This window comes from Mauremys reevesii, linkage group 3 (assembly GCF_016161935.1).
Source record: "Mauremys reevesii isolate NIE-2019 linkage group 3, ASM1616193v1, whole genome shotgun sequence".
NCBI classification, from domain to species: Eukaryota; Metazoa; Chordata; order Testudines; family Geoemydidae; genus Mauremys; species Mauremys reevesii.
This window is the reverse complement of record NC_052625.1, coordinates 18535613-18648683: the sequence shown is the minus strand read 5'-3', so window position 1 is coordinate 18648683 and position 113071 is coordinate 18535613. Positions and strand designations below refer to the sequence as shown.

The 113071-nt window shown below is 46.7% G+C and overlaps 1 protein-coding gene and 2 long non-coding RNA genes across 3 annotated transcripts; 1 reads left to right on the top strand and 2 right to left on the bottom strand.

Moving 5' to 3' along the window:
* Window positions 1–63587: 63587 nt before the first annotated feature.
* Window positions 63588–80934, bottom strand: LOC120401656. The gene is made up of 2 exons (XR_005596617.1): window positions 80816–80934; window positions 63588–64776 (listed from the first exon to the last, which is right to left on the bottom strand). It is a non-coding gene; the product is annotated as an uncharacterized LOC120401656 (long non-coding RNA).
* Window positions 80935–81214: 280 nt separating this feature from the next.
* LOC120401658 lies at window positions 81215–86024 on the top strand. Its single transcript, XR_005596618.1, has 3 exons — window positions 81215–81242; window positions 83645–83860; window positions 84078–86024. It is a non-coding gene; the product is annotated as an uncharacterized LOC120401658 (long non-coding RNA).
* A 98-nt stretch (window positions 86025–86122) lies between these two features.
* On the bottom strand, window positions 86123–111955 carry PLEK (pleckstrin). The gene is made up of 9 exons (XM_039531804.1): window positions 111809–111955; window positions 106431–106586; window positions 100026–100207; window positions 96721–96812; window positions 95699–95883; window positions 93531–93635; window positions 89709–89792; window positions 87483–87552; window positions 86123–86532 (listed from the first exon to the last, which is right to left on the bottom strand). The coding sequence occupies exons 1-9, from the start codon at window positions 111854–111856 to the stop codon at window positions 86393–86395; spliced, it is 1062 nt and encodes a 353-aa protein (XP_039387738.1). The 5' UTR covers window positions 111857–111955; the 3' UTR covers window positions 86123–86392.
* Window positions 111956–113071: the final 1116 nt, after the last annotated feature.

Sequence of the window (113071 nt, the reverse complement as noted above, 5' to 3'; positions counted from 1 at the left end):
CCCAGGCTTCCAGCAGGAAAAGCCCCTCCAGCCCCACAAAGCAGTGTCTTTTTTAAAAAGCTGTTAAACCAAGTCGCTTTAATGAATAACCTTTCAAACGTTGAACATGAATAAGACGGAGCATTGAAGCAGTTTTGTAGCACACGCACGCGCACACACACACACACACACACACACTTTTATATTTAAAATAACCAAAATTCATGACAGTTGTAATTTGTGGAAAAGTCAGACTTTTTGCTGAAGAACCCAGTAGCTGTAAATTGTTCCTTTTTTAAAAAAGTAGGTAGGAATGTGGGGAAACATACTGCTGCATTACCATATAATTTCTCTCCTTCACACGGTTACTCAATCCTTCATGCTGACACATGGCTTTTGTCTTTTGAAACATTATTTTTTATTGCAACACACACGTAAATACAGCATATCTGGAGTGACATTTCCCTCCATGCTTTACATAAAATTTTATTGTAAACCCTCAGATGAAGAATGTCATGTTCAGGGTCTCAAAAGTGGGGGGGAGGCAATGGCAGAAACCCATCTCAGTGTCTCCTTGGGAGGAAGAGGAGCCAAGGAGGCCAGCGAGGCCATGGCAGAGAGCCTAGGGCTGGGGTTACCTGGACAGACCCCTCAGATCGCCTCCTGCTGCAGCAAGCAGGGGTCACTGCCAGGGGCGGCTCTAGGCACCAGCAAAACAAGCTGGTGCCTAGGGCGGCCAAATCTAGGGGGCGGCAGGCTGCGCCGGCGGACCTGCCGCAGTCATGCCTGCGGGAGGTCCACCAGAGCCCCGGGAGGACCGGACCTGCCGTAGGCATGACTGCGGAGGGGGCGCTTGTCCCGCGGCTCGGCTGGACCTCCTGCAGGCATGACTGCGGCAGCTCAAGTGGAGCCGCTCCCGCGCATGACTGCTGCGGCAGCTCAAGTCCACTGCTCCCGCGGCTCCGGGGCGCCTCCCGCGCATGACTGCTTGGGGCGGCCAAAACGCTAGAGCCGCCCCTGGTCACTGCACAGATCTGCCCCAGTGTCACCTCACCTACTGCCATGGATCCATAGGATTGGTGCTATGGAACAGTCTCTCAGGAAGCCCTTTGATGTGCCAGACCCCCCCAGAGGTCTCACTCCTTTCTCCAGGGTCAGGACCCTTCCTGCAGGGTCAGCACGGCTTCACTGCCTCCTGTGACTGGACCTTTGGGCCTTCAGCACTCCTGCGTCACACCAGGAGCAGTGTTCAGCGAATCCAGCTGAGATAGACTTCTGATGGAGAATTGTGTACACGTCACGGATTAAGGCACCTCACCAAGCATTTGCAGTGACATTCAGAGCATTGACTAATAAACTAGGGTGACAGCCTGTCCCAAATTGGGCGGGACAGTCCCGAAATGCAGAGTTCAAGTCCCAGTCCCGGGCTGAATGATTCCAGGACAGCATCTCCCTCTGAGTCATTTCTTGCTAGGTGTCAATGCCTGGGCAATTGGGTTTGCCGTCTTTGTCTCAACTGCTCCATAGGTATGGGGATTAAGGCCCAGAAAGCTAGGTGACACCCACACTTGTGTTTCTTAGCCTGCCTTGAGAGCAAACAGTCATTTTTCACACCACTGGGTAACAATGTAGCATATGGGGTAAACTGAGGCACAAATAGTATTCATAAAATTATTACCAAAAAATCCCCACTTCATCACAGCTCTTCCCCCTTTGAGACTGAACTGAGCAGGGTCACATTAACCAAGGACCTGGGGAAATTTGAATTCCAAATATTATCCATATGTCACAGCATCTTTCCAGTCTCCTTGGTAGCTGTCCTACCAGGAACTTCCAAGATTCTTATAGCTCAGTTGCTAATCAGTCAAGCTCACAGTGTCATGTCCTCCCTAAGGTCTGGTCTGGTCGATGACACTAGCTAGGTGCATATGGAGAGTTTTTATGCTGCCCCATCCCCTTTTGCAACCCCAGAAGCTTTGGGTTTGGAGCTGGACTGCCACTCCCTCCTCCCCATCTGCCAGGGAGTGAGGAGGGCAGTGACCCCACATGCCTCCATGTGTCAGCCATCGTGGCTGCAGCCTGGGGTGCCTTGACCCTAGACTGGTGTAGAAAGTGACCCCTTGAGCATTTGGTCTTAACCCAGCCATATGTCTGGAGCTCTGGTTTCCAAGGATCTGGTGAGGCAGGCGTGCAGGGTGCTCCTGCACACTGGCTGGCCTCCTCTGGAGTCACGTCCCAATCCCAGGGCTGCGCGTATGCAGGGAGCCCATTTCCTCTCTTGGTGTTAACCTGTTGCCCTCACCCCCAGGACAATCCTCTCTCAGCTTCCCTCTCTCCACCCCATGCCCGGTGGGCTGTAATTCAGTTTCACTTGGTTAAGAGAACTCACCATGGCCATACTCCAACTCAGTGTCTTTGTTACCAGCAGTGACCTTCAAACTGCTTTACCTTCTCTGGAGCCTCTCCCACTCCTGGAGAGGGCAAACATGTCTGGCAGTCATCCTTCCCTGCCCTTGTCTCCCCATGTTCACCTGGGGTCTCAGCTACCACCATGATCAGCTCTGCCTCTACTTCCCCAGTGACAGTAGGCTGTGAGCTTGCTCCCTTGGTCACAGCATTTGAGCCAGTGTGACTCTCACAGCTCCCCTGTGGAGACAGGTGGGAGCCATTCCTCAGTCCCATTCAGATTCAGGTGTCTGGTTACAGACAGAAAGGTGTCCTGAGCTTAGCAACCTTTCTTGTGTGCTGCAAGCAAGGGGGGTGGAGGGGAAATACACCTTCTCCCTGCCAGCCAAGCTATTTGCATTTTCATCCTCACCTCTTTTCTGAGCCTTCTGGTTTGCTTGGTTTGAATCCTCAGCTGGTACAGAAACAGGGACTGAATTTTGTCTGAGTGATACAGTTGTGACGGGTTAGATCACAGAAACCCTTTGGGAGCTGCCACCTGATGTGCCAAGACTACTTCTGCCCCTGCTTTCCTACCCTGTCAGCTCAGGACGTCCGTGCCCTGCCTGGTTTGAGCCAGACTCGCTAGCCTGCTGCAAACCCAGACCCAGGTCTGAACCATGTCCCCTAACAGCTGTAGGCCTGACTGAACGCAGCTAACAGAAGTGTTAAAGATAAGAACACTCAGATGCCCAACTCCCAGTGAGGTCTAACCCAAATAAATCAGTTTTACCCCGTATAAAGCTTATATAGGGTAAACTCATAAATTGTTCATCCTCTATAACACTGATAGAGAGAAATGCACAGCTGTTCCCGCCCCCCCCCCACGTATTAACACATACTCTGAGTTAATAAGTAAAAAGTGATTTTATTAAATACAGAAAGAATCATTTAAGTGGTTTCGAGTAGTAACAGACAGAACAAACTGAATTACCGAGTAAAATAAAATAAAACATGCAATTCTAAGCCTAATACAGTAATACAACTGATTGCAGATAAAAACCTCACCAGTAAGCTTTCTTTTACAGACTTGTCTCCTTCTAGTGTGGGTCCAGCAATCACTCACACCCCTGTGGTTATTGTCCTTTGTTCCAGTTTCTTTCAGTTATCCTTGGGGTGGAGAGGCTCTCTCTTTAGCCAGCTGAAGACCAAAATGGAGGGGTCTCCCATGGACTTAAATAGACTTTCTTGTGGGTGGAGACCCCCTCCTCTCTCCTATCAAAGTCCAGCTCCAAGATGGGGTTTTGGAGTCACATGGGCAAGTCACATGTCCATGCATGACTCAGAACTACAAGTAGCAGCCATTGTTCACATACTACCTTGAACGTCCTCAAGTAGACTTCTGATGTGGACTGGAGCATTCCAAGATGCATTGTTCCTTAAGTGTTTCTTGACTGGGCATTTAACTTTGCAAATTCCTTTCTAAAGAAGCTGACCAAATACCTTACAAAGCTTACTTAGAAATCAAGCAAGTATACAGCCAATATGCATAACTTCAAATACAAAAATGAGATGCGTACAAATAGGATGAATAGATTCAGTAGACCATAACCTTTACAGAGATGTGTTACACATGTAGCATAAAACATATCCCATTTATGTCATATTCCCATAAAGCATTATGGGATACATCGTCACAACAGTCATTCCCCAGAATGATATCCTGGAGAACCCCAACTACTGACCCTGATCCTTCCTGGGTCTGCACAGGGACCTGAGCCATAGGTAGGACAAACAGCTCCACAAGAAATAGTAGAGGAAGCAATAGTGGATGGGAACCTGGGAGGCAGTGACCATGAGATGGTCGAGTTCAGGATCCTGTCACAAGGAAGAAAGGAAAGCAGTAGAACAGAGACCCTGGACTTCAGAAAAGCAGACTTCGACTCCCTCAGGGAACTGATGGGCAAGGTCCCCTGGGAGAATAACATGACGGGGAAAGGAGTCGAGTAAAGCTGGCTGTATTTTAAAGAATCCTTATTGAGGTTGCAGGAACAAACCATCCCGATGTGTAGGAAGAAAAGTAAATATGGCAGGCGACCAGCTTGGCTTAACAGTGAAATCCTTGCTCGTCTTAAACACAAAAAAACAGCTTACAAGAAGTGGAAGATTGGACACATAACCAGGGAGGAGTATAAAAGTATTGCTCAGGCATGCAGGAGTGAAATCAGGAAGGCCAAATCACAATTGGAGTTGCAGCTAGCCGGAGATGTTAGGAGTAACAAGAAGGGTTTCTTCAGGTATGTTAGCAACAAGAAGAAAGTCAAGGAAAGTGTGGGCCCCTTGCTGAATGAGGGAGGGAACCTAGTGACAGAGGATGTGGAGAAAGCTAGTGTACTCAATGCTTTTTTTGCCTCTGTCTTCACAGACAAGGTCAGCTTCCAGACAGCTGCACTCTGCAGCATGGTATGGGGAGGAGGTGACCAGCTCTCTGTGGAGAAAGAAGTAGTTCGGGACTAATTTAGAAAAGCTGGACGAGCACAAGTCCATAGGGCCGGATGCACTGCATCCGAGGGTGCTAAAGGAGTTGGCTGATGAGATTGCAGAGCCATTGGCCATTATCTTTGAAAAATCATGGCGATCGGGGGAGGTCCCGGATGACTGGAAAAAAGCTAATGTAGTGCCCATCTTTAAAAAAGGGAAGAAGGAAGATCCAGGGAACTACAGGCCAGTCAGTCTCACCTCAGTCCCTGGAAAAATCATGGAACAGGTCCTCAAGGAATCAATTCTGAACCACTTAAAGGAGGGGAAAGTGATCAGGAACAGTCAGCATGGATTCACCAAGGGCAAGTCATGCCTCACTAACCTAATTGCCTTCTATGAGGAGATAACCGGCTCTGTGGATGAGGGGAAAGCAGTGGATGTGCTATTTCTGGACTTTAGCAAAGCTTTTGATACAGTCTCCCACAGTATTCTTGCCAGCAAGTTAAAGAAGTATGGGCTGGATGAATGGACGGTAAGGTGGATAGAAAACTGGCTAGATGGTCGGGCTCAACGGGTAGTGATCAATGGTTCCATGTCTAGTTGGCAGCTGGTATCAAGTGGAGTGCCCCAAGGGTCGGTGCTGGGACCGGTTTTGTTTAAATATCTTCATTAACGATCTGGAGGATGGTGTGGACTGCACCCTTAGCAAGTTTGCAGATGACACTAAACTGGGAGGAGTGGTTGATACGCTGGAGGGTAGGGATAGGATACAGAGGGACCTAGACAAATTAGAGGACTGGGCCAAAAGAAATATGATGAGGTTCAACAAGGACAAGTGCAGAGTCCTGCACTTAGGATGGAAGAATCCCATGCACTGCTACAGACTAGGGACCGAATGGCTGGGCAGCAGTTCTGCAGAAAAGGACCTAGGGGTTATGGTGGACGAAAAGCTGAATATGAGTCAACAGTGTGCCCTTGTTGCCAAGAAGGCTAATGGCATTTTGGGTTGTATAAGTAGGGGCATTTCCAGCAGATCGAGGGATGTGATCATTCCCCTCTATTCAGCACTAGTGAGGCCTCATCTGGAGTACTGTGTCCAGTTTTGGGCCCCACACTACAAGAAGGATGTGGATAAATTGGAGAGAGTCCAGCGGAGGGCAACAAAAATGATTAGGAGGCTGGAGCACATGACTTATGAGGAGAGGCTGAGGGAACTGGGATTGTTTAGTCTGCAGAATTGAAGAATGAGGGGGGATTTGATAGCTGCTTTCAACTACCTGAAAGGGGGTTCCAAAGAGGATGGATCTAGACTGTTCTCAGTGGTAGAAGATGACAGAACAAGGAGTAATGGTCTCAAGTTGCAGAGGGGGAGGTTTAGGTTGGACATTAGGAAAAACTTTCACTAGGAGGGTGGTGAAGCACTGGAATGGGTTACCTAGGGAGGTGGTGGAATCTCCTTCCTTAGAGGTTTTTAAGGTCAGGCTTGACAAAGCCCTGGCTGGGATGATTTAGTTGGGTTTGGTCCTGCTTTGAGCAAGGGGTTGGACTAGATGACCTCCTGAGGTCCCTTCCAATCCTGAGATTCTATGATTCTATGATTTGGGACTTTAGCCCAGATCACAGCCCTTCATCCCTTGCACCACTCAGGGTGTGACAAAGGGTCTCTCTGTCCCAGAATCTTTCCATCCCTGAATGTCTTCCCATTATCCACCTCTTCCACTCCCACTGCAGGTCAGCTGTGCCTGAGCCCAGGAGAGTACAACAGCACATGTATACTGGTGCCCGGAGTGGAACCCGTCCATCACTGGCCCCGAGGAGCTGACTGGTGACTGCTTTTCTCCAAATGTTCAGTCACATAATTCACTCCCTGCACTTGAGCTAGAAGTTGCCTGTCAGCCCCACAGGCCCAAGGAGCTGACATTCCCTCTGGCTGAGCATTCATCCAGTTCACCTTGTCAGCATTTCACCCACTTATGCCCTGTTTTTCTGCAGACATTACATCTCAGGGCTCTGAGATCCCTTGGATGAGGCCTACCTGCATCATCCGCTACCCCACTTTGGGTTTACCCGAGTCCCACTTCTGGGGTGCCTCCATTGGTACCCTTTCCCCGGATCCATGCTTAAGCCAGTCCCCTTGGGTCTCTCTTGATACCCAAACCTACTGTCCACAAACTCTTCTGACAACCCACCTATACTACACAGATCCTGAGGCTTCTTGTCCACTAACCATATTTTAAGCTTGTGGGTACAGAGTTCATAGAGTTGTTCCAACCAGATTATACAAATCGTCCAGCGTAGTGACACCTGCACCCTAACCTCATTTGTGGAGATATTCTTTCATCAAGTGATAGCTCCTATGTCACACCCTGGGTTTTCTGCACACCCCAAAACCTTTTCCTATAACCTCAGGTGCCAAATCATACTTAAGATAGTAAAACCTTTTTGAACCGTTCATAGCCCCCACTGTCAACTCTGTCCATTTGGCTGTACGCCTTTGTACCTTTAGGCTCAACTGAGGGAGTGAGACTTCAGAGCTGTTTGTAGAATCAACCAGGTTCAAACCACATGCTTTCTCAAAGGCTGTGAGGTAGGCGTCCATATCCCCCCCTCCTTACCTGGAGCAACCATTTAGAAGCTAGGCTCCCCGCAGACTTGGCATCAGGGGCAGCTCCAGGCCCCAGCACGCCAAGCACGTGCTTGGGGCAGCATGCTGCGGGGGGCGCTCTGCTGGTCGCCGGGAGGGTGCCTTCGGCGGCATGCCTGCAGAGGGTCCTCTGGTCCCGCGGTTTCGGTGGACCTCCCGCAGGCGTGCCTGTGGGAGGTCCACCAGAGCCGCAGGACCGGCGAGCGGCAGAGTGCCCCCCGTGGCATGACGCCATGCTTGGGGCAGCGAAATGTCTAGAGCCACCCCTGCTTGGCATCCCAGGCCACTTTCCCCTCCACGGATCCTCTTGCCCCTCCACTTCTCTATCTGCAGTTCATGCTTTCGCTGCTTCTTCTGGTTCTTCCTCATGCTTTTTCTGCTTCTCCTCATGCTCTAACTCCTTCGCCTTCAGCTCCAACTCCCACTGTTTCTAATCTATCAAAGGGGACCTGGATCATGAGGGCACTCCGCTGGACAGAGAACTTGCTCTTGAGGACATCCTGCTGCAGGTTACGGTTCCTATGTGTAAGACTCCCAGCCCCAGGGTTAGTGTTCATCTGGGTAGGGCTCTCCACCCTAGGGTCAGGGTTCCTATGGGTAGGCCACTTGGGGTTATGGTTAGGGTTCCTATGTGAAGGACTCCCAGCCCTAGGGTTAGTGTTCATATTGCTACAGCTTCCCACCCTAGGGTTAGGGCTCCAGGCCCTAGGGGTAGGGTTCCTATGGATAGACCACTTGCAGTTCGGGTTAGGGTTTGTATGGGAAGGCCCTGTGAGACCACAGCTTGCACTAACCACTGGAGAGCTGGAGGCAGACCCTGGCACTGCCTGGCCAAGGGAGCTGAACCCTGAGGAAGGGAGATCAGCCATCAGGGAGTAGATTCTGAGCCCAAGACGGCTACCCTGGCAGCCCCGGGACTTTACCCCATGACCCCAATGCTGTGAGACCACGGGTTGTGCTAATCCCCAGAGGTCTGAAGGCGGGCTGGACTCTAGCGCTGCCTGGACAAGGCGGGGGCGGGGGGGGAGGGAAGATGAACACGGGCGAAGGGAGATGAGACCCCAGGGAGGAGATTCTGAGTACAAGTACCCTAACACAGAAATACCCTAACCCTAGGGCAGTGAGCCCTACCCATAGGAACCCTAATGCTAACTCCAAGTGGCCTACCCATAGGAACCATAACACTAGGGAGGGGACACCCACCCAGAGGATCCCTACGCCCTAGGGCATGGAGCCATACACAGAAGAACCCTGAAAAACTAGGGGGGAGGGGGACACCCTGTCCATCAAAAACCTAACCATACTGCTTTGAGACCTACCCCCAGGAAACCTAACTGTAGGGCAGGGTGCCTTACGCTTCGCAACCCTAACCATATCCCCAAGTAGCCTACTCACAGGAACCCTAATGCCATAGGAATCCTCAACCTATGGCAGGGAGTCCGAAACACAAGAACCCTAACACTAGGGAGGGGCGCCCTAGCCAGAGAAACCCTAACCCTAGCCTGGGGAGCCCTACCCATAGGAACCCTAACCCAAACTCCAAGTGGCCTACCCACTGCAACCCTAACCCTAGTGCAGGGAGCTTTACCCACTGCAACCCTAATCCAACTGCAGGTAGCTGTGCTCATAGGAACCCTAAACCAAGGCAGGGAGCCCTGCCCTCAGGAATCCTAAACCTAGGGCAGGGAGCCCTACCACATGAACCCCAATTCCTAGGCAAGGAGACCTACCCATAGGAACCCTAATCCAAGGGAGGGGAGCCCAACCCATAGAAACCCTAACCCTAACTCCAGGTGGTCTACCATAGATACCCAAACCCTAGGGTGGGGAGCCCTACACATAGGAATCCCCATTGCAGCTGGGCCCAAAACAGCCACACCACAAAGGAGACAATAATCTCCTTCTTTCCCCTGGTCTTAATCCCACAGAGCCCCGTGCCCAGTGAGCAGGGATCCAGATGGACAGAGCATATGCAGGATTGGAGGGAGCAGAGCAGTTGGGGCTCATGGGAGTTTTTGGACATGGGGTTGAGGCCAAACCTGTCTGAGTTAAACTGGAGGTCAGCCCAGACTGGGACCCGCTGGAAAAGCCTGGGCAGGAGGAATGCAGGAATAGGGGAGAGGAGGGGATTTTAGATGAGGATTGAGGTGTGGGTACCCGAGGCAGGAGAACATCAAGGATTAGGGGGCTTTAGCTAGGTGACTGGGGGTGGGAGTGACTGCCCGGGGGTGGGGGAGCAAGAGATGAAGTGAAGTGGTTTAAGAGATGGAAACTTAGGCATGTATGGTCAGGGAAGGGAAGCAGAGTAGATTTGTGGGGACAGCTAAGGGTGCCTCACTGTCCCCATTCCTGGTCTGGGTCACCAGTCCCCCTCACCCTGAGCCTGGCTCTTCCCAGTGGCAGCAGAGATCCTGAATGCCCCCTCTATAATTGATGTAGCTCCCGTTGAGGGCACATCTCATGGCAGCTTGTCCTTCCCACTGCCCCCTGCAAGGTAGAAGTTTCTGGCTCCACACTCCACGGTGGGAAAAAGCACAAGACCCTACATCTCCCATTCTGCCATGGGACTGCCAGAGTCCAATCAGCTCTGTAGGTCAGGAGACCATCTCTCTCCTCCAATGCGCCACTTCACTCCTTTTTTCCCCTTCCAGCCAACCACCTGCTTAGTGTGCTTGTCCTTGCCCTTGTTGTGACATCATCTCAATACAGAGATGGGCAGATGGGCAAAAGGCACCTGCAGAGAACCTGGGATTTCTCCCCTCCAGCAGGGTCCATGTGGTTCAGAATGGAGGGGGAAGGGGAATAATTTGCCTCCTCTTCCCACATGTTTAATCCTTTGTGATGCAAGAACAACTGCTGTGATGGGGCAAATAGAGAGAAACCATTTCTGCAATAACACAGATTCACAAAGTGGCACCATTATAAAAAGGTGCATTGGAATTAGAGTTGCTAGAATGCATAATCCACCTCCACAAATTGTTAAAATGAAAGCCAATAAAACCAGAATACATCCTTACTCCATCCTTTGAGAAAGGCTGTCAGCGTGATAAGCATGTCTGAGACACTACAATTCTACTAATGTATAATAATGCCCACTGTGTAATGCATGTAGGCTACAAACATTGTATTTAGGTAAATTTTAAGAACTTCCAATATATAAAGTCTAACTCCAGCACAGAACTGTGCCCTTTCTGCAGCTGAGTCCTTAAAGGGGTTGGCCCTGATGCTGAAAACACGTCAAGGATATGCATGTACTGTTACTCATACTCATGAGTGCTGGCAGCCACAGGACCACTCCCAACAATTAACAAATACACATAATTAACTTTAAACCAATTTAATATGGGAATTTTTCCTACTGGGGGCCGGGGTACTGCCATAGGGATGCAATAGTGGAAAAAACAGGATGGGGGGGGCTATTCTGGGCAATACATTTTGAACCCCCAACTGGCATCTCTGCAGAACTAAAAATACCTAAAACCAGCATATAGATAAATCACTGATCACACCTCCAGCTGCACCAGGTACTGCACAGGGCACCACATTCTGAAAACAAAGGTAAGAGAAGACTACGGCTCCCATGCTGCATCAGGGCCCACTGCACTAGAGGCACACATTAGAGACAGCAGTAGCTGTAAGTTCTCCCCACACACACAGCAGATCTGCACAGAGAGCTATAGACACCCATGTCTAAATCACCACAGGACATGCACTGGGGAACATGTCTCTGAAGGGAGGCTGTAGAAGACCAGACAAGGAGATGGAGCGTGTTGGCCAGCACACTGGACAGAAGTAAAGAAAGGATAAACTCAGCACCTGTACTCACAGCCGTCGACTTCGTAGGTACTCCAGGGCTAGAGCACCTACAGAAAAGGTATTGGGTGCTTAGCACCCAGTGACAGCCAGCACTCCCCTCCCATCCAGCACCTCCCACCCTGTGCCCCGCTAATCAACTCCTCCCGCTCCCTGGGGAGCACGTGTTCCCCCTGGAGGAGCAGTGACACCCAGTGGCCAAATTGGGAAACACTTTGTGCATTACCCTGAGAGGAGTAGTGACAAGCCTCTTCCCAGTCGGGAGGCCAAGGTAGAATAGACAGAAGATTGTTGCAGCTGCGTTCCCCTCTCGCCATGAGTCCCTGCCGCTCTCTGTGGCCCCACCCCATGCAGCTCCTCAGTGAAGCGTCAGCCCTGCCTCCTCCCCTGAGGCCACGCCCCCTGCCCAAGCCAGAAACCAGAGCCAGGAAGGGTGGCTGCTGCACTAGCTGGTGCCATGGTACGGGCAGCTGCAGCGCTGCCCCATCTTGTCCTCCTGCTGCTTGGGGCTGTGACTGCTCCTCAGCTTCCAGCCGCCCTTTGACTGCTCACAGCCCATAAGCGTCGTCTGGGCTGAGAACCAGACCCTGGTCCCAGCAGAGTCCCTGGGGAACAGCGATCATGACAGGTAGGACCCAGGAGCCTGGGCTGCAGCAGGTCACTCCAGCATGCTGTACAGGGCCCTGGACCCTTCACCTGCCCTCAGTTGCGCTCCCTAGTTGGTGGAGACATGAGCCAGGTGTGACATTTTTGACAGGAACTATAGATTACCAGGTCTTGTACAGAGGAGGCCAAGTGGGGTATCTATGGAAAGGTTGTAGTTTGCTGGTTATGATTATGCTGTCTGTATGGGTATCATTTTTGTATTCGAAGTTATGAATATTGACTATGTACTTGTTTGATTCTAAGTAGCCTCAGTGAAACATTTGGTCAGCTTCTTGAGAATGGGCACTTACTGAGAATAGTCCTATCAAGAAACACTTCAGTGACAATGGACTTCGGGAGATGCCAATCCACATCTGAGCTTTCCTGGGAACGTGCAAACAATGGCATTGGCCTGCAAAAAACTGATCATTCATAGACATGTCACTTGCCCAAGTGACCACAAACTCCATCTTCTTAAGGGGTTTCCACCCACAAGAGAAAGACTATATAAGGCCCTGGAAGCCCCTCCATTTGATCTTCAGATGGCTCAGAAGATGGTCTCTCACCCCAAAGAGATTCCTGAAAGAAACTGGAACAAAGGACAGTAACTATGGGGGTGTAAGTGATTCCTGTACCCAGACTAGGAAGGAGTCTGGTCTGTCAAAGAAGCTTATAGGAACATCTCTGAGGGTGAGATTTACCTGCATTTAGTTTCCTACTGTATTAGCTTAGACTTGCGTGTTTATTTTAGTTTGCTTGGTAACTTACTCCATTCTGTCTCTTATTACTTGGAACTACTTAAAATCCTACTTTTTATATTTAATAAAATCACTTTTGCTTATTAACTAACCCAGACTAAGTAATTAATTCCTGGGGGAACAAACAGCTGTGCATCTCTATCAGTGTTATAGAGGGCAAACTATTTATGAGTTTACCCTATATAAGCTTTATACAGAGTAAAACGGATTTATCTGGGTGTTGGAGACAGGAGCACTTCTTAAGCTGTTTTCAGTTAAGCCTGCGGCTTTTGGAGGACGTGATTCAGACGTGGGCCTGTGTTTGTAGCAGGCTAGTGTGTCTGGCTCAACAAGACAGGGTACTGAAGTCCCAAGCTGGCAGGAAAAACAGGCTCAGTGGTAGTTCCAGCACATCAGGTGGCAGCTCCCAAGGGGGTCTCCGTGACCCAACCCGTCACACCAGGGCCTACCCTTGGCCACCCCTTTGATGACCTCTGAAGCAGGCCAGTCAGTAGAGGGAAGGACTAAAGTGACATGACCAGGGAATCTCACCCAGTGATGTAGAAGGAAGAGAGTTGAGCATCTCTGGTTACAGGTAAGCGGCTCTCCATGAAGTTACTGTACTTCAGGAAGACTCCATAGCAGCTAACATCTCCTTGAGAGGGCACAAAGGGCTCCCCCAAGCTTACCGGGCCCAATTTAGAGGCAGAGGCCTTTCCTCAGGGACCCACCCCAGGCTAACAACAAATTCTCTCCACAGACAAGAGTCTTTGCAGCCCTCTCTCTCTATACTTAACTTAAGCAAATTTCTGCAGATCACTGTCTGGTTTCCATCCCCAGGGATGGGCTCAGATAGCTGCTCCTTCTTTTGGTCTCTGCCACAGGCTGGCCATTCTCTCATCTACCCAATGTCATTAGGAACTGAAGTGAGAACACTTGTAAGCTAGACCAGAACTGGTGCAAGGAAGACCGACAAACATGTGTCACCTGGCTGCTGCTCATTGGATCCCCTTTCTCTATTCCCCTCCAGCCTACCCAGGGCCTAAAATGTTCATCACCTGTAGGGTACCTACAGCCCCCCAGGTCTCTCCACACCCTCAGCCCATCCCTGCACCGAAAGCTCTGGTCCTCTAAAGAAAGGGATGATTGTTCTCCAGTTTCATACTCAATGTGGTGCCCAGTCACTCAGGATCTCCAATCTAGCAATATGAATTACAGGAACACAGCTCAGCTGTATTTGTTCACAAGAAGTGACTGCCTTAAAACAAACCCAAGCCTTTATGGAAGTAGCCACAACTGCTCATTCAAATAAAACACACCCATTCACCCTCTCCCCCTCCTGTTAGAAGAGCAGAAAGCAGCATCGCACAACACCAGTGAAGAAAATGTGATCCACATGTCAGGTGCTAGAAGGAGGATGTTGCACTGCCAAGGCGTGAGGCTGTCATGTCATCGCCCAGGCCCTGCTATGCTGAACATTGCTCACTCACCCTCACCATGTGATCCCTGAAGCTCCTGGTCTCCAGGCTCCTGTGGAGCCAGTTTCAGATTCCACATCCTCCACCAAGGGTCTCTCCCAGATGGTTGAGAATGTTGTCTCATCCAGCGCCTGACTAGCCCTCCGTTCTGAGAATGATGCTTCCAGCTCACTGTGTACACAAGGAAGATAAATCCTTCTAACACCACAGTTTTGAAAGGATGATTGTTAACATGGCTTTCATGTCAGTCCTTTTCTCCTGCAGACTGGGTACGGGATGGGGAAAAGAGGAAGTCTTTAACCAGCAACCTGAACCCATTCCTTACCTGGGCCTGCAGCAGAGCCAAGGTGATGAGAGGTATCCATGGAAACAGCAGAGCCTTCTCTTTTAAAACTGTTGGGGCCATGGCCCTCCCATCGTGCGCCCCTAGGCCCCACAAGCATTGCCCCTGCCCACTGGCCAGTCAGGGTAATGCATAGAGTGGGTTTCCCATAGAAGAGCAGTGACACCCAGTGGCCAGCAGAGGCAATACCAGCCTCTTCCTACTAGGGGGCTGAAGTGAACTAGAGGAAAGTTGTGGGGGTTGTGCCCCCCCTCACCACACCTGTCTCCGTGGCCCTGGTCCCTGCTCCTCAGTTAGTGCCAGCCCCGCCTCCTTCCCCCCACCCCCTGTCCAAGTCAGAGGCTGGAAACTGGAACTGGGCAGCGTGGGCCACTGCGGTGCTGGCTGGTACTCCCACCACCTCCCCAGCACTCTCACTCCCAGGACCCAGCATGATTCTTCCCCCCCACCCCCACCCCCACCCTCCCCTTCCCTCCCATATTGCAAGCTCCCAAGACCAAGCAAAATCTGCAGATGATACAAAACTACTCAAGATAGTTAAGTCCCAGGCAGACTGTGAAAAGCTATAAAAGGATCTCACAAAACTAGGTGACTAGGCAACAAAACGGTAGAGGAAATTCAATGTTGATAAATGCAAAGCAATGCACATTGGAAAACATAATCCCAACTATACATATAAAATGATGGGTTCTAAATTAGCTGTTACCACTCAGGAAAGATCTTGGAGTCATCGTGGATAATTCTCTGGAAACATCCATTCAATGTGCAATGGCAGTCAAAAAGTGACCAGAATGTTGGGCATCATTGAGAAAGGGATAAATAATACGACAGAAAATATCATATTGCCGCTATATAAATCTATGGTATGCCCACATCTTGAATACTGTGTGCAGATGTGGTCGCCCCATCTCAAAAAGGTTATATTGGAATTGGAAAAGGTTCAGAAAAGGGCAACAAAAATTAGGGGTATGGAACAGCTTCCGTATGAGAAATTAATAAGACTGGAACTTTTCAGCTTGGAAAAGAGACAACTAATGGGGTGGGGAGATATGATAGAGATCTATAAAATCATGAAGGGTGTGGAGAAAGTAAATAAGAAGAGTTATTTACTTCTTCTCATAACACAAGAACTAGGGGTCAGCAAATGAAATTAATAGGCTCATCCACCTCTTCTTCCTGGTTTGGTGGTCTGTAGTAGACCCCTACCATGACATCTCTCTTGTTTTTTACCCCTTTTAGCCTTACCCAGAGACTTTCAACAAGTCTGTCTCTTATTTCTATCTCAACCTCAGTCCTAGTGTATACATTTTTACTATCTAAGGCAACACCTCCTCCCTTTTTTCCCTGCCTGTCCTTCCTGAGCAAGCTGTATCCTTCTATACCAACATTCCAGTCACGCATATTATGCCACCAAGTCTCTGTGATTACCTTGCTGATTACCTCTCCTGTTCATTCCCTCTGGAGCACCTGGCATTGGCCACTGTCAGAAGACAAGATACTGGTCTAGAAGGTCTGACCCAGTATGGCCATCTTCTGTTCTTAAGCCTGTCAGGATGCACACCTGCCCATGTCCTATGAAGGGAGACAGGACAAGGGCAGACAAGGAGAGTTTGTCTTGGCCAACACAACAGAGAAGAGACAGTGGGGAGAAGGAGGAAACTAACTCATAGCTGGTGGACACTTTCCTGGATCCAGACCTCTGCTGAGGAAGACACATAACTTCCCAGTGGAGACAGATAGTAATCTCCACCTGCACCCCAGCCAATCAGGAACCATTTCCTAGAAACCCTGCCTGTAGCAGGGTTAGTGGCCTCCAAAGCACCCTCTTGTGACCTGGGGTAGAGCCACACAGCCCTGCCTCAGTTTCCCTTTCTGCTCAGGGCCCTTTAACAAGTCCTCACAAATAAATAATCAAAGCATTCCCCTTCTGGGGTCCATTTTAATAAATCCTGCAGCTTCTCCACCTCAGTCCCAAATTGAGCATAGACCCTCAGCCATGAGCACCTACCTTTCCTGCAGAATTGAAACATACTCCTCTTCCCTTGAATCAGGAGTCCCCAGCCCTCCTTCCCAGAGCTGGTTTCAGTTCAGTCTCTCTCCTGGTATCTGGAGCCCCCAGCTCTCCTTCTCAGAGAGGGCTTCTCTTCCTTCCCTTCCTGCAAGAGCCAGTCTTGCTCCTTGCAGCACACCCCTGTACCTACTTCCTCACTCCAGCTACAGCTTCTCAGGCATCTGCCCTGCCTGAGACCCACTTAGCTGAAGTTAGGCTCCCACCTAAGTTCCCTTCCCCGGGGACTACCCCAGGAGCCTTTCCCTTCCTCCCTTATTTCCTCAGGTGTCTCCTGAGTTAGTCACATGGCCTCCTTGACTCTTACTCACCTGGGGAGGAAAGCTAAACTTGTCTCACATTAACCTTAATTTTTGCAGCTGTGGGTCTGAGCCTACAGGTGGGTAACAGCATTTCCATATAGAACAATCTGCAAGGATGGGCCTAATAGTAACAACAGTATCAAAGCAATGATGTTGTGCAAGGCCACTGAACAGACAGAGAATGCAGCACTGCAAAGATCAGCTTCAGTCTTCATCCTAGATCAGGGTGGGCAAACTTTGTGGCCTGAGGGCCACATCGGGTTTCATAAACTGTATGCAGGGCCGGTTAGGGGAGAGGGTCGTGGCCCAGCCCCCACCTCCTATCTGCCCGTCCCCCCCCAGGACTCCTGCCCCATCCAACCCCTGTTCCCTGACAGCCCCTCTGGGACCCTTGCCCCATCCACACACCCCTGCTCCCTGTCCCTTGACCGCCCTCAGATCCCCGCCGCCCCATCCAACCCCTCCTCTCATTCCTGATGGCCCCACCGGGACCCCTGCCCCATCCAACCACCCATTCTCCCTGTCCCCTGACTGCCCCCTGCCACCCCATCCAACCCCCCCTCCTTCCTGACCACCCATATTCAACTCTATTCCCCCCCCGACCACTATCCACACCCCTGCCCCCCACCCCAAACTTCCCTGCCCTCTATCCAACACCCCCTACTCTCTGCCCCCTTACCGCACTGCCTGGAGCACCGGTGGCTGGCAATGCTACAACTGCACCACCTGGCTGGAGCCGGGCCATGCCACCACCGCCATGCAGCACAGAGCACTGGGTCAGGCCGAGCTCTGCAGCTGTGCTGCCCCAGGGGCTCACAGGTCCGCCGCCCAAAGCATTGTGCCGGCGGCGGAGCAAGCAAGCTGAGGCTGCGGGGAGAAGCTGGGGGCTAGCCTCCCAGGCCAGGAGCTCGCAGGCTAGTCAGGATAGTCCCACAGGCCAGATGTGGCCTGCGGGCCGTAGTTTGCCCACCTCTGTCTTAGATCAAAAGGTTTAACCTTGCCTAAAGAGAAAAATACTTGAATACTTGATACAGTTACACAATTGTTAGACAAGCTTTTTAATTCAAAGATCTATTTTGAGCCCCACATTGGAAGCCAGGTAAATATGGGATAATTACTGTTTGAAATGCATAAACATTACAGAGCTTTGGTTATTGCTTGAAAACAAGTTCAATATGAAATGTATTTTATAAACAATTGATTAATAATTTGGAGCTTCCCTGAAAGTTTTATTACTGGGGGCAAGAATAATTAACAATCAAACCCAGTGTCTTCATTTTAATTTCAAGAGTCAGTTTCCATATTATTCTAAATAAGGAGAATTTTTGGTCACGTATTTAATGATGTACTATGAAACAAGCGATTTTCTGTCTTTATAGAGTACCTCTGTGCTTTGCCCTAGGGAGAAGGCTAATGAAAAAGAAAAGCAAACAGGGTGAGGCAGTGAAGTAGCTTCCTACTCTGTAAAGCCTCCATCACACACACCACATGCTAGTAAAGGGCTGTTAGAAAGAGTTCTCTGTTTCCCAGTTTGTAATCCGGGGATGATACCACACTCCTGCCTTTGAACCTGTGAAGGAAGAGCCCTGCAGAGGGGCTCACCCAGCCATGCTGATGGTGTCAACCCTTGACCCCAATTCCCCTGCACACCTTTGATGGCTGCTTGTTTTGGTGCCCTTAAGAGGCTCAACTGCTAATGATCAGCGCTCGGACACTTGTTTGTGCTGCCGACTTTGTGGTGATTCTCAAGGGCTCTCGGCTCAGATGGTCATAGTGTGGCCTTTACATGACTGGGCCAAGACGTGGGTCTCACACTTTTGTACTGGTGACCCCTTTCACATCGCAAGCCTCTGAGTGCGACCCCCACTATAAATTAAAAACACTTTTTTATACATTTAACACTATTATAAATGCTGGCGGCAACTCAGAGTTTGGGGTGGAGGCTTGCAGCTTCCAACCCCCCACATAATAACCTCCTGAGGGGTCTTGACCCCCAGTCTGAGAACCCTGCTGCCCTAGAGAGTCTGGCCGGGCGGGTGCAAGCCCTGGCGCACTCGAGCAGGGCCCCACACAGGCGCTGGGTGTTCCCAAGCCAGGGCCTGGCCCAGCCCCCGGGGAACAGGCAGTACAGCCAGAGGAGCCCACTGGGGGATGGGGCGCTAGCGGAGAAGGGGCGGGGGGGCTGGAGACAGGGAGGAGGGGCGGGGTGCGGTCCCTGCTGCAGTGCAGCAAGCTAGAGCCTGCCCCCCCGCGCGCACTGGGACGGTGCAGAGCAGCGCATGGGGCAGGGAGACAACATCTCCCGGGGACTTCCCAGCAAGGGCGGCCCCTCCCCAGCGTCACAGCAGGTTTCGCTTTCGGCCTCGCATCACCGGCCCCTCGCTCTAAAATATGGGAAGGCGGGGCCGGGTCTGGCAGCAGCAAATGGGAAATGAAGTCAGGGGAGAAACTACATCTCCCAGGGTGCCAGGGGGCCCGCAGTGGCTGGTGGGAAATGGAGGCAGGGGAGACACTACATCTCCCATGATGCATTGCCTCACGCCCCTCTCCCTGCCCATTCCACTGCTTCTTGCAGGGGCAGCCTCACGCAGTCACTGAGCTGTGGCCCTGGGATTTCCCCACCCGACCCCAGGCTCTGTAGGGTTTGCAGGTGGGGTGCCCTGGGAGGTTGGGGTCAGGGGAAGATGGGGGGGGCTGCAGCAACCCAGGCAGTGAAGGTGGCCACTCACATGTTCCCAGAATGCTGAGAGAGGGCGGGGAGGTAATATCTAGTATTGGAATAACTTATTTTGGGGAGAGAGACAAGCTTTTGAGCCAAGCAGGGCTTTTCAGGGCTGGGAAAGGTGCTCAGAGCGTCACACCTAAATACAAGGTGGAGTCCTCTGCCCAGAACACCAGCCATTCCAGTGCTTCTGGGTACAGCATGGACCCGTCCGCACCCGTATTACCAGCCTTAGTGCTTAACCCAGAGGTAGTGCCTCTGAGTGCAAGTCCTCCAGTGGTTACTGCTCCCATGGGGGTGGTACACACAGGACACTGCCTTGCCTAGCCACCAGGGGGTACTGCCACAGTGGTGGGGGTTTATACAGGCCACTGCCCTAAAATGACCACTGGGGTCACAGCCCAACCACATGGAGCTACATAAAGGGCACTATCTCACCTGGCCAGCAAGGGTCACTGTCCCAATGGGAGAGAGATTCACCCTGTACTGCCAAACCTGGTCACCAGGGGGCACTGCACCATGGCACACCCCCGCTGAGCGTGGTGGAGCGTGTCCATGTGTTATTCTGCACTTTAAGAAACAAGCCCCATGCCGCTGATTGTCACAGATTAATTTTAGGTTTCAGAGTAGCAGAATGCTACTAGCCGTCACCTTCAGCCCCCAACTAAAACCTCTCCAGTGCATGATCAAGGATCTACAACCTATCCTGAAGGATGATCCATCACTCACAGATCTTGTGAGACAGGCCAGTCCTTGCTTACAGACAGCCCCCCCAACCTGAAGCAAATACTCACCAGCAACCAGACCACACAACAAAAAACACTAACCCAGGAAGTAAGGAACCTATCCTTGCAACAAAGCCCATTGCCAACTCTGTCCACATATCTATACAGGAGACATCATCATAGGACCCAATCACATCAGCCATACTTTCAGAGGCTCGTTCACCTGCACATCTACCAATGTGATATATGCCATCATGTGCCAGCAACGCCCTTCGGCCATGTACATTGGCCAAACTGGACAGTCTCTACGTAAAAGAATAAATGGACACAAATCAGACATGAAGAATTAGAACATTCAAAAAACAGTTGGAGAACACTTCAATCTCCCTGGTCACTCGATTACAGACCTAAAAGTCGCACTATTACAACAACAAAATCTTCAAAAACAGACTCCACCGAGAGACTGCTGAATTGGAATTAATTTGCAAAATGGACACCATTACGGTAAATTAGGCTCAAATAAGGACTGGATGGGTCATTACACAAAGTAAAACTATTTCCCCGTATACACACACACTTCTTGTCAACTGCTGCAAATGGACCATTTTGATTACCACTACAAAAAGTTTCTCTCTCCTCTGCTGGTAATAGTTCACCTTAACTGATCACTCTTGTTAGAGTGTGTATGGTAACTCCCATTGTTTCATGTTCTCTCTCTCTCTCTCTCTCTCTGTGTATATATATCTTCCTACTGTATTTTCCACTGCATGCTTCCAATGAAGTGGGCTGTAGCCCACGAAAGCTTATGCTCAAATAAATTTGTTAGTCTCTAAGGTGCCGCAAGCACTCCTGTTCTTTTTGCAGATTAATTTTATTTACATTTGTGATGAAGTTACAATCTCCACCTTGCCATGCACCTGCCCTAAGCCGGCACAGTGTCCCTGAGGAGAGCAGCTGCCCCAGAACATAGAGACCCAAAGGGGAAGGAGCTTTAATGGGCAGCAATGAGAAGCTGCTTAGAGGCACAAGGAGCATTCATACAAAACTTTATGCAAACTCCCCACTTCATCACACATGAGTTGTAACCAGAGTTCATGGAGGACAAGTGGGGGAAGAAAGAACACACAGAAAAATCAGCATTTCACCAAACACAGGTGAAAAGAAACAACATAACGTCTCCTTCCCCCACCCCATTTCCTGCCTTCTTGTTCTCAGCAAGAAAGAACTGGAACTAGGGCTCACGCTCAGCAGGGCCGGTGTAACCACCAGGCAAACTAGGCAGTCACATAGGGTGCCAAGATTTGGGGGCACCAAAAAGCAGTGCCCCCCAAAAAATTTTACACTACAGTGGAGTCACATCTTACGTAGGGGTTAGGTTCTAAAGTCAGTGCAAAAGAGGGAAATCACATATAATGAAAATTTCCATAAATTACAGTACACACAGTATACACTAGAACAGGGGTCCTCAACCTACAGCATATGTGCCAAAGGTGGCACGTGAGCCAATTTTTTTAAAAAAAAGTTTTCACTCAGCCGGCAGCGGGCTGGCGGCCGGGACCCCGGCTGGCAGGCTCCAGCGGCCGGAACACCAGACCAGTAGCAGGCTGAGCCCGCTGCCAGTCTGGGGTTCCGTCTGCCAGCGCCTGCTAGCCGGAGTCCCGGCTGCCAGCCCCACTCCGCCTGCTCAGCCCACTGCCAGCTGGGATCCCAGCCACTAGCCCCGCTCAGCCCTCTGCCAGCCGCGGTCCCAGCTGGCGGCTCTGCTCAGCCCTCTGCTGGCATGGGTGAAAGATCTGGGGTTCCGTTCACCCGGGGTTCCATCCGCCGGCCTGGGATCCCGTTCACCCAGTTCGGCAGGAGGCTGAGCAAAGCCTGGGACCCCGGCTGACGGCAGGTTGAGGTTCCAGACGCCAGCCCCGCTCAGTCTGCTGCCGGTCTGGAGTTCCAGCTGCCGGTCCCTTGGCAGTCGGGGTCCCATCCGCCGGCCTCGCTCAGCCTCCTGCTGGCCTGGGGTTCTGTTCACTCAGTTCGGCAGCAAGCTTAGTGACGGCTGGGACCCAAAGCCTGCCATAAAAATTTAAAAATAAATAAATAAATAATCGGCTCGCGTGCCACCTTTGGCACGATTTTCCTCTTAGGCACTGACCTTAGAATCTAACCCCCACGTAAGATGTGACTCCACTGTATTCATTTTTTAAAGTTTATAATAAGCAATGCTCCGGGGGGAGGGGAAAGGGGAGATGGGGGCGCAAGGTGGAAGTTTCGCAAAATATCCTTGCACGGGGCCTGATGCTCAGGAAAATTGCCCACATCCCTGAAGCCATCACCAAAGCAAGCAGCAGTGCGGAAGTATCTGCCTAACATTTGAACTTTGCATTGGAAGGTCTGGCGGCGGGGCGGGGCAGGGGGGAGACACTAAGGCATATTTTGGGGTGGCTATAACTCATGTGCATTTCCCCCAGGGCAGCAGTGACACCTCGTGGCCAGTTATGATAATGCACAGAATGTTTCCCCTGGAGCAGCAGTGACATTTGCACTGGCATGGGTGGGTATGGCAGAGAAGCTAGCCAAATTTGGGGGTATTTATAAGCCACCGCATGACCTCCCCCACTGCCATCCCTGATCTTCCTGAGAGTAACAGCCTTCTGCTCTCATCTGACATTCCCTGGCATCTGTCTCAAAGACAGGCTGGCCTACCTCTCAGTCTCAGGCCAGAGCTGAAACTATTCTCCATCTGTTCTCCCTTGCAGAAAATAAAACCCATAAAGATCAAATTCATGGCAGAAACTTTAATGGTATATGTCTCTGGTGCTTGCTATTCCAAACGGACTTTTCCTACATCTCCCCAAAGCAGGCATGGCTACTCCACCACACAAAATCATCACCCTGCACAGCATTCTATTCTCCTTGTCCCTGGCCTTTACCCCACAGGGGTTTGCCCTACTGTAGATGGGCTCAGCCGAGGCTCGTCCCTCCGCAGGGCTGTGGGGTATCCCACCGCCTCGCAATAGTTCGCTATGGGCCCAGGCTCTGAGTCAGGGCAGGGCATAAGAACATAAGAACATAAGAAAGGCCGTACCGGGTCAGACCAAAGGTCCATCTAGCCCAGTATCTGTCTACCGACAGTGGCCAATGCCAGGTGCCCCTGAGGGAGTGAACCTAACAGGCAATGATCAAATGATCTCTCTCCTGCCATCCATCTCCATCCTCTGACGAACAGAGGCTAGGGACACCATTCTTACCCATCCTGGCTAATAGCCATTTATGGACTTAGCCACCATGAATTTATCCAGTCCCCTTTTAAACATTGTTATAGTCCTAGCCTTCACAACCTCCTCAGGTAAGGAGTTCCACAAGTTGACTGTGTGCTGCGTGAAGAAGAACTTCCTTTTATTTGTTTTAAACCTGCTGCCTATTAATTTCATTTGGTGACCCCTAGTTCTTGTATTATGTGAATAAGTAAATAACTTTTCCTTATCCACTTTCTCAACATCACTCATGATTTTTGGCAGCAACCAAACAATTGGGAGCTCAGGCTTCTGAGTGTCTGGAGCGAGGGGGAGATTGCCACCCGTGACTGGGGAGACAGGTGGGACTCAGGCCCACTCGCTCCACTGCGTCCCAGCCCGGGGCCCTAGCAGCGGCAGGAGACTCACTGCTGTGTCAGTGGGGATCCTAACCGCAACACACTGACATGGGTTCTGGCTGAGCTGCAGCCAGACCAGGGTCAACTGCCCCCGGGCTACTTCCGGACTCCCCCTCATAGGGTACCTGGGTTAGGGCGGTGTCCTTGGAGGTTTCCGGCACCATCGGTTCCTCTGGGTAGGTGGCCGGGGGTAGGCTGGGCGGCTTCTCAACGTAGCTGGTTGGGGGTAGGCTGGGCGGCTCCTCGGGGTAACTGGCCGGGGGTAGGCAGGGCTGGCCCAGCCAGTGCTCACATCAGGCGCAGTCTGCCAGCATATCCCAACTCAGAGCTAGGCTACCTGCCTCTGGCCTTTCCGGCGGCCAGCTTTCAAGTGAACTCTGCAGTTGGGCTTTTCTACTTCCTGTCCTGTGCCCTGCCCTCTGGGGGGTGGGTGCAGGATCCACTGGCTCCGCCCACATTGGTGCTAGGGGAAGCTCATCCCTCCGTGGGGCTGTGGGATATCCCACCGCCTCGCTACACCTACCCAGAGTGCTCATGTCTTCAGAAGCAAGCAAGCGGCAGTAGAGAGGAGGATGAGAGTGCCGTGACCAGGGAATATCACCCAGTGATGTGGAAGGAATAAATTTCAGACTGAGCAGCTCTGGTTGCATGCAAGTTGGACAAGTTAACTACTGAGCGAGAGCTGCAAAGACTGTTATCTGTGGAAAGAATTTATGTTAGTCTGAGGTGGTCCTGGGAAAAGGCCTCTGTCACAGAGTTGTAGCTGGTGGTGGAGTCTTCCTGAAGTACGGTAGCTTCCTGAAAAGCAAATTTCCATTTGCTCTTATTCCACAGCTCACTGTCTGGCTTCTATCCTCTGGGATGGTCTCAAGCTGGCTGCTGCTTCTCTTGATCTCTGCCAGAGGTTGGCCATTCTCTCATTAACACAATGTCATTGGGAATTGAGACGAGAGAAAGAGAGAACACTTGTACCATAGGCCACCACTGATGCAGGGCAGACACACACACAATATTGTCTCCTGGCTAAGACTCTTTGGAGCCCCCTTCTCTATTCCCCACGAGCCTACCCAGTGCCTGAAATGGTCAGAACTGAAAAGGAACTACAGTCCTCCAGGTTGCTCCACACCCTGCCCCCTGTGAAATAAACCCATGTCTGCCCTGGATGTTCTCATCTTCTGAAGAAAAGGAGGGATAGCTCAGTGGTTTCAGCATTAGCCTGCTAAACCCAGAGTTGTAAGCTCAATTCTTGAGGGGGCCATTTAGGGAAACTGTGTCAAAAATCTATCTGGGGATTGGTTCTGCTTTGGGCTAAATGACCTCCTGAGATCCCTTCTAACCCTGATATTCTATGATTCACATTTAGTCCTGGGGTAGGGGACAAGCCCAGAGAGTTACAAGCCAAAGGCAGAGCTCCTCCTTCTACAGGATGGGTCCTGTGGAAATGAGAAGCATCTCTCCCCTCTTAGGGAGGGACCTTGCTACTCATACACTGGATAGAGAGACATCATTTTTCTGAAATTGAAACCTGCTCCTCCTTCATCCCTGTCATCACCAGACAGGATTCGAGAGCTGCTCAGTGCCCTCCCCGTTTCTTCCACTATCCATGGAACCAGCTAGCGCAGCAGCCACCCTGCCCTGTCCAGCTCAGCTCTGCCTTCTGGCCTCTGACCTGGGCAGGGACCGGGCCTTGGAGTGGAGGAGGTGGGGCTACACTTCACCGAGGAGCCACAGGAGGTTGGGGTCACAGAGAGTGACAGGGATTCAGACCGGTGGGGCAGCTGCCACAATCTTCTGTCTATTCCACCTCAGCCCCACACCGGGAAGAGGCTGGCACTGCCCCTGCTGGCCATGACTTGTCACTACTAGTCTCTTGGGAACGCTCTTTGTGCATCACTGCGACTGGCCACCGGGTGTTACTGCTGCTCCCGGGGAAACAGTCTGTGCACTACCCGACTGGCCACCAGGATCTCTGCTGTTCCCGTGTGGATGCACTCTGTGCATTACCTGGACTGGCCACTAAGAGAAATATCTGGTAAGGCTAAGCACAGACTGGTGCTTCCATTCAGCTGGGTTCAGTTTCTAATAAAAGATTTCCTACTCATTCTGGGTACAACTTACAAGGGCAGAATTTCCCTATCTTGGGAGCAGCTGATCTCCCAGGGCAGGGAGGAGCATGTCCCCCTGAGCAGAGGCCTGGAACCTGGAAGGTGAGTACAGCCATAGGCACCAGTTTCCTCCAGGCCCAGGAGGTGCTCAACCCCCGCACTCCACCTCAGGCACCACCCCCACCTGACCCCTTCCCCCGTTTGACATTTTGGCCACAGCAGCACCCACCAAGGTGGCACTACCGGTGCATGAAGGGGTGCTTAGGGTGGTCAAAGTCCTGTGGCAGACCCTCTCCTCTTTGCCACCAACTTCAAAGAAGGCAGAACAGAAGTGTTATGTGCCTGCCAAGGGGTACGAATACTTATATTCCCACACCCACCCTCAGGTTCCATCGTAGTGTCTGCCACAAACGAGCGGGACAGGCGAGTGCCACACCAAAAAATAAAGATGCAAAAAAGCTGGACCTCTTCAGGAGGAAAATATATTCAACCACCAGCCTTCAGCTTGGACTATCTAAGCAGCAGGCGCTGCTGGCTAGACATAATTACAATATATGGGACTCATTGAGGAAGTTCAAGGACTCCCTGCCGCAAGACCTTGGACAGGAGTTCGGGTCTATGCTGAAGAAGAGCAGCTCAGTAGCCAGGGCCTTTCCCCAAATGGCACTGGATGCAGCGGACTCAGCGGACAGGTCCATGGCTGCTGCTGTCTCAATGAGACAGAGCTCGTGGCTGCAGTCCTCTGGGCAGTCCCTGGAGGTCCAACAATCGATCCAGGGCCTCCCGTTTGAGGGCAATGCTCTGTTTTTGGAGCAAATTGATGCCAGGCTGCACAGCCTAAAAAACTCTCATGCCATGCTCTGCTCCTTGGGGCTGTTCATTCTGCAGGCCTCCAGAATGTCCTTCCAGCCTCCTCCTTCACCACCGAGGTTCTCGGGTCTCCCAAGGCAAAGCTCCTACAGGAGAAGAAACAGAGACAAAAGTTTTGAACATCATCATCCTACTCCATCCTCCATTTCCAACGGGTAAATGCCATCTCCCGTTTTGATGCCTATCCGATGCCCAGGGTGGACGAGCTCCTGGAACACCTTGGGGAAGCTCAGTTTATCACCACCTTGGATCTCAGCAAAGGCTATTGGCAGATCCCGCTTGACGAAGATTCCAAAGAGAAGACCGCCTTTGCCACTCCATCAGGGCTTTATCAGTTCACCCGAATGCCTTTCGGGCTCCATGGCACCCCGGCGACCTTCCAGCGGCTAATGGATTATCTACTATGGCCACACCAGGATTATGTGGCCGCCTACCTGGACAACGTAGTGATTTACAGCCTCCCCTGGGAGGATCACCTAAACCGGGTCGCCGCGGTCTTAAGAACCTTGCGGGAGTCGGGGTTGACAGCCAATCCCAAGAAATGCCGGATAGCCTTGCAGGAGACCACCTACCTCGGCTACACAGTGGGAGGAGGACGAATAAAACCCCTTGTGGGGAAGGTACAAGCCCTCACGGAGTGCCCAACGCCCACAACGAAACGCCAGGTGCGGCAATTCCTGGCGTTTCGTCATGGGCGTTGGGCACTCCGTGAGGGTATTACCGGCGGTTTATCCCACAGTTTGCGTCAATCGCAGCACCCCTAACCGAGCTGCTAACCAAGAACAGCCCCCGGCAAGTGTGGTGGACCCCTGAGTGCGAGACTGCCTTCAGGACGCTCCAGGGCTGCCTGTGTCAGGAACTGGTCTTGTATAGCCCGGATTTCAACAAGTGGTTCATCCTCCAAACGGACGCATCAGAGACAGGCATAGGGGCAGTCCTGTCCCAGGAGGTAGACGGAGGAGATCACCCGGTCCTGTACATAAGCCGAAAACTGTTCCCCCGTGAACGGAATTATGCCGTAATCGAAAAGGAAGCCCTTGCGGTGAAATGGGCCTGCGACGCCCTCCAGTTTTTCCTTCTGGGCGCCCCATTCACCCTCGTCACGGACCATGCGCCCCTCCAGTGGTTAATGTGCATGAAGGGTAACAACCCCCTTATTATGTGCTGGTACTTGGCCTTGCAACCCTATGCCTTTACTATTCAGCACCGGGCAGGTAAGGACCACGCCAACGCCGACTTCCTATCCTGCCTCGGGGAGATGGACAGTTCTGGCCCCGACAAGTGGGATCCAGACTTGAGGGGGAGGGGGGAGTGTAGCAGGCTGGTGTGGCTCCCCTCCTCCCCTGGGAGGGTTGAGCCCCGGACACCGGAAGGGGCGGGGCTACAGAGCATTGAGCCCGCCCCCCAGAGGGTCAGGCGGCGACCCGGAAGCACAAAAGCCGGCCATCAGAGCTCAGTCGGAGCCCAGCCACAGTCGGGAGCAGACCTGCCCGAGAGGGCTCGGGACTGGGAAGCCGCTGGGGTCCCAAGCAGTTGCCCAGACTGGCCGGAGCTTCCCCTCACTCGCTACTGGGAGGACCTGCCAGAGCTTCCCCGTGCCACCTACGAGGAGGAGCCGCCGGGGACTTCCCCTCTCCCTTTCTGTTACCCTGAGGAACCCCCGGAACAGAGCTGGCCGGACTTCCCCGAGGAACTGCCGGATCGACCCCCCAGCCCGGGCTGTGAGGAGCCCATGCTGTGGGACTTCTCGGGAGTGGACGCCACGGACCAGGTAGGCCCAGAGGGGGAAATTGGAAGTGGCCCGGGGGCAGCCAACCCTAGTGAGGCTGCAGATCAATCCACGCCCATGTCAGTGTGTTATGGTCAAGATCCCCACTGACCGTCAGTGGCGGTAGCCGCTGCCTAGGGCCCCGGGCCGGGACGCAGTGGAGTGGGTGGGCCTGTGTCCCCCCTGCCAGGTACTTGGCCTGAGCTCCAACTGACTCATATTGTTGCTCAGCCTTAAAGGAACAGGGCAGAACGCACATAAGAACAACGGGCCGGTGTGGCTCTCCTCCTCCCCTGGGAGGGTTGAGCCCCGGACCCACACGTTTACAGGCCCCGATGCACTAACCTGCTGGCCCCGTTTCTTCAGATGGGAGGGGAATGATACAAGGGCTGAATGGGGCTAAATACATGCTGGTATATGGAGTGCTGGCTGCAGGTTTCTGTGCATCTGAGGGAGCCAGCCTGATCTTGTCTCTGGGGCCCCGCACTGCAAAGAAAGGGAAGATCTTCTCTGTGGTGCAGGAGGCCATGAAATTGAAGATGGGAGCCTCATTCTCAGTATGTAAAATCGACCAGCCCTGCTTCAAAGTCCAGGTAAACCCGGATCCTCACAGGGCTCCTGTTCAGGGGCAGGATGTTCTCAGGGGAGGTGCAAGTCTGGAACTGACCAAACAGCCCAGATCCCCTTCTCAGGATAAAAGCTCAGACTGCTCCATCTTAACACGGACTGTCTGGCCATCCCCACAGCCCAGCCTGACCCCGCTGTGGACTCCACCACACAGTAATGTCTCCCTGAGTTGAATCCCTCTGCACCCAGCACACATGGCTCAAGATCAAATCTGCTGGGATTCCTGGCCAGGCTTTGGGGGCTGTCTCCCATGCTCACAACCTTCCCATCTGCAGACAGGATGAGCTTGGGGTTTTCTGTATCCAGGTCCAGCACCACACTGGCTGCAGAGAGAGAATCAGAGAGTTAGAAACCCAGGCCAGGCATGATCTGGAATGGACCTGACTCAGAACAGAGACCTGCAAAGTGCCCACCAGGCTCACTCCAGAGGCAGGGATGGGCTAGGGACCTGGTGACAAGATCGGGTGGGTGAGGCCACTGGTGCTGGGCAAGCTGCGTTTGCCACATCCAGCCTTGTCTGGCTTCCAGAAGCATTTGCCAAGTAGCCCTGGCGCTGGTACCTGTGTAGTTCCTGTGTGGTGTGTGAAACCACATGGAGAGTAGCCGGTGGGAAAATAGTAAAGATTTTTCGTGGGCGATTTTGAAATGGCCCGTGTCCCGCAAGGTTCAAAACTGAATGATTCTACACATATTAAAAGATGTCATGAAAAATGTTCAGTTTTTAAAAGGTTTGTTTTTCATTTTCTTCCCTTTTTACCACTGAAAAAGAAAAAAAATGAAAAAAGAAACAGAAAAAAGAAAAAGCCCAAGCCCACACTTTCTTCTAGTTACAATAAAACCTGGAGATTTTTTTAAAACAATTCTTTTTTCATAAAAATGTCCATGTTTGAAAAGAGGCTGGTTTGTGGGGGAAACCTCCACCCAGCTCTCATTCTGAAATTGGCACAGCTGTCAGTGGGTTATTTGGAAGGAATCTGATGATGGTATTCGGTATTCAACCTTCCAAGCTGAGTGCTGGTGGTCTAGGGCATAGGATGCATGTGTCCCACTGAGACATGCAGATCACCAGATCATTACTTCTTATATTATTATTACTACATGTATTATGGTAGCACTTTGAGGTCCCAACCAAGATTTATAGATTCTGAGGCCATAAGGGGCCACCTTTTATTTAACACGTGTTTTTAAAGCCCACATAGGCCTGGTCTAGACAGTTTTTGTACTGATTTATCTCCTTTGGTTCAGAGGTGCAGTTTTCTACTGAAACAGCTAAATCCATTCACTGCCTAGTGTCGATGCAGTTATACTAGTATAAAGGTGCCCTATCAAGCTTATTCTCCTCTTTTACGGGAATAAGGCCTGGTATCACTACTTTGGTTAAGGGTGTGATTTTTTTTTTTTTTTTTACCAATACAGTTCCATGGTACAACCCCTAATTTGGACACAGTTATACTGGTATGAAGGTGCCTTATACTGGGACACTTTATTTGGCTTCCAGAACCAGGAAAAACACCTTTATATAGGTACAGGCATAGCCATCTGCACACTAGGAATGGTTGTACCACCTTAAATTACGCTGGCACAGCTAAAGCAATACAGTTGTCGTGCATAAACAAGCACGAAGCCTAAACAAAGACAGTGGTGTTTAGACATGTGCTAGTCAGGTGTTAGTTCTCTCTGGGCCTTGGCAGGCTGACAGGTGTAATTAGCAGTATGAGCATTAAATGAAAAACTCCTACCAGGACACAGCTGTGTGTGACAGGCTCCATGTGGGGGAAGGAGAGGATGACTTTAACTCACCACATTTTGCAGTATACATCCCTAAAAAAGAAACAGAAAGACATGTATTATGGTTAATAAGAAATTCTTTTCCCAAGAATGTACATTTAAATGATGGTATGAGGCCTACACACAGTGCTTGTGTCAGTAGAACTGTGTCAGGAGCGTGATTGTTAACTGATATAGTTACACTGCTACAAGTGTGGATGCAGTTACACTGGTATAAAGAGGCCTTTACTGGTATAGTTTATTCCTGGTCCCTACAGGAAGAAGGGATACCGGTATAAGCATGTTTACAGCAGTATCCTACACTAGAGGGCGATGTGCTGCAGGTTGGTTGGTTTTAATGACTGTTTCATCTTAAAAGAGTGGTTTGATTTCCTAACCAAAAGCAATTGATGGTTCTTGATACATTTAACTCCTGAATCTTAAAGTTTGTTTTACTTGAGAATTCACTTTCCAGGGACAAGGTGAGGAGCAGAGAGAGGAAAGGCCAGTTCCTGCCTCTGCCTAGTCCTTGCACTGCTGGGGCAATGTGCTGCCCTAGGGACAATGTCAAAAGAAACCCTCCAAAGTGACTCCTTTGATCCTGCTCTTTTCTAGCATTTGGTTCAGAGACTCTGGATTCTCTCTTTATCCCTTGCCACTATGGAAGAGCTAGCTATGTTTGCATGCTTGGTCTCAGCTCAGAGGCTTCTCAAAAAAACCTCTCATTAGAACTTGGTCACTTTGTGCACGTAGAGTCAATTTATAACTAGTTTATAATAAATGAGTAAGAGCTGTTTTAATAGAAGGTAATTAAATTGAGTCCAGCAGGTCAATAGGTAGTTCACATCCACCTTAGGCAACTTCTAGTGAGCTTATAAACATCTCTGACGTATACTGTTCATACCTGTAACATGCTTATGACATCCAGTCATCAGTTTATAAACAGCTTCTAAATGGAACTTTAGTATAAAGCGTGAGTGAAAAACCCTTCCAGCCCTGGTGAGGTGGTGGGTTTTACACCTGGTGAGCTGTTTGGAAATGGTCTGGAAATTGATGTCCACGCTGGGGAGATGGCATTTACTGGAATTAACTTCTAGGATTTCCATAGTGTCATCACAACTAATGTTATTTTAAACAGCAACAGTAAATGCAGGACCCTGAGAGTGCAGCATGAGACATCCTAGGTTTGGCCAGCCCCTTGCTCAGCTTCTCCTAGGCCCCTTCCTCCCACCCTGCCTCTCGGTTCAAGGTGTGCTTGGATCTGACAAAGTCTTTGCTTCAAAACTCCAGTGCACGTCTGAAGACTGTGCCCTCTTGTACCCCTTGCCCGTGATTCTCCCTCCCTCTTGGGAGACTCCCAGCTGGATGTTCTCGGGAGAAGCACCCTCGGCTGCTGCTGCAGAGCCATGTTCCTCCAGGTAATGGCCTCTCTCTTTGCCCCCTCACCTGGGGTTGCTGAAGCTCCCATTGTGCTGGGCATCTCCCCAGAAGAAGCTCAGCGGTGCCTGGGCTGCCCGGGCCACTACTGCTGCAGCCCTTCCCCGCTTCAGAGTTTGTGCAGGGTTTGTAAACCCCATCACAAGGCCATGGCCAGGCAGCTGACACCCCCAGAGGTCAGGAAAGATGAGCTGCTTGGACTATGGGTGCTTGTCATGGGGGGTTGGGAAGATTGGGCATCTGGTGCCAAGTCCCCATTCAAACTAGGGTGCAAAGTTCATTCAGCTACCAGGTGCAAACTGCTCAGCTCCTCATTCTGGCCAGACTTCTCAACAGGGCTGGAGGCTGCACACAGCCAGGGGCTGATCTCTCCCATGGCTGACCCCATACAGCACTTACGCACAGGCTTCGGTTTCAGTCTTTAAATTCACTGTCAATATGCACTGCTGAGAGGCTTTGCAGGCAGGGGTGGCTTTAGGGACTTTGCCGCCCCAAACACGGCAGGCAGGCTGCCTCCAGCGGTTTGCCTGCGGAGGGTCTGCTGGTCCCGCGGCTTCGGCGGACCTCCGAATCCACGGGACCAGCGGACCCTCCGCAGGCAAGCCGCCGGAGGCAGCCTGCCTGCCGCCCTCACAGCGCCGGCAGAGTGCCCCCCACGGCTTGCCGCCCCAAGCACACGCTTGGCGTGCTGGGGCTCCCCCTGTTTGCAGGAGTGCAGCGTGAGTGATCAGTGTGTTGTAGGACTGAGCCCCAGGCAAGCCACTGTAGCAGGTCATTTGCATACACATGTAGTGCACATGCAAATCAGGTAATTATATGTTCAAATGAATCTAATGATCCATTTACATGTAGTTACCTGGTCTGTATTTGTGCAGCCAAAGAAACTGCACATACAAAGTGAGAGCAGTAGTGAGCACCTAACATATGAAAATCTAGCCTTTAAAGTTTATCCTCTCATTTACCTTTCTGCTGTGTCTCTGATTCAGTCTAATTCTCTAGCCCTCTCCTCCCACCTACCTGTTCCTATCTCACCATCCGTCTAGCACTGTGTTATTTCTGGAACAAAATCTCTCCCAAGTGCCATTTTTTATACCAATGAGACTGTGGACCTCATTCCCACAGGATGTTACTGAGGCCAAGAACTTTACAAGATTCACAGAAGGATTAGACATTTCGATGGCTAACAAGAATATCCCATTATAATAGTTAATACTAACAACAACATGGTTTAGAAGGGATATAAAATCTTGGGCATCATGGTGCAAGCCAATCTCTCCTGATTGGAGGTTAGGATGAGATCTTCATGGGGAGGGAGGGGCAATTAACCCACATCTACCACTGTGAGGTTCCTTCACCTTCCTCTAAATATCTGGTGCTGGCCGCTGTCAGAGAAAGGACACAGGGCTAGATGGACGTTGGCCCTGATACAAGCTGAGGAGTTCTATGCTGAATCACTCTTCACATTTTCTCCATTCGTGGTTTTTACCTTGTATTTTGGAACAGAAACCGCCAGGGCAAGGCATATTTATCCCTCATCCAGGGAGGGACTCGCAGGGAAAAGGAACCTGAAACACACAACCCAGGACTCACATTAGTTGGGAATCAAGGATTTTATTCCAGATAAGTTTACCCTTGGCAGGTTTCGTTTGAGCCAAGAGGAAATCTGCTACGGAGGAATGAGGTGGGATTTTGAGAAGCACCTCAGTGGTGCAGGAACACATTGGAAGTCAGAAACCCATTGTTCTGATCTTAAAACATATGAATCTGTGAACTTTTCTGGAGGGAGAGATTGAACAGGGCTTGTCAAAAGTATTTAGAGATAAATCAGGAATGTTGAACCCAGAGTTCCCAGGGTTTGCTGGATGAGCTCCTGGGGGCTGGGGTACTCAATCTTTAACAAATTGACTCCCAACATCTACGCTGTAGCAGCATGACCTTGACCATGCTGGAGTCTGCAATGACTTCAGTGCAGCTTCTGCATCAAGTTCTCACCTTTTCCTCCTGTCTCAAACGGTATTTCCCCTATGAATCAGCCGTTGCTCTGTGAGAGTGTATAGCCACAATCAGGGATTCTGGTGTTTGTGTGTGTGTAGTGATGACTTTAGCTTGCTTACAGCTGCCCCAGCTGTTGCTGAAGTGAATTGGGTGCCTGGCAGTGGTTGTGTTCTCTGTTGTGATGGGCTACACTACACATTGTTACGGTTCCCACAATGCCAGGCTCCAGCTGTATTTACCTTTGTGTCCTGGGGACCTTCTGAGTCCTGAAATCAGCCCAGAGAGAGAGAGAAAGTGAAAAATCCTGCAGGAGAGTCATACTGAGCCACATTCAATGCAGCATTAAGGCCAGTTCTACCCTACAGGCTTCTGTCACATAGCTGTGTCTGTAGGGGGCTGATGGGGTGTGATTGCAGACGGACAGAGCTGTGCCAGGAAAAGTGCCTAGTAGAGACACAATTATACCAACAACTCTGCGCTTTTACTGTTTTAGCTTGTTTCACTGGTGGGGGTGGGGATTTACAAAGTGCCTAAATGCCTTTTGAAATGAGACCTAGGCATCTAAATCCACTATGCGTTGCTATGCTGAGTGCAGCGGCACCTAAATACCTTTACAATCTGGGCGCACGTGATTTGCCCAAGGTCCCCCAAGGAAGTCTGCAGTGGCATAAGGAACTGAACGCAGATCTCCCATATTAGCACCCTCCCCCTGGGCCATCCTTCCTCCGCAGGGCATGCTCTCAGCTCTCTCAAGCTGTGCTGAAATCCCCAGTGAGGGCTGGTACAATCTGCACACCGCCCTGTGCCTCCTGGACGATGTGAGTGCCACAGACTTCACACCACAGCAACTATTTCACACGACATTCAGAATGCTGAGTTGTGTACCAGGAGGCCAGCGGCACAAAGGGAGCCACAAAACCTCCCACACAACCCCAGAGAAATTTTCTAGACACAGAAATGTCACAGCTGTGAAGTCTGATATCCGAAGCCCTTGCTGGGCTAGTCCATTGGCACATTCCCCTTTCCAGGGCTAACCAGTTGTCATAAACAGATAGTTAAGGGTTAACGTCTCTTTTACCTGTAAAGGGTTAAGAAGCTTAGTAAACCTGGCTGACACCTGACCAGAGGACCAATAAGGGGACAAGATACTTTCAAATCTTGGTGGAGGGGAGTCTTTTGTTTGTGCTCTTTGTTTGGGGGTTGTTTGCTCTTGGGACTAAGAGGGATCAGACATCAATCCAGGCTCTCCAAATCTTTCTGAATCAGTCTCTCATGTTTCAAACTTGTAAGTAAGAGCCAGGCAAGGCGTGTTAGTCTTATTTTTGTTTTCTCAACTTGTAAATGTTCTTTTGCTGAGAGGATTTTACCTCTGTTTGCTGTAACTTTGAACCTAAGGCTAGAGGGAGTTCCTCTGGGCTATATGAATCTGAGTACCCTGTAAAGTATTTTCCAGCCTGATTTTACAGAGACAATTTTTACCTTTCTTTCTTTAATTAAAAGCTTTCTTTTTAAGAACCTGATTGAATTTTATTTCCTTGTGTTAAGATCCAAGGGGATTGGATCTGGACTCACCAGGAATTGGTGGGGGAAAGGAGGGGGATGATTAAATTCTCCTTGTGTTAAGATCCAAGGGGTTGGGTCGGTGTTCACCAGGAAGTTGGTGAAAAAGCCTCTCAAGGCTGTCCAGGGAGGGGAAGGTTTTAGGGGGACAGAAAGTGATCCAGACACTGAAATTTCTGGATGGTGGCAGTGTTACCAGATCTAAGCTAGTAATTAAGATTAGAAGTGTCCATGCAGGTCCCCACGTCTGTACCCTAAAATTCAGAGTTGGGGAGGAACCTTGACACCAGTCCTCTTGGGTCAAGAGATCTTGCTCCTTAAACTTGGTTCTTGCCTGTCTCATTAAGGGTGGGAGAGACAGATTCCACATTTCTCTGCAGCCTCCAAGCCCCACACACTCTCTATCAGTTTTCCCCTCTCACTTCTGGGAGGCGTGCCACACCTGGGGGATGGAGGCAAAGGCTACATTAAGTGACTTGGCTAAGGTCAGTGAGGATGTCTGTGCCTGAGCTGGGACTCCTAAGCACCAGGCCCGTTCTCTGTCTGCTAGCCCATCCTGCCTGTCCCAGAGAAAAATGTTTCCATGGCAGGTTGATTGAACAAATAAAACTTCTCAGAGGGTTAGAAAAGCAGGCCTGGTGTACTCCCAGTGTTTGGCTAGGGGTGTGGTTGTAAGCAGGGTCTAAATGAGCTCTCTCCTGACAGCTAGCTGGGGAGGGGGAAAGGCTTCAGCACCAGACTGTACTTACATTAACACACCCACTCTGCCTCAGTGTCCAGCAGACCGTGTTGCCATGGTGATGAACTTTGGGTGGTGCTGGGTTACAAATCACTTTAGTACTAAATGCAGGGGTAGTGCAATGTTGCTACCCTTATTGTACGAGTAAAGGGCATCAGAGCTGTACTTAGCCTGTCCTGACTGAGGGGGTCACCCTCAAATGAACAGAACTCGCTAAGCCAGGGCCTCAAATGCCAGAGCCCTGTGAAGGGAAGAGGTGTGGGTGCTACCCGAGAGCCCTAGCCATGGTTTAACTGGCTTCGCTCCCCTGTGTTCAAAGCTAGAATTAAAGTTCTCTTAGAAGTCTTTTGTGTTGTTAAGTGATCCTTAGAACTGGAATCACCTGTTGTGGGACAGCATTTCTGCCCAGCCTGCTTCAGCGGGGAGGGGATGTTCCCCACTGAGAGCTGAGTAGAACCCCAAGAGACTGACCTGCAGAGGTTACAGTAGAGAAGCAGGTGGCAGCAGCAGGTGAAAGTGTGCAGCAAACAGCTGGGAGGGCAGCCTGGGGAATGGAGCTGATGGAGTGGCCAGTAGAGCAGCGGCTGGGGTGAAGATGCCAGAGCAAATGCATAGATGGCAGAGCAAGCAGGGTGCCTTCTTCCCTCCCCCCGGGTGGGAGGTGAACTCACACAGATGCATCTCTGAATCCTGGGGCCTCACTGACCAAGGAAGGACAACCATTGTGGGTGGGGTGTAGTGTGGTGAGGGATTAGAGAGGGGCACAGTAAAGGAACTTTTGGTTGTTGAATTCAAGAACCTGAGGCAAAAGACACTGCCCAGCATACTCTGGGGTGGGGCTTTTGCTCATGGTTGACATCTGCTTGCGTTCCCCTAACTAATGCTGGGTGACTTCTCTCCTTTCATTAAAAGTTTCTTTGCTACACTCAGACTCTGTGCTTGTGAGAGGGGAAGTATTGCCCCCTCTTGGAGGCACCCAGGGGTGGTGTGTAACTTTCCCAGGTTACTGGGTGGGGATCGAGCCAGTTCTGTGTTGTATAGTTGAAAAGGAACCCCTAGCTATTGAACCTGGCCCTGGTTGCTGCCAACTCCACCTGGCAGAAGGGTTACATGGTGTTTTACCCAAAGAGTTATACTAATACAATGGCTTATAAAGAGACCGTGTTGCTGAGTGGATAGAGCAGTAGACAGGGAGTCAGAGCAGCCTTGGTTCTAGTCCTGTCACTGGATTTTGGGCAAGTCATGCCCTATATGTGCCTCAGTTTCCCCATCTGTAAAATGGCAGTAATGCTACTGACCTCCTCTCTTAAGCACATTGAGATCTACTGTTGATAAGCTGAGATCCTGGGAGCTTGTTCCCTTGGTGACAAATAACTGGGTGTTCCTCTGCACCCCCAGTTCCAGGCATCCATTGTCTTCACCTGTAAAAAGGGTACCCTGCTGCTTGTGTTTTCCTGTCTAGAAACCCACCCACCCCACTCCTGCTCATGGGACTAACACTCAATCTAGTAAAAAAAAAAAAAAAAAAAAAAATCTATTGAGGGTGAAAAACCCCCAAGGTCCTGTCAGTCTGAGCAAGGACAAAATTCCTTCCCAATCCCTAATCTGGTGATCAGTCAGCCTGAGCATGTGAGAAGGACCTACCAGCCAGACATCTGGGAAGAAGATTCTCTGCATCACTTCAAAAGCACTGATCAACCTAATCTACTCCCATCTCCAGGTGTTGCCCATCCCTGATACTTCAAAGGAAAGCAAAAACACAAAACAAACAAAATCTCAGAATACACCTGCCCAAGTGTGCACTGGAGAAAGCAATTCCTTCTTGATCCCTGCAGGCAAGTGGCTGAAAGCCTGAAGCATGAGAGTTGATTATAGTCAATATCTTGAGAGATAGACAGAGACAGACAGAGAGAATGAATGAGCTCCATCTCCTCACAAGATCCCAGCTCTGTGGGGTTTCCCTGGGAGGCCTCCCCACCCTGCTTTTACACTGACCTAATGAACTATGCAGGGAGCATCTTTTACCCATGAATCCCCTCAGTGCTGCCAGCAGACTGCTCCCTCGAAGAAAAGCCCGGATCCTCCTGCCCAGCTTGTGGGAAATGAGCACCGAACGCTGCAAAATCGCCTTCTCAGCCCTGCAAGGGACATGAATGTGCTTGTTTATCTCATGACTATGTCCTAAATTCCCAGCCCATACAGCATCTAAAAGGGCCCTCAGGGGGAAAAGCAGCCCCCAGCCCCATTGATAATGCCTGGAGCCAGCCTGGCCCCCAGGGAGGGGTTCTCCAGCCCAGGGTTGTGGGGCAATCCCCTCCCTCAGGATGGGTGTCACAGGCACAGCGGCAGCAGCCTCAGGGTGCTGGGGACAGAGTGGGGGTTGGATCCAGAGCGTGAGACCATCCTACAGTTGGGGGCTGGGTCTGTAGCCTAGTCTCTGAACCTCTTCCCTGCATGATGGGTCGTGATGGGCAGACGGAGCCCGGACATATCTGCTGACGGCTTTTCTGACACCCTAGAGGGGAATGAGAGATAGAGCAGAGTCAGTGCCCTGGAACCAGCCCAACCCCTCCTGCCCCAGATGGGGCCCTCTGCTCTCCCAGCCCCGGCCCCAGCCCTGCCCAGCACACCTGCAGGAGGTCGACCAGCAGAGCACCCCGTGGCGTGCTGCTGGCCCTGCCTGCTGGAGAACAGCTCATTCCCAGGCTTCCAAAGGTTTGAGTTCATGTTTAAACTGAACTGGGAGTCTCTTGGCTTTGTAATGACTGGGTCTTGCTAGGGTTTCCAGCAGGCAAGAATGATAGAATATCAGGGTTGGAAGGGACCTCAGGAGGTCATCTAGTCCAACCCCCTGCACAAAGCAGGACCAATCCCCAACTAAATCATCCCAGCCAGGGCTTCATCAAGCCTGACTTTAAAAACCTCTAAGGAAGGAGATTCCACCACCTCCCTAGGTAACCCATTCCAGTGCTTCACCACCCTCCTAGTGAAAAAGTTTTTCTTAATACCCAACCTAAACCTCCCCCACTGCAACTTGGGACCATTACTCCTTGTTCTGTCATCTACTACCACTGAGAACAGTCTAGATCCATCCTTTTTGGAACCCCCTTTCAGGTAGTTGAAGGTAGCTATCAAATCCCGCCCCCCCATTTTTCTCTTCTGCAGACTAAATAATCCCAGTTCCCTCAGCCTCTCATAAGTCATGTGCTCCAGCCCCCTAATCATTTTAGTTGCCCTCTGCTGGACTCTTTTCAATTTTTCCACATCCTTCTAGTGTGGGGCCCAAAACTGGACACAGTACTCCATATGAGGCCTCACCAATGCCAAATAGAGGAGGAATGACGACGTCATAAGAACATAAGAAAGGCCATACCGGGTCAGACCAAAGGTCCATCTAGCCCAGTATCTGTCTACCGACAGTGGCCAATGCCAGGTGCCCCTGAGGGAGTGAACCTAACAGGCAATGATCAAGTGATCTCTCTCCTGCCATCCATCTCCATCCTCTGATGAACAGAGGCTAGGGACACCATTCTTACCCATCCTGGCTAATAGCTATTAATGGACTTCACCACCATGAATTTATCCAGTCCCCTTTTAAACATTGCTATAGTCCTAGCCTTCACAACCTCCTCAGGTAAGGAGTTCCACAAGTTGACTGTGCGCTGCGTGAAGAAGAACTTCCTTTTATTTGTTTTAAACCTGCTGCCTATTAATTTCATTTGGTGACCCCTAGTTCTTGTATTATGGGAATAAGTAAATAACTTTTCCTTATCCACTTTCTCAACATCACTCATGATTTTATATACCTCTATCATGTCCCCCCTTAGTCTTCTCTTTTCCAAACTGAAGAGTCCTAGCCTCTTTAATCTTTCCTCATATGGGACCCTCTCTAAACCCCTAATCATTTTAGTTTCTCTTTTCTGAACCTTTTCTAGTGCTAGAATATCTTTTTTGAGGTGAGGAGACCACATCTGTACACAGTATTCGAAATGCGGGCGTACCATGGATTTATATAAGGGCAATAATATATTCTCAGTCTTATTCTCTATCCCCTTTTTAATGATTCCTAACATCCTGTTTGCTTTTTTGACCGCCTCTGCACACTGCGTGGACATCTTCAGAGAACTATCCACAATAACTCCAAGATCTTTTTCCTGACTCGTTGTAGCTAAATTAGCCCCCATCATGTTGTATGTATAGTTGGGGTTATTTTTTCCAATGTGCATTACTTTACATTTATCCACATTAAATTTCATTTGCCATTTTGTTGCCCAATCACTTAGTTTTGTGAGATCTTTTTGAAGTTCTTCACAATCTGCTTTGGTCTTAACTATCTTGAGTAGTTTAGTATCATCTGCAAACTTTGCCACCTCACTGTTTACCCCTTTCTCCAGATCATTTATGAATAAATTGAATAGGATTGGTCCTAGGACTGACCCTTGGGGACAGGGGCGGCTCTACCTTTTTGGCCGCCCCAAGCAGTCATGCGCGGGAGGCGCCCCAGAGCTGCGGGAGCAGCGGACCTTCCGCAGGCCTGACTGCGGAGGGTCCGCTGGTCTCGCGGCTCGGCTGGACCTCCCGCAGCTGCGGACGGTTCGCAGGTCCGGCGGCTCTGCTTGAGCTGCCGCAGGCGTGCCTGCGGGAGGTCCAGCCGAGCCGCGGGACAAGCGCCCCCTCCGCAGTCATGCCTGCGGCAGGTCCGGTCCTCACGGGGCTCCGGTGGACCTCCCGCAGGCATGACTGCGGCAGGTCAGCCGGCCCAATCTGCCGCCCCCCCGGGAAAGGGCCGCCCCACGCGCGTGCTTGCCGCGCTGGGGTCTGGAGCCGGCCCTGCTTGGGGAACACCACTAGTTACCCCTCTCCATTCTGAGAATTTACCACTAATTCCTACCCTTTGTTCCCTGTCCTTTAACCAGTTCTCAGTCCATGAAAGGACCTTTCCTTTTATCCCATGACAGCTTAATTTACGTAAGAGCCTTTGGTGAGGGACCTTGTCAAAGGCTTTCTGGAAATCTAAGTACACTATGTCCACCGGATCCCCCTTGTCCACATGTTTGTTGACCCCTTCAAAGAACTCTAATAGATTAGTAAGACACGATTTCCCTTTACAGAAACCATGTTGACTATTGCTCAAGAGTTTGTTTTTCTATGTGTCTGACAATTTTATTCTTTACTATTGTTTCAACTAATTTGCCCGGTACCGACGTTAGACTTACCGGTCTGTAATTGCCGGGATCACCCCTAGAGCCCTTTTTAAATATTGGCGTTACATTAGCTAACTTCCAGTCATTGGGTACCGAAGCCGATTTGAAGGACAGGTTACAAACCTTAGTTAATAGTTCCGCAACTTCACATTTGAGTTCTTTCAGAACTCTTGGGTGAATGCCATCTGGTCCCGGTGACTTGTTAATGTTGAGTTTATCAATTAATTCCAAAACCTCCTCTAGTGACACTTCAATCTATGACAGTTCCTCAGATTTGTCACCTACAAAAGCCAGCTCAGGTTTGGGAATCTCCCTAACATCCTCAGCCGTGAAGACTGAAGCAAAGAATCCATTTAGTTTCTCCGCAATGACTTTATCATCTTTAAGCGCTCCTTTTGTATTTTCATCGTCAAGGGGCCCCACTGGTTGTTTAGCAGGCTTCCTGCTTCTGATGTACTTAAAAAACATTTTGTAATTACCTTTGGAGTTTTTGGCTAGCCGTTCTTCAAACTCCTCTTTGGCTTTTCTTATTCCTTGATCTGCTGGCAATGCTCCTATTAATACAGCCCAAAATGCTGTTAGCCTTCTTGGCAACAAGGGCACACTGCTGACTCATATACAGCTTCTTGTCCACTGTAACCTGTGATACAGGAGGGCCAGGGAGCAGTGGGAAAGTGGAAATATATAAGCCCTAGGCTAATTAAGGTGTGGTTCCCTGAAGACTAGGGAGGGTTGCTACAGGTTAATTGGCGCACCTGTAGTCAATTAAGGCCCTGTTAGCAACCTAATAAAACCCCCTGCTTCAGGCAATCAAGGCAGAAGGAGGGAGGACTGGAGTGGGTGCTGTGAGACTTTGAAGATCTGTGACTGGCTTGCCAACTACAGAACCAGTTTCTCCTCCCTTGGTTTTCACACCTCAACTGCTAGAACAGGGCCTCATCCTCCCTGATTGAACTAACCTTGTTATCTCTAGCTTGCTTCTTGCTTGCATATATATACCTGCCCCTGGAAATTTCCACTACTTACATCCGACGAAGTGGGTATTCACACACGAAAGCTCATGCTCCAAAACGTCTGTTAGTCTATAAAGTGCCACAGGATTCTTTGCTGCTTTTACAGACCCAGATTAACACGGCTACCCCTCTGATACTTGGAAGATCAGAAAACTGGAGTAAGGGAGATCCTGCCCCAGTGTTTAAGGACTGAAGGTACCCCACCCAAGGGGGAAGAGGGTAAGGACCCACAGGGGTTGAGAGGGGCTGGGACTCAGAGTGAAGAGCAAACCCACACCCCTCCCCTGCTTCCCCCCCTTTACCACCTTCCTGGGCCACTAGTGGGGCCCTTGGTGCCCCATGATCAGGGGCAAGGGGTGGCATCTTAGCCCCCCCCCCACACACACACACACCAAGAAAAGCACAGGATCCACCATACTACATCGGCCATCTTGTCACAAACCCCTAGGTCCTTTTCTGCAGAACTGCTGCCTAACCACTCGGTCCCTAGTCTGTAGCAGTGCATGGATTCTTCTGTCCTAAGTGAGTCCTTATTGAACCTCATCAGATTTCTTTTGGCCCAAATCCTCTAATTTGTCTAGGTCCTGCTGTATCCTCCTAAACTCCTCCCAGTTTAGTGTCATCTGTAAACTTGCTGAGGGTGCCATCCATGCCATCCTCCAGATTATTAATGAAGATATTGAACAAAACCAGCCCCAGGACCAGGGGCGGCTCTAGAAATTAGGCTGCCCCAGGCAGCGCGTAGCGCTGCGCCGCCCTTCCTCGGTCCCGCGGCGGGTCCCCTCTTCCCGCGGCTCCGGTTGAGCTCCCGCGGCAGGTCCACAGGGGGGAGAGCGGACCTGCCGCAGGCATGACTGCAGGAGCTCCACGCGGGAACAGCGAACCTCCGCGGGCACGGCTGCGGTTCGCGGGTCCGGCGGCTCGCGAGCTGCCGCGGTCATGCCTGCAGGAGGTCCAGCTGAGCCGCGGGACGAGCCCCCTCCGCAGTCATGCCTGCGGCAGGTCGTCGCGGCTCGGTGGACCTCCGCAGGCATGACTGCGGCAGGTCCACCGCCCAGCCGCCCCTAGATTTGGCCGCCCTAGGCAACAGCTTGCTTTGCTGGTGCCTAGAGCCGCCCCTGCCCAGGACCTACCCTTGGGGCACTCCGCTTGATACTGGCTGCCTTCTTGACATGGAGCCATTGATCACTACCCGTTGAGCCTAATTATCTAGCCAGCTTTCTATCCACTTTATAGTCCATTCATCCAGCCCATATTTTGTTAACTTGCTGGCAAGAATACTGTGAGAGACAGTCAAAAGCTTTGCTAAAGTCAAGGAATAACACGTCCACTGCTTTCGCCTCAGCCACAGAGACAGTTATCACAGAAGGCAATTAAGTTAGTAAAATATGACTTGCCCTTGGTGAATCCATGCTGACTGTCCCTGATCACTTTTCTCCTCTCCCTTCACCTCCCCATGTCAGCAAAAGGGGCAATGACATTAAAGCACTAACATGCCCTGTGTAAGGGCTGGTACTGGCTTCTTACCCGTACACTGTACTGGCCCGTACTGGCTCACTTTCACCCCTGCCTGACTCCCAGCTCAGTGCCACATCCACTAGGCTGCTCCACCTCTGGGTTTGCTGGGCTCTAATTTCAGCAGTGACTGAAATCCAAGGCTGGCGTTTCAAGGAGACCAAGCCGCCGTTGCTTGGTCCCAAGCCCAAGATGTGAAAGGAGGAGGGTTGTGCGTTGGGTTGGCAACCCACCACGTAAAAAAAAAAAAACAAGTGCCACAGAAACGTCAATCAAATCTCCAGAAATTCACAAAATCATGGGTAGCCAGCCAGAGATGCCAAATATGACAAACAGGGATCAAAGCCGAAAGGAAGTCCCTGTTTCGATGGAGTCTCTGGTTAAACCCAAAAAACAAATAAAGATAGCGGTATGGAATGTTCGAACAATGTATGGAACAGGGAGAACAGCATTAGTAACAAAGGAAATGAGAAAATATGGTATTAACATCCTTGGGATCAGTGAGATGAGGTGGACGGACACTGGTATGTTAACACTGGACTCTGGTGAGACAATTTTTTATTCAGGACGCACAGATGGATATCACCATTAAGGGGTGGGCATCCTTGTCGACAAACAGACGAGAAAGAGTGTGTTAGGATGGAGTCCTGTTACCTCCAGAATAATAAGAGCGAGATTCTTCTCCAGATATGCGAAGACCATCATCATCCATGTTATGCACCTACTGAACAAGCCGAGGACGAGGAAAAAGACTTGTTCTATATCAGACTTCAGGAAGAGATACTTAGGACCCCATGCCACGACATCCTGATTTTGATGGGCGACTTCAACGCTAAAGTCGGTTCCAATAACGACGGGTATGAAGCATGTATGGGGCGGGAAGGAGTTGGAGAGAGAAATGATAATGGTCAACGATTTGTAGATTTATGTCTTGAGAATGGACTGGTGATAGGTGGAACAATTTTCCAACACAAGACAATACACAAGTTGACGTGGATATCACCGGATGGGAAAACCAGGAACCAAATTGATCACATTGCGATCAATCGAAAGTGGAGAGGGTCGTTGTTGGACACCAGAGTATCAAGAAGTGCAGATGTAGGTGGCGATCATCACCTTGTATTGAGTAAGCTTCAGATAAAACTGAGAAAGACGAAGAAAGTTTATGGGCAACAAATTTTCGACTCAAGGAAGTTGAAAGAACCGTCGGTAAAGGCACAGTTCATACTGGAGCTCTCGAAAAAGTTTCAACTTCTAAATGATTTGCGAACTGGTAATATAAACACTATTTGTGACAACGTTGAGAAGGTATATGTGGAGGCCAGCAAGACAGTGCTTGGCTATAAGAGAAGAGAGCGGAAAGTATGGATTTCAGATCATACATACAAACTCATAGAGGAGAAGAAAATAGCAAAATTACATATGCTGACTGGAAGTGGTGAACAACAGAAAGCTGCGAATGAAGAATACAGGGAGAAAAACAAGGCTGTGAAGAGAAGTGTTCGAAAAGATAAAAGGGATTATATTACCAGTCTGTCAAGAGAGGCACAGTCAGCAGCCGTGCGGGGCGACACAAGAACTGTGTATAGAATCACGAGGACTTTGACAGAAGGGTTCAGTAATAGGTCAACAGCGGTTAGAGGAAAGGATGGGAGAATATTGATAGAAGAGAAAGAACAAATTAATCGATGGGCAGAGCATTTTAGAGAGACTCTAAATAGACCAAATCCTGAAGAGGTAGTTGAAATAGAGGAAATGAGTTTTCAGATGGAGGTAGAACAAGGGCCTATCACAGAGCGAGAGATAGAAGAGGCCATTAGACAGACAAAAGAAAATAGGGCACCAGGCGAAGATAGAATAACCGCAGAAATGCTAAAAGCCAACCTGAATATGAGTGCCGGGATTCTAGAGAAGCTATTCAACAAGGCATGGGAAGAAGAGAAAGTACCTGAAGCATGGAAGAAAGGTATAATTGTGAAATTACCAAAGAAGGGTGATTTGTCTTTGTGTGATAATTGGAGAAGTATAAACCTGTTATCAGTGCTCGGGAAGGTTTTCTGCAGAGTCCTGTTACAGAGAATAAGACAAGCAGTAGAAGAGGTCCTGAGGGAAGAACAAACAGGATTTAGGAGTGGGAGAGGATGCGTTGATCAGATATTTGTATTACGTATGATAATGGAACAATCCCTTGAATGGAACTCACCACTGTTCATTAACTACCTTGATTTTGAGAAGGCATTTGATAGCGTCCACCATCCATCTCTCTGGAATATCCTAAAAACATATGGATTCCCTCCGAAAGTTATTAACATCCTCAAAGATATGTATGCCGATAATAAGTGTTGTGTTCGCCATGAAGGACAGCGGAGCGAGTGGTTCCATGTGAGAACGGGAGTTAGACAAGGATGTGTTATTTTGCCCATCCTATTTCTTGTGGTTATAGACTGGGTGATGCGGAAAGCCACCAAAGATAGTCCAAGAGGGATCGCATGGGGACCCTCTGGTCATATTGAAGATTGTGACTTTGCGGATGACATCGCCCTGATTTCAAGCTCTCAGATGGACCTCCAAGAGAAGACTGATAGAGTAGGTAGAGCAGCAAGGTGCGTGGGACTTAATATCCACGCCGGTAAGAGCAAAACAATGAAAGTAAAAACAGCCAGCTCGATGACGACAGTAGTATGTGACGTAGAATTGGAGGAGGTGAACGATTTTAAATATCTTGGTAGTTACATATCGGCTGATGGTAATATTCAGAAGGAGATATCTACCAGAATCGGTCTTGCAGCAACTGCATTCTATAGACTTCAGAACATTTGGAGGTCGGCCATCTTGCAAATGAAAACCAAGGTAGAGATCTACAGGTCGAACGTCCGCTCTGTGTTGCTTTATGCGGCGGAAACATGGAGGACCAACAAGAAGATAGAAAGTCGGCTTCGGAGTTTTGAAGGAAGGTGTCTTAGGCGAATTCTTAACATACACTGGCCACAGCGTATCACCAATGTTGAAGTGAGCCGATTAACGGGCATTAACAACATAGTGGATGAAGCCAAACAACGAAGATGGAGATAGTTGGGGCATGTGTTGAGAATGGGTGCTGATAGACACCCTCATATTGCCCTACGATCAGTGATGAGCTGCCAAAATCTTAACAACGGGTTCCCTATAAAAAGTTCTGATTTAAGGGATGTGCGACAGCATGTATTTTTTGTACCAATAGGGTTACCATACGTCCATATTTTCCCAGGAGGTGATTAAGAACCGAAAAGCCTGACATGTCCAGGAAAATACAGATGTATTTTAACCCTACCTAAAGTTCTTTTTTTAAAAAGATGGGGCTGAACTAGAAATGAGCTCCGTTTCACATGTGTGGGTGGTGATCAGGGACAGTCTCAATTTTTGGGTCTTTTTCTTATATAGGCTCCTATTACCCCTCACCCCCGTCCCGATTTTTCACACTTACTGTCTGGTCACCCTAGGGTGTGCACGTGTGGGGTCCCAGCTGCTCCCTGCCCCCCTCATTGAAGCAGGTGTGCAGGGTTACTGCCCTGAGAACTGCAGGGCACCAGTGGATGTGGGGCTGGCTGCAGATAGGGGCGTAGGGCAGGGCTAGCTGGAGGCAGGGAGTGACACGGGCTGGCTGTGGGCAGGTGATGCAGACGGGCTGGCTGCGGGTGGCTGTGGGCAGGGGGTGGCTGCGGGTGGCTGGGGGCGGCTGGGGGTAGCTGCGGGCAGGGGGGTGGGCTGTGGCAGGGACGGCGGGGGAGGGGCCCAGATACTCACACGGGGGGGGGGGGCTGGGAGCAGCAGGACGCAGCCGGGGACTCACCCAGCAGCAGCAGGAGTCCCAGGGCCAGAGGTCCAAAGAGCAGGAGCAGCAACAGGGCCAGGAGGCAGCTCACATGGCTCTCGCAGCACAGCGCGGCGCCCCCCGGCGGCCGGGAGGAGGAATTACAGGCTTCCCAGGCAGAGCCCATCAAAGCTTCCCTCGCAGGGAAGCTAGTTAACAAGCGGTTCTAAAACCGCTTCTAAATTTAACAACGGGTTTGTGCGAACCGGCTCCAGCTCACCCCTGCCTACGATGGACACCACAAGGAAGAAGGAGGTGAGGTAGACCATTGGGGACGTGGCGAAGGACCATTGAAGAGGAAATGAAAGGCATGGGAATGAAGTGGGATGAAATTTGCTGCCTCGCTCAAGAACGAAATGAATGGAGGAGAATGGTTGATGCCTTGTGCTCCACTGGGAGTGAATAAGAGGAAGAAGAAGAAGAAGAAGGAGCCCCCAGCGCCCCCTGACTTGGGCACCTGACTCTCATAGGCCCTCTGGGTGAATGAGCTGTTGGGGGAAACTAGCCCCCAGCCCCTCCCCCTCTGGCTGAGGCCCTGCCTCACCCCTTCCACTTCTCCTCCCCTACCAGAGTCCAGAACACACCCACCACCCCCACTGCTGCCAGCCCCCCAGCACCCTCTCAGCTCCAGTCCCGGAGCACAGGGCGGATGGGCAGGAGATATGGCTGAAGCACCTCCAGCCCCAGGGCCTTGTGATAACTGATCCCTGCCTGCTTCCCCCAGCCTCTTGGCCATGGAAGACAGAGTGGGAAGGGAACTGGAAGCAAGCAGGAGGGAGCCTGGAAGTGGAGCGTGGGCAGCACCATGCCAGGCTGTTTGGGGAGGCACAGCCTTCCCCGTCCTATGCTACCCGTCAGCCAAGAAGGTGGTCAAGGATAGTAAATGAGGGAGGCAACCTAGTGACAGAGGATGTGGAAAAAGCTAATGTACTTAATGATTTTTTTTACCTCTGTCTTTGCGAACAAGGTCAGCTCCCAGACTCTGGGAGGAGGTGACCAGCCCTCTGTGGAGAAAAAAGTGGTTCAGGACTATTTAGAAAAGCTGGATGAGCACAAGTCCATGGGGACGGATGCGCTGCATCCGAGGGTGCTAAAGAAGTTGGCGGATGTGATTGCAGAGCCATTGGCCATTATCTTTGAAAACTCATGGCGATTGGGGGAGGTCCCGGATGACTGGAAAAAGGCTAATGTAGTGCCCATCTTTAAAAAAGAGAAGGAGGAGGATCTGGGGAACTACAGGCCAGTCAGCCTCACCTCAGTTCCTGGAAAAATCATGGAGCTCAACATTGATAACAGCATTTCACTACCCCTGCATTCAGTACTAAAGTGATTTGTAACCCAACACCAGCCAAAGTTGATTATTTTGTATTTTGAGCAACACCTGTCTAGCTGCTAGATATCTAAGCAGAGTAGGTGTGTTCATGTAAATACAGTTTGCTCCGGACATCTCTCCCTGTCCCAGCTAGCTGTTAGGGGAGAATTCATTCAGTTAATTTAGACCCTGCTTACATCTACAGGAGATCCTTGTTAAGCTCAGTGAGTCACTGCTGGGAAACAGCCTTTGGAAGCACAGGGAATACATCCACTGAATAGTTCATGCTCACGCTTCCTCTCTGGGAAGTACCAATGTGCACTTTTCTGTATGGCTCTCTGCAGTTATGCCACTGCTGCAGAAAGGCAGAGCAGGGACTGTGCTCAGAGGTGTGCCCATACAGCCAGGGCACTCAGAGCCAGGCTCTACATGTCAAACTGCTAATCAGGGGCAAACTCTGTGTGCACGCATTTATACAGCTCCCACGTGCAAGAGAAAGTTTGAAAACTTGACTCAAGCGCACCAAAAAGCTCAAACACCAGGAGGCAGGGGAAAAAGCAGCCAAAATGCATTATTTTTTTTAAAATACCTGATTCTGGGGGGCTGCACTCATGATTTAACTTTTGTGGTTGGTGATACTGGAGTTAGCCACCCAAATCCTGTCCTGGGGTGTTTGCAGGGGAGAGCATGTGGGGCTTGGAGGGGGCACTGAGCAGCCTTTGGGGACACTAAAGCATGTGGGATTGGGGGGTGCTGAGCAGCCCCTGGAGTGTTTTTTGGGGGGAAGTATGGGGGGGTGCCCTATCAGCAACAATAGAGCTGGCCCGGAACCTCAAAAGCCTGGATTTCAGCAGCCAACCAGGCGAGCTGGCAGAGACCAGGGCAGGTTTCTGATGGAGCAGGGCTGGAAGTGTGATAAAGCCATTAGCAGTACTAAAGGATTGATTACTGTTGGCTAGTAGTAAATGTAATAAGAAGCCTGGATGATGTGTCTTGTTCCTGGCTAAAGTTGCTGGGCCTAAACGCTGGTGTACAAGTCTGCATGTGTATTTTGCTTTCAATACATGCCTAAAACAGTTGTTCTCTGTATATCTGATTGAAGATTTGTTGATGATATACTTCAGGTGGGTTTTTGTTATTCTTAAACAGTTATTAATTCACCAAGTGTGCGGATTTGAGACAAAATCAGAGACAAAAGTTGACCTGAAGAGAACCTAGTGCTAAAAATGGTAAGCTTATGCTCCCTGGAGTCAGTGAAAGTGTTATCCTTATTTAAATCCCATCACAGCATTGGCTACACCACAGATTTAATTGGCAAACACTAGTTTATTAGATTTCATCTTGAAACTCCAGTTGGCACCTTAGCAAATTCACAGAACTGACCCTCATTCAGTTACCTGTCATGCCAACTGTTTCCAGGGCCCTGGGATGACTCTGCCATGCCAGGGCTCTCAAGGCATCCCATCTCCATGCCAGGAGCCTGAAGCCCTGAGAACCCCAGTTTCAGCCAGGGCTTTTGGTGTCTCCAGGCTCCCTGTTGCATGGCCCACATTTTAGAATTTGCAGCAGAGGCCAAGCATTCATTGGACATGGAGAGTGACTAACTTTTCTCGCTCAGGCCTTGCTCACACTGCAGAGTTAACTGGAATGATTCACATTTGAGTGTCACCCCCAAGTTGGCTTACTTTAGGTGTGAGATCAAGACCATCTGTGATGTTATAGGATTAAAATATGACCATGTAGGTCATTGTTGCTACCACTGTTAAATAATTGCAACAAATCTTGCACAAAGTATGTTGTGTGAGGTGTCAATGGAAAAGTTATGATTTGCTGCATATGATCATCCTATTTGTATGCATGCATGCATCATTTTTGTATCTGAAGTTATGAATATTGACTATGTACCTGTATTTCAAATGTGTTTGCTCCTGTGGTAATACCCACAAGGTATTTACATCCGGTCTAGACAGCATATTGTGAAGGGAATGTTTAAGCTGACAGCACATCAACAAACACAATGGGCTATGGAAGAAGCCTATCCCCACCTAATGGACTTTCCCATGGAAGTTCTAGTTAGAATATGGGTAATGGCCCCTGCTATGACTCAAAGCATGCAAGGGCATGTGACTAGATCATGTGGTACTGAACTCCATCTTGTGCCGGTACTTTTCCACTAATTGTGCTGGGGGCTTTGCTTGGAACAATGTTTCCCTCCACATGACAGAAGCTATAAAAGGCCCCTGAAACATCTTCATTTTACCTCTTTCCTGCTCTGATCTTTGGAATATGGGTTTATACTAATGGGAGCATTCTAACCAAAGAACTGAGGATCTTCCAATCTTTTGGAAGCAACCAGAGACTTGACTTAAGCTAGCAGTTTATGCCATCACTGCTTCAAACCTGATACATACACACATTGCCAAGTTCTTGTATTTGATATCTTTACCAGATCTTAACTCTCTCTCTTCTAAATAAACCTTTAGATAGTAGATACTAAAAGATTGGCAACAGTGTGATTATTGGGTAAGGTCTGAGTTATATATTAACCAGGGTAGTGCCTGGTCTTTGGGGATCAGAACCACCCTTTGGTTGATGAAATTGGTTTTAAATAGCCACTCATCATTAAGTCTAGTGTCTGGATGTAAAAACAAGGACTGGAATATCAAAGGATGCTGCCTTTCTGAATTCCTGTAGCCAGCATGGTGAGACAGAAGTTTACTTTTGTTGCTGGTTTGGTATATCTTATGGAAGATTAACCACCAGTCTTGGGGTGTGTCTCTACCCTATTTCTTAGGAGCTTGTCCTATATTTGCTATTCACAGTTGTTACCCACTCAGGCACAGCCACACCATCCCTGACAGGGGTTTGTCTAACCAGTTCTTAAAAACCTCCAGTGTTGGGTGGCCCCGTTCAGGGAAATTGCACCAGTATTCCCCTCTGTGGTCGAGCCAGGGCACCTGCACTCCACCTTCCGAATCCCCTGGTTGTCACCTCTCCTGGGTGGAGACACTTCTCTCTCCCCCTTTCTTACAGGGTACTTCCAGGCTGCACAGCCCCATTTGTATTGGGATATTTTCCAGCATGAAACGCTTCAGAGACTAATAATGGTGTGAGTGCTCACAGTGTTAAGGTTCCCCGCGCCTGTTTCTAAGCAGGCATATTTTATTCTTAAGGTGAAAGCCATACAGAGAAAACATATTAAAAAGAATGAAGGAACCCAACACACATGCTGACAAGCTTACCAGAGACTATCAAGCATCCTTCAAATGCCCACCCAGCAGATTTTCTATGGTGCCAAATTCATCACACCCTTTGCTCTGAACAAGACTCTCACCTGTGTGCAGCCGCTGGTGCCTTGTGAGATTAGAGCTGCTGCTGAATTGCAGCCTGCACTTGGTGCAGGGGTAGGGCCTTTCACCCATGTGGGTTTGCTGGTGTTTAATCAGGTCTGAGTTCACATTGAAGCTCTTCCTGCAGTCCCAGCCACTCTCCTGTGTACAGGCACTAGTACATGATGAGGTGAGAGTGCTGGCTGAAGCACAAACCTCTTAGGGGACCAAAAAAAAATATCCTGTTTTAAAAAAGGTAAATCTTATTAAGAACAAAAAGAAAATACATCTGGAACTTTGGTTATTGCTAGATTTTAAAAGAGCAAATATAATAATAAAGTACCAAGAATGGTTTTCTTGAGGTCCAGCTTAATGGTTACAAGCAAAACAAAAGCATTTGGGGGTTAGCACAAAGGAGTCCACACGCCAATAAGGCAGCGTTTCTCAAACTGGGGTTGCCGCTTGTGTAGGGAAAGCCCCAGACAGGACAGGACAGTTTGTTTACCTGCCCTGTCCACAGGTCTGGCCAATCGCAGCTCCTGCCCAGATGTCTCTTAGGCTCTTCCTTGCCTTGGCACCCAGGGGATTCGGGACCCACAGCTCTTCCCCTTGTTCCATCTGGAGACCACGCTGGGTTTGGGAATCAAAAATCCTGCCAAGGGGGAAAGAAAACAGGCAACATCAGGGTGAATTACGTAACCATGGAATATTTGTTACCAAGAATATTCCTGGACTTTAAACCAGCCCCTTTTTGCACAGAGATGTGGGATCCAAGCAGATCAGAACATGGTCCTGGAGGCAATTTGGGAGAGTCTGGGGGATGAGTTACAGCCATTAGGCAGATCTAGGGATCTAAAAATCCCAGCGTTCCTCAGAGACATACCCAGGCACCTGTTCCATGCTCCCCAGGAGCCACCAGCTCTTTTCAAGGCAGGCCTGGCTCATGCGTGCATCCTCAAGGAAGAGCCACCAAGATTCACATTAACAACAAGGAGTCCAGTGTCACCTTAAAGACTAACAGATTTATTTGGGCATAAGCTTTCATGGGTAAAAAAACCCACTTCAGACGCATGGAGTCCATGAATCTGAAGTGGGTTTTTTACCCATGAAATCTTATGCCCAAATAAATCTGTTAGTCTTTAAGGTACCACCAGACTCCTTGTTATTTTTGTGGATACAGACTAACACGGCTACCCCCTGATACTTGAGATCCACATTCTTTGCTGGCTGGATTTACCATATCAGACCTTAGAGAGAGAGAGTGGGGGGAAGGGTATTTTCACACAATGCCTAATTCACAGTCACTGGATGTTATCAATGCCCAGAGCTTAGCTGGACTCAAGAGGACTGGCCTTTTTCTTTGGTATCATCACTGACAAATGCCTCATCCCTTTGTCTGTGAAAGGACAATTTCTGCCTTATGCCAAACTAGAAGTAAGATTTAGAAAACAAGAGTAAACCTTAGTGCTGAGTTAGCATGGGGCCTGGGCTATTTTTCAGGGGCAAACTCAAACCCTTTGAAGTGAAGTGCAGCTGCCTGTCAGCCTGTTTCTGCAGAGGGGAGGTGGGAGGGGGCAGGTGTTTCCTGCCTCTGCTTTGCCCTTCCTCAGGAAAAAGGGGTTTGGTTAAAGGGAAGGAGGATAAAACAGTGAATTGACCCCCCCCTTATCTCTGCACACAGGGCCAGGTCTCTGTTAGGCTGGGAGGGAGCTGGCTTAGAAGGAGCAGGGAGCTGCAGGGGCATTTGGAACCTACCTCTGGCTGCTCTGCCGCAGGAAGGGCTGTTAGTGTCACAGTATTAAGGACTTTCTCCTTCTTTAGGTCCTTTCAAGCCAGGACCCCGAAACCCTGCACAGACCCCACTAGGTTGGGTAGTGAACCAGCCCAGACCTGGTTAACCCAATCTCTCGCCACCCCAGACCCCAGCAGTGCTGCCCCCAGCCAGCCAGGGGCAGGAAATACAGTCTCACCAGCCTCCGTTGTTTTTAGCCTTGGTGAGACGGGCTTGGGGTAAAGCAGTCCCTCTTGGCTGCACATCAACCAATGGGCCAGTATCCTTGCTCCTTTTCTGTGTGGGGAGGCCCAGAAGGCAAATTTTGACAGGACAACAGAAGCAGCTACAGATTACCCCCAGCTGAAGGCGGAGATCCTGGCGATGTCTGGCATGATGACAGCTATAAGGGCACAGCAGTTCCACGAGAGGAAATACTGGGACAGCAAAGCGCCGAGGTCCCAGCTGTTTGATCTGATCCATCTCGCCCAGAAGTGGCTGTGCCCTGAGACCCATGGCCCAGAGAAAATTGTGGAAACCATAGTTTTGGACAGGTACGTGAGAGGGCTACCACCAGACATATGAGGATGGGTCAAAGTGATCCCTCCTCCCATGACGAGCTAATTGCCCTCGTAGAGAGCCCCCCAGCAGCCCAAAATCTCTCGGAGCACTGGGGAAGGAAGGTGCCAGAATAGGAGGCAAGTATCTGCACCGAGGGCCTGAGTTGCTGTAGCCCCGGTCAGAACTACGGAGGGGAGGAAGGAGGCTGAAGAGCAGCTGTAGAGCACGGAGGGACTTGGGGGGTGAGGCCCAACAGCCCAAAAAATAGGGGGCTGCCCCAAGCAGGGTACAGATGTTGCGCATGTGGGGAAATAGGGCATATAGCTGCTGAATGCCCAATCCTAGAAGAACCCATGCAATGCGACCTGGGAGATCTAGGAGGACCATGTGACCTAATAAATCTAGTAGGGATTGTGATCGTCCCCCATAGGTATACTAGACCAGTTAAAATGAATGGCATAGAGACCACCGTGTTAGTGGACTCGGGAAGTGCGGTCACGCTGGTCTCGGGAAAGTTGGTTGGGCAAGACCAACTATCCCGGGCCAAGTGCACAGGAATATCCTGTGTACACAGGGAGGTCAACTACTACCAGACCATCCCGGTAAAAATAGAAGTCGTGGGATTTCCCACTAAGGGGATGGTGGGGAAGCTCCCTGAAGCTCCCATATCCAGTCCTCATGGGATGAGACTTCCCAGGGTTTGGCAGCCTGCTCCCCGGAGAGGAGTCAGAAGGAGGTAATAATCCCAAGAACCATGAGATAACCCCAGTAGTTAGCACCCTCACGATCTTCCATGAATTTGCCGAGGATTTGTTCTCTCCCCCTGGGAAGCCTAGGAAGACTCAGCAAGAAAGGAGAGCAGATAAGAGGAGGGAAACAAGAATCTTGGCCCAGAACCAAAAGCCTACACTCATAGGGGAAAGAGTTGGCCCAACTGACAAGGGGACTATGTGAGGTGGGGGGAGGGGAGGGGGTCGATGAACCAGCAGGTCCCCAGATCCCCGGGGAAACCCCCCGAGGGATATAGAAATAGATCCCCCTGAGTTTGGGCAAATTGGATCCTCACTGGAGAATTTTGGGCAGGATCAGGCCAATGATCCAATATATAACAATATTTACAAGGAAGTAGTTGAGGTGAATGAGGTCCCTGTAGAAGGGAGAACCAAGGGCCCAGGGCCATATTATATGATAAAGACGGATCTGCTATACAGAGTAGTCCAGATCCAAGAACAAGTCATGGAACAGCTCTTAGTACCACAGAAGCATCAGAGGGGCATGCTGGATCTAGCCCACAGCCATCTGTTTGGGGGGCATCTAGGGGTAGATAAAACCCTCTATCAAATTCTGCAGAGGTTTTTTTGGCCTGGAATTTATGCAGCGGTCTGACGATATTGTGCCTTAAGGGCCCCTTTGGTACCTCTGCTGATTATTGAAGTCCCATTCGAGCGAATAGCTATGGACTTAATAGGCCCACTGAAGAAGCCAGTCTGAGGCCATCAGCACATACTGGTTATGCTAGATTACACCACCTGATACCCCAAGGCCGTACCCCTATGAAACACCACGTCCAAGACTATAGCTAAGGAATTAATCCAAATTTTCTCCAGAGTAGCGATGCCCAAAGAGATCCTGATGGATCAAGGAACCCCCTTTGTGTCTAAATTAATGAAGAATTTGTGTGCAGTGCTCCACATATGGACCATAAGAACATCAGTCTATCATCTGCAGACCAATGGCCTCACTGAATGTTTTAATAGAACATTCAAGAACATGACACGGAAGGTGGTGAGCTGGGATGGGAAGAACTAGGATGCCCTGCTGCCGTACCTAATGTTTGCTATAAAGGAGGTTCTTCTGACTTCAACTGGGTTTTCCCCATTCAAGCTGTTATATGGTCACCCCCCATACGTAGCATGCTGGACATTGCCAAAGAGGCTTGGGAAGAACAGCAAACCCAGGGAGAAACATCATCAAGCATGTGTTGCAGATGAAAGACAGGCAGGGGCAACTCTAGTAATTCGGCCGCCCCAAGCAGGGCGGCATGCCGCAGGGGGCGCGCTGCCAGGCGCTGGTCCCGCGGCTCCGGGGGACGTGCTAGTGGAGGGTGCGCTGGTCCCGCGGCTCCAGTGGACCTCCCGCAGGCATGGCTGCGGGAGAGTCATGCCTGTGGGAGGTCCGCTGGTCCGGCGGCTCCAGTGGACTCCCGCAGGCATGGCTGCGGAAGGTCCGCTGGACCCGCCTGCCGCCCTCCTGGGAAAATGCCGCCCCACGTGCGTGCTTGGCGCGCTGGGGTCTAGACCCGGCCCTGAAGACAGGTTAGCCCCATCACCCCCATAGTGTGGAAACACATGGAAAGGGCGCAAGATCTACTGACATATGACTCCTTTATACCGGTATAGCTGCATCCACTCCAGGAGGTTGTGCCATTAACTACGGTGGTTTACTTACAACAGTAATATTGATACGTAGACAAGGCCTAATTATCTACTCTGGAGCAGAGCTAGTCAAAATTTCTCTTTCAGAATTTGATGACAACTGTCTTTAAGTGAATATTTTCATGAAAGGTTCAGTTTCAGATTTTTCGGGGGACCTGTTGGACAAAGGGAGAAGGGGTGGTTCAGATTTGGGGGGTTTCCCTCATTTTCAGTGGCAAGATGAAAAATGAAAGAAGATCAAGAAAGGGGAAGTTAACATTTTCACTAAAGACCTCTATGAAAATTGAAAACGGCAAAATAATTGTTCCTCTTTTAAACCCACAAAGTAAAAGCGAAAACTTAGCAGTAGCTCAACCTTGACACCATTTATTCTGCCATCTGGATTCTGCAGAGAGCTAAGGGTGTGCTCTATTCCCAGAAGAGTCACTCAGGGAGGCCACCCTGTCACATCTCCCAGAAGTATCTGCATCCACACGGATTGCTCTGCTGTACCTCCTACATCCTCAACCACATCCAGGAGAGCTCCGGGTGGCCTCTTAGCTTCCCCTCTCACCACTCCCAGCCAGAAGTGTTGAGGTGGTGGCAACAGGAAGAGCTCCCACACCTAGAGAAGGTGGCCCCACCAACAGGCATTCCTACACTACCTCCCCAAGGTAGCCTAAGCACTCCAACCTGCCATGATTTCAGATAACCTCAAGTTTCCCTTGGAGTCTTTCACCACCACCCAGACAACCCTCATGCTTCTCATCACTGAATCCTCCCAGCCAAGCATTTTTTACTACCCTAAACCCTAAACACCTCTCCACCTCACTTCCCTAGAGCCTCCACCCAATCATTCAGCCTACCTCACAGCAACAACCCTCCCATCTCAGCACCTGCCCCAGAAAACCCATCCCACCCACCCCTCAACTATCTTCTCTTCTCACCTACCCTAGGGAAGAGGCTACATGTGTGAGCACGAGGAGGGCTTCTTCCACTCTATTTCTGGGGAGGGCAGGGAGAATAGGCTTTTACACACACACACACCCACACACCCCGCCCCCCCCGTAGGGTGGGGAAGGAAGTCAGTGAGTTTTCTGTCCTCCGTGAGAAGTATCACACATTGCTGCCCAGAGGTCGGTGAGTTTCTTGTGACTGTATCTGAGACTTTGCCCTAATTTCCACATTTCCAGCTGATGTGTGATGTGCCTCTCCGTCTATGACTCCCCTACTACAACAGTTTAGTTTCCGAGGGTGGGGCTGCTAGCATGCATTTGTTTCACTATGATGCAGAATGTGGGTCTGAAGTCATTGGTTCCACTTACCACAGAGGAGCAATACATAGAAGTGACAATTACATGGCATTAGGGCTATGAGAATAAGTAGCAAATTTCTATATTAGTCAGAGTCACTGTAGGAAACACAGCAGAAGAGGGTTTTTTAAGAGAAAAGAAATAGCATCCACTGAATTATGACTTCTACATGGAATCCATCTTGTTCCTTATCCTGGATTTAGGCCAGCTGTATGCCACAGATCAAGAGATCTTCCAAGTGAGGTGTTTAGTCAGAAAGGGGCATTTTTAATCTATTGCATCCCAAATGGGGATTCTACAGACCTGACACAGACTAAAATTAGAGCTGTTTCAAGGTGCAAAGAATATTTCACACCTTAGATGGAATAAGAGATCGAAGAGGCTGCTGCATGATAGAGCACAAATCTTTCAGCATATATCCCAATATAAACAAACAGTGTGAGGAGTACAGTGTGCCTTTGGGACAATGCCCTGCAGTTATTGTACCCATTAAAATGTATGGTATCTTGGGGCAGATATAACCCTACTCCCAAATGTTATGTGCAATTTAAAGGGAAATTGCATTCATGCATCTCAGATTAGCACTCAAATTTCAAAGAATAAGCACATCTCAATGAATAATCTGAAAAACATTTTAATACAGAGACATGGATACTTGGTGTCATCTTTTGACATGTCAAGCATTGGGATATTCCAGAAGGGTACAGTTTTCTAAAGATGTACAGTACAATACATTTGACTCAAGTGATCTCTCTCCTGCCATCCATCTCCATCCTCTGACAAACAGAGGCTAGGGACACCATTCCTTACCCATCCTGGCTAATAGCCATTAATGGACTTAACCTCCATGAATTTATCTAGTTCTCTTTTAAACGCTGTTATAGTCCTAGCCTTCACAACCTCCTCAGGCAAGGAGTTCCACAGGTTGACTGTGCGTTGCGTGAAGAAGAACTTCCTTGTATTTGTTTCAAACCTGCTGCCTATTAATTTCATTTGGTGACCCCTAGTTCTTGTATTATGGGAACAAGGAAATAACTTTTCCTTATCCACTTTCTCTACATCACTCATGATTTTATATACCTCTATCATATCTCCCCTTAGTCTCCTCTTTTCCAAGCTGAAGAGTCCTAGCCTCTAATCTTTCCTCATATGGGACCTATTCCAAACCCCTAATCATTTTAGTTGCCCTTTTCTGAACCTTTTCTAGTGCCAGTATATCTTTTTTGAGATGAGACCACATCTGTATGCAGTATTCGAGATGTGGGCATACCATCAATTTATATAAGGGCAATAATATATTCTCAGTCTTATTCTCTATCCCATTTTTAATGATTCCTAACATCCTGTTTGCTTTTTTGACCGCCTCTGCACACTGCGTGGATGTCTTCAGAGAACTATCCACAATGACTCCAAGATCTTTTTCCTAACTCGTTGTAGCTAAATTAGCCCCCCCATCATATTGTATGTATAGTTGGGGTTATTTTTTCCAATGTGCATTACTTCACATTTATCCACATTAAATTTCATTTGCTATTTTGTTGCCCAATCACTTAGTTTTGCAAGATCTTTTTAAGTTAGTCACAGTCTGCTTTGGTCTTAACTATCTTGAGCAGTTTAGTATCATCTGCAAACTTTGCCACCTCACTGTTTACCCCTTTCTCGAGGTCATTTATGAATAAGTTGAATAGGATTGGTCTGAGGACTGACCCTTGGGGAACATCACTAGTTACTTCTCTCCATTCTGAGAATTTACCATTAATTCCTACCCTTTGTTCCCTGTCTTTTAACCAGTTCTCAATCCATGAAAAGACCTTCCATTTTATCCCATGACAGCTTAATTTATGTAAGAGCCTTTGGTGAGGGACCTTGTCAAAGGCTTTCTGGAAATCGAAGTACACTATGTCCACTGGATCCCCCTTGTCCACATGTTTGTTGACTTCTTCAAAGAACTCTAATAGATTAGTAAGACACGATTTCCCTTTACAGAAACCATGTTGACTATTGTTCAACAGTTTATGTTTTTCTATGTGTCAATTTTATTCTTAACTATTGTTTCGACTAATTTGCCCGGTACCAACATTAGACTTACCGGTCTGTAATTGCCGGGATCACCCCTAGAGCCCTTTTTAAATATTGGCGTTACATTAGCCAACTTCCAGTCATTGGGTACAGAAGCAGATTTAAAGGACAGGTTACAAATCTTAGTTAATAGTTCCGCAACTTCCCATTTGAGTTCTTTCAGAACTCCTGGGTGAATGCCATCTGGTCCCGGTGACTTATTAATGTTGAGTTTATCAATTAATTCCAAAACCTCCCCTAGTGCCACTTCAATCTGTGACAGTTCCTCAGATCTGTCACCTACAAAAGCTGGCCCAGGTTTGGGAATCTCCCTAACATCCTCAGCCATGAAGACTGAAGCAAAGAATCCATTTAGTTTCTCCGCAATGACTTTATCGTCTTTAAGCGCTCCTTTTGTATCTTGATCATCAAGGGGCCCCACTGGTTGTTTAGCAGGCTTCCTGCTTCTGATGTACTTAAAAACATTTTGTTATTACCTTTGGAGTTTTTGGCTAGCCGTTCTTCAAACTCCTCAAGTTCACCCATAACCAGCCTTGGATAGAGTTCCACCTGCACTCATGAACCAGCAATGTTAACTTTAAGTTTGAATTGTAATCTTTTCAACAAAGCTGGGTAACAAGCTTCTTGGAGTTCTCTGGATAGCCATGAAAATGCTGAGGCTGCTGTTCATCAATGCACTGAGTTTGAAAACATCCATCTAAAAATCATATGAGACAGCACCTAGCACAATGGCACCCTAATCTTAGTTGGGGCATCTAGGCACTAATGCAATAGGTCAGAGTGTTTTCTAGTAGAGCTACTAGTCCCCCTTCCAGTACTAGCCAATCAGTGAGCATGACCCTCGTCTATGGGTCTGTATTCATACCCGACACACTATTGTAATAATCTTTGAACAAAATACACCTTGTGAGGTATCATTTGAAAACAAATAACGTATTGGCCAATGACATCATGGTAAATTTATATAGCAACATATGTAAATGATTAAATCCCCCTGATATTCTTAGCATGTGTTCAAAACCGCATTCTTCTGCCTGGGCAGGGCTATTCCGGCTGAAGAAATGTGTGTTCACCTCAATTTACATATAAGTAGTTATGATAAATAAAGTGTGCACAGGTGAGCTCCCTCTTATGGACACCCAGCCAGCCAGCTATAAAATCCCTCTTGGTAGCTGTTCTCTGCTTGCTTTTCCTGTAAAGGGTTAACAAAAAGTTCCCCAGGTAAAGGAAAAGGAGTGGGCACCTGACCAAGAAAGCCAATGAAAGGGCTAGAACTTTTTTAAATGGGGAAAGAAAACTTTCCCTTTGTCTGTTGTTCTCTGGGCTGGAGGGACAGAGCAGCCATGTATGAGCATAAATCTTCAGATTATACCTAGAACTACTTATCCAAATGTGTAAGTAGAGCAGAATGTTAAGCTAGATGCAATCAGGTTTATTTTTTAAGGTTTGGGGATCTCCTCTGTGCTAACCCCTGATGCTTTTGTTTGTTTGTAACCTTTAAGCTGAACCCCCAAGAAAGCTATTTTGGGTGCTTAATTTTTGTAATTAATTGTTTCTTTTAAGATCTAGCAAAAAGCCTAAGTTCCAGATGGACTGTTTTCCTTTTTGTTTTTAATTTAAAAAGTTTACCTTTTTTTAAAGAACAGGATTGGATTTTTGTTGTCCTAAGAGGTTTGTGCATGTTGTTTGATTAGCTGATAGAAAACAAAGGAAGTTAGCTGTGGCTTTCTCAGCTCTTCCCTGAGGTGGGGGTGAAAGGGCTTGAGGATACCCCACAGGGAGGAATTCCCAAGTGTTCCTTCCTGGGTTCAAAGGGTTTTTTTTGCATTTGTGTGGTGGCAGCATTTTTAATGTTAGAAAAAATATTTAAATAAATGGTATTCTATTAACAGCGCGATTAATCTTTGCAATTAATTAAAAAAGTAAGCGTGATTAAAGATTTGTTTTGAACCAAACTTAGAAGTGTTAGTACATTAGAACCACAGAATTGTGCAATTTTTAAACATTATGCATAGACGACAGAACAGGAAACTGTCTAACATGAATAGATCTATAGCGTACGCTGACCTATTTTATGGATTCCAGACAAGTAACATGTTGCATGCTGGGAGTTTCTTGGTTACTTCATGGCATCTAGGATGTTCCATGCCATGGACTAGTGGTGGCACTACAAGACAGATGACCTATTGTATTTGGTGATGTATCACTGACATGCATGCAACAGGCCACAAAAATGCTGCTCTACCTACAGTTTCCTTTTAGGAACCAAGCTTCTTGGTGACAGTTAACGTGTATTGAGTGGGATGGGGTGGAAGGAAAGGAGGATGAAATTATATGCAACAATCTTGAGCCATTAACACTGAATTTAAATATAAAAAGGCAAGACAGAGTCCTTACAGCAGTTTTAATTTACATTTCACAATCTGCATATAATGCCACATCCTTGCAAGAGTCTACTCACTCATTTGCCTGAGAAGAATACATTTGTATCTTAACAGGTGAGTAAAAGTATTACTAATTTTTTCCATTATGCTAAAGCAGTGAGTAGATTTTATGCCTTGTCTGGAAAATTAAGATGACAGTTTTGCCTCGCTCTATTAAAATATACATTTAACACCTTAACCGATAATCAAATACTACATTCCATCTAGTGCGGTTGACCTAATGTTGGGGTGAGAGGTTTAATATTTACATTTCCTGACTGTTGCAGCTTTTAATCCACAGACTTAATATGCTGTGTTCACACAGGCTTTTTTTCATTAAATTCTAATAGTCATTACTATGTATATGTGCATGTACATTATTTATGTAGGTGGAAGGTACATCAAGGCACTTGGGTGAGGTTGCAGGAGTTTTTATTATAAAGGATCAGAGCTGATTATACTTTTTCAGTCTAAAGATTGTGGCAGGTTTTCATCAATTTGGGAGGAAGTTGGTTGGTTTTTTTTTTTAAAGTTTGAGCCAAAAACAGCTCAGTCATTTTTGAGGTGAAGAAAGTGAAGATACTTTTTCAATTATGTAAATAAAATAAAATGAAAATTGACATGGTTTTAAATATTTCCAGTAGGTTAGTGGTAGCTTTACATTTAGGTTCAGATAATCACATATGCAGTGTAGGGAGAGTGCTCTGGTGAAAACGGATTGTGATTTGTCAAAAAGTTATGGGTTATTTTAATATCCACTGTGCATACACATTTCATAAGGTTCTGTTACTATCAAGTTCTGCATGGGTGTAACAGCTTAGGAAAATTCTCGAGCATAGGTCCATAGTTACAAGGGAGAAGGAGATTCTTGAGGTGCTTCATTCAAGATGTTGACAGCTTCTAGATTGTTCTATGAAGTCCTATGTTCGAGACAGCTGCACAGTTAATATAGGGTGCTTGTCAGTGACAAGGCTTTAGTTGTTACCAAGTAGGGGGTGCTCTCACTGGCCAGGAAACAATGGTCCAACTCCATCTCTCTCATCCTGATGGGAGTTGAGAACATGTTGAACAACATAGGGCTTCTTATACATGTTTTGCTGGGTGGTGCAACCTGGTTCCTCTTCTGATGTGGGCCAGTCAAAAAGCGACCACGTTTCTGGCAAAGATTCAAAATGTCCAGTCAGGATAGAAGCAGTGTCTCATCTCATCATCCAATGAGATGTCTCTCTTACAGCTTCTTGCAGCTGTCTGGAAAATTATATTATCTTAATGCAAAACCTCGTGACATCCTAGTTTGTGAGAGACATGTTGGACCATACTTTGAACACATGCTGGCTTACCTCCAGTCAGTAACTTCTGCAAGTTACTTTCCATGGCCCCCTTTACAGTGCGATCCTTTGGCTAACTTTGCACAACTCCATACTCTTTCCCTCTTAGGGTGACCAGATGTCCCAATTTTATAGGGACAGTCCCGATCTTTGGGTCTCTCTTATATAGGCTCCTATTACCCCCCACCCCCATCCCGATTTTTTACACTTGCTGTCTGGTCACCCTATTCCCTCTGCACTCTTGGCCATCTACAGAAAAACCCATCTTGAAGTTAGACTGGAGTCTTTACGTGAAGTCTTTTCAAACTTCTGAGTAGTTCGGTCATTGTTATGTAGTTCATTATGCAGCAATATAAAAAAGTCATTTGACTCATTTTCTTGGTCCATATCTAGTAAGATAACAATGAAATACTACAAAATAGCTGTACATGCCTCTATACCAGCACTTGATATTCCTTATACTCCAGCGATAAGAAGCAGCCTTACTACTAAATCCAAAACTCTCCCTGCAACGGCCAGTCATTGAATTGATCAAGCCTTATGACATTTTGGTTGGTTCACCTTAAAGTGTTACACTTCACATTGGCTTCCCAATGTAATATTTAGAAGTAGAATACATCTACTTCTTTTCATATAAAACAAAAATATAAATATAATATTAAATTCCTTGTTAGATTCCTTTTTTAAAGATTATCAATATATTTCTTATTAAAATAGTTGGTATGGTCCAAACTATTTGCAATACTTTATGGTTGGGTTACCAAGACAATGAAGTTTCATCAAATTGAGGGGTCTGTTCGAGTGCCTTTGGATATCATAAAATTTAAGGTATAGTTTATTAAATCTTAGTGGACACCTTTTAGGATTTATCTAACAACATTACATTTATACAATATCAAACATCACATCTTGATCTACTGTGTATTTATTACAACTCTATAGGTGTAAAGCATATAAAATAGAAGAAAAAAGGAAGTGACTTTACAACTCAGCAAGCGTTTGTGGTTAGGTTTAGTTGGTTAGCTGTTTTAGCTACTGGACCTGTGGGAAACATTGAAATAGCATCTGCTGTCTGACATGCTTTAAAGTCTTAGGCCAGAACTCTCAACATATGTGTGGCAATTAATAAGCTCCATAGTTTCTGTATCATGACCAAAAAGCAATTTTTTTAAATAAAGTAAACTAGAGAAGACATGAGGCTTCTGCTGTTTACTGATAATCTATAGACTTGTAAAAGCACTCTGCTCATCAGTGGTTATATCTGAAGGGTATAGTTATTTTGCCTGTGAACTGTGTGCACTGGCACTGTAATTGCTATCTGCTTTACTTTTTCAAGTAAATATTTCACTTAGGTTTTTATTTTAAGTTTGTATTAAAGTGTCTGGTGTTACATAGAAAATAATATATTCTATACCAAAATAATACATTTGAGCATTAAAATTGCAAAGTGACACACTCAAAAGTCAGGAAATAGCAAAATTAGAGCCATCTGCATACCTTTGATTTTTCACTTTGATTTCTCATTGTATATGCAAAAGAAATACACATTACAGCGAATTTGTATTAACTAAACTAAAACTTATTAAAAAACCAAGAGAATGAGTATGGTTAAAAGATCAATATACACACAGACGCGAGTTCAATTCATTTAGGTGCAGATTTATAGCCAAGATGGTGAGCTTTGTGGCTGCAAAGAGTTTTCTCAGAAACAGTTTATAGTCCAATGTCCAAATATCGGATTCAGGGCATACCAGCATAACTGAGACCTCAATCTTGTGACTCAAAACTTCCCCTGAAGAAGCTTAAGCAGATCTGAGAGGACAGAATCAGGACCCAAGGATCTTTTATACAATGTCATGTCCTCTTTGACAAGTTGGATTTTCCTCAGGGAACAAACAGTAATTAGCATGATTTTGAATGAAGTCCATCCCTGGTACTTAGCTATACAAATTAACAGAAGGCCATTTCCTTGTTCCTCCACCATTCACAGTATTTCAAAGAGATGAATACCGAGATATCCCGTGTTGACAATTCATTTAAAATGATAGCAGAATACAACAAATACAGGGGCTGCTGACCAAATTGTTGACCCTACTCATACATATGTAAATATACAAAAACACAAACATCTCCCCACATGTCTTTTGAGGGTTATTTATTTTGCAGGATGTTTAACCCTTTTTAGCCATGCATCATACTCCCAATGTGAGACTGGTGAGGAAGGGTGAAATTAGAGCTCCTGGATACACCTTAAGGACCTTCCAGCATTGATATGAGCTGTTTACACATTGAATTCTTTGCAAGGCCAAATTATTGATGCATGCTTTGGCCCAGCCAAAAACTTAGTCCATACTTTGTGAAACACTTCAGTGATTCCAGGGTTTGGTCTAGGTGTTGAACTAACAAAGCCATTAACGTTGGAGAGCATTTACTCTGGCATTCAGCCATGAAGGCTGTGAGGTGTTGTGCCTCAATTTCCCCGTCTGCACAGCAGTTCAAGCTTGTAGTGTTTTTTTCTGTTGTGGAAAGTTTTAGAAATAAGTCTATGCATTAGCTATGAAGCCTCAACATTATTAGGCTTTTTAACATACAGTGTGTTCTTGTTGAACCAAACAGCATAATCATAAAGGATTTCTGTTATGTACCACTCTTAACATGTTCAAGGGCTTTTCCAAAAGACCACGCACATAAGCAGTCCTGTTATTATTGCTAATGATGGTAACTAACTTGTTGCTGATACCAAGAACTGTAAAAATGTACAAATTGTACATTTTTACAGTTCTTGGTATCAGCAACAAGTTAGTTACCATCATTAGCAATAATATTAACATCAGTTCAATCACAAGTGTACATGTACCATTATTTTTGTCATACCAAGCCTTTGGTTTAGATAAGTCATTCTTTAGGTCAGCTTGTTCAATATCCATTTTGAATCCTTGTAGCTTTTTCTTGACCTCAGGGTCTTCCTTAACATAGGCTTTCAGCATAACTAGTTCCTTGGGGTTTTGGTTTTTTAGGGTTAACCTCTGGCTTTTATTTCCAAGGTTTAATCCTTCCTTTCCTCCCTGTCCAGAAGGGTCATCCATTTTCACTAGTATGTTAGACCCAAGGTTCTTTTGTCCTTCCCTTACCAACCTCTGCTTCCACTTGGAATCAGATGTCAGAACATCTACACCTCAGCAAGACTCTGGCAGTTAAGAACTGGAACACGTTACCCAGACAAAATGTTGCTTTCTCTATACAGTGATTCACCCTGAGTTAACTCAAATTACTTCCACATCTATCAGTTTCAGCAAACTACTTGCAAAAACTACCCTGAAGAAGATCTTCCTCTTCAGGAATCTTTCTAAGCAACGATCCATTTTTCACAGAAATTCTGCCCTTGCCCTTTTCATCTAGAGCTTGCTCTAAAGGAACATTTTCCTGAGCAACAACAGACTCTCTGGGTTTCACTTAAATCCAGAATCACCTCTGGCCCATCAGGAGGATTTTCACAAAACCCCCTTCCAGGAAAACTGCTAGACTTCAGAGTCACAAAATTAGAAGCACTCTCTTTCTTGTTACAAGTTTCCACACTGTCAGTGGGTAACAGTCTAATCACCTTCATGCTTTCCTTGTGCCCTGGCTATGACATCACCCTGATCAGACAAGGTTGTTATATCTTTATCCAGCAACACACTAGCAACAGGCAAAATAGAAGCACCAGAATCGCTTGGTCTCTGGGAGCTATTTTTTGACATCAACTGGATGCAACTTAGTTGCACTATCATCCCTGGCAGACAAATTTAGGACCACTTCCTTCCTGGGTTTTAGTTGTAACCAGAATCAACTCTGGGTCAACTGATAATTTTTCAACCATCATAGGCTGACAGGTTTTTTTTCTGTCTGTTCTACAAACAGAAAAGATCTGGAGAAACATTCCCCTTTAACAAACAGACAGCTGGGATAGCCTTTCCTTTGTCCCAGCACACATAGCTATTCACAGACAACGGCTTGGAGACTGGGGTAGCTCCCTTCATAGGCAAGTCATTATCCCTAACAGACACAGGAACATTTCCTTCACTTTACAATTCTCCACACTGGTAACAGGTAAGGTATAGGGATACTCATGTATGTTTCACTAACCTTGCCTTCCCAAACTGCTGATTAGACAAAGCCATCAGCTCAGAAGGCTGCCTATGCTCATCTATACTCTTTGCCTTTCCCTCCCTTATCAGAAACTGCTGTTTGCCACAAATAGTTTCTTATTACACTGAGCTACTTTAAAGCACATCACTTTTACCTGGGTCAGGCTTACTTTCCTGAGTTTTACTAGCCAACAATTTATCACTCACCAAGAATGTACCCCTTCCTTCCTTCCTCAGTTATGGCTTTAACCTGATCAATTTTAATTTGCTCTAGATAAACATCTTCCTGAGCCTTATCTAATGCCAGATTCACTTCTGAGATACCAGACAGACATTTAGGAATTTTTTCCACATATGCACTGCTTCCTTGCACAGACAAACAGCCATCTTCCTCGGACAAACATTTGGAGAAACCCTTTCTAGGCAAATCCTTGCCCCTAATAGACACAGGTTCAGGATTATTTCTTTCCTGTGATTGGTTTATGCCATCAGCTTGACTGAACAAAGTTATCACCCCCAATCAAAAGATTCTTAGGCAATAACTTCCTTACACCAGCTATAACTTCATGTTTAAGACCAAGATGGATTCTAGCACACTTGCAGTAAACTCAGAGGATTACAATATTCACACTTAGATCTAGTAAATCTTCTTTGACAAAATCTGCTTTAACAAGAGTGATGTTAGAAGCTGTAATTTGCCCTAAATAGCTTTTACAATTGATTTTTTACATTCTCTACACAAGTTATGGGGTTACCTCACCCGAGCTCACAGTAAAAGCATTTACATAAAAAGTGGCAGCGTTGGGGTAAATTTATTTACACACATACAACTGCTTGGAGTCCAACAACATACCAACATTGTTACAAACTGGATAGATTCTGTCCTCATCTTTGCTGTTGAGAGGAGTTGGCTTTCTAGGATGGTACAGTTCCTGTTGTTCCTTCATTCTCTTGAGTTGGAGCTTAAGTCTGTTCACTTTTGCCTTAGCTTCTAGTTCCTGCAATCAAATATGCCATTCTTTGTTCATGTTCAAAACACAGGCACTCTCTTTCAGCAGCTTCTCCTTCCATATCAGCTATTTTTTTGCTTTTGTTCAAGTTCTAGCTGCTGGTTTCTCACTGCAAGCATTTTCACGGGGTCTGCTTCCTTATTACTGGCAATTAATAGATTTTTCAGTTCCTGCTCTGGGGCCTTTCTTAAAAGACAACCCCCTCTGTGAGCACAATTCTTCCAAGCTTTTTCTGTTAGAGCGAGTGACCTATAATCAAGAGCCTAACTGATTTTTAACCCTTAAATGCGCCAATGTCAAAATTAAATTTTTACAAGCACGTGGTTCTGATCCAAAAACCCAATTAACCTGTGGTAATGTGTATCCAAGCACGACTACACTACTGTGACCAGGGTCCTAATGAGGAGCCCAGTGTGGTCACTTAATTAGGGTGAACTGCAAAGAATGGGGCAGACAATCCCCATAAAGCTCATGGATATTCTAATACCTAGATTTACCAAGCCAGCATTAAACAGCTTCTTTATTACCTCACTGGTTACTCAGGAGTCCAAACACAGTTCCCTAAAAGTGATCCAGCCTCAGGCCTCCATCTAGGTACCCTCATCAAATATGATGAAAAATTCTGTAGATCTTATTTCACCATATAAAACAGGTTTTACCAATCCCAAAGGATCGGACACATTACCTCCCAGGTTCATTAATGTTTCAGATCTTACCCAAATACAGGCTACAGCCAATTCTTATTAACTAAACTAAAATTTATTGAAAAACAAGAGAGTATGGTTAAAAGATCAATATATATACAGATATGAATTCAGTTCATTTAGGTGCAAATTCATAGCAGAGATGGTGAGCTTTGTGGTTGCAAAGAGTTCTTCCAGAAATAGTTCATAGTTTATAGCCCAATGTCCAAATATCACATTCAGGGCATACCAGCATAACTGGGACCTCAATCTTGTGACTCAAACTTCCCCTGAAGATTAAGTAGATCTGAGATGACAGAATCAGGCCTCAAGGATCTTTTATACAATGTCATGTCCTCTTTGACAAGTTGGGATTTCGTCAGGGGTGGGGGAAAAATAAAAAAAAAAGGTGATTAGGATGACTTTGAATGAGGTCCCTCACCAGTACTTAGCTATGCAAATTAACAGAAGGCCATTTGCTTCTTCTTCCACCATTCACAGTACATTTAGAAGATAGATGAATACCGAGATAGCCTGTGTTTACAATTTAATTAAATGATACCAGAATACAGCAAAGACAGGGGCTGCTGACCAAACTGTTGACCCTACTCATACATATTCAAATACACAAAAACACAAACATTATCTCCCCATGTCTTTTGAGAGAGTTATTTATTTTGCAGGATGTTTAACCCTTTCTAGCCATGTGTCAAACTCATTACACTAACTAGGCCTAGTACAATTTGTAAAAGGAAATTATGCTTCCTTACAGCCAAGTTAGTTGAGAGATCCTGAGCCTTTCAAAGAATTCAGCATAGGAAAAGAGTCACACATGGGTTATGTGGTCAGGAGAATAGACCACTCTTTAGATAAAAAGAGGGAAGATGCTTTCTATTGGCTTGTAAATTAAAGATTGTATCATTATTTGAACCTTTGGTTAAAGTGGCAACTGCCTAAGAGCATACAGCATTGATGAAACTCCAGACAAGAATACAGTCAAAATAATAATTTATCTGCCTGTTATGTCTGGATGTAATCAGTGATAGCCAAGATTTGCTACTTATACATGTATAGACTATGAGTATCACCTAGACATGGTGATTTTGAATTGAACTGACCTCTGATAATACAAATAACTGTCTACATTTCTTAATTCTACTGTAGAATTGGTTAATTGAACTGAATACTCTATTTCCAGTCAAACTTGTGCCAATGGAATTATGAGATAAGGCTATCCATTTAAGGATACATAGTTCTATGCAGATACCAAAAAATCACCTGTTCAGACTAGTATAGAAGTAGGATAAAAATTGGCTTTTGTAACAAGATCGCGGTAAGACCTTGAATTAATTACACTGATTTATGATCTCAAAATTTGCAACATCCCACGTTGAGTTCAGTTTCTGACATCATGAACACTATGATCTAACAACCTTTGTTTTACTTTCTGTAACTTCTCTTTTGCATTCAGAGCTATTTTGGCTAATAAAACTAATATACATTATAACAGTTCTTCACTCTATACTTTAGGTAGGGAACAGAACCAAAGAAGGGTAAGAAACCTAATAGAAATTGATGACCTTATTTAACAATGTATGTTTTAACTTATCTTTTTCATATCTTCCACACAGAGATAGGTCTGTGCCAAAACTGCAAGCAGGTCAGAAAAGCCCCAGCAGGGCTGGCCTTACCATGAGGCAAACTGAGGCAGCTGCCTCAGGTGCCAGACTGTTGGGAGGGGAGGCACCACTTGGACCAAGAGTGCAGAAAATTGTGTCTGCTGCTGGTGCATATGTATTCTCTCTGCTCTAGATGCACAGAGCTGGTGGAGTGCTGTGCTGGAGAAAGGAGGGCACAAGAGACATAACAGGCAGGCAGGAGAAAAGGTGAGAGGGAACAACAGAGAGCAGCAGGAGCTGCAGGGAGAGAGAGGAGGAGGAGGAGCCTCTTATGTATCTCATCACCCCCAGGAGCCTGGACTGATTAACGCCAGCTTCTCAGGGAGCTTCCTGTTCCTGCTGCTTCCCTGAACCCACTTGAGGAGAACAGGCAGTAAACAGAAGTAGTAGGAGCCAGTGAGGCCCTTAAGACCCTGATATCTTACCTCACTCAGGCCTTGCTACCAGCCTGCTTATTTGTCCCCTTCAATTGAGTGTTGAGAGCCACTATAGCTGGCACAGAACAGCAGTCATGAGTGAAAGAAGAAAACGTCCCTCTGGGGCAGCATTCAGAAAATGAAAGCAAGCAAAGGAAGCTTTTCTATCTAAGCAGGAAGGAGCTCTCCTGGGATACAGACACAAATGTTCACGGTGAGCCTTCCATCTCCAGTGAGGATGTGAGTGGCAAGGAGATGCCTGATCTTCCAGTTAGTCAGAGTGCAGGTGACCTGGCAACTACTTCAACATCCATATCTCCATCTCAAATGGATGTAAGCATGCTCATTCCTGAAGAAAAGTGTAGATCAGAGAAGAGTGTGGTGGAGGTGCAAGAAACAGCTGCTGCTGAGTTTAGTTCCTAAAGTCTAGAGGATCCAGGACTGTGGACCCACTTCAGCAGTAGCCTGAGGGACTTTCTTGTATTGCATGGGCCACAGCAAGTGAAAAACCTCAGGTTCCCCAGAGACAATGAAAATAGAAGTTTCCATCCAACACATTACTGGTGTGAAATCCCCAGTGGTGACAAAGTGGAGAGGCCATGGCTTATGTACTCAAAAACCCAGAAGACTGCATACCATTTTTGTTGCAAAGTCTTCCAGTCTAATGTTCCAGCCACATTGGGTTCTACAGGAACAAAGGACTGAAAAAAAAAGTCTGGCTAGAAATCTGGCATGCCATGAGAAGGCAGCAAATCACCAGAGAGCATTGTATAGGTGGAAAGAGCTTGAGATGATACTACGGTTAAAGGCCACCATAGATGATCAGCATCAAGAGAAGATTGATCAGAGTTTTTTTACTGGTAAAATGTTCTCAAAAGGCTCATTGCCATTGTGAGAATGTTTGCGACCCAAAACCTAGCACTGTGTGGCACTTCAGATCAGCTGTATGTGCCAAACAATGGAAACTTCCTTAAAATTGTGGAGCTGATGGCGGAGTTTGATTCTGTACTCCAGGAGCATCTAAGAAGAGTCACCACCCAAGAAATGTACCACTATCTTGGAAAAACCATTCAAAAAGGAGATTATACAGTTACTGGCAACAAAAGTCAAACAGAAGATTGTGGCAGATCTAAAGTCAGCAAGATATTACTCTGTTATTCTGGACTGCACACCTGACATCAGCCATACAGAACAATGACTTTAATGGTGCATTTTGTAGCAGAACCTAGTGAAAATGTCCCTGCAATGGTGACTGTCAGAGAGCATTTTCTAGAATTTATTGATGATACTACAGGAGCTGGTATGACAAATGTGCTTCTTAAAAAACTGGAAGATTCGGGAATTGCAATAGCTGACATGAGAGGTCAGGGCTATGATAATGGTGGTGCCAACCTGAGGGGAAAGAACAGAGGAGTGCTGACACAGATCCAAGAGTTAAACCCGCAAGCTTTTTTTGTCCCATGCAGTTCTCATTCATTGAGCTTGGTGGTCAGTGATGCAGCATCAGCTTCTAGTGATGCTGCTGAATTTTTTAATGTAATTCAAAGCATCTATGTATTTTTCTCTGCATGAACTCATTGATGGCAAAGTTTGAAGCAACATCTGGGAACATCCTCTGACACTGAAACCACTGAGTGCCACACGATGGGAAAGTTGAGTGGAGGCGATAAAGCCTATCAAACATCAAATTGGGAAGATAGATGATGATGACATAGCTACCATTATGGAGGATAATGCTGTGACAGGAACTGTTTATGGGAGAACAGTGTCAGAGGGAAATAGAATCACCAGAAACCTACATAACTTCAAATTTCTGTGTGGCTTAGTGTTGTGGCATGACATGCTGTTTGAAATAGATCGCAGCGGCCCAGGAGCCGGCCAACAGGGCGGCTAACAGGGGAGTTTTGAGTGGGAGTTTGGAGGGGGAGGTGGAAGGGGGAGGTGGAAGGGGGCGGCACCGTGTCCCCTTTGCTCCCCAGGTAAGAACACCAAGCGAGGCCGAGACCGCAGCAGCCAGCAGCCATGAGCCAAGCAGCAGAGGACACACTGAGGATGAGAGCATGCAGCAGCTGCGGTATGTACCTGGTCCTAGCGGGGGACCCAGAACAGTACTATGTATGCATGAAGTGCCGCCTAATAGAGCTGCTGGAGGAAAAGATCCAGGGCCTAGAGCTGCAGGTAGAAACCCTGATAGAGAATAGAAGGGGGTTTGAGCAGCTGATGGAGCAATGGCAAGCAGTAACTGAGGGGGAACGCCCAGGGGCACAAGGGGGAGCAGGGGCTGACGCCACTGAGGACCACCAGATGAGGAAGATGGGCGGTGGAAGCATGTGACCGTGAGAAGCAGGCCAAGGAAAAGGAGAGCCAGTGAGGGGAAATTGAGCTAAGGAACAGGTTTGAAGGTTTGGAGAATGAGGAAGGGTAAAGCAGATGGTCACTGACAGTGGGAGGCCAAGAAAACCAGTCCCATAGAAAAGGGGAGGAGTCTATGGAAGTAGCACCAAGTTTGGGCCCAGGAGGATGCAGGATGGCTTAAGGGGAACCTCAAGGGATGATAGGAATGGAAGGAGCTTGCAACCAGGGGGGACGGAGGATAGGTTAGAGGACCGCACTGTCCCCAGGCGAAGGCAGGTCTACATGATTGGGGATTCCATACTGAGAAGGTTGGACAGGCCTGTGACCAGGGCCGATCCGGAGAACAGAAGGGTGTGCTGTCTACCGGGTGCTAAAATACGGGATGTGGACCTGAGGTTGAAAAGGATCCTAAGAGGAGCAGGTAAGAACCCTTTGGTCATCCTTCATGGAATGACACTGCTAGATTCTCGCTAGAAAGGATCAAGGAGACTATGCTAGGTTGGGTAAGACGCTCAAGGAAATTGAGGCTCAGGTGATCTTCAGTGGGATCCTACCTGTCCCTAGGGAAGGCGCCAAAGGGGTGACAGGATCGTGACGATTAATAGTTGGCTGAGGAGTGGTGTTACAAGGAGGGCTTTGGGATGTATGGGCACTGGGAGGCCTTTGGGGACAGACAACTGTTCTCACGGGATGGGCTCCACCTAAGTAGGGAAGGAAGTAGACTTCTAGGAGGGAGGCTGGCTCATCTGATTAAAAGAGCTTTAAACTAGACACTGGGGAGACGGTTGGGAGAGGTCAAATTTATACATTGGGAGTGAGAACAACAAGATAACAACAGATATAGCCAGAGGGGACGGTTAGGTGTAAGGAAGAGGGGGACGGATACTAGATCTACAAGTCATACTGGAAGTACTGTGTCCCTACCGAGTTGGGTGAAAAGAGTGAGAGGAGCCCAACAGGAAAAATTAGGATATTTGTTCACCAATGCAAGAAGCTTAGGTAACAAAATGGAGGAACTGGAGCTCCTGGTCAAACATGGTGGGTAGCCATGACTGGAGTACAGGTATGGAAGGGTATGTGCTGTTTAGGAAAGACCGATGCAAAGGTAAAGGTGGGGAGTAGCATTGTATATCAATAATGAGGTGAAATGTAATGAGATAACTAGCAATGCAATGGATAATACAGAGTCTGTCTGGGCAATGGTCACATTGGGGAAAAAACTACCAGAGCCTCACCGGGATAGTGATTGGGGTGTGCGGGATCTAGCTTGGAGACAGATAGAGAGCTCTTTAATGTTTTTAAGGAGGTAAATACTAATAGGAACTGCTTGATCATGGGGACTTGGATATAGATTGGGAAACAAATGCTAGTAATAATAATAGGGCTCAGCTTTTCCTAGACGTGATAGCTAATGAATTCCTTCATCAAGTGGTTGCTGAACCGACGAGGGGATGCCATTTTAGATTTGATTTTGGTGAGTAACGAGGACCTTGTTGAGGAAATTGTTGTAGGGGACAACCTTGGCTCAGTGATCATGAGCTAATTCGTTTCAAAATAAATGGGAGGATAATCAATAGTGCATCTGAGACAAGGGTTTACGATTTCAAAAGGGCTAACTTTACTAAATTAAGGCGACTAGTTAGGAAGTGGACTGGACTAACATATTTAGGGATCTAAAGGCAGATTTACTTCAGGTTGAAGTTGCAAGAGTTGTCAGAGGCATGTATCGGTAGCAGTTTTAGACCGAGCTGGATGAGCAAGCGTCTTAGAGGGGTTATTAAAAAACAGAAAGCGTACCAGGAGTGGAAAATGGGAGGGATCAGCAAAGAAACCTACCTTATTGAGGTCAGAGGGTGTAGGGAAGCAGTGAGAAAGGCAGTGGAGATGGACCTAGCGAAGGATTAAAACCAATAGCAAACGGTTTTTAGCCATATAAATAGGAAGAAAACCAAGAAAGAAGAAGTGGGACCGCTTAAAACTTGGAGATTATGGATAATCTTGGAATGGCACAATATCTAAACGAATATTTTGCCTCGGTCTTTAATGAGGCTAATGAAGGGCTAAGGAATAGTGATAGAGGACCGATGGGAATGAAGATATGGGGGTAGACATTACGGTATCTGAGGTAGAAGCCAAACTTGAACAAGGATAATCTTCATCCTAGAATATTAAGAGTGATATTGCTAGCCCGTTAGCGATAATTTTTAATAAGTCTCTAAATTCGGGGTTGTACCGTTTGACTGGAGATTAGCTAATGTAGTTCCTATATTCAAGAAGGTAACTACAGGCCTGTTAGTTTAACATCTGTAGTATGCAAAGTCATGGAAAAAATCTTAAAGAGAGAGTGGTTCAGGCATAGGCCGATGGCAACTGGGATAGATTACAGCATGGATTGGTAGATCGTGCCAAACCAACCTGATCTCCTTCTTTGAGAAAGTAACAGATTTTTAGACAAGGGAAATGCGGTGGATCTAATATATCTGGATTTCAGTGCATGAAGAATTACTGGTTAAATTGGAAAGATGGGGATCGAAATGAAAATCCAGAGGTGGATAAGGAGCTGGTTAAAGGAGACTTCAGAGGGTAGTATTGAAGGGGAACTGTCAGGTTGGAGGGTTACCAGTGGAGTTCCTCAAGGTTCGGTTTTGGGTCCGATTTTATTTAATCTATTTATTGCTGACCTGGGAACCAAGAGTAGGAGTGGGCTGATAAAGTTTGCGGATGACACCAAGTTGGGAATATCCTCCAGGGAGATTTGGATGACCTTGTAAACTGGAGTATTAGTAACAGGATGAAATTCAATAGTGAGAAGTGTAAGGTTATGCATTTAGGGACGACTAACAAGAATTTTAGTTATAAGCTGGGACGCACCAGTTGGAAGTAACAGAGGAGGAGAAGGACCTAGGAGTCCTGGTTGATCGTAGGATGACTATGAGTAGGCAATGTGATGTGGCTGTTAAAAAGCTAATGCGGTCTTGGGATGCATTAGGCGAGGTATTTCTAGTAGGGATAAGGAGGTGCTAGTCCCGTTATATAGTGAGACCTCATTTGGAGTATTGTGTGCAGTTTTGGTCTCCCATGTTTAAGAAGGATGAATTCAAACTGGGGTACAAAGAAGGGCCACTAGAATGATCCGAGGAATGGAAGGCCTGTCGTATGAAAGGAGACTTGAGGAGCTCGGTTTGTTTTCCTTAACCAAAAGTAGGATAAGAGGAGATATGATTGCACTCTTTAAATATATCAGAGGATAAATACCAGGAAGGAGAGGAATTATTTCAGCTCAGTGCTAATGTGGACACGAGGACAAACGGATATAAATTGTCAGTCAGGAAATTCAGGCTTGAAATTAGACGAAGGTTTCTAACCATCAGGGAGTGCAATACTGGAACAGCCTACCAAGGGAAACAGAAGGACCTCCACGACTTTAAGATTAAGCTAGATAAGTTTATGGAGGAGATGGTATGATAGGATAACGGGCTTAGTCAATAGGTCAATTAAGTGCCACACTGGTAAATAGTACAATGGGTCAATGATAGGATATAACCTTTTTCCAGAGGGTATGGCTGGAGAGTCTTGCCTTCAGCTGACCGCCATATTTGGGGTCGGAAGGAATTTTCCTCCAGGGAAGATTGGCAGTGGCCCTGGAGGTTTATGTGGCCTGCATCTAGCAGGAGGTCAGACTAGATGATCATAATGGTCCCTTCTGATCTTGAATTCTATGATTCTATGATTCTATGAAATAAATGTTGTAAGCAAGAGACTCCAAGGTGTTGACCTTGATGTATTTGGAGCAATGGAACATCTATAGTCTTACTGGTCAGATGAGGGATTTCCAAAATGTTCTGAAGAGTGCGGAGAAGTTGACAGAGGAACTTCACACTGCAGCTATTTTCCCACCCATTCAAGAATACAAGAGTCACCGAAGAAGACAACATTTTGATTACAAGGCACGGGATAATCCCATAAGAGACCCCAAACAACAATTCAAAATTTAATTCTTTAACCAGGTGCTAGATTGTGCAATAGAGTCAGTTGAAGAACGTTTCATAAAGCTCAAGGAATACAGCAGTATATTTGGGATGTTGTATGATATTCCAAAACTCCTCACTATACCTGAAGAAGACCTACACCAGCAATGCAGGGCAGTAGAGACAGTGTTGACACATGATGACATGTCTGTTATCGATGTGAGTGATTTAGGTGATGAACTGAAAGCCCTTTCAAGATACAATTTCAGCAAGATCAACTCCAAAGGCTGTTCTGGAATATACATGCACAAATAAGATGACCACCCTCTTTCCAAATGCTTTTGTTGCTCTGCACATACTTCTAACACTTCCTGTAACAGTTGCCAGTGGAGAATGAAGCTCCTCAAAGCTGAAATTAATAAAAACACATCTACACTCCACAATGACACAGGAGAGGCTGGTCAGCCTTGCAACCATCTCAATAAAGCATGAGCTGGCCCAGACTGTGGACCTTCAGGAAGCAGTTCAAATCTTTGCAGCCAAGAAGGCACAGAAAGCATGACTTTGATTATTCAAACAGATAAAAATGCCAGTATTTACTATGCAGACAAGAAAAGTTACATTTGCTGTTCAGGCATTTGAAAGTTAAGTGTTACTTAAAATTTGTAAACAAGGCATTTTAAATTGTTAGTTCTCCTTAATTGGGGTAAGTAGCAGAGCAGTACCATGAGAGGAGTAGAACAGGAAGAAGGCAGAATTGAGGCCTTTCAAAGTTTTGGCCCAAACGAGGGAGCATGGGGGCATCAGTTGAGCACCCTGCCTCAGATGCCAAAATGTTGTGGGCCTTCCCTGAGCCCCAAGCTGTAGAAAAGCTCAGGGTAAGGAAGGACGCCTGCTTTTCTGAAGTTTTAGAGGAAGAGTTATGCAATAGTTCCCAACCAAAAAAAAAAAAAAAAAATCAAATAAAATTTGAGAAAGGGGTGTTCATTGAACTCTATTTAAGCTTTGGGATTCTTTCAGATCTGAAACTCAGGTTACAAACAAAAAGGGGTTTGCACAGACTCCTGTATGCTAAACCCATTAAGTTTCATAGGGCTGAAATAATTCAAAAAGTGCTTTTTAAGTCTTCTTGAGGCAAGGGCCCTATGTAAATAGGAGACAACAGCATTATTATTTTGACATTTTGTTTAAAGTAATCTACAACAAAAATTAGCAGTAGGACCTTTGTGTTGAATGATTTTCAGTAGTGGCAGAAGCAAAAAGAGGTAGCATATAAACCTTGATTTGATAGGAGATTACTTTGACAAAATGCATTGAGCCAAACTCTGAATTCCCTGGTCAGTGTTTCTGTTTTTAGTCAAGTAAATTCAGATGAATTTCAGTGGGAGTTTCCCTGAGAAAAAAAGCCAAACACTCAGATCCTTTCTAAAGCAAAGTCCCACTGAAGTTTGTCTGTTTTTTGTTCTTAGTCAAATAAACGCAAATTGACCAAGAAGCTCAGGGATTAGCCCATTTTGAGTTTATTAGTAGGTCTTAAAAATTTCTTAGAAATGTATGTAACTGAAAAACAATATTTAGGAGAAAACATACAAAGGAAAAGTACAATATAGATAATATAACAGTACTAACCTAATTTTAGTCTGTAGGTTGCAGTATAGTTGGAGGGAAAAAGAGCTGGCTTTCATTTGATAGAAGAGCAGTAATAACTAACTCCTAATAAGAACTAAGTCCTGCCTCACCTGGGAAGCTTTATAGAGGATTAGAGGAAGCACTCAGCTGGGGTTTACATTCTGCTGTGAAAGAAAGAAGGTTTGGTTTTTTTATGTGTGATTTTGTTTTTTAATTCATGGAAGAAATTGTTCCCCTTTATGTATATGTGTGATTTGTAGGGGTGTGTGGTTAATAAATTTGTCTTAAAACTGGACTCTGCTAGGCATTCAGTGAGCACTTCCAGGTCAGGTGAAAGGTTAGAGGGCAATGCAGACCACTATAAAATGTCCCTGAACATGCTGGGGTGGTTTAGAAAATCTGAATGTAATGAAAGATTATTATAATGGTAGATGTTATTATATGAGTCTTATAATAAATGGAGAATACTGGCACTAGAAAAGGTTCAGAAAAGGGCAACTAAAATGATTAGGGGTTTGGAAAGGGTCCCATAGGAGGAAAGATTAAAGAGGCTAGGACTTTTCAGCTTGGAAAAGAGGAGACTAAGGGGGGTTATGATAGAGGTATATAAAATCATGAGTGATGTGGAGAAAGTGGATAAGGAAAAGTTATTTACTTATTCTCATAATACAAGAACTAGGGGTCACCAAATGAAATGAATAGGCAGTAGGTTTAAAACAAATAAAAGGAAGTTCTTCATGCAGCGCACAGTCAACTTGTGGAACTCCTTGCCTGAGGAGGTTGTGAAGGCTAGGACTATAACAGCGTTTAAAAGAGAACTGGATAAATTCATGGTGGCTAAGTCCATAAATTGTTATTAGCCAGGATGGGTAAGAAATGGTGTCCCTAGCCTCTGTTTGTCAGGGGATGGAGATGGATGGCAGGAGAGAGATCACTTGATCATTGCCTGTTAGGTTCACTTCCTCTGGGGCACCTGGCATTGGTCACTGTCAGTAGACAGGATACTGGGCTAGATGGACCTTTGGTCTGATCCAATACAGCTGTTCTTATGTAATGTAAATATGCCTTTTATTTCTGATTGCTTATTATGTTTTTGTTTAAGCTTAGGCATTAGGCTAGTTAGTGATTGTAGTATAATTTGTAGTGATCTAGTATTCAGTGGTTGAGCAAAATTAATGTAACAAACAATGAGAGAGCAGAATGGGGGAAAAGCACTATTCAGGATGGTATAAATTAAAACCGGCATTCCACTACTTTATCTTTTACTTAGTTGCTTTTCTTGCTACACCTTCTATCTGCCATTCAGTGTGTAAACTACTTTTCTTGCACACCTGCTGAATGCTACATAGGTGAAGTAACTATCTTGCACTTGTTTTGTGGCCTTTGTCTCCACTGAACGGGTTCTAAAGACTTGTGGGAGTTGTGCCATGGATAAATTTATTCCACTGTGTTTGTTGCTCCATTAATAGAGTGACCATATGTCCTGTTTCGGTCAGGAGTCGGACAGTCCCCTTTTTAAGCCTTGTCCTGGCCGTCCTGACTTTTTTGGCACAAGTGGGTATTTGTCCTGTTTGTTCTTGCCAACTTGATCAGCTGAGGAGAGCAAGTGGGACAAATGCCCTTCGGGAAGTATAGTCACCCTATCCATTCAGTATTCTCTAGCGGAGCTACACGTTCTATATATTAATAGCATTATAGCCCCATTTGTCTTACTGTCTTCTGTGTATATTGTGCCAGAACAGACCCTTTCAGAGCCCCAGCTGAGAGAGCAGTTGGGACTAGTAAGTGATTACACAGTTCCTCCAGCTGAGAGGAGAGAACAAAACCATGTGTGTGACAGATCCCTTTTAACAGCCATCATCAACTCACATCAACTTCAATAGGGCCAGATTTTCATGTGCCAAAAGATGCAGATTGGTGTCTAGTGGGATGTTGAAATGTATTAACCAGGTTGGGCACCTAAGTCTCATCTTTAGGTGCCTAAATACATTTGAAAATCTGGCCCTTAGAGAACACTGGAAACCCAAGTGGATCCATCCATTGTAGAGTACCTACCAGAGAAATAGGTCCACTCTCCACTATACCCATGAGTCCCAAAGGAATGAAAGGGGAGGCCTGTCCTCAGAGAGAGAACCATTTTGGTCATGGCAAGGATACACTTCTTGCTCTTTCCAATCCCATTCCAAAAATGAGGTCCAGACCATTCTGATTTGTAAGCATTGAGCTAGTAATCACCTTGGCTTATCCCATGGTTGTCATGAAGGCCATGAAATCCTGTACTAAACTACAAGGGTAGTGAAGTCACTCACAGCACCACCAGGTTAGCTAAAACCTAGGACAGGAAATCTGGGGTGCAGTGGGGTAGCATGTACACTGCCACTATTGCTACTTCCTCTAGGACACACATACTAGGGAGATATGCCTGGAAGAATCCCTTTAGAGAGGGAGACCTCCTGCATATGAGGTCAGGTACAAATTGCATGGCATCCACAGGCTTACACTGAACAGACCACCACCAGCCCCACCCCCACCAGACAGCAGCTCTGAAATGTGGGCAGCTGAATCATTCAGCCATATCTAGGTAATACAAACAAAGAGAGACACCAATCTAGGTTTCCTTAGCTAGAGCAGTGACTTTATTAAGAATTACCAGCTGCTTCACTCACTGACTTATATGGGGTGAGTTTGTGTTCTGTGGTTTTGCAGTTCTACAGAATATTTTCAGATCTGTGAGCTCAGAAACTATACAAGCCAGCAGCCACAAAAACATTATCAAGAAGGCATGGCTGAGTGAGCAGCCTGTATCTTAATCTTCATGCTTCCCTTTAGCAGCAGAATGGGCCAAACATCAGCAATCCTGTCAGCTTACAGGAAGTGCTTGTTGCAAGCTGATTTCCCAAGAGGCGTTTTACAGGGAGACAAAGACGAACTGACACATCTGTCCCTGACTGCTGCTTCTGTGGGCGTGTGTTTTCTGGTGTATTTCTGAGATGGAAGACAATTGTCAAAGAATAAAAGCTGACCTCACTGGGACAATTCATATAGGTAATGGGAACTGGGAATGCATTACTTGTATATAAACACAGATTCAGCCTGTATATACAGGAACAACACATTTCCCAAGCATGGGGTCATATTTTGATTGTGATAACTGGCAAGAGCCAAGTATGTTGGACATTTCTAGGGTCACAGCATTATCTGTAGAATCTAAGCAGATATTTAAAAAATGTTGTAGGCCAAATTTTCCTTACTGTCTCCACAGGTGGAAGGGACAAAAAACTTGTGGCTGCAGATGAGGAGGGAACAGTGTGTGAAAGGGGGAAGTGCTGTCACCACAATATCATCTCCTCCCCTTCTAACCTATCAAAAGTGTCTCTCAAGCCCGGATCCCATGACTTCACACTTGCAGATACCTGTGCCCATGTGGAGTCTCACTGAAGTCAGTGGGGTTCTGCATGGTGCAGGGGTCCTCCAGGTGCAACCTCATGCAGGATCAGGGCCAAAGTCAAGTTGCAGCTCCGTTGTAGAAATGCATCTTCCAAAGGCAGTCACTGGAGTGAGGACCTGCTGCAGGAACTGATGCTGCCCAGAAGGTGGCCAATACTGAGGCACGTGGCCTGCAGGCAGATGACTGTGGACTCTTGCAGATCTTCTTAGATGTTCTTTAGCGTGAACTGCTTGCCCGTTCTCCAGCATGGAGGTGGGGCAAACGACTCCTCTGGAAGAATGAAGAGGACTCACAGAATGTATTGTGCCATGTGGGCCACAAACCCACACAGTGGATGATCTGCCCTGTGTCTACCCTGCTGGTAAAAGTAAATTTGCATGGTCGTTCATACTTGAGCCCTCACAAAAACCTAAATGGTGACCTCCAACACAGCTGTATCAACAGCTTGGCACAGCTGACTGTCACACAGTCCATTCATGTGGAAAGTTATTCTGCCTTCACCTTGATGAGGTCACTGGTAAGGTTTTGTGTAACAGAGCGAGTTGGATGCAGTTGTGGAATTTTAGTATTTGTCAGAAATTGCAGCAACTGCCTTATGGAGTGTGTTCTCAACAATGCACTAGGTGATATGAAGGTGACAAGGAATGCTGGAGTCTTTTCCCGTAGCTTCCTATTTTCATGCTTTCGAGGTTTAAGTGCTGTCCCTGAACAGGGATGGATTTTAGCATGTGCTTTAGTGCTTTCTTGAATTGCCACTGATACCAGGATAGGAGATCAGGCCCATTGGTCCTTTCATGGAAAGATGAGGCTCTGGGGTCCAATCCTCCAATCTTTGATCATATGATAAGTCCCATTCACTTCAAAGTGACTATGCACATCAGTGTTGCAGGATCTGTCCTACATAAAGTAGAGCTGGTAAAGCAGGTCAGATAAAACAAGGACTGCCTTGAAGGGGCTCTCAAAATGTAAAGGGTATGTTTATGTTTCAAGAACTACCCAAATCTTGGCCCAGAACACAAACCAGTTTTTAAATGTTCAGTTTACCCCACACCCCCACTCTTCTACATTTTCATTTCCTGGTTTTGTCTGGGCTCAGAAATGGAAAAAGTAAAATATAGAGAGGCTGCCACCCCGGCTGATTTCTTGACCAAAGTGGTCTGGATAAGTAGCTGAGTTTTTGGTTGCTTATTGAAACCAAACTGTCAAAGCTTTGAGGTTCTCCTGCATATAGGAAGGTGGTAGCCAAAACCAGGGCTACCTGCAGAATCTGACACTGCTCTAGTTTTAATCCTTGTCCAAGTCACCTTCCTAGTAGCCTTTTGTGGACACCTGTAGATTATGAATTGATCAGCTAAACAGAACCACCCCAATGTTAGTATTTATTTTGGTTACAGAAGGTGCAAAAATGTTTCTCCCATAAATAAATACTATAGGGCTTGTGTACACTGCCCAACAGTTCAGACGACCGACCTATGAACAGCTGTGTGCACTAAAATGCTTCCCGGTAACTCCTCTTGTGTTGATGCAGCAGGCACAAATGAAAAGGGGTCTAGTTTGTGTTAATGTAGTGCTCTTCAAACAGGTCTGCATTAATGTGAAGTAGAAACCTTTTAGTTCATTTTTTCAAGTGACCGTGCAGCACTTTCGTGCACAATACTATTCACAGCCCCTGTAGTCCAAATGTTGGTGCGGTGTAGATGTAGCTTACTTGAAGACATTGGAATGTAGGTGAATAACAAAAGGATGCTGATATCTGACAGTTTGAGTTACTTTTATTTACATCAGTGGTGTGATCTTGCCCTCAACTAAGTTAATGACAAAACTCTCACCATCTTAAATATGAGCAAAAGAAGGCCCAAGGTGGTACCTTCACAGGATGCGCTAATAATTACAAAGAAACACAAGTTAGTAAGACACATTTTATACTATAAATTAGTAAAATCTCTTGGTTACAATAGTGGAGAGTTCATTAGTTTGTTAGTAGCCAAGACAGACATGAAACTGCCCATTCTACCCACAAGCATTAGGGAGAGGAGACTCTATGGATGAAATCACTTCCCTGGGCTACATGTTAAAATTCCCTTTTGCTAGGAGCTCTCAGTTTGGTTTTCTTTGCTGGAGGCTGGTCTTCATTTCCCAGTCCTAGAAACAACTTGAATTGCTTTGATCCATTCTGTACGCTCCACAGGTGTGGCTGCTTGCAAAAAATAGTGGACTTCATTTGCTGTGATGATTTCAAACAGGTTGGTGTCAACGTCATGCTTCCTGGCTAAAGGGGGGTGGGGGGAGGGAAAAAAGTAGCAAATTACAGAAGTGAATGGAGACATTTTAGCCCATGTGTACAGCATTTCTGCTTCTAAAACATGCTGGGATTTCCTTCCTGCTACCATTATCACTGACTTTGCCATTACTAAGAAAGACTTCTCAAATACCAAAAATCACATCCATGAATAGAAGCCTCCCCCTGTGGAATCAGGAACAGGAACTACCAACACTATAGAATGACGGTGACACATTTATCAAGTGCTAAGGGCTACATCCAACCCTCCCACAAGTCACATCTGTGGTGTGGGCTCAGTGCAGCCTCCAAAATCAGCCGAGCACAGCTATCTGCAAAGAAAGGAAGCTCAAACCACCCCAGATTGCGATGCCTCCATGCATCCTTCACCCGTGGCAGCACAGCTCTCTCAGGAGTCAAGTATCCAATAGCCAACCTTGCTTTGTTACAAACAATCCATCCCTCCAAAGGAGAGGAAAATTTATGGAGTGGCTGATAATGTTAGTCCTTGCAGGATTAACTATGGTGGTTTGTCCCCTGTGAGCATTTTCGCTGATTTCAGAAGAGAGTATGAGGTATAGATTGACTGCTCCTTAGCATAACCCCTCTTGCTACAACACTTCCCCTCCAGAGTCATGGCCTGCAGTAGCCCTGAAGTTCATGGGGCCTTGTGCAGATTACCTCAGCACAGAAGCCAAGTAGAGTTAGCCTAAGCATATGACAAAATATGCATTTCCCTAACTCCCTTTAGCTCAGTCTTTCTTCACTGCAGACAAATCAGCATAGCTGTGGAGACCCAGTGCTGGGATTAACGTTGCTGACCTGATCCATTCATGATGAATTGTGAATGGCTTATTTCTGAGCCAGGATATTGTATGACTACATCTAGATGTGTACGTGTACTGCAAACACCACACTGCTGTTTGTGTATGTTTCCTTACCATCTGGTATGTCTTCGACAGCTGTCACCACGCAACCCCTCAAGTGAATCGCTCCAAGTGGATCTTCTCCCTGACAGGAATGCCAAACAAAACTGTCATTGGCATGGTTTAAAATCCAACACATCTGCTTCTAAAACTGTCCAGATATGTCTGACTGGAGCTCTTCACTGGAAGCAGGGATGTATGATGCAAAAGTATGTCACAGATCGATGAGAAATGGGCACAGTGGGACAGGGCAAATCTGCATGTGGATGGGGGAGCCCCTTTGGAATACAGGCTCCGCTAGATATTTTGGAGGATCCATTCTGCGCAAGAAGAGCGTAGAGATTTGTACAAAGTGCAAGATCTGAATTGACTGGGCCCTTCAACAAATAGAAGCAACGCACCTGCAACATTCAGCCAGCAGATGCAGTTCCACTCAACATTGTTTGAGAAGGGGGCTTGTTCCAAAAAGTCCTTCTCTACAGAAGGACAACCACCACCACAGACATGCTAGGCCAGATTCTTGTTTACACTCTGTGCAGCTCAGGACTGTGGCGGCAAGTGGCCAGGGGAGAATTCTCCTTGTGGAGAGAAAAATTCTGCTGGCACAAACCTGAAAGAAGCAGCTCTTGTGCCCTAACACAGGCCCATTCCAGCAAAGGGGTTGGCAGTGCACTGGGGGTGTGGCAGAGCAAAACTCCTCTATGCCGATCTTCACTGGCTCTAGGCCACCCTGACACCACTAGGGCTTGGCCAGCATAGGATCAAACAGACATAACTGGCACCTTACTGGACCCACCCCCGCACTGAGCTCAGATGCAGGGAAGCATTGAGCCCCGGGAGCCAAATTAATCCCTGATGTAAGCAGGTGCAGCTCCATCGAGGCACCTACTTATATTTGGGAAGAATTTATCCCACTGTAATTATACAAGAGACAAAGTATCCTGGCTCAGGCTAACACAGGAAAATATAACAATAAAAAGGCTGACTGTATTTGATTAACTTGTTTTTATGGCCTAACAGATTTTAATCTAGTCTGGGCGTGTAAACAAAGGGGTATTTGTGACGCTGATAATTCAGGTGCCAGCTCTTGCCAAGGCTGTAGGCATCAGCTGAGCACTGACGAATTCATAGCTAGAAACTAGACCGGCTCACCCTGTATCTTAGTATTGTTCAAGTTAGGTGTTAGACTTACAGCAATGTGTTTAGACTCTATAAAATGCTTGTAAATTGCTGCATGCATTAATCTTACTTGTAATGTCTGTATCCCTTGCTATAAGGTAATATGAACATTTTTCTTTATAATTGTAAGAATGCCTCCTCTGAATCTGTGAACCTAGGCAGGAAGAGTGTTTTCCCTGCCCTTCAAGAAGGATGATCAAGACTAAATAGGCCATTTTAAGACAAAAACGTTGTTGATTGCCCCATCCACCCATGAAGAAGTTACATGCCGGAATGCTTGTCCCATCACTTTGAACTCTGGGGGAAGGGCATATCAAAATGCTCACAAGAAAGACTGGTTATCTCCTTGCTGTTTTTGGACTTTCACAAGGGCTGGAGCTGAGAAACAAAAGCAGATATCCCCAGGATCAACCTGGGTTAGCCCTAAACGACATTCAGTGGACAGATTACTGCATCTCTGTCACCTTTTTGAACCTAAGATTGTAACTCACTGAAGCAGGCAACATATAAGCACAAATATGTAAATAACTCATTTCTTTCTCACAGTTAATAAATCCTTAATTAGTTTGCTATAAGACTAGCTATCAGTGTGGGTGTGGGATCTCAGGTACAAATTGATCTGGGATAAGTGACTTGTTTCTGGGGACTGGAAACAATCTTAATATTTTGTGATTTTTGGTGTAAGTGTCCATTTATCACAATCTGCCCTGAGGTTGGCACTCCCAGTCATGAACCACTGCAGACAGCCTGACAGTACTGTTAATGTAATTAATCACTGGCTAAAAGGACAGATGCAGGGAAGCACAGATTAGCACTCATGGACGCCTCTTTCCCAGGTCCAGAAACTTTCACTCAGCCACGCCCACCCAGCACATGTAGAGCCTGACTTTCTTTGCTTATCTAGAGAACAGCTACAGTTAGAAGTGGCAAAAGTACTTCCCCCATACACACATGCTGCCCAAACACTCGCAAAGGAACATTCCATTCACCAGTCCAGCTGGAGATGAGGTCTTTAAGAAGCTCTTGAATGATGCTGGTAAAAATATGGATAAAATCACTCACCCCAGCAGGATCATAGTAGTGAAGATATGCAGGGTCCTCTCTTAGGATAAACTTTCTCACTTTCCAGTTTTTCCTCCGATGCCCCTAAGCAAATTTACAAAAAGTCACCTAATATTCTGCTAGGAAAATATCTGACAAACTAATGTTTTGGCCTTGATATAGGGGTGCCTTCAGTGAAGGAACTTACATTAGATAATGTTTTCAAAAGTACTTACGTGAATTAGGCACCTATGTGAATTTGGAACCTAGGAGTGACCTAGCATTATCAGAAGCCGTGGAACGTAGACGCTAGAACTGTACAGATCTGTTACATCCTCCATCCTCTCTGGGCATGCAGGTTTAGCTGCTACAAAGTTGTTCATAGCAATATCCTTTGAGACACTGAGGCCCTGATGTTGCAATGAACTCCCTGGGGGCAGACCACAGCATCCACTCAGAGCCCCATTGACTTCACTGAGGCTTTGTGCAGACGAACCAAGGGACGCACCCCACCCATGTACCATGTACAGTATTCACTACTGACTTGGACTCCTTATACAGTCCATATTCTTACTCAATATCTAATTTGGTAGCTGGTTTTCCTGCCTGTACAATAAGAAAGTCACACACGTAGATACTATTATCCACTTACAATAGATCAGCATTTTTACCATAACTACTGTCTTGAAAAACAGACATTCAAGGCAGAAGCAGCAACACTCAGAAACGGTGGCCTTTCACAGTCCACAGTAACTTTGAGTGGGATGATCAAAACCAGACTACTATTAGTCAAAAGGGGCTGTCAGGCATCATTTCCTCCTGCTATTTCAAAAATATTTCAGTTTCTCAAGTAACTATTGCTGTTCACAAGGAAGTTCTTTACTCACTAGATATGGGCCAACAGTGGTGGGTGCGGGGAAGTGAATAATGGCAGAAATGGGTGAAGAGTCACATCCCTTTAAATAGACTTGCATCCGACGAAGTGGGTATTCACCCACGAAAGCTCATGCTCCAAAACGTCTGTTAGTCTATAAGGTGCCACAGGATTCTTTGCTGCTTTTACAGATCCAGACTAATACGGCTACCCCTCTGATATTTAAATAGTGGATGCAGTTTAACAGGAGGTATACAAATGACATGGCCAATAAGTACTCAGGCTCCCTGCAGATGATTTGTGGCATCATTCACAGACTCAGATCTTCAAGTAGTATATCCATGTTATCTATGCATTCATTATCATCATCATCATCACAACACCCGTCATCATGTGAGCTAAACACCAAATAGAACTAGGGAGCAGAAAAGGTGACAATAAAGGGGCATTTCTGTCTCAGTTCCTCTGGAGAGGGGACTAAGGACTGTTCCTAGACAAAGAAGAGGCATTATACCACCCAGCAATGATATCCAACTACCTATCTTTCTGTTTTTTAATAGAGTCCACCACTCTAGTACCTAAAACTTGATACTGCAATGAGCTCTGTATGGGCAGAATTAAAAATGTTATTAAAGTTAATGTTTAAAATTGAATAGACAAGTTAAGAGGGAAGGTCCTGTACATCTGGGGTCAGGCTTGAGTTATGAGGGATTACAGGTATCGGTTGCAAGGGTGAAGAGATACATACGTATCACATAACCAGCATAGCTCCAGATTGGGGTGCGGGAGTTTTTAAAGTGTCAGTGGATAAGTGGGCTCGGGTACGCCACCCATGGACGTATAAGGAGTCCAAGTCAGTAGTGAATACTGTACATGGTACATGGGTGGGGTGCGTCCCTTGGTTCATCTGCACAAAGCCTCAGTGAAGTCAATGGGGCTCTGAGTGGGTGCTGTGGTCTGCCCCCAGGGAGTTCATTGCAACATCAGGGCCTCAGTGTCTCAAAGGATATTCCTATGAACGACTTTGTAGCAGCTAAACCTGCATGCCTAGAGGGGGTGGAGGATGTAACAGATCTTTGTACAGTTCTAGCGTCTACGTTCCACGGCTTCTGATAATGCTAGGTCACTCCTAGAAGCACTGGCTACTTACCCTACCTGCTGCCCCACCAAAGCCCACTCCTTGGAACTTATTTGGCTTACCCATTTCTATGACTAAATATCACATCAACTTCCTTTGAAATGTGCATGGGCTTTCATAGAGGTATGGAGCATGTCACATTGCTCCAGGACAGGGCATCATATTTTAAACATTGGCCAAACTAAGATTTTTGGTTTCAGTCAGTTATCTGGGGGTGATCAATACCTAATATCTTACTCCCACCCTGGTGTCTCTTGTCACTTTGTGCTGCTGCACCGTGTTAATGTCACTGAAGAACCCTGATCCTCCCTGACTGTTCTGCTAGTATTCTGATTGCCGTTGTCTTCCTTCAGGGGTGTCATAAGGAAAAGGTTGTTACAAGGAGGAGGGAGAAAAATTGTTCTTCTTAACCTCTGAGGATAGGACAAGAAGCAATGGGCTTAAATTGCAGCAAGGACGGTTTAGGTTGGACATTAGGAAAAACTTCCTAACTGTCAGAGTGGTTAAGCACTGGAATAAATTGCCTAGGGAGGTTGTGGAATCTCCACCACTGGGGATTTTTAAGAGCAGGTTGGACAAACACCCGCCAGGGATAGTCTAGATAATACTTAGCCCTGCCTTGAGTGCAGGGGACTGGACTAGATGACCTCTCGAGGTCCCTTCCAGTTCTATGATTCCATAATTCTATGAAAAGCTATTGTAATTAGGTTGTATATTGTGTATAGAAAGGAAGGTATCCTGGGGAAAGTTATTGTCTCCCTTTCAGAGAGGGGCATCAAGTAAGTGGCTTGTCCAGGGACACATAGGAAATCTCTAGCAGAGCTGGGATATGATTTTCCCCCAGTTTGCAAGGCAGTGTGGTCTAGTAGGTACAGGGCTATATAACGAGACTGGAAACCTGGGTTCTAGTCCCATGTGTTTTACTAACCAGCTGTGGCTACTCCTCACGCAGTTTGCCTGTCTTGTCTCTTTAGATTATCAACTTTTGGAAGCAGGATCTGTGCCTCTCTAGGTGTATTTATACCACCTCGCATGATGGGGCCCCGAATTTGATTGGGCCTCTAGGCACTACTGTCATGTAAATAACAGCCTTGGTAACTTGGACAAAAGTACCAGTGACTCTCAGCAGAAAGCATCTTTGTACAAAGTGAGGAGGTTCAAGAACATTCTGAGAATGATCTCAGCTGCTAAGTACTCATGTAACAGCCACCACGTTGGCCAAAACACTGGAGATGGAACCAGAGTTCTCCAGAGCTAAAAGCACAAACTGCTACAGCCTGAGCTAAAGCACTGTTGCTAGGGGCTAGCCCAGGGATCGGCAACCTTTGGCACGTGACCCACCGGCGTAAGCACCCTGGCAGGCTGGGCAGGTTCGCCTACCTGCCGCGTCCACAGGTTTGGCCGATTGCGGCTCCCACTGGCCGTGGTTCGCCACTCCAGGCCAATGGGGGCTGCAGGAAGCAGCGGCCAGTATGTCCCTCGACCTGCACCACTTCCTGCAGCCCCCATTGGCCTGGAGCGGTGAACCTCGGCCAGTGGGAGCCGCGATTGACCAAATCTGCAGACACGGCAGGTAAACAAACCAGCCAGCCCACCAGGATGCTTACCCTGGCAGGCCGCGTGCCAAAGGTTGCCGACCCCTGGGCTAGCCTAACTCATATTTTCTGTGGATTGCCACAGAGGGGGGGTCTGTAACACACACTCATAATGTGTTACATTCAAGTGGCCCAGCTTAGCTCCAAGCTCTTGAGAAGCTGCTGGATATATTTTATTCTTGTATTTCGTTGACTTCATGCCTGTTGTAAAACAGCAGAACGAGTGAAATACTGACCTGCTTCAGTAAACAGCCCTGTTTGACCACTGTGCCTCTGAACTCTTCCTTCAAGACCAAGTCATCATCACTAGAATTCCCTTCACAGAAGAACCCACTGTCTGCCTGTATGAACACAAGGAAAAGGACAACCTTCAGTAACCACGTGATGCTGGGGGTAGTTTTCCTACTGAAAGGAGGTCAGCTTGTGCTTGGCTTATTATTTGCTAGCCATGAAGCCAAAACAACCCTTCCTCTGGAAAATCTCCCAGAAAGCCAAGAAACTCTGAGTTTCAGCCAGCAGAGTTCCCACAGAGTCACCCATTGAATGTGGGGGCCAAATGGGCATAGGGCCCGGTTCTCTGTGGGATTTCAGGACATTTGGAGAAAGCTGGAGCTTTGTTCTGAGTCTCAGTGCCCATACACTACTCCCTGTTGACCCTTTTCTTTCCCTATGATAATAAGGCTCCCACCATTCCAACCAGTGTCTGCTCCGAACCTTCCCTTACAATGACTTTCAGTGTGCAGAGTGGAACTCATGTAAGTGCTGACATAGCCAATTTCCTTCAGGCTTGAGAAGGAAGGATGCCAGTGAGAGCTACCATCGCCTGGCTCCACAACCCAGCCATGCCCATTCCCTCCTCCATGCATGGGCACCAGGTTTGTATAATTTTTGGTGGTGCCCAAAACGGGTCCAAGCAGAGCTGTCCCGTCCCTATGAATGGCTCTGAAAATATATGCCCAAACAATGGTGGAGCTGGGCCCACGTTCCTGAATATTGGTGGAGCACTGGCACCATGGGCCCATATAACTCGCTGCCTATGCCTCCACGGGCATTCATGAAATTTGGAAAAAGCAGGGAATGCGGCTGCCTAGGCTTAACCCCCTTTCCACCAACAAGAACTGGCCACTGGGGTCCATATTCTGCACTTTTCTATTCCCTCTGTGGGGTTTTGAAGCCAGCACTGACTTAACTCTCTCCAGATGCCTGAAATATTTGCAAGTTCCATAGCAACCCTGCCATCAGATCCGTGTGATGCAGTTTACTGAAATATTGCACAATTCAAAAGATGCAATTGCAGAGCGATAGAGTTATGTGGCTCAGAGATAATGATTACATGTTGTACTTCATGCAATTGCAGTTAAATGCTGACATGTTGTGATACTGGGCTTTCTTGATGCCCTGACCTACTTGCATGTAATAGAACTGGAAAAAAGCTGAAACAGAATGCAACAGTGTGAGACAGGTGTGGTCCAAACACAGGCCTGGGAGCCAGGAATTTGACTGCTAATGTTGCCTTAGGCAAGACACAACTTTTCTGCCTCAGTTTCCCCATCTGTAAAAATGCCCTACCTCATAGGCACTTTATGAGAATAAATGAATTAATGGCCCAAATCCACAGTCCTTACTCAGACAAAACTCTTATTGATGTCAAGCTTTCCACCACAGATGTGATCAGCGTAAACACAACTTATAGGAGTAAGAGCTTTTAAATAACATTATTTAATAGAAACAATAATTTGTATATGTGACTCAGTACACCAAATGACTTTAAACATTGTCTAACATGAGTGGTATTTCATGCTTTTCAGATAACCAGCTTATGTCTGAAGTACCCTATTAAATTAAATCCATCAAATGTATGGTTACCAATCTAGCTCATCTGAGATGATCCAAGCTAAGTGGAAACAAAATATTAAAGAATGAAGCTTTCCTGCCTGGTAAAGGTTGGGTGCGACCTGCTCCTTCTGTCGACTGAGTCATGTCCAGTGACTTTACTGACAAAAATCACTTTGTAACACTTCACTCCTCTGAGAAACTCCAGAGCAAGTCCAGCCCTGTGATCAGTTAACGGGATTCTTCTCAGGCTTGTGTATCATCAGCAGAATTGTTAGCTAAGTTCCAGTGGCAGTATTTCTATTACGGGTGAGGATGTGTAAGTCAGAAAGAACCCAGCTTGACTTTCAGGTCTCAGATTGAGTTTTCTGAACTGGCTGCTAGGACAACCATTTAAAAAAAAATTATATTGGGCAATTTCATTCTGGAAGCCACTGAGAGAGAGATAATAAACATAGCCCTCCATCTCCACATAGTCACTTTCCCAGGATTCGTGGGACTGAGGACAGCAGTAAGTCTGGAAGCCCATGTTCAAACTTTGGAAGATAGAAGAACATGCCACAATACTCACAAAGTAGTAATAAGCATCAGGTAAATCAAGGAAGGGGGTGTCCGTCAATCCTTCGGCAGCGCTCTTGGAAGTGTCCCCAGCTGCCTGCAGGTAGCCTTCATTTAATAGGGAAGAGGCTAGCATGAGACCCTCCTTGCGATTTCGGATAGCGTTGTTCGACACTAGCCAATCAATCACACAACTGCCTAGTAACGATAATAAAACGAGATGTGTATTAACAGCCGTTATCCAAGAAAATAACCATGACAAGACCTGTTAAGTATACAGAGGCGATTGGCCTGCTCTCTATGTTCATGAATCTGATATTTCAAATGACAAACATGACAGGCTAACCTGGGTACGTGGCAGCATACTCTTGCTGAGCCGCACCGTTAGTGCTGACCAGCTGACTCATGGTGGCAAGGGTAGCTCATTAGACAGAAAGGAAGTGGGACTAGTCAGGGGAGGCAGGGTGGAGCTGATGAGTCCTAAGTGAGGAAACCTAGGAATAGCTAAGCCTGGGGAAAGAGATTCTTTGGAGTTACTTTGCTAATAAAACAGTACCTCAGGGAGGGGGTGAGTTTTGACCCTTTCCAGCACATTATAGACTTTGTCTTGGAGCAGGATGGGAGCCCTGCCTACTCACAGGGTAGTTTTGCTGATTGGAGCCAATACCGCACAGTACCCCTTTAAGAATATTTCAGTGGCCTTAAGGATTTCATGACACTGTGGATGAAACGAGCTGTTTCAATTTTTTCATCTCTCTGATCACATTTTAAAACAACAGGCACAATCTGTTCCATCTGTAACCACCTCCTACCTGGCCTCTGGCAGATGCTTCTGAACACTCCAGAAACCCACTTTCTATTGATAGAGAAAGCTTCCACCAGTTGTTCTTCTCTGAATTTTATATGGCTCTGGCTGGGCCCTACACAGCTCAGAGATGCTGTGGTGTACACCCGAAGTGTCATGAGTTGAGCCCTACTGTATATTTCATTGCCTGGAGCACTGTAAATGGCAAATGGGGAACAAGCGCTTGTTACCTGTAAAGCAGTGATTGAACACTTTCTTGTCTTTTTCCAGCTTCAGTTCTTTTACTCCTTTGTCAGAGTCCTTCATTGAGAGATACAAGGCGCTGTGTGTAAAAAGGAACCATGGGAATTGTTAGGAACTAGGCAGCTTTTAACTCTTTGGCATAATAATGCAGTGCTCACTCTGTACTGGGGAAGTGCCTCACGTTCTCTTGGCACGGTTGCCTCTCCAACACAACAGCTTATTTGGCTTAAGCCCAAGGAAGACAAATGACTGCAGGGAGCCTGGTACTTTTGGAGGCCTCCCCAGCTCACAATCTGATTCTTGGGCTGTCTCCAGCAGCTGGCCTGGACAGGAAAGTCCACAAGGCTCAAGATTCCATTTGGGCGACAGAACAAAATGGGGAATCGATAGTGTGAGCAGAGACACAACACGCTCCAAGCCCTGTAGCAAAGCTAGAATGGCCTCCTTCCTGGACGTCCCTCCTTGTATTAAGTTCCTCCTACAACTTCTTCCTGTCCTGTCTGGGAACTGGAGGAGCAAGAACTTTATGAGTCTGATTTATTGACAGAATCCTCATGCTTTAGAAGGCCCTGCAATAGCCTCAGCAACTCATGGTCTGATTTCCCTCCTCCAGAGCACCTAGATAGCTCCATTGCTTGAGGCCCCTGAGGTGTAGAGCCAGCCCGCTAGCAGAGGAAATTAAATTCTCTGGGCCAAGTCCTGAGGTTCCTGTTCAGTTGTTATTCAGTCCTTTGTCAGACAAATCTCCCACTGAAGCCAACTGAAGTTAGCCTAAGTTCAGGATTGGGCCGTGTGCAATTTTGTCTCCCACCAAAGAATATCCTCAGCACAGCAGACAGCACCTTGTATTTAATTTTTTCTGGAAGATCATCTTATGAGACAAAACCCGTTTCCCTTAGTTTTCTAAACATTAACAAATGGATGCCATGTTTCCTTGCCTTCGCATATCTTTTACTTTTCACTAGATTTGGGTTCTCTGACAGGCCGCTTAGTCTGGAAAGTATTGCTAAGAGAGCAGGCTGGAGAATGTTCCGCATGGAACCAAAACGTTTGAACATTTTTGCAAAATGGAATAGTATTGAAACATTAGGATTTTGATTTAGGTCTCTCTCTCTCTCCCTCTCCCTCCCTCCTTTCCCCCACCCCCTGAAGTGAATGGTGCATCCACCTTGGACCTCAGAAAACTTCCCATCAAAAAAATTGTTGAAATCAGTACTTTGAAAATGTTCCAACCAACTCTAATTGCTAGTCCATTTCTGCAGTGCTTTATGCTTTGGCTTGGTTGTTAGATAAACTGTAAAGACTAAACTAAAGATAGCTCTTCCAGGGAGATTAATAAGCAAGAAACCAGAGATGCAGAAACACCTTCCTTTTTCCTATGTCTTACTCTCACAATCATCATCAGCTGCTAGAGCTTAATTAATCTGTTCTGACTTGTAAAACATACCATATGAAACATTACATGATTAGGTTGATCAGAAAATAAGGTTAACTGGAATTATCCTGCTTTAGTAGTGCAGTCCCCATGTCTCAGCTAATTTCAGTGGAATCTGAGTTTTGCCCCAGTTGCAGTGGAACCGGCCAGAGGAATATCTACTCACCCCCTGTTCTCTATTCCTATTACTCCAGTTCTCTTGACATCTCTGCTGCCTCTGGCTTTCTCCTTTCCCAGAAGTGGCTCCCTCTTCCCCCAGTGCAAAGCACCTCCTTCTTTCTTGTCCCCTGCCATGACAATTCCCTATCCATCGTTAACTTATCACAAGCTAAGTGCCATCCTTACAGTTCAGAGGCATGTAGGCTACCACAGTACATTATGGTGCACTCTTAACCAGAGTTTGAAAAGGCCTATAATGCAACGTACACGTATAAATGAACTCAGTGGCTAGTGTCCAGCAGCAGGCAGAGACCATATCACCAGAGCCCAAATCAGTGGCAGTCTGACTAAGCCAGCAGATTCCTTTAAAGCCAAGATTTTTAAAAGTGACTAGTGATTTTGAGTGCCTCCATTGCTGAAACACCTTGAAAGATGCCTGGTTTTCAGCTGGCAGGTGCGCAGCACTTTCTGAAAATTGGGCCCCTTCAAAGTGTCTCCAAGCTGGGCTCCCAAAAAACGAGGCACATAAAACCACTGGCCGCTTGTAAAAATATGAGCCTACAGGTTATGAGTAATAAACAAGTCTAAATACACCTTTTAATTATTATTATTTTTATGATCATTATCCCATCTTCCCCTTCCCCATCCCGCTGCGCACTTCTTTCGGTCACCCACCTGCTACATCTTGTTTTTTAGGGGCCATTGGCCTCAACAGGAGTTTTGTCATTGACTTCAAAAGGGCCAAGATTTCACCCTTTCATTTGTAAGTTCTTTGGGGCAGGGACTGTCATTTACTCTGTGTGTTACAGAGCCTAGCACCATGGCCCCGGACCCAGTTCAGAGGGCTAGGTGCTAGACAATGTAAACAATATTAATAAGTTATTTTCAAAGTTATGGTCTATTTTAATAATGGAAAAAACTATGAAGGACCATTACATTCTATCACCTAGACTCCTTTTCTAGGCTTTGCTGAGCTGATGCCTACATCTGTAAAGTAGACAACTGTGTGGTCCTTGTTAATTCTATCGTTACTTGAACCTTCAGCAGGGGCGGCTCCAGGCACCAGCACGCCAAGCACGTGCCTGGGGCGGCAAGCCATGGGGGCGCTCTGCCGGTCGCCGCGAGGGCAGCAGGCAGGTTGCCTTCGGCGGCATGCCTGTGGAGGGTCCGCTGGTCCCGCAGCTTCAGTGGACCTCCCGTAGGCGTGCCGCCGAATCCGCAGGACCGGGGACCTCTCGAAGGCAAGCCGCCGAAGGCAGCCTGCCTGCCATGCTTGGGGCAGCAAAATACCTAGAGCCGCCCCTGACCTTCAGGCAAGTGTAATTCATTTCATTTGAAATCAGCTTTGGCTCTCGCATTGCAGCATGCAAAATAGAGCTGCTTGCCATGCATCCTATTCCCTGGAAAGGTTTTCGCATTGCTTTGGGACGCTACATGTGCATGTTACTTATGTTTCAGTGGCTACAGTACATATGTTTTAGTCTCATTATGATTTAGAAATGACCCTCCAGTGAGCCTTATTGCCTAGGAGATGGTCTTCAGCAATTACAGTTGCAGGTCAGGGAGACAGAAGACCAGCTTTGCCTACATGGTAGTGAATCCCTTCCAAAGAGCTCAGGTTGATGTTACATTATCTGACTCTACTGTCTACTCCCTGCTGACGGAAGGGAATGGGGGAAGAGATGCATTATACCAGACCTCAGATTGATTGTTTCAGGCAGCCTGATGGACTTTCTGGTGGATTTTCTGGCGAACCTTTGGCCTCCTTCGATGCACTGAATAGCCTTCCTGATATCCCGCACCCAGGCATCTCTCTCCTCAAGGTAGGCGGCTTGGAAAAAATGGTCCTGTTGTTTGGCTGTGGTGAGCTTGAAGACAAACTATAACAAGAATAAGGATTTTTAAAGGTGTCTTTACGTAACCAGTGGGTTACAATTACACAAGCATCAACAAACTGTACAAACTCCCGTAGCAGGAGCTACTTACAGTGTCCTGAACACAGGATTAAAGCAGAAACGCTCTGAAGAGATAGTCAAGCACACAGTGCTAGTAATCAGCTCCTTGTACTGTTATAGACTGAATATTCCTGACATTCTTACCAGAGCCAGGTTATGTAGTACTGAAATAACTAGTCAGGTGCTACAGCTACTTTACAGGTGCAGAGAAATCCTTTCCCACCACCCTGTGCATCTATAAAGTAGCTGGAGAAGATTCCAGACTAACACCCCTTCGAGTACCAGATGGAGGGTTTCTCTAGCATGCCCACCAGCGCATCACAGCCCCAGGAGACATGGGGCCTTATCGCGAGCACATCGACCTCAGTGGGAAGACTCCCATTTGGGTCAGTGGGCTTTGGATCAGGCCCATCGTTTGCTTCCATAAGGAATTATCAGGTCCTGACCTTCAATATTATGTACTATTAGCAGGAAATAACGGTAGTAGAAATATGGTGCCTTTTGAAAGGAGCAGAAAGATGTGCAACAGAAGATATTCCCCTGAGCCTGCGCAGGCAGGATTGCCCAGGGACCCTCTACACAGCCAGCCTCGTTTCACACTCCCCACCGTGAATAGCTCAGTAACAGCAAAAGCAGTTTTTGCCCTAGACTTTTATCTGCCTTTAGGAACGTGTAGGGCTAATTTTTAATGCAGTTACTCAGGGCCGGCTCCAGGCACCAGCTTAGCAAGCAGGTGCTTGGGGTGGCCACTCTGGAGCGGGGCGGCATGTTCAGGTATTCAGCGGCAATTTGGCGGAGGGTCCCTCACTCCCGGTCAGAGCGAAGGACCTCCCGCTGAATTGCCGCAGATCGCGATCGCGGCTTTTTTTTTTTTTTTTTTTTTTTTGACTGCTTTGGGCGGCAAAACCCCTGGAGCCGGCCCTGCATTTACTATATAGTTACTTAGGTGTCACATCAAAGAGAGAATAGATCTCCTTAAAGCAGAGTTAGGTAGAAGTAATAACATCAGTTTGAAAAAACTCAAGAGTGGATTGTTTAATTGATCAATTTAAATATTTATTCTGGTCAATGTTCCCAAGAGATATTAACCTGATGATCATCCAGCAATATTCTATAGGCATTTCATCAGTTTCCATTTTCTCTAAAATCTGGTTTCCCATAATTTAATTACAGATTGGGTGACCAGATGTCCTGATTTTAGAGGGACAGTCCCGATTTTTGGGTCTCTTTCTTATATCGGCTCCTATTACCCTCAACCCCCTGTCCCAGTTTTTCACATTTGCTGTCTGGTCACCCTAATTACAGAGTAAATACAAAGGGTGCTCAATCAGATTTATTAATAACCATCTACATGAAACTTTGTTACATTAATGAGCAGGCAGTACTGTATGCCTTCGAAAAGAAAAGTACAGACTGAAAACTGCACATCTAACAGCTAAGTGTAGTGAATCCACTGAAATGAAATTAATATACTATAGTAAATGCTATAATAAATCCACATCTACCAGTGTAGTCCACTGAAATCTACACATGTAAATGACCTAGCCGCCGCCTCTCAGGAAGGTGGATTACCTACACCGACGGGAGACTCCCTCCCATCGGAGTAGGTCATGTCTACACTGAAGTGCTGCAGCAGTGCCACTGTTGCCTTTGAAGTGTAGACAAGCCCTAAATCCAAACAAAAACATAATCCTCTCCTATATGACATCACTCCCAGGTCTCAAAGTACTCACCTCCAGAGCAGCGGAACAAACAGCCACATCCCAACAGCAATATACAGTACATGTCAAAAATAACAACAAGCTAGACTGCTACAGATCCCTGTATGGAAAAGCCACGCTAGCAAACTAGCACACCACGGTATAACATACCAAGTTAAGGCAGGCTCTTACCAAATAGAGAATCAATTACCATAACCTGGAGGAGAAAGCTAGGAGACTCAATGTACCCGGTGTAATCCCAGAGCGGCACAGCTGTTCAACAGACTAAACAGCTGAGAGTTTGAAACAGACATTTTCTACTCCAGTGTATAAAGTATGAAGGAGGATGAAAAAATTATTTCCCAGACTGTCAGTAGTGATAAGCCCTCTCATAAGAAAGCATCGAAGAAAAATTTGCTATAACTTTGGAAGAAGAGAAACAGCAGAGATAGCACCACTATAAGAAACAATGTGCGAATAAACCAGGATTGTCAATAGTGGGGAATGAGTACCTGGGATGACCTAGATCCAGGGTTCTCAACTTTTTTCTTTCAGAGCCCCCTTCCCCTGAACATGCTATAGAACCTCCATGGCCCAGCTGTGCCACAACAACTGTTTTTCTGCATATAAAATCCAGGGCCAACATTAGGGGGTAGCAAGCAGGGAAGTTGCCTGGGGCCCCACATCACAGAGGGCACCGAGAAGTTAAGTTGCTCAGGCTTCGGCTTCAGCTTCAGCCCATGGTGGTGGGGCTCAGGGCCCCACGGTACATTCCCGACTAGTGGGGCTTTGGCTTTCTGCCCTGGGCCCTAGAGAGTCTCATACTGGCCATGCTTGGCAGACCCCCTGAAACCTGCTTGTGGCCCCCAGGGGTCCCAGATCCCAGGTTGAGAACCACTGGTCTAGATACTATTTAGTTCTGCCATGAGTGCAGCGGACTGGACTAGATGACCTCTCGAGGTCCCTTCCAGTCCTACAATTTCTTATTTCTATGATATAAAATCTCAAAGCACATGGTAAAACTTCATTCAGGGCATATTTTTCCTTTCACATATTGGCAAATGCCAATAAAGGATCAATAAACTGAAAAAAAAAATAAAGTGTGCTGCTAAGCTACTGAAGTTAATCAATGGATTTCATCTTTCTAGGCGCTGATTCGGGAAAGCGTGTCTATTCAGGACAGCTGAATAGGAGTCCCTGAGACATAAGCACCTGCATACACTTAAGCACATGCTTATGTGCTATTCTGAATTGGGCCCTACTGAATAGAACTTGACTTGAAGTTGGTATAAGTTGGGAATCAGAATAAACTCATTCCATTACTTACAGCAGTTTGGGGGATTCAGGGACAACCAAAGTGTTTTCAAAAATCACCTAAGCATCAGCTGTCTGAAGTGAGTGGATGCAAGCAGAGTCATCAGCCGTTGTGCTGGGATTCACACAGAAAATATAAATGCATGTAGCCAATTGGAATTAGGCAAAGGCTGAAATATTGGAGGGGAAACTCAGGGCTATTCCAATTCTTTTTATGGATAATAAAGCTACAAAATGCACGTTCTCCAAAGTGTTGCATTTGGAGCACTAAAGATTTATAGCCAGATAATTAACTTTTGATCATATTGGTAAGCAGCTACTTATAAGAATAGCTGGTACTGCTCTGGTGAGTAAAGGGTGTGCAATCTGGACCTTTGTTGTTTATTTAGCTATTTGAATAGTGTCAGATTTCATCATGGGATGCCCTCTGTGAGCTGCTCTGCAAAGCTACCCCAGGCTCTGGCTGATTTAGGGGCCAGGAACTGATCTACAGACCATTGAAGTCAATGGAAAGAATCCCACTGACTTCAGCAGGCTTTGGATCAGGTCCTGACCAGGACATTTTATGTACAATGGCCCAAATCCTCACTAATTTTTCTTCCATTCTCTCTCAGGCAAACTCTCAGTGACTAGACTAGGGCTTTGCCTGAGGAAGGACTGAGAAACAAATTGAGTAAACACCTCAAGGGCTATCCATGCAGTCGCAGGACTCATGCGTTTTGGACAGAGCAGATGAAATCCAGGCAGCTTTCTTACTATCACTGAGGGTCTGATCCGAAGCCCAGGGAAATCAGTGGAAAGATTCCTTTTGACGTCAGTGGCCTTTGGATCTGGCCCTGAACACACCATTCATTCTGCAAACATGTATGTCCCTAAAGCAGGAGAGACCATGTAGCTTCTAGCATGACACTATAATATCTGCACTGGGCATGAACTCAGTTTCCCTTGTGAGCTATAACTCACCATTTCAGTACCTCCTGGTAGAAGATGTGGAGTTGTGCCAATGGAGAAAATGTTAGTGCTAATCCAAAAACACAGATTCAAAGCAGCAGAACGAACCATTAAAAAGCCATACATGCGAGGATCCATTATTTTCTCTTCTCTCTGATGCTTATTAATTAATTTAGATCTTTTCTAACACTCCCACTGTTCTCTAGTCATATGTGCAACCAGTTATTACATTTTCAGACTGTCTGGCTTTCTCTCCTATTTGAAAAGCAGATGATCCGGCTAAAGCCAATTAAAAATTCAGTCTGTCACTAAGCCATAGTGCACAAATGGCAAACCTTTGGGGACAAACAGTTAGCAGAAAAGATGACTTCTCAATCAGTTATACTGGAAGGTGGAGAGTTCACAATGCTTCTCACGGGCACCCACCTCTATCCATCAGCAAAAACCCCTTTCTCTCCCTTCTGTTTCAGGTAGCTGGTATATCAGCCATGTCTCTTTAGCAATAATTAATTTATAATACCTCTGCTCTTAAAAAAGACCCTTAGGGTCTTTTATAGCTACTGGAGATTTGTTTCACATTCAGTCAGAGAGATGACACCTCCGGCAGCAGAGTGCCCCCTTCACCGTAAAGCTACGTCTACATTACAAGCTGGGGCCGGGGGGGGGGGGGGGTGTGATTCGCCTGCTCATACACACATCAAGCTATCACAAGCATAAATAGCAGCGTTGCCATGGTAGCATGGGTAGCAGCAGCAGAAGCACAGCTGAGCAGAGTACATGCCCACCAGTTTGAGGTGGGCTTGTACGTGGACATGAGCAGGGGAATCACACCTCTAGCTCATAGTGTAGATGCGGCCTAGGTGTCAGCATCACTTCAGTATACATTCAGACCACTGAATCACCTGCATTACTTCTTGCAGCATCCTGAGTTTTCCTCTAACGTCTCCCATTCACATACTGAGCAGGCCCAACCCTGCTTAATGAGCTTGTGAGATGTGACAAAATCACAGCCAAAATAACATAGCCTTGTAACATTTTATTGCCCAAAGGAATATCATGAAACATTTTGTCAGCCATCTAGGGAGGAAGGAGGGCCCAGTTGTTAGAACACTAGCCTAGACCTTGCTAGACCTAGGTTCAATTCCCTACTCCACCACAGACTTCCTGTGTGACTTTGGACATGTCACTTAGCTTCTCTGTGCCTCAGTTCCCCATCTGTACAATGGGGATAACAGCACTGCCCTACCTCACAGCATAAGAACATAAGAATGGCCATACCAGGTCAGACCAAAGGTCCATCTAGCCCAGTATCCTGTCTACCGACAGTGGCCAATGCCAGGTGCCCCAGAGGGAGTGAACCTAACAGGCAATGATCAAGTGATCTCTCTCCTGCCATCCATCTCTATCCTCTGACAAACAGAGGCTAGGGACACCATTCCTTACCCATCCTGGCTAATAGCCATTAATGGACTTCACCACCATGAATTTATCCAGTTCTCTTTTAAATGCTGTTATAGTCCTAGCCTTCACAACCTCCTCAGGCAAGGAGTTCCACAAGTTGACGTGTGCTGCGTGAAGAAGAACTTCCTTTTATTTGTTTTAAACCTGCTGCCTATTAATTTCATTTGGTGACCCCTAGTTCTTGTATTATGAGAACAAGTAAATAACTTTTCCTTATCCACTTTCTTCACATCACTCATGATTTTAAATACCTCTATCATATCCCGCCTTAGTCTCCTCTTTTCCAAGCTGAAGAGTCCTAGCCTCTTTAATCTTTCCTCATATGGGACCCTCTCCAAACCCCTAATCATTTTAGTTGCCCTTCTCTGAACCTTTTCTAGTGCCAGTATATCTTTTTTGAGATGAGGAGACCACATCTGTACACAGTATTCAAGATGTGAGTGTACCATTGATTTATATAAGGGCAATAATATATTCTCCGTCTTATTCTCTATACCCTTTTTAACGATTCCTAACATCCTGTTTGCTTTTTTGACCACCACTGCACACTGCAAGGACGTCTTCAGAGAACTATCCACGATGACTCCAAGATCTTTTTCCTGACTCATTTGCAGGATTGTGAAGCTAAAGACTGCAAAGTGCTTTGAGATCTACAGATGAAAAAGTGCTGTGTACATTTCATATATATAAATTATTATTCAGTGGCTGTAAAAAATACTTACCATCCTTTTGCCAAAATCCTGACATGGGCTATTGATAGAGCTTCCTTTCAGGGGGATCATTCCTTTGGGACTGTTGTCAATCTTCTTCTTATAGAATTCAATTCCATCATCTAGGAGCACTACCCACATTGGCTTCCAGGTGTTAAACATACTTCCCTGCATTAGATCAAATAACCCAGTTATATTACATTTTCTTCATTCAAGATTTGACCTTCTAGAAAGAGACACTTTTAAATGCCCTTCCAAGGCAGATCTATCAAAACCCCCATCACTTTCTCCATTTTAAATCCATTAATTGTTCTCTTTCTACAACCATTATTTCCTCCTCCCTGTAATCCCACTAATATGCTTCTCCAAAATTGCATCCAACAAGCCAACCTGCATTTTTTCCCTGTATCCGTGAGATTTTATCACACAGACCAATGCTTTTCTTCAGATGCTATTTTTTGCAATACTTTAAACAGCATTCAAAATGTCCACCCCTGGCTGGTTTACAGTTTAGGCACTGAAATGAAAGCTTGATGCTACAAGATTGTAAGCACGGTCCATGATGAGGGCACTTGGGTGCTACAATAAGACAGCTAATAAGGAATAATAATAATTAATAATACAAATTGCTGTTGCTTCTCAGTTCCCGTTGAAGACAGTGATAGGGAGGGTGTTCAGCACCTGGCAGGATCAACGCCTCTGTGGATGGATCTTCAGAGATGCTGAGCACCCACAATACCCAGAGACATTGCTGGAGCTGAGCATCTCTGGAAAATCATTTACCTAAATCTGGATTTAGGTGCTGGTCTTGAGTCACCCAGCTTTGAAAACTGTCGTTTGCCCAGAAACAGACATGAATTACTCAGCTAGCCCGGCCCCACTTGTTATTGCTTAACCATTAGCAATATTTTGTCACTTTTGTTGTACCCAAACCATCACCGGAAAAGGAAATTTCATCTGACCATATTAAAAGAAGAGGAATATTTGGCTCCCGGGTTTTAGTTCAGCTTTTAAAGCTCTATTTCCCAATACTAACGCACAACGATGATGTGTGATTTGTAACTAGAAGTTTGGATGATTATCGAGGGCCTGGTCTAACGTACATTGAAATCAATGGCAAAACTCTCATTGATTCTCACAGTGCAAGATCAGGTGTTGTATGGACTTTAAAACTCAATCCTGGAATTGTATAGGCCCCTGTCACTGTTGCAGGCTAGGTTGTCTGGCAGACATGGCTCGCCAGCTTTTCAAAAGTGACCACTGAGTAGAGATGCCTGAGCGCCCAACTTGAGACACCCAGGGTCTGATTTGCAGATGGGCTCCCACAGCTCCCACTGAAGATGGAAAAATTAAGCGCACGAAATCACAGGCTGCTTTTGAAAAAGTTGGCTTTAGTCTCTTTGAAGAGGAGCCTACAGCTTGTTATTTGCAGTCTGGCCCTGAGGCAAAGCTTGAGTCACTGCCACAGATAGACCCCAAGACACAGATCACACCCACACAGGGGGAAGGCTCAGGGGAGGCTTCCACTTCCTTTGTGCAGTGTGAGGCAGAGAGTCCACCCTGCTGCGTGGAGGGTGCGTTTGCACGTTGTGCTGCCTCATTTAAATGTTGTGTGTCTGTGGCAGCGGATTGGACAAGAATTTCTTTTAAAACAAAGCATTCCAACATAACACCCTCCCCTCTCCTGCCCACCCTAGCCCTCAGAAAGCTTGCTGTACTCTGAATCAGACATGATGTTCCATAGCGGAGGGGGAGCTGATTATCATGGGACTTTCTGTGCCTGCTGACAATGGGACTTTCTTCCACATCCAGGACTCTGCTGCAGAAGCCACGTGTTCCTGGTATGGACAGCTATGGCTCAAATAATAGCCCTTGTGTGGGCTGCTCTCTCAGTCCAGGCTCCCCAGAGATCAACAAAAAAAGAATGAAACAGGCCACCAAATTCTGGCTAATATAAATAAGTAGCGAGAATTTAGTCATTGTGTAAAGAGCCAAATTGACCTGCTGGCTGATTTTTTGGACGGGGAATAAATTAGAGTCAAATTAGGATGCAGAGTTAAGATCCATGACTTTGAGTGGCCTTTTGGCCACTGTCATATCTTCACTCAAAGTGGTGCCAACCCCAGTACTTTTACTTATAAGCAAATGACCGTAGTGTTTGGCAAAGACCAAAATCTGCTCCTCTTACACAATGGGGCTACTTGCACAGCAAGCAGTTTAATGTGAGTAAGAATATCAGACTCAGGTCCATAGTCAGCAAACACAGAGAAGACAAAATTCTTCTTGCCTGTGACTACTCAGGTGATAAAGGCAAGCTGGATTTGGCCCACAGTCTCTTGAAACTTAAGAGAATTCTTTCAGTTACCCAAAGACCACAGTTAAGATGGTTGTTTCTCAAATATCCCTGCAAGATGAATAGCAGCTTGAAAAACAGTTCATGTAACAGTCTCCTGCAACTTCCTCCTAATAGAACTTCTCCTTTCTTTAACATCTGTAGCATTGAATGATAGAAAATGATTATTCTCTTCTGCAGGAATGGTAGAACCCACAGAAATTCACAACTTCTACACTACCAAACTTCAAGATACAGGGCCAGTCCTTGGCTGGTGTAAACTGGCACTGATGTCAATGGGGCCATGCCAGCTTATGCCAGCTGAGGCTCTGGCCCACAACAGTATTCATAGCTGATAGCAAGGAATGAGGGATGGAGGGTGGCATGAGCACATCCTCCATTTGCTTGTGGATGTGAAGGGCCCACCTGTACCTTTGGGAGGACAGATATTTGCCTTCACTTTTTAGGAGGCCATTATTGAAAAGCCCCAATTGAAAAGGATCATAGAAGTCAGAGATGAAACAGATAGGGGGCTTGCTGTCCCAAAATTAAATCAGGAGTGAACCGGTGCTACGATTTCCTTGGCTGAAGGTGCTCTGTCGTGGGATGCACAATAGATCTCTCACTGTCTGTCTTTGGATACAGCACAAGTCCTACGAACACCAGAGTTATGAATTGACCAATCCACCACACACCTCACTTGGAACTGGAAGTACGCAATCAGGCAACAGAGACCCCAAAAAAAGGAAATACTGTACAGTATTGTACAATACTGTACAATACTGTGTTAAACAGGAACTACTGAAAAAATAAAGGGAAACTTTAAAAAAAGATTTGACGAGGTCAGGAAACTGTTTCTGTGCTTATTTCATTTAAATTAAGATGGTTAAAAGCAGCGTTTTCCTGCTACATAGTAAAGTTTCAAAGCTGTATTAAGTCAATGGTCAGCTGTAAACTTTTGAAAGAACAAAAGTTATGAACATTTCAGAGTTACGAACAACATCCATTCCCCAGATCTTCATAATTCTGAGGGTCTACTGTATGGTGACTAGTAGTGAGATCCCCTGGCAACTGGCCCAATAGAAAGATTTTCTTGCCTTGAGTTACCCATCAAGATGCAAGGGAGTGCTATTTGCGCCCTGCAGTGCTCCCAGGAGCAGCTAAACGTAGGCGGAGATGCACACCTCTTACATGGCAAGCAGAAGGACCACTGCTGTCCTTCGCTAGGGAAGGGCAGCTAAACTCCTCACCGGTGGAGACTACTTGGAACTTCCATGGGATCAGCACATTTCCTGGGTGTCCTGCTCCCACCCATTCCCCAGCTGGCCCCACCCATTGAGTGTGCTGCATTGGCCAGCTCCAGGCCCTCTGGTGGAGTATGGATTATGGGTTGCTTGCTCTACCTTGTGTGCCACGGGGATGGCAGGCTGGCTTTGCCAGCAATCAACCTGGCCCCCTGCCTCCTTAGGATTTTAACAGTGCCGCTTCCAGGTTGCTTTAGGTATTTACTTTCTTACATTTACAACAAAAATGAAAGAGCCAAGGTGAGGTGGAGAAGAAGCATCCCAGCAGCTCAGTTCACCGGGATCAGAGCTCTGGTCCCACACAGATTAGGGGCTCCACCAGACACAAATTCTTCTCCTGGGTTGAAGACCTGTGAAGCCGAGACGCTCCCCAGGGCAGAGATCATCTAGCCAGAGTTTCTCAGGGGGCCACAGTTGCTTAACTAAACTGCTTTAAGCTACTCTGATCTCGCAAGGGCACTTTAGCAGAGGTGTGCCCTTATGATGTGGATCCCATGGCCAAGAACCCCTGCTCAGAGGTGCAGAAGCTGCTATTCCAGACCAGTTGCTCTGCTGAGGCTATGCCTTAGGCCTCACTCCCTGCCTTCAGGCTGGGGTGGGGAATGGCTCCAATCTCACCGGCTCCCCAAAAAGCTTCCCACATGAAGCCCATTTACTTGACTCAGTGGGGTATGTTCATTTCATTATATTTTTTTCTTTGTAACAAAGAAGTCCACTTTCCCAGAAAAACTTTTAACCTCAGGGTGTACCTGAGGTTAAACCCAATGTAAAGCCCCAAAAATCAGCACTATAAGAGAGGTAATGACATAGAAAGTTGTTCATAAGATCCTTCTGTCTTACACTAAACAATGACATGGTACATTGCTGAGTTCATTGTCATAATACAGTCATATGCCCTCAAACTGGACATGATCATTCAGCCAAATTTTTTCGGATCTGTGTTTAGAGTGCTCCATTAATGCATATAAAATGCATATTATACATAGAAAATGAGTTTGATACTATATCTTCTCAGTCTACTGTAAAGTAAGACAGAGGGGTAGCCGTGTTAGTCTGGATCTGTAAAAAGCGACAAAGAGTCCTGTGGCACCTTATGGACCAACAGAAGTATTGGAGCATAAGCTTTCGTGGGTGAATACCCACTTCGTCAGATGCGTCTGACAAAGTGGGTATTCACCCATGAAAGCTTATGCTCCAATACTTCTGTTAGTCTATAACAGGGGTAGGCAACCTATGGCACATGTGCCAAAGGCAGCACACAAGCTGATTTTCAGTGGCACTCACACTGCCTTGGTCCTGGTCACCAGTCCGGAGGACTCTGCATTTTATTTTAATTTTAAAAGAAGCTTCTTAAACATTTAAAAAACTTTATTTACTTTACATACAACAATAGTTTAGTTATATATTATAGACTTATAGAAAGAGACCTTCTAAAAACATTAAAATGTATTACTGGCACGCGAAACCTTAAATTAGAGTGAATAAATGAAGACTCGGCACACCACTTCTGAAAGTTGCCAACCCCTGGTCTATAAGGTGCCACAGGTCTCTTTGTTGCTTTTTGAGAAGATATAGTTGCTACTACATAGTTACAAGTAAGTAATGCTGAATTAATGCCCTGCTTGAGGAATTAGTTGATCACTTGCTTGCATTTTTCATGAAAAATAATACAGAAAACTTTTTTTTTTTAAAAGCAAAATTAAGTTTCCCCATCTGCTCAATTGATGTTAGCCTGTTTAGAATTGCCCACCTACCTTCTTAACCAGGTAGCCTTCTCTTATCCGCTTTGGTTCTCTCTCCATGCTCAAGCCGATCCGTTTTTCAGTACTGACAGTGCTGGCAGTTGCAACGTGTTTGACAATAAAGGCTCTTGTGGGCTGCCTTTTCTACAGCTGTGTCACTTGTCGTAAGTTCCTCTGTCTGTTAATCACATGAAAACGAGTCTATTTCCTCTTATGGGTCAAGAGATTAGAATAGGGAAATGCAGAACTGTGTGTTTATTTATAGGTTTTCTTTGCAGTACTGTAGAGAGCAGATCTATCAAAAGTCCAAATGCAGTAAAATGCCACCAAACAGAAGGAAATTCCTATAAAATGGATAGAACATTCTAAACACAAATCCAAAGAATTTGAAATTTGGCTGCATGCTTATGCCCAATTTGAGGGCATATGACCCTGTACTATAACAATGAACTAGGCAATGTACCATGTCCCTGTTTAAATGTAGGACAAAAGGATCTTATGAATAACTTTCCATATTATTAGCTCTGTTATAATGTCGATTCATTGGGTTTTACAAAGACAAGTGTACATTTGGCAATAAGCACAACCTATCTAGTTTAATGAGAAAGTGCCCTCTCCTGATGTCAGAAGCAGTCTGATTTTTAAAATAAGTGGTTGTTATTGTTGATGGAAGACTGCTATAGTTTGCCATTGGGGTTGGTTATCATATAAGGTTTTTAAGGCACACCGTTTAAAAAAAACAATCACACACATTATCTGAAACTTAGTCACTGTTACAAGTAACACCGCTCAGATGACTACATATGAATTGGATTAGAAGAAAACATCATTTTCCTGTTGTTTGCATCACGCCCTTGACAGCACTTGATGTACAGCCACTTTCCCAATTTCCTATATTGAGTCAATCGATCAGCTTCCGCTGCTGTTTGTGTGTCTTTCATCAGCAACAGGGGAGAAGAAAAACTTGTAAAAAAAAAAAATGGATGCGGAAGGGATTGTTCGGGCACAGAAGCTGAAAGCACATGCTGTGGGCAAATGTAGCGGCTGAAAACACGTTAATCTCATTTAGTTTAAATAACCTAGATTTCAAACTGATAACAATGTCCCTTCTGGTCTCATTGAATGTACGGGTAAGTACTTGCACAGCCCCCACAAAACACCTACTCCAACTGGATTTAGCAGCTGCAGCCTTTTGCCCTACTTACATAATGTGACGGCACCACTGAATCTGCATAAACCAAGACCCCATCCCTGGCCCACCCCTACTGGTGCCTT

What these genes read in the sequence shown, in the direction of transcription:
- PLEK (XM_039531804.1), bottom strand. Translation starts at nt 111,856, where the DNA reads ATGGAGAGAGAACCAAAGCGGATAAGAGAAGGCTACCTGGTTAAGAAG. An exon ending in AAGGCTACCTGGTTAAGAAG is followed by an intron (nt 106,587 to 111,808) that starts GTAGGTGGGCAA and finishes GATCTAATGCAG; the next exon opens with GGAAGTATGTTTAACACCTG. An exon ending in CCTGAAACAATCAATCTGAG is followed by an intron (nt 96,813 to 100,025) that starts GTCTGGTATAAT and finishes TTTTACACACAG; the next exon opens with CGCCTTGTATCTCTCAATGA.